Source organism: Nuphar pumila, chromosome 4, assembly GCF_984573655.1.
Source record: "Nuphar pumila chromosome 4, dmNupPumi1.hap1.1, whole genome shotgun sequence".
Taxonomy (NCBI): domain Eukaryota; kingdom Viridiplantae; phylum Streptophyta; class Magnoliopsida; order Nymphaeales; family Nymphaeaceae; genus Nuphar; species Nuphar pumila.
The window spans coordinates 127,031,391-127,175,569 of record NC_143252.1 but is presented as its reverse complement, the minus strand read 5'-3'; the positions used below and the strand labels follow the sequence as shown (position 1 = coordinate 127,175,569).

Here is a 144,179-nt window from a genome sequence, read left to right as displayed (position 1 = left end):
ATAGATAACTATAGGGTTTTGTGCATATGGGTGTTTAAAAGAATTTACATGTTGATATAGAGTTCCAAAAGAGGACCATGATATGATTATTATAATGGGATATCCCTTTGATGTAGTTGCATTGACCCATGGTCTAATAAAGATAATCCTATTGCGGGATTTCGGGTATGCCTTACCAAGGTGTGTTGAACCAAAATGACTCATGTCTACCTTGGAGAGGGTAGGCGGTATAAACTCTCTAGACTCTTAAACTATGAAAAAATGCTTTGAGTGACAATGGCTCAGTTGCTCCCAAGGTTCAGAGGAGTTTGGGTGTCATACCAATTTTAATCCTAGGTGATATGTCCATATCTTCTGTAGAAGTTAGGATCGATCCTGTTTGGCATGTAGCCAAGCCACCAGGAGATCTTTTTCATGGTCTAGGACCACTCTTGGTGGGTGTGACTCAACCAGTCTCTCAAGAAATCAAATCATATAACATAATAAATATCTGAGTGATCTAGTCTATTTTATGATACCCTACATATATTCAATAGGGTTTGGTAAAAAGAGAAACAATAAAATAATTGCTCACTTTTATTTTATGCATTCATTTATTTGTTCATAATTGTTTTTGATGCATTCCTGAGTTGATATATGCTTGGTTGTGAAATATTTTGAAATTATATATTCCTGAATTTAACTGTGTAATTATTTAGTTAAATGTTTGGTGATATACCTTGTGTAATGTGATTGATGCATGATTATGCAAGCTTAGTATTTTATATCAATGCAATACTTGTGTGAATTTTACTGAGGCTCTTTAAAGGATCAAGTTAGAGCAAATCTCACATGTTGCAGAGGTGTTGTGTGAAACCAATCGTTTGGGTCTCGAGGACATCTGTTTAGACTTTGATTTAAACATTTTAATTGATTATTTAAATTTTTAAGTTTAAGACAATATATGTGAATGATTTATATTTTAAATAGAACCATTTAAATATTTAGATTAATTTTATATTGATGGCTGAATGTGATGTGTTTTGTGATTGTAACCCGCCTGAGATGTTTAACCAAAAATCCAGATTCTTTAACGAAATTTAAATTTGTAATTTCTACTATGTTTTTTAATAGAATCAAAATAAAGTTTTGACAATTGGATTCTATTTTCTCAAACTTTGTTTTAATTAACTATTAAACGTTAGTATATATGCAGGCTAACTCTTTAGAGCTTAATTTGGTTAAGACAATACCATTGATAAGTAATTTAAGTTAATATTTCTTTTATGTAATATGTTTAATCGGTTTGATAATATGGTCCCATATTAGATCTAGTACTAGGCGGCTAAGACACGCTCAAGCTTGCACTCAGGCAGGCTGTCTAGTACTTGATATGGTTGAAATTTATTCGTTGGTAAAACTGTTGCATTATTACATATTAAAATAAATAAAAAGTCCTATATTTTTGGGTTAAAATTTTAGGAGCATTACATTAATAACATGTTGAAATATAAATTTGCATGTTTGAGATTTAATGCATGTTATGGACTTTGGGGGTTCTCCTAAATCTGGATTGTAGACCTTTGTTTAGACTCTATTATGATATGCAAATTTAAAATAAAGATGGTTTATGCAAATATTAAATCTTATGTGTACATGGGAAGGCTTGTGTTAAGACAAATTTGGATTTTTAAAGATAATTATGTGCATATAAAATCAAGATTTGTATTTATGATAACTGTCATGACATATGATAAGTTCTTGGTGAATAAACACTGCAAATAAACTCTATGGCACGTGATAAGTGCTTTGTGTACAAGCAAAAACTTTCTCATGCCCCATGTATGTTTATAAAAAATCCGATTTATGTTATCATGCTTGTAATGAATATGTATTAATCATGATGATGACATATATGACCATGATGTTGAATGATGCCTAGTATGAGTTATATGCCATCATGTTGTTGATATTGATTATAGGCATGAGGTATATGCAATTATGGATGTTTGAATAAAAGTTGTTATATGTTATTATTCTATAAGACATGCATGAATATGATATTATGAGATTACAAATTGTTGTTCTATAAGGCATGCAAGACATGCATGAACATATGATATTACATGTTATTCTAAAAGGCGTGCAAGACATGCATGAACATGATATTAGAATGTTGTTTTGTAAGGCATTCATGAACATGACATCGCTCATATATGAACTTGTAGTTCATGGAACAATATGGTACCTAAAGGCTTATGAACGTATGATGTATGCTTGTACTATAAGGCATGCAAGACATGCATGTACATATGATAGCTTGGCAATGAGATTTAAGGGTCAATGGACCCATGGAATGCGAAAAATGCACCGCAATAAACACACACATGAAATTTGTTTGAATTGCCATCAGAGACAAGGTGATCAATAGGTTGGTTTAATGGCACCAAGAGCACTGGTGGATGTGTTATAGAATATGCTAAACCCTTAATTAAAAAGACCTAATAACCCATTCATTCACCTAATCTATCTTGGAGAGGTTTGTTAGTACAACCTCGAGTGACCACGATATATACAGATGTTAACCTTATATCTATCTTTGATTATTTGTGAAAGCAAGGGTGTATCAATGGTCCTCAGACATTGAGATGTAGGAGACCTGAACTATCAATGTGTCTTAGGTGGTAGATCCCACACCTATTGTAGTAGTTAGCGGATGCATCCCATAAATTATGCCTCTGCAGGATTTCTTCCTGGTCAAGGACCACCTGCTTTGGCTGCTGAGTGGTTAGACCTACGAAAAATTTAAAAGGTAGCATAGTCATCTCTTTTGTTTCACTTGTGTTGACGTGTACCTATAGGCATAGTAACAAGAGAAACAAGAACCTTATTTGACATATTTGTGATTAAAATATGCCTTAATGACTTAAACATTTAAGCATGGGCATGAGCATGTTTTGATTAACATTATGCAATTGCTTATGTATAGAATATAGTAACAGGCCTATCATGTGAGCATGATATTATATTATAAAGCATGATTATAGATGTGAGTAAGTTTATATGATGTAAAGCATGACTTATGTGATTGAACACATGATTATATATGTTTGTAAAGGTAGGCATCATGTTCATTTATTGATATGATTATTATGTGTTGTTGTGTACTTTATTTTTTTGCACACATATGAGGTGATTGCACTCCTAACTCAATATTTAACAACCATTCAGACGAGGATTAACAACGTTGGCATGGTGCAAGGATGGGAGGCCGGTGAACCAAGCCCTTATCTAGCGCCCATATGAGTTTAGGATTTTAGATTGAGAAACTTTAAACAATTGGTGGATGTAAAACTTTACATTTAATTGCTTAGTTTACTTAATTATTCAATGGTTTGGTGAATGACATGTTTCCTACATTTGTTGTATGTTTCAAATTCAGGTTGCTCGAGTTGGAACTAAATTTCAAGTTGGAATGTAGATCCAAATTGAAGAAACGAAGATCCATATCCATGCATGTTTATATTACATGTGACCAAAGATTTGTAACCCATTTTCAAAAGAAAAGAATTTATGTTGTATCTGCCAATTTATTTGGCTAAGTTAGTTCCTTACGTGCACTAGGTTCTACGAGACTCCTCTTAGCTAGAATGAGCACTTATGCATAACCTAACTCCCTAGAACTTAGTTTAGTAGAACAATGCCTTTCAGACTTATCTTTGGTGCCTTATCTCGAATTCAGTTCTAAGGTACTATTAAACGATGGTGCTTACACGAGCTGACTCTTTAGAGCTGCAAAACCTCGTCGTAAATAACGTATTAAAAAATGGTCTAAAAATTTGGGTTAAAAGTTTGAGGCATTACACCATCGAGTATGACCCATGACGATGTTAACAAGATAGCTTTTAGGACTCATAAAGTTCTCTATGAGTTCTTGGTCATGCCTTTTGGGTTGACCAATGCACTTACAACTTTCCAAGCTATCATGAACAATGTTTTCAAATCCATGCTACAAAAGTTTGTGCTTATTTTCTTCGACGATGTATTGGTGTATAATTATTCTTAAAATGCACATATGCAGCATGTGCTTGAGGTTTTGAACACCCTATGGGAGCGCCATTTGTATGTCAAGATGTTGAAGTGCCTATTTGGATAAGAACAAGTGAGCAATCTTAGCCATATTGTCTCTGGCCAAGGCGTCCAAGCCAATCCAGACAAATTAGATGCGATGCGAGTGTGGCTTAAACCACAAACTGTGCATGCACTTCAAGGTTTCCTAGGATTGATCGGGGTACTACTAGAGATTTGTGAGGGACTATGGTCTCATAGCTCAACCTCTTACCTCTCTCTTAAAGAAGAATAGCTTCACATGGACCGATAAAGCCATTGAAGCGTTCAAAAGATTGAAGGAAGTCGTGCACCAAGCTCCTATTCTTGCCTTACCAGACTTTTCTAAGGTTTTTATGGTAGAGATCGACGTGTGTGACAGTGGAGTAGGTGCTATCCTCTCGCAAGAGGAATGCCTCATTGCATTCATGAGCAAGGCCTTGCCAGTCAGAGTCATGTCTTGTCTACCTACGATAAGAAAATGCTTGTTACGGTTCTTGCAGTGGAAAAGTGGTGAGCCTACCTCCTTGGGTGAAAGTTTATCTTGTGGATCGACTACCAACGCCTCAACTACTTGTTGAGGAACATATCACCATCGTCAGCCAGCAAAGGTGGGTCACGAAGCTTATAGGATATGACTTCGAGGTTCAATACAAGAAGGGCATGGAGAACAAAGCGATCGATGCTCTTTCTCGCTGATTTAAAGATACACCATTTTTGCACACACTTATCATTATTAAATGTGATGTATGGGGCAAAGCATGTAACGTCCAAACGAGCCATAGTGGGATCCACAAGATTATGTATGAGTTGGATACAAACCTGTATAGTCACCCTAACCACATGGTTAGAAGTGAGATCTCGTTCTACAAAGGACAAATTTACTTACTGTCAGAAAGTGATGTGATCTGAGATTTATTGCACGAGGTACATGACACACCTAGTGGCAGACATAGGGGGGTTTCCAAGACATACCATAGGCTAAAACCCCTCTTTTATTGGCCGGGCATGAAGACTTGTGTTCGTGAATATACCCGACACTATATGGTTTGTCAAGACAATAAGTACGAGGCAATGAAACCGCTCGAGTTGTTACAACCATTGCCAATCTCTGAGTAAGCATGACAAGATATTTTTATGGGCTTCGTAGAATTCCTACCATCATGTGGGCGAAAAGAGGACATCATGATAATAGTGGAAAGTTTCTCCAAGTACGCCCACTTCATTGGGTTGCCACGAGAGTACTTGACTGAGTTGGTGGCCAAACAGTTTGTGGGCCACATGGTAAAGCTCCACGAGATGCCAAGGAGCATTGTGAGCGATCAAGACACAATCTTCTTCAATCAATTTTGGACCACATACTTCAAGCTTAGTGGGACAAAATTGAAGTATAGTACAACTCACTACCTACAAACAGACGAATAAACAAAAATTGTGAACGGTAGAAACCCACCTTCGTGGCTTCGTGGGAGATTATCCGAACATGTGACACTACTTTTTGCCTTGGGTGGAGTACGTATACAACACCAGTCATCACTCGTCCATTGAGATGACTTTGTTTGAGGCATTATACGGGTTCCCTCCCTCGTTAGTGGTCATGTACAAGCATGAGAATGCGATATCTTCCAAAATAAATTAGGCTCTAAAGGGGCGAGATGTGATTCTTGCTACATTGAAGCAAAATATCACAAAGGCTCAACAATGCATGAAGTAGATCTATGACAAGGGCCGAACCGAACATACATTCAAAGTAGGAGTCTCGGTGTGGCTGAAATACAAGCCTAGAGGGCATAAGACTCTTTTGGGCCAAGACTACCACAAACTCCCTCCCAAGTACTATGGACCATACCAAGTGAGAGAACAGGTAGGGAAGCTGGCTTATCATTTGGCACTCTCAGAAGAGGTAAAGATCCATCTCATCTTCCATATTTTTCCCCTTAAGACATTTCATAGAGAGCCATCAGCCATAGTAGAAGCTCCCCGGGATGAGGACAGAGAACCCCAACCCACTAAAATTCTTAAGACCAAGAGACTCTACAAGTATGATTGTATGATGTGTGAATATCTTGCAGAGTGGGATGATGGGAGAAAGGACACTACCACATGGGAGTAGGAGTTTGATATGAAGAAAAAGTTTTTAGAGTTTGGACCTTGGGGACAAGGTACATTTGAGCATGGCAGATCTACTATGCCCAAATAATGTCTAGGGATCCAGATCTAGTGATCAAGATCTAGACACCACCTCCAGAGACCCATGAGGGTCAACCAGCAGTGTGTGGGTCCCAAGGTGATGACATGGAAGTTGTTGTGACTTATCTAATTAAGAAAAGGCTAATTGTTTAGTCCCAAACATGAAGAGGAGAAGCCATACATGTGCCATCATCTGGAGGCAAGCTAGTTAGCGAAGGTGCCCCACATAAGGGGGCATGAATCCATAAGAGTCCTAGGGGAAGTGTAATACCTACTATTTTTTGATGAATTTTCATAAATTTTTTTGTAATTTCCTTTATGTGTGATAAATTAAAAATAATAATTCGTACTGCGTGTTATTCTTTAAGGCATGTAAGACTTAGGAAAAATTTTAAATATATGAACTACACACACTCACACGCCCCAGGGGTCCCTGGACTCTAGTGAAACCCTTTTTGTCAGAATTTATTTATGAGGAATTCAATATTTGATAGAAAATAATAATAATAATAAATAACAAATATAACCGAAATTTAAGTAGAGACACTCACCTACATGTAAACCTAATTTAAGTTTCATTTAGTGTTATTTCACTTGATTCTTAATTTTAGTTTTGAAAGAATTGAAATCCAAATTACAAATTTATTTAATTAACTAAATAAACAAGTGGAATGAAAATTGTAAGTAAACTAAATTTTATAAAAGGGTATGAGTCCATAGGTGGGTCATCTCAACCTATGTGGCACTCCATTTTAATTTTAAAATGTTAAAAATAAAATTTAGCTTTAAAAACAAATTTATTTTGAAACTTACCAAAAACCAAAACAAGTTTTAAAAAGTCAAAACTTGCATTTTTCCAAAGAGAGACCTCTCAAGTGAGGGGCATTCCATCCTAGATACTTATAGGATGAGAAGGCTGGAACATTAAGAAAAGAAAGAAATGAGACATGAGAAAAGGAAAGAAAGAAAGGGAAAAAAAAAAGAATAGTCAAACTTGCTTGTCAAGCAAGCAAATTTGAAAATTTATTTATAGAAAAGTCTAACCCCATGGGGGTCGACCAGCCCATATGACCTTCTACTTACATAGTATAATGTATATATTGTAACATATATGTAATAGATGTTATGCCCTAAGCTAAACAAAATACAATATAAAAAAATAAAATAAAAGAAAGAAAAAAAAAGCCTTGATGGAGATCAAGGGTTGAGATTTGCCTCAGCCCTTGACCTCCTCCTTAACTCCTATAAAACTATAGAAGGAGCTCATGCTCCCCCGATTTGCCCATTTGAGTTTTTTTTTCTCTCTTGCTCCCTTGATTTCTCTCATTCCTCCTCTCTTCTTTCCTACATATCCCTTGTGCTTCCCTCTTGTGGCCCAACAAGGAAGACATTCACGTGAGTAGCTAGAGTGTAAGGCGTTCATTGGCATGTTATCCACATGTGTTGGGCGGCCGGTTTGTGTACAAGGTTCGATCTTGCAAGCTTATGAGGTGTTTTCATGAAAGTGGTATAGGGTTCTATTCTCTATACGTAAATCGGGACTTATAGGCACGAGTTCTTCCAATTTTTCATAAGAACGGACTCTATACCACGCCCCCATGCGTGGGGTATGACATAGAGTTTGTCGAAATCTAAAATAGAGAGGGTTTTCAAAAGAAAACCCCATCTCAAAATCAATTTCTCCAAATATCGGGTTTTAGAATCCGAATTGAACTATTGTAAAAAAAAATTATGTAAGAATTCATGTTGGACTTAATAAAAAGAGGATGGTTTTGATTTTTCCTAGAAGAATTTGATTCACCTCTTAAAGTATCTGAATTACTGAATTAAAATAAAACTATGTGTGCATGTTATCGATTTTGTCAGAAATCAAATCTATAAATTTTAGAAAAATACATGAAATATTTAATTGTTCCTAGCAAAATTTTAGTAAAAAATTATAGTTAATATCCATGTACATGTATTGTGGTGCCTAGCATGCTTTTCATTGTTTTTGTAATTGAAAAATATGCGTTTTTACTTACTTTTTTGCAAAAAATACTGAAACTATTTATGAGAAAATAGGGTTCGGTGAGACGGATCAGCTTTCCAGCCTAACAACGAAGAAAATGAGATTTGTCTATGATAGATTAGTTAAAAATAAATATGGTATTGTTTTTCTGATTTTATGAAATATGTTCATGTAAAAAAATTCAGAAATATGAATTTGGGTGGCCTATTTTGGCCCACTCGAATGCATATTCCTGTTATTACATATTTTCGGCCTAACACCCGATCGGTAAATCGTTCGTATCTCTCTCGTTCAGAGAAATTTTTACGAACAATTTGTTGCGTTGAAAAACTAATCAAACAAAGAGATTGTGTATGGAGTAGTGCAAGAAAAGGGAGGCAAGGAACAATGAAGATCAAGCATGTGGATTATGGAGATCCCATTTTAAACTTTGCTTTTTGAGAAGTGAGCATATAAAAAACCTGCTTGATCTCGGTGATCATCAGATGCTCTGCATCCATATCATTGTAACAACTAGTCCATGCCACATATATTTTTCAAATGAAAAAAACATATTTTTTAATTAAAATATATAATTCAAGAGTCGATCCTTAACAAATCGACCATGTTGAACACATCTTTGATGTTAAATCAAGTCAAAACAACTTACATTGTGAGATCAAGTTGACTATACATACATTAAATTGCAGCAAATATATCAGTTTTTCCAAAAAAAAAATTGCAGATTAGACCTTATAAATTTGATCTATCTCGTTCATTTTGTGGAAAAGCAGATTTTGAATCAAGTGATTGTGATATATAATTAAGTTTTTTATGGGCTTCAATATCAATAGCCAAACAATGTACCAAAGTTGAGATTGAGGTTTCATCTGTCAGTGGATGAGGCGGAGAAAGTCATATCTACTGATGGACAAGAAATCTGCTAAGAATTCATTAGTCAGTTGGACATCTAGTTTGAGAGTTGATAACGGCATTGGGCTGTCTGTTTTTGGTGAATGTAGCAAGTTCCCAAGTGACAAGTATCAACTCCTTGGGTAGGTTAGAAGTGACAACTGATGCTCTTGTAGATGGCTCGTCCATGTATAGAGGGGACCCGAGCACTTTCCTGCTTGATAAAGATCTTGAATTGGAGCAGACAAGCAGAAGGGATCATCTTTAATTCAGTAGAAGGTACACTTTGTCTTTTTTGTTTGGATGTTTATTTGAAGATTGTCATCACCTAGACTACGTAAATATTCTGAGCTTCTTATACTTAGAATAATTAAATATATTTCCTTTTAATTAAAGAATATAAGATATTCAAAATGGTGTAACTCCTCTTGCTTAATTCTTCTGCTTTTGTCTCTGCAGCGTTTCTTTGTAAGTCTCTCAATGCCTCGTAATAATACAATAATGACAGTTGTTTTACATATGTTTTTATATGTTTTGGTATTTAGATTTAATTTGAGATTCATATTCGGGGCAAAAATTCATGATTTTAAATATAATTTTGTAATTTGATTCATATTCGGGCCAAAAATTCATAATAAACTTGTTAAAACATGTAAACTGGTGGACGGATCGAGTCATACAATCCAAAACGAAGTAATCTGACACATTATTCATGATTATCCAAGTTGTCTGCACATCACCAAACAACGGACATTTGGAACATAGCATCTGAGTACGGTCCTAACAAACGTTGAGCTTGGTACAATTGTCACGGAACGAACAAAACCAATGTTTTGTTGTCTTTTTTGTTCATTTTGTGTAACCCTTAACAAGCCATCAAACATACCCTAAAAAGACATGCCAGTCTTTTATCCCAATCATAACTACAATGGGATAAACCGGTAAAGCAAACATCGACCCAATGCCTTAGAAGGAAAGAATATCAATAAAGCTCAAGCATAAGATTGATTAGCTTCCCGCAACTATCACACATCTTGGTATCAGGATCTTCTCAACGATTGAATATTAAATGATAAATTTGAAATACTTGGTTCACGAAAATAAACCCAAAAAATAATTTAATAAATAACAAAAATATAAAAATATCTTAGAAAAAACGCAACACAACACTTTGGCGTTACGAGAAGAAAAGAAATAAAGCACTTCAAGAATACATATTTTAAAAAAAAATTGCAACTGGTCCCCATGTCTGGTAGGGAGAAATACTCGTGAACATGAGTGACACCACAAGTGCACATCCCTTACGGTGACTCTGAAGTTGGATGTACAGCTCATAGTGATAGGCAAAAAAAAAAAAGGCCTGGGGGTTGCACACCAATGTAACAATTGTATGGCACGCAGTTGATACATTAACAATTTTCTTAATGTATCAACTTCCTCGTAGTGATGAGCTCGCGAGTGACGATTTTTCCTGGTTATTACAAAAAACAAATTTTTGGGAACTTACAAAACACAATAAAATTGCAGAAGCAGTAGAACATTAAACAATTGTAACAAGGCTCTCCCGGACCAAACTTTCATAATAGGGCAAGTTGCAGTAAGGAGCTCTACTGAGTGAAAAATGCATCGATTGTAGAAATGTGTGGTGTGTGTCGGCTTGATCACTGACGTGCAGTGATAGCATGACACACAGTAGGCAACTATATCATAGTTAATGCATCGTTGTATGATGGTACAGATGTAAAGCATTGTTTGGTTAAGCAATGCCAGCGGATCAGATGATGTTTCTTTTGGAGATTTGGTTAAGAACCCCTCGACTTGTAGGAGGTTCCACGCATAACGGTTGGATACACAGAACTGTGTGTGGGTTAAAACTAATTTCCTCAAGAATCACCAAAGGTGATTCCAACTGAATATGGTGACTCAAGGCTAGGCAAATGAATGCCTAGGCATCGACGAATGAGTCTGAGTGATGCTCTTTGCTATGGTGTTCAATCATCAATTGGTCTTCGAATTGAAGAACACAAGGTCTTGTTCTTTCAGTGGCAAGGTTTTGCTATAACGTGCACATGGAGTACGCTCTATGTCACGCAAGGCTAATGCAAGTTTGTACCATTTTTGAAAGTGATAGCTGGTATGAGACGACTATGCACTAAGTGACATGGACTAGATGAAATTTGCATTTGAAAATGTGCTTGATCAACTTGCACTAAGAAGTTGCGCACGAGGGGTGCGCAGGGCCAATGAAAATGATTTAGCACATGAAAAAGTATTGGTAAGCAGCCTTTGGCCATTAGGCTAGTGAGACTGGACAGTCTGACGCATCGCAGGTTTGCAAAATATTTTATGGCAGTGACAAAGCACTAGAAAAGCTTGCGACAGTAAGGAAGGATCGCCATGTCACACTGGCCTATTGAAAACGTAAGCCCGTGACAAATTGGCATCAGAGCAAAAAGATTCACTGAGTGCGACACTAAAGAGGACAATGATGGTTTATCTTGATTACGCAAATTTGCGCAATTGAAGTAGTGTTAAATGAGCATAAAAGATAGATATTGACAGGATAGTATGAGTCATCTTGATCATGGTAAGAAGAAGTGTAAGGTTGTTGTTCAGTTGGCTAAGGGAACGTAGATAAGCCAAATATTCATATCAGTTGTGTGTTAGGCTCGCAGGTGGAGCGTGACGTTTGCCTTGTACATGCAGAGATTGCATATTGGATTCGACTGGATGGATTTGCACCTTTGGGTATGGAAGACTCAACTAAATTTTTATAGTCTCTCCCAAGATTGTGGGTTAGCAGTGTGCCCATCTTAAGCAGAATACTCATTGTATTGGTCCCTTAACTTGGCAGTTCCTTTGTGAATTGTGTGTGCAGAAAAAGTTGTTTGTGATTCATCAGTTTGGTTCCTGCGAGAACGTTTTGTTGACTCTGAGGGAGAGTTACAACGTTAGGCCAAGATGCCCTTGTGAGGACGAATGCTCAGGAAGACACTTTGAAGTACTGCTTTTGGGTGATACACGAGTAGGTATCCTTCACTTAAGAACTAGTTTGAACCGTTGGAAAATCGCAAGTTGGTGCCTTAAGGGAGTTGTTATCCCTGCGGTACGCGTTGGTGGTCGTCATTCTTTGCGATGACCATGAATGACTTGGAATTGCCTTTAATGAGGTTGAAAGGCACCCAAGCCATGAGCATAAAGATGACAAGTTTGTTGTGCAGACGATAATGACTCGCTTGTGTATGAGACTAAATTGGGGTTTCATGAGCAAAGAATGCTCGTTGTTGATAAAGTGGAAGACCATTGTCTAAGTGATCGTAGGTGCGTTAAGAAATAGGACTTGACGTGTTAAAGGTTGCGACGATGGTAGATGAAAACTAAAATGAGTTGAGTAGGGTGAAAAGAAACAAATCAACAATAAGTACAAAGAAAAACTGTCATATTAAGACTGTGTTCTTACCTGCACTGGTATTGTCAAGGATGACAATTGTTTGGGGTGGCGGAGAATGACCTGGACCGAACTTTTAGAATAGGGCAAATTGTAGTGCGAAGCTCTACTAAGTGAAAAATGCATCAACTGTAGAAACGCACGGTGTGTTGACTTAATCGATGACGTGTGATGATAACATAACACGCGATAGGCAATGGTATCGTCGTTAGTGCATCGGTGTATAACAGCACAAACGTAGAGTGTTGTTTAGTTAAACAATGTCAGCAGATTAAAGGATGTTGTCTTTGAAGATTTGGTTAAGAACATCTCAGCTTGCAAGAGGTCCCAAGCATAGCGGTTGGACACAAAAGAGTACGTGTGAGTTAGGTTAATTTCACCATAAATCACCTTTAAGTGATTCCAATAAAGTATGGTGACTCAAAACTAGGCGAGTGAATGCCTAGGCGCTGACGAATGAGTCTAGGTGGTGCACTTCGCTATGTCATCTTCGAAGTAGGGGGCGTAAAGTCTTGTCCATTACGTGGGTATGGAGCTACAATGCACTCTATGTCACATAAGGCTAAGGCAAATTTGTGCCCCTTTCGAAAGTAATAGCTGGCATAAAATAACTATAAATTAAGTGACAAACTAGATAAAATTCGCATTTAAAAATATGCTAGATCAACTTCCGCTAAGCAACTGCATACAAGGTAACGCACAAGACCAATAAAAATGATTCAACACATGAAAAAGTGTTACCATTAGGCTAGCAGGACTTGACAGTAAAGAAGGATATCCCACCACACTCCTATTGAAAAAAGCAAGCCCTTGACAAAGGCAATGTCACACTTAAATAAAATAAAACATGCAGTATTCTATGCCTATCACCCATGGCATTGGCATATGCCGCCCTCAGCCCCAACATTCCATTTTTAGGACTTGGCACTAAAGACATGACATGAGGTAAAGGATGTCCGAGAACTTGACTGAGAAGCGTCCCAAAACAAGCAAGTACCATAATCACTTGTCTCATGACTACAAGCCCGCAAAACCTAACAAGGGGGGTCTCCACGTGGTTGCTAGGAGCTGTCAGTGAACGTCACCTTGTGGTGCTTGTGGTGGGAGGTCCTGGAGTTTTAAAAAGAAGAAAAACAATGCGAGGACCACAATTCCCTGTCCAAAAAGATGCACAAGGTAAAACTAAAATCAGATGAAACTGCATGTAGGTTCTGCTGTTTGGTCATATGGTCGAACATGAAGATTTTCAAAACGTTCTATGAATAATCAACAGACTGAAATCAAAAAACAAATAAAAATACCTGAACGAAAATCATCTTTATGTTTATATTTAGAAAGAACCAACAGTAGCAAGGGAGTAATGTACCTTAAAAAGAGTACAACTGAAATGGCAACAAATGGAAAAAAGACATGATTTGTCGTCAAACTGGGATAGCTGAAATATGTCTACCTATCTCTTCTAAACAAATTACTAATAATTGCACACTCAAAATCACAATTTGCCAAGCCCTTCGTCATCATCTGATCAAAATTTCCTTGGTGGGAAAACTCAGTTTTTCTTCTCCTAACTCTTGGCAGCCTGCTTTTCCTTGGCTTTCTGGATCTTCAAGACCTTCTTAACGATCTTCTGCTCTTCAACCAAGAAAGCCCGGATGATTCTGCAAAACGGTACGAGAGAGATAATAGAGATTTGAACTATGGTTTGTGTACCTAGATTTTGAACATCAAAAATGAGAAAAAAAAAACAGAAAAATCAAATTCTACCTTTCTCTGACAGCACAGCCAGACAAAACCCCACCATATGCTCTGTTGACAGTCCTCCGGTTCCTTGATAATCTAGACCTCTTGTATTCAGTTGGTCTTAAGTGTGGAATCTGTGTATCCAATCAAAGAGGGGGCACATGAGCACTGTATTATATGGATTCTCCTGAAATGTAAGAAAAAATGGAGAACCTTGTCCAGCATACAACAGACTACCGTGTCGCACCTGTCCTCTATGGGGCAATACAGAGAGAGAGAGAGAGAGAGAATGTGTGAAAAATATGTCATGTAAGTTCTTGTGAAGCCATAAGTTCAACAACTAATATGAATTCAACTGTGATTATTGCACGCACAGTATAGACAATGCCAGATTCCAATCCCAATGGAACCATAAACACCTGAGCGAATATGGGGCTAAACCTGATCATACACAGTCCCTTTTTCAATACAAGAGAGCTTGTAGAAATGGAATTGACTCCACTACCATTTGGTTGGGATGAAATTTTCCTGATGCATAATAATACACGATCAATTTCCAACATCATTGAAGGTGGAATAGCATTAGGGTTAGAAATAGGGTTTCTCAAATGTTCTACAATACCAAGCATAAGATTGGGCTTAGGACAAGATAATCGACAGTCCTAAGAACACTCTTTTGCCGCAATACGAAAAGAATGGTAGGAACGAGATTGGCCTGCCGAACTCAGCAGTTCCAAGATTGTTGATGCTGGAGTAGCACCAGAAATAAATTTCATCAAATGCTCTACATATGAAGCCTAACTCCGCCTGTGTATAACTGTTTAGTTATACACTGCCGGTCCCAAGCCCGGATAAAGGAGGAGGGTTGCGGTAGGCCTGTGACAGCCAGCATAAAAACTGTCATACCCTATGAATATGAACCAATATGAGAATTTCGTTGGGGCGTTCCCTACTGAGCGACGCGCTGTACTCTATAGGCCCGGAGGCAGTGATAAATGGGCAAGGGTTGCTAGGTCGTCGCCCGGAAGCGACGCGTCACACCAGCGCCCGAGTGTGGTGTCAAATAGGCAAGGGTTCCCTCACATTGTTGGATGGGTGGGGGTAAAGAAGTTAGTCCAAGACCATAAAATTAAGTTAGCCACTTGGAACATAGGGTCTTTAACTGGTAAGTTTGTAGAGTTAGTAGATGTTATGTGTAGGAGAAAGATTGATATTTTATGTCTACAAGAGACCAAATGGGTAGGTGAGAAAGCAAAAGTGATAGAACCTTGGGGATATAAGATTTGGTATACAGGAATAAATAAGAATAGGAATGGAGTAGGGATTGTTATGAGTCGTGAGTTTATAGATAATGTAGTTGAGGTCACTAGGAAGGGTGATAGGATTTTACTTATTAAATTAGTATTAGGTATGGATATTATTAATATTATTAGTGTTTATGCACCTCAAGTAGGTTTAGATGATTCCACTACGCGTCAATTTTGGAAAGATTTAGATGGAGTAGTACAAGGGATATCTTATGGAGAAAGACTTTTCATCGGCGGTGACCTTAATGGGCATGTAGGCATTAGTAGGGATGGATTTGAGAGTATCCATGGAGGCTATGGTATAGGCGAAAGAAACGATAGTGGAGAAAGGATTTTAGATTTTGGTTTGTCCTATGATATGATCTTAGCAAACACTTGGTTTAGGAAGAGGGAGTCTCACCTAGTAACATTTAAAAGTGGGGTTAATACGAGTCAGATAGATTTTTTTCCTACTTAGAAAGAGACATAGGGGTTGTTGCATCGATTGTAAGGTTATACCGAGAGAAAGTGTAGCTACACAACATAGAGTCTTAATTTTAGATCTTAGAATTAGACAATGCCGCAAAAGGGATAGACATAGGATAGATCCTAGAATTAAGTGGTGGGCACTAAAAGGAGCTAAACAAGGAATGTTTGTAGAGCGGGTAGTTAAGGAAGTTGATTGGTGTCTCGAGGAGGATTCAGAATCTATGTGGAATAAGATAGTGGCATGAGAAAGGTGGCTAAGGAGGTATTGGGTGAGTCTAAAGGCAGTGCACCGCTAGGTAAGGATACATCGTGGTGGAACGAGGATGTCAAATTAGCTATTAAGGTTAAAAGAGAGTGTTATAGAAATCTAAGTAAAAGTCGTGATAATGAGAATTTGGAGAAGTATATGATAGCAAAGAAGGAAGCTAAAAAAGTAGTTCGGAACGTGAGGGATAAGGTATATAAGGAGGCTTATGACAAGTTGGATACCAAAGAGGGTGAGAAGGATATTTATAGGATTGCAAAAATGAGAGATAGGAAATCGAGGGATCTGGGTATGGTTAGATGTATCAAAGATGAAACGCAAAGGGTTTTAGTCAAAGATGAGGAGATTAAGGAGAGATGGAAAGATTATTTTGATAAGCTATTTAATGAAAGTCATGCTCAGGATCTTGGAGACTTTTCCATTCCTTTTCATGAAATGAATCGTGACTTCATGCGCAAGATTCAAAAGAAAGAAATTGCAGAGGCTTTGAAGAAAATGAAATCAAGAAGGGCAGTTGGCCCAGATGGTATACCTATCGAGGCTTGGAAATGCTTGGGAGAGAAAGGTTTAGAATGGTTGACAAATCTTTTTAACAAGATTTGGCGGACAAATAAGATGCCTAATGAGTGGAGGAAGAGTACTTTGGTGCCTCTATATAAGAATAAGGGTGATATACAAGATTGCACAAACTATCGTGGTATAAAACTCATGAGTCATACTATGAAACTTTGGGAGAGGGTGATTGAGTCTAGGTTGAGGAAGGTTGTCATGATATCGGAGAATCAATTGGGTTTTATGCCTAGAAGATCTACTATGGAAGCTATACATCTTCTTAGACAACTTATTGAGAGAAATAGAGAGAGGAACAAAGATTTGCATATGGTTTTTATTGATTTGGAGAAGGCTTACGATAGAGTACCTAGGGAAGTTCTCTGGTGGACAATGATGAAGAAAGGTGTTTCTCTCAAGTACATTGGTATAATTAAAGATATGTATGAAGGAGTAGTAACCAATGTCCGCACTTGTGGAGGGGTGACAACCAATTTTCCTATAACGGTTGGGTTACATCAAGGATCTGCTTTAAGCCCTTTCCTATTTGCTATAGTGATGGATGAGCTTACGAGATCAATTCAAGAAAATGTGCCGTGGTGTATGTTGTTTGCTGATGATATTGTTTTGATTGATGAGTCTAGAGCTGGGGTTAATGCTAAGTTAGAATTATGGAGACAGACATTGGAAGCAAGAGGTTTTAAGTTGAGTAAGAGTAAGACAAAATACATGGAATGTCGATTTAGTAAGCAACGAAATAGAGATGGGAGTGTAGTGAAGCTTGGTGAGCAAGAAATACCGGTGGATGATTCTTTCAAATATTTGGGATCTATCATTCAAAAGTATGGAGAAATTGATGGAGATGTAAATCATAGGATAAAGGTTGGGTGGATAAAAGGAAGAGTGCAACTGGAGTGTTGTGCGATCGTAGAATGCCATTGCGGTTGAAGGGAAAGTTTTATAGGACGACTATTAGGCCCGCTTTACTATATGGTACGGAATGTTGGGCTGCCAAGAGACATCATATTCAAAAAATGAGTGTAGCTGAGATGCGTATGCTGAGATGGATGTGTGGAAATACAATAAAAGATAAGATTCGGAACAAGGAGATACGTAAGAAGGTAGGCGTTGCACCCATTGAAAATAAGATGAGAGAGAATCGTTTACGGTGGTTTGGACATATTCGACGAAGGCCTAATGATGCTCCAGTTAGAAGGATGGAGAAATGGGAAAATATATTAGTTAAAAGAGGTCGGGGTAGGCCTAGGAAGACATGGATGGAGGTGACAGGAAAGGATATGAATGCTTTGAACCTCACCGAGGACATGGCATTGGATAGAAATGAATGGAGGAGAAGGATTCATGTGGAAGACCCAGAATGATTTTCTTTGTTGGTTCATATTGCCGACCCCAATTGTTTTGGGATGAAGGCGTAGTTGTTGTTGCTCTACATATGAAGCCTCACAAGGGGAGTGTAGGTGTATATATATATAGATAGATAGATAGATAGATAGATATAGAGAGAGAGAGCCTTAATAGAACCATCTTATGAGTCAAAAGAAAAGGATTGTAAAATAAAACTGAAGCAATGCAAACAAAATGACAAATAGCTAAGCATACAAATAATTTAAATAATCAACATCAAATGAATTAAATGAACAATAGTAAATACTAAATACTAATACGCCAATTTCATGCAAAACCAGTGTACAAAGATGAATTTTCCCCATTTACAGTATATACATTTGCAAATAGCAAAAAAAAGTAGTAATAAGAATAAAAACCAGTAGCAACTACAACATATACAGCATCAAACGGATATACAGTATCAAACAGAAAATAGTGAAAAGCCAAAAAGGTACACTTAAATACCAATAGCAAATTGTAGTTCATTGAAGTTTCTATGCAATCTTATCTGAGAAATTAACTTTGTCTGTATACCCGTGTCCAGATAGCATGACACCCGACAAACTATGTCACATGGGTGCGGGTGCGGGTGCGGGGGTGCGGCAGACGCAAAAATGTAATATATATATATATATATATATATATATAAGGAGGGTCCGGGGAAAGGGAAAAAAATCTGTATAAAAAACAAAAAGAGGCAAAAGCAAACCCTGAAAAGTTGAGTTTTCCGGTTTTAATTGTAAGATGTGTAAGTATGGTTAAGAAGCTAACAGTTAAGTTGTTCTTATATATATATATATATATATATATATATATATATATATATATATATATATATATATATATATATATATATATATACTAGTTCCAAATCCAGATCTACATCATCAAATCCTTCTGGATTCAAAATCGGATCAACTGTAATCCAATCTGTATCCAACCTACTTTCCCCCCTACTGTATCAAACAGAAAATAGTGAAAAGCCAAAAAGGTACACTTAAATACCAATAGCAAATTGTAGTTCATTGAAGTTTCTATGCAATCTTATCTGAGAAATTAACTTTGTCTGTATACCCGTGTCCAGATAGCATGACACCCGACAAACTATGTCACATGGGTGCGGGTGCGGGTGCGGACGCGGGTGCGGGGGTGCGGCAGACGCAAAAATGTAATATATATATATATATATATATATATATATATATATATATATATATATATATATATATATATATATATATATATATATATATATATAAGGAGGGTCCGGGGAAAGGGAAAAAAATCTGTATAAAAAACAAAAAGAGGCAAAAGTTAAGAAGCTAACAGTTAAGATGTGTAAGTATGGTTAAGAAGCTAACAGTTAAGTTGTTCTTATATATATATATATATATATATATATATATATATATATATATATATACTAGTTCCAAATCCAGATCTACATCATCAAATCCTTCTGGATTCAAAATCGGATCAACTGTAATCCAATCTGTATCCAACCTACTTTCCCCCCTACTGCAAGGCGTTTTTCAATTGGTGGCCCAGGTCATGGATTGCATGTCAGCGTAAAGGTTTAAGTTGGATATCGGACTGGTGTGGGTTCGTTTTTTGTTCGGATCCGGCATCCCAGTCAAGATCAGTTACACCATATTGTAGTTGGTTATTTCCCGGATCAGGTGCGAATTGAAACCATAGTGACCCACGACTTGTGAACGGGTCACGTATGAATATGACCCAACACCAACTAAGATCGGATTCAGTAGGGTACAAAAAGATGCAGACTGACACGGACAGACACTCACATTGACATTCACGCAAAACCCTGAACCCTCTCTCTCTCTCTCTCTCTGAAAATCCATGGCGTCCTTCCCAGAAAATCCTGACTAATGGTGAAAATCCGGCGAGAACATGGCCGGAAAATGGTCGTCTACATTCCTCTTCGCCGTCACCTTCCTCACCGTCTCGTCTCTTAGATCGGCCTCCAGGGCGTCAAGAGCAGAAAACACAGTGGTCCACGCCACACCCCCAACCCATCGCCGACATTCTCCTCCAGATTCCGGAAAGGGAACAACGATACACTCGAGAAGACCTTCGGTCGAGCTTGAATCCCTCCAGAGATCGGAGATTGCAGAAAACTGGACCAAATGACCCTGGGTGCGGTCAACGCACCTAGGGTCGGGTTGACCGCACCCGGTGCCGCACCTGCACCCGCACCCACGTCGAGTCGCGTCGACGCGGGTGCGGCACCCTGCTAGCCGAATCCCTGTTACATAGCCGACAAACTACCAAGTTTCATGGAAACCAACAAACCTATGTTGAACACAACCAACACCATGTCTCGAACTTCATCCATGTTTTGTTATGAATGTGAAACTTGATTGTCACTATTCTTGTTTTAGCTTTATAGTTTGCTTTGACATGACTAATATATGTCGCAAGAATGTGTTTGAGACACTAAATGACACAATAAACACATGAAACCCGTGCCCTTCCAGTCAATGGCTAGGATTGTTAAAAGGCTTGATCATTAAAGCCCTCATCTGCTCTCTCTCTCTCTCTCATACTTGTTTCTTTCACAATCTTAACAAAACTCATGAATACATGCCATGAGTTCATACTCCCATCTCCTTTTCGCATTCGAAAACATTTGTGTGTGCAGGTGTCTATTTTTGACATTTTTGCACTTTGAAGGATTTTTATTCAAAAACATAAAGTGCTAAAAATATCACAACAAAATAAATAGAAAAAAATAATGAATTGTTTTCAGGCACATCAGAATTTTATTGAAAAAAAACCTTAAACCTTTTTCAAAATCTTAAAAAGATATATTAATGTTTAAAAAATGAAATCTCAGAAAAAAAGATACAACCCACAGAAAAGTCATTCATTTTGATTTAAAAACCAAATCAAATCAATGATTTTTTAAAATGTATAAAATTTTAAAAAATTTAAATGATCCAAAATAAAGAACCTAAAATAATTGCAAAAGATGTGCCATTGTACTATTCTCTAAAAAGTAACTCCAAACATGGCCATAAAATAAACAGGTTCTCTGATAAAGCACAAAAGTGAAAAGATAAGGTACACTACTATTACAAAGAACGTGAAGTAATCACTTGACCAGAAAAACACTAAGGGCCTGTTTGGATGGCAATTTTTGAAAAACATGTTTTATATAATCATGTTTATGTAAGTATATTTATTGAAAATAAATTCTTAAAAACCACATTTCGATGAACCCACCGGAAAACCCTTCTTCATTAAAACCCATTTTGCTTCTCGCCGTCTCCTCTCCACCCTAAAACCCTTCTTCTTTAAAGCCCCTTTCAGCTCCTTGCTGCCTCCTCCTTCCCACTGGAAAGCTCTTCATTAAAACCCCTTTCTGCTCCTCGCCACCTCCTCCGCTCCAGAAAACCATTCCATTGCTCCAAAATCATCTTTGAAGCATATCCAATCCTCAAAAGCCACCCAAAACTATGCTCTTGAGTCTCTAGAAATGTTGACTTAATCCAAGCCACCGATACACAAAGATCTGATACCTGGCCCTAATTTCAGCTGTGAAAAACCTCATAGGATGGAGATTGATCCATCGTAATCAGAGCATCTAGCATCTCATATCACCTCACTAGGCTCCATATTGAATATTGATTCAGCTGATGTGCAGCCCCCTTGTCATACAAATCACTTTTCCGGTAAAATTTTGGGCAATATGTTGGCCGGAACATAGCAAAGGCAGAAATAACAGCAGTATTTTGGTTACATCTTGCAGTTAGAATGAAAAATGGAGTGCTGACAGAAGAGCCGATAAAATAATGCGATTTATGAAAATGGGTCTCACTCCGCACTACTGGCATTGACAAGCTGGAAACAGTAAAACTCAGTACGCAGGAACAAAGAAAATATCCAGCATTTACTGAGAGATTACACAACCATGGAAAATGTGTTGGACAACCATAAGTTATGCATACACCACCAACACAGGATAGACTTGCATAAACCTCATGACATACATTAATAGACAGGAGTTGTGTGAAGCAAAACAAGTTCCCAACAATTAATCATTTTTTCATATATATGCCGGTGCATGTGTGTGTACACATACCCCTTGTATCCTCTTCTTAGTCACAGGACATTGAGGTCCCTTGGCCCTCTTTTTTGAAGTTTGGTAAACAAGCTTCCCCCCTAAAAGTAAAACAGAACCAACTGATTAGATCATGATACCAAATAAAAAGCAAATGAATTGAAGACCAGATGTGCAATACCAACTACTCTACCCATTTACGGGAAAAAACATAAACTAAAATAGCAACTGTTTTTTTTTCAACCTCACATTTGAACTACAAATTAAGTAATGTGCGGAAAAAAGGGAAACACAAGAAATGGTACCTGAATAGCAACTAAACGGAAATTGTTCCAAAACCTAATACAATTGGACACAATGCAATTCTTGCAACCAAAAGCATCAGCAAAATAAAGACAATGAGAAGCTAAAAAGAAAAATACAGAAACACACTCCAAAGATATTGCAATCATATCATTAATATCGATAAAAATGAAACAAAGCCAACTAGGCAATTGTGTCATAGACCAAGAGTAAGAAAAAACACCATTAAACCCCACACAAACAAATGAACAAAATTGAACACCCACAAGAACCAAAATCTAAAAAACAAAAAAGCTAAAAGCTAATTTAACAGGCAAGCAAAAAAGGAACCAGACTCACTGTGCAGAATATAGCTCAATGCAATAGGAAGAAGAGGAATGCAAAGGTTTGACATGATTTCCATGTCTGAGATACCTAACCTCAATTCAGATAAGAATATGTTTGGGAGCCTTGAATCGGAGATTGTGTTGTGGTTTCCCCCATGCTCTCATACTCTCTTGCTTGTTGTTCGGGAGCAGTAGCGTCACTAAAACAATGCATTGGTAATGGTGTTGGCAGCCCCAACACCACATTTCAACACTATCCACAAGGGGATGTTTTTGCCAATTCCATCTGTCAACATCACACATTGGCATAACAATATTGTTGGCAACAACTGAAACGGTGTTTCCATCCCAATGCAAGGCTCCCAAACACAGCCTAAGAAACCACAAGTAAAATAAACGAGAAGTTGAAAAATAGCAGAGAATTAGGGTTTAGGATAAAAGGAGCATAACCACGTATCCCATCTCATTTTGGCCGACACAAACATCAACAAACATAAAAAATTAGATCGAAGAATTATCGGGGAAAGAAAAAACTAGAAAAAATACCCATAACCAAGAGAAAACCGATTCCCAAACAAACGAACCATCAAATCAAATAGAAACTAAACAAAAACACCACACGCATTGCGAACGACGCCGACAAACACGAAAGAAAAGAATCGGGGTTCGACAAGCACAACCCCATTGAAACCCTAACGCTAGCTCGAAGTAAATCATCAGGATGATCATTCTTTCTCAAAAGCATGACGCTTAAGAACAAAAAAGAAACCAAATCCGCACAAAATGGGAGGAATTAGGGATTAAGAACACCAATCTTATACGGTATTTCTGTGCGATTGATACATAAAAGGGCAAGGAGAAACCAATGCAGATAAACATAAAGGCAGTGCAATGGAAGAAAAACAAAACCCTAACGAGAAAGAGAGAGAGTGTGTGATCTTCTTCTTACCAGGAGTCTTGACGACCCTCGTCTGATTGGAATTGGTGGCATAACTGTGCCGTTTCCGGTAGGTGAGACGCTGAACCATCTCTCTCTCTCTCTCTCTCTCTCTCTCTCTCTCTCTCTCTCTCTCTCTCTCCACCACCAAAATCGCAGAAGTCTCAGAAGTAGAGAAGAGAGAGCATTATATCTTGCAATGCAAAACCCTAGAGGGAGGGTGACCAGATCCGACGGGTGAAAATTGTTGGGACTGGACGGCCCAGAGCGTAGTTGGTGATCCTCACGTTAAGTTGCACTACCGGGCTGGTAAACGAGCCGAACAGACTCACAGAGCACGTTCGGGTTCGGCTCGTTTACCGGTGGATTGAGTGAGTGCATGGCTGACTCCTGTTCGTGTTTAGCGCTTATGTAAAAACATTCCATGTTATTTATACATTAAATATATATTTTTATATATTATATATTACATAATAGTTTATATTATATATATATATATATATATATATATATATATATTATGACGAGAAACCCTTGCCAAAGTGAGAAAAAACCTGGGTGAGGCAATGAGATTTGATCTATGACCCACCTCTAAAAGCTACGGACATACTCGTGCACCAATGAGGTTTGAGCGACTTCATGTAAATATTTTTTATTTGTCCTCTTTTATATAATATTTTATGTATTTTCTTTTTATATATTACACTTAAAATATATTATATATTGTCTATAAGAGCTCAACGATACGCATCAATCACGCACAAGTTTGTGACGAGACAAGTCATGAGCTACTGGGTTAGTTTACCAGCCCTAGCGGTAAGGTTTAAGTGAATCGGATTTGGTCGATGCCCGATTAGAATCGGATACATTATTCTCATATGCAGATGTGACTGACCACTCTGTTCAACCTTTTACCATGAAAGCAGACATTATTCAATTCATAATTTTCAATTTTTAGAGCTCTAGTTTCACAATCTGTTTCGTATCAAACCCAAAGTCCCATGGGCAGGGCTAGGGTGACCGGAATGTTCGTGCCTGTAAACACAACTAGTTTAATATTAGATTAACCTTATATATATATATATATAAACACGTGCACGAATACAAACACATTTGTCCCCACCCTAATTTGAATTTCTGTCTCTGCCACTGCCCATGGGTTACATATCGAAGTATAATAGCATCTTCTTGGGAAAACTGTGCTTGAATCCAACCCACAAAAGTCGGTATCTTTCTCAAAAATATCCTGAGTGGTCCATGCTCATTAGATGATTTGGATAGTGTGAGCTGTGTTGGGATCATGCCACTGAAGCAAGGAATTCCTAGCAGTCAATTTTCTTCCTTGCACATTTACTGAGATGCAAGCTGCATATAAAGTTCCACTGCAATGGGACGGGAGGCTTTAGTTTCTAATGCTGGAGTTGATACTTCATCATTCATGTCAATCAGACTGAATTTTTCTAGAGTAGCTTCAATAATAGATGCTGGCATGCTAAAATTATAGCTGTTCCTGATATTTGGTATGCAACACTAAGTAAAGCACCATGGTGTAAGGCCCCAACTAGTTCACGCACCCTGTGGCGAGTCCTATGAGAACTGTTGACATACTACCATCCTGTACTATATGAGTTTGAACATAGGCAACAGAAACTTCACTAGCAATAGTCAGCAGCAACTGGAGTTGTACTAGAAACAACCTCTTCAAGCAGATTTCTCTGTGATGTCCTTATGAACTCATTATAGGGTTCAACTTTTGCAGGAACTGCTTCATATGGCTTTGACCCTATAACCAACCTTGAGTGAGACAATATTTCCTTAGTAAATTCTAGAATTTGGTGAACTGCAATTCTCATACAAAACCAACAACCCGTTGAAGCATTCAAGCAATTCACAGGGCCTCATATAATAGTCAAGGTTGTTTTATAATGTCCATAGTAGGCATCCTGTCTACTTAAGATGGCCAGTGAAAGAGCTGATCTTTCATGAAAAACAACTGTCATTGATATTTGAGTTCACATGGTAGTCACTAGTCTCATCATCGCAATCTTATTATTTCTTGTTTTGTCAACCAAATTCATGCCGACTCAATGCAAGAGCTTGTTTTTTAAACCAATATGATACATAGGCATAGAAAGAATACATCACATATCTTATACATCTTTTCATAATCCAAAACATTTATAACATGAGAATTTCATGTCATACAAACTTTTACAACAGAGATCACGATTTCACAATAAGCAATCAGCATACAGGCATTTATAATTAACAAATCTTATCCACCAGTAAGAGCACCTACATCCACGCCAGTTAGAAATTTAGAACATAGGCTAATACAGAACCAAGTATGTCAATATTCAACACCTATCCATGTAATCATATAATATGCATAGAATGTATAAACATACATACAACATATGACACTGATGTACTTAAGAATATTTTAATGCATTGTTATATTGTTTCTCTTTCCATCTCCAAGGGTACACTCTCAGTACTTAACTCTCACTCAACAATCATTTGGGGGATTTATTATTCTATGTATTTTAATTACCCTAAAGATTCAAAGAGTGTGCGAACTTTCACTATGGTAGTCTGTGACTATGATAAACCACAGTGAACCATGCAGAATCTCAATTCCTACTCAGCAGAGCGATGGACTACCTACTTAGGCCTTTTTGATAGCTCGAGTCCCCTATGTCCAAGGATAAAGAACCCATAGAGACGTATTTGCTCTCCAAAAGCATTAACAATACTTTTCTCAATCGTGTATACCGACTATTCTCTCCAAGGTAATCATGGTCTGAATAGGTTACTAGGTGTTCTTTATTAAGGTTGTTTAGGTACTTCCAACACTAAGGCTCTCTTAGCCCAGCCCTCCTTCGAGGATAACAACACAACACAGGTCATTTGTAGCCATTCACCTATATGACTTATAACACATCACATGGTATATACCCCACTACATGATGCATGAGACTCATTTCAACATAGCATGAACCATAAATTATATAAAATATCACATGTATGCCAATGCACACTAGATGACCCATCTATCATGCTCAAAACTCTAACACGCGGTCTCATATATCATCATGCATAAATCATCAATATGATTGCATACAACTACATATTAAAAAATATATAATTAATATTTCATATCATAAGCAAGCATTAGATTTAAAAGAAGGAAAGTTCACAAGACATGACATCTCCTACACCAGGGATTGCATACATCAAAATTTTTGTTTTGTTCACAAGTTTGTTAGACTATCATACCGAGCATATCCAAACCCTAAAAAAATCACAGTCATAGCATAGGATGTTAGCTCTCATATTCAAGTGATAACACAAATAAAACCAATTTCATTTGCTTGTATAAATTCACGGACTAGAAACTATTTTTAGTTCTATCAGAACATGACATAAATTTGCTTCACAAAAAGCAGTCATTAGACCCAATCCCAGAGGAATATCAAACTCTTAATTTTTTTTTATAATAGATATACTTGTTACATTTCAAATGCATCTGATTTCATAGAAAAACTCTATCATATGAAGTTTCTAGATTTTCTGGACCAGACCCTTCTGAGATAGTTTCAAATCTAGATTTTTGGCAGAATTCTGAATCTCACTTGACTTGCGTGAGACTCTGGGATTCTCAAATAATGGATATAATTTTTCTATTATTTTTTACATATTCTTCCATATAATAACCAAAACATATCCAAAAATCAGTTGTAAATATTAAACCATTGATTTATTGAATTTTTTGAAAAAAATCATCTATTGAAAATCGCTCTATACTCTGGACAAAAATTCTGTTTTGTGTTGCAGCAACCATAACCCTCAATTTCGTACCACATTTGGGACCTAATTTTTTTCTAAGACACCTTGCAGATGTCTAGAAAGTCTCCACAAAATTATTTGACCAGAAGTGATTTGGTTTGAGGGCTATAATTTTTGTACCACAATAAACCGGTTAGAAAAATCATGATGATATGTGCATCATGATATAAAACATGTTAAATATAAGAAAAATACAAACATCAACATGTAATTTCGATTTTTAATCATGCATCAACCATGTACACAATACATATACACCACGTACACTCATAGAAAATATCACATGATATTAAAACATGCAAAGGATCCTAAACTATCCATATAACTCATGATTTTTGCACATAATAACTAGTTAAAATACTAAAATGATAATTCATCATAGAACACATGAAAAAAATCAGGCTATAACAAATCGGGCATTGAGGACCAGAAGGCCAACTATATCTAAAAGCAAAAAAGACCAAGATAACCTTCCATGGAACTGGGGTGATTTGCAGGTTTGGTTAGGGTCGAGTTTCATCATACCCGATGTTAGGAGCTGACCCCTTCGTAGGCGGACTCCCTAGGGTTGTGTTCAAGAGACAATATATATATATAGTAACCCATATCTTCAAACACATAAAGTGTTTGAGGATACGCTCAATGAACCGTCACCATTGATCGTGCATGATCAAACTACAATGATTCATTATTTTTTTGCGTACTCCAGAGATTTAGTGGTGGTCTTGACCGCTACCAAATCTCTGGGCAGAAAAATGACATTTAGCAATGGTTCAAAATCGCTGCTAAATAACCTTTTTCAAAAAAAGAATGTGCATCATTACATTGCGCATTCAAATGTGTTCAAAGGAAAGCATGTTCGAAGATATAGAGAGAGAGAGGATAGGAAAGATGATTCCAAAGAGCGACATTTTTTTCTCTCTAAGAGGTCATCCACAAGAGAGAGATGTGTGTCTATTGCTTATGAAGAAAGAAGAAGATAATAAGGGAGAGAGAAAAACTCAAATCTTTCATTGATTCTTTAATTTCTCACACTTACATATTTATAGCTCACATAATTCAAGTTCCTTTTCAAATATAGTCAAATCACAACCAAAATATAATACAAAAGCAAATAATTTAAGCAAATATAGAAGCAAGAAGTCGACAATTACTGATGAGGATAAAACAGTTTTAATTCGTATTAAACCCAATCTCAAGCAAATATGAATCAGTTTGGGTTTTGTTTTGATTAATGTTGTTTGTTTTAAACCCAATTAGGTCATCAGACTTTGTCACTTATCAGGTCATGTATAAAAGATCAGGGCAATATGTTAGCGCTCCAAGTCTCAGATGCTACCTCATGCCCATAGGAAGCTATTTCAGCTTGTATGTGGGGTTTATTCTGATGATGTGGCAGCGGATGTCTCCTCCTTACATATGGAAAAAGTCAAGAGACATATGTCTATACCAGAAGAAATGAGAGTTTGACACTTGTTTTCACTAGAACCAAGGTGAGCTAACTGAACTAGCTCAAATATGTCGGCAATTCAGTTTTACTATTTGTATAACAAATTCAGATTTGAGTATGTCATGGTCCTGTGTGTATTGATCTCTTTACACCCTAAGAAAGCATTTACTGAAAATTGGAAGGTAAAAATCATCTGGTCTGATTTTAATTTCATTAATTCATGTAATCTAACGTAGGTCAATTCAATGTTTGTCTTACTTAGATGGTCATGAAAATCTGTTTCATGCGTAGTGAGAAATGATCCTGTCTCAACCTGCCCAGCTCAGAAAATTGCAAATGGTATCTCCATTCAATCCGGTTGCATGGACAAGTGAAGGAGTTCTATTAGAGGAAAGACTGAAATCCTTTTTTAGTCTTTATTTTTTAGTAAAATTCTGTATAGATTATGTGACTGAATATAGACTCTATCAGAGGCCACCCATCTATAAATAAAGGTCTAGGGTTCCCCTTTTGGGAATTGAATAAGATTGAAGTTTTTAAGTTCTCTCTCTCTCTATATATATAGTTATCCCCCCCTCTCAGGACGAGTCTCTCTCCCCTCCTTCATGTTTCTTCTTCTCCTCTTTGTGATACACGTGAGACCAGGCCTCCCTAGGCTGGTCCTTTATCTATTCTAAAGGCTAAGCCATTTTTATACTCGTATCTTCATTGTCTAGTGATCCCTCTCTTGGAAATTAGGGTAGGAGCCCTATCAGCCATGGTTTTGCTTATCAACCTTTTTTATGAATATATCTCGGGTATTTATATCACTCTCTAGACTTTTATCATATCCTAGGTTAAGTTCCTAATCTTTTCTAATGCTTCCTAAGTTGTCTAGACTAAGACCGCGTCATAAGTAGTAGTGTAGTCCCGTTTTGCATATTGTTTTGCCTCATTGGTCTCCTGCACATACCCTAACCATACATAAACATGTAGACCCTTTAGGACCTCCCTAGACCTGCTACACAACATCTAAAACTAATTTCAACCTTAGCTAAGACTCTATCCATATTCGAGACCCAAAATACTAAAATTGCACCCTGTTGATTCGATAGAATGTATAGTTTTTACCGTAGGAGCATCCCAGCCACCCAACAACCTATTTTAGTGATCCTTGATCTCCGATAGCCTATCATAACCCTAACATGTGTCCTTAGGTACCTACAAAGCCCATGGTTTAGACCATACCGGATTTGAACCAAAATCCATGGTTTAGACCATTTGTTACCTACCTGATGTCTCTGTTTTCTAAGGTATTTTCCCAAAACCACCTAAATCCTACATCATAGTCACTCTTAGGCCTCTACCCCATTATGTTCAGTGGGGGTTGGTACCCTCGACATGTTCATCCCAGCCTTAGAGGGCCAACTATCTCATGTTCAATAATCTCGCTTCTGTTAGGTTCATACTAGAGTACCTGTTTGTTGCTAGCTCAGAGCTCTCTTCATATCCAAGATTTGAACCTTCAAAACCAAATCTTGAGGAGGTCCTAGCAAAGTAATATCATAGTGAACAAATACCATGGTGGGATCTCAACCCCTATGTGATGACAAACTTGAAGAGATCCGTTGGCATGCCAAAAAGGTCTGGGTGATTGCCAAGCGAACCCAAGCTGAATTGTTTTGGTGATGGTAATATAGCACTGATCAAACCAGTTGCTTAGAGCATATTAAGAGGGTTGTAGCACCCCTAAGAGATTAGTTGGATTCTCTCCACAAGCGAAGGCATGCCACCAACCGAGGTGCTTATTTCAATGGTGGCCAAAAGGGGCAGGGCACTTAAACCAAGCTATTATAACACCCAAAATTTTGACCTGAAAATATAGAAAAATAAAATTTCAAAATGAGGTCTTATTTATAGCATCACCCTAACCAAATTGAGCTCTAAGGAGTTAGTCTGCGCATGCATCAAATTTATGGATCTAGGACTCTGAAATTCAAGAAAATAAGATTTGATCCAAGAAAAAAAAATCGTCTAAAAATCTTCTAAGTTTGAAAAACAATCACAAAAAAAACTAGCTATTTTTTACCAAAAAGACGACAGATTCTAGATAAAGTCCCAATAGAGAAAAGACAACAAATTAAAATACCTTTTCAATGGCATATGGTACACTAGATTTTGATAAGCAGGCACTGGGATACAACCTCGGAAACAACCCTAAAACATGCGCTGAAGAGGCACAAGACGCCCTTGTTGTGACTAAAACTAGTTGTGTTTTAAGTATTTGCACTAGAAATAAGAAAAAATAGTAAGAATAACACAAAAAGAAAATTTTATTATCTTTTCAATGCCACTGAAATTACAGTGATCCAATCAATGGTTATAGAGATACACTTCCAAGAAGGTAGATTGCCAGACTATTTTTTTCTAGAGGAAAATAATTTATACCCATATTTTAGTCAGAAAAATGAAGGCTCCAGAAGAGGATTCGATCCCAGATCAAAAGTAAACAGAGTTAAATATGTTTCTTAGCTTTCTAATGAGCAGAAAAATACAGATTTTCATTGATGGATTGGTGATAAAGATGAAAAAGAACAGACTACTCTGACAAAAAATAGTCACAGAAATCACTATTTTTCACTATTAACGTTTATTTTCAGAGACTGAACCGACAAAATATGAAAACATGCCGAACATAACAAACGAATTTCTGCTTGTCAGATTTCAAACGAGCCTAAAAATACAAAAATGGACTTAAACGAGGGAGATATGCCCCTATCATCGTGATAGGGTTTGACATGACAAAAATGAAATGACAAGATTTGGATCCAAGATGGATCCAGATCCGTAAATACACAAAAAGAAATATGAGGGTACCGACCTCATAATGATGATTTTCTAGAAACTTAGATTTGCAAGTTGGTCGAACATGCCACCATAATTGCCATTTTTTGGATCTCCTTTATTTTTGGAAGACAAAAAATAAGAGTTTTTTCACTTCAGAAAATCTTTTTAAATATGTATCCGAAGAATCAGATCTAAATTTGAAAAGATGTGGAGTGTGTTTTTCAAGGTTAGGAGTCTTTCCTCCTTCGATGAAGAGGGATTAACCTAACTAGGAACTCTCGATTGTTGTATCTGAAGCAATGGCATTGCGGTGGTTCATTCCTTTTTGCGAATCTTAAGAAAAATGTAAGTTTGGTGGTGGGAACCATCAAAACTCAAAAATAACATGAGGCAAACAAAATGTGATACATTAAATTATCCAAAACATAAATATACACATTAAATAAATGAAATAAACATTAAAAACAAGAATCAAATCTAACCTCGGGCTTAGATAACTCTGTCTACGGTTGACAAGCACAGGGAGCATGGACAACACTTTGGCTAGGCACGAGCTCCAAAGGATAAGTGAGATATGGATATGTTTCTTAGGCTATACTAGACTAAGGTAGTCTAGGCTAGGTTCTATCGGGATTCTGTCAGAGTAACAATGATAGGGGATTTGAAGACCTGATGATGAAATATGAAAGGGTGGCGCCCTATTTATAGTTTTTTAGGTGAATTCAGACACATTTTTTGTGTGTATCTGGGATCCATCTATATATATGGTTGAGGTTATGATAGGTTCAAATGGATGGTTCAAATTTGTCCAAGGTTTGTTGTCCTGGATGAAAGTTTATCAAAAGAGAAGGATAAGGGAGCAAGGATAGACTTTTTGTTCCAGTTTTGGAAGGGTGAAAAGGCAAATCCTACTTAAGAGGTGTGCTGAAAAAGGGCGACAAAGTGTTAACTACAACCTGCATTAATGACAACTAATGTTAACAACAACTTAGCATTGACGACAACTTGGGTTATCATTAGCGATCAGTGCTAACGACATTGACAAAGTGGGTAGACAATGGTGACAAACTGAATGAGTGCTGACAATAACTCAAGTTGTCGTTAGGGGTGGATTACATCACCTTTTAGAAAGGAGAGTATTTTCTTACAACAATCCAATGTCGATGGTGACAACTAAAAAGTGTTGACGATGATTCTTTAGCACTAACGATAATGCTTGAAGGGCTAACGAGAATATGAGTTGTTATTATGGAGGCTAAACGACATTTCAGCTGTAACTTTTCACTTCGATCTTGTATTAAGGTGATTTATGATGTGTTGCAAAACTAAGAATATTCTCTAGAACTTTTATCTTAGTGAAAAATATGAAAAAGGTAATTTTAGAGGGCCAAAATCAGATTGAAGGCGGTAAGATGTGATTTTATATAAGAAAACATCTCAATAAAAAATTGGGTATCTACAACAACATCCTCCAACCACTCCGCAATTGCCTACTCATTACGTATATTTATTTAAAAGTAAGGGGTCAAACTTTACAAGTCTCATTAGATTACACATTAATTAAGCATACATGCACAATATTCAACATGCATTTAACCAACACAATTTCATAATAAAAACATAATAATCACATTGAATAAATTTAGTTAACACAACATCAGAACATATCATTAATTTACACAGGAACAATAACATATGCATGCTTATAGTGACCAATATGATATGAATGCAATTGCATAATTAAATTGTGTTTCTAATCAACTAATGCATTTTTTTCTCTAGATTATTAATCTAATCGGGTACATGCGGGGTATCACACATAACAATCCAAACCACTCGGGTGTTTATTAAGCTATGTGTTTTATTTTTTTTCCTCGGGTGACTAACTGGGTCAAACCCACCAAGAGCAGTCTCGGACTGAGAGAAGCTCTCCTAAGTAGCTATCACCTCGAAAAATGATTAATCAAATACTTTTACAAATGAACATACCACCTAGGACTTAATATTGGTAGTTCAGAGCCCTAAGTCTCTTGGACCTAGGGACCATCCGAGTTATTGCCACTCACAACATTTTTAACAATTTACAACATACCCTTCTGAGGCATACCCAAAATCTTGAAAATGGATAGCTTTATTAGGCCATGGATCAATGCAACTATCACACAAGAATAATTCATTATAACAAATAAATCCCGGTTCTCATTTGGAACCCCATGCTGCACATGCAATATTATATGCATTCATAACCCTGCATGCATCTCATATGCACATTGCATGCACATCATAAACATGTTATTTATCATATACACATGCAGTGGACATAAACCTATGATAAACATTAAATGAGCATGCATATATAATCACATGTAATGTAACATCATTACATGCTAAACAACATAACATAAAAGCATGTATAATCTTCATATTTCACACACACTGGTCGCTAACAATAAGTGTGTTCATTTAGTTCAGTTCAAGAACCAAACCATGTCTCACTGGTCCACTTTCAAAGCTGGGATACCAAAATCACGAGAGTTCCAACTCGAAGCTACGTAGACAAAATTTTAGCAATCAGTGTAAATTTTGTCATGGCCAAACTACAATGAGTAGAATTTTTAAATTTTTATAGTAAATAAACATATGAGTTATCTAAACATAGCCATAAATTTTGTTTCAATTGGAGTAAAAAAAATGAAGAAATAAATAATTTACCGAAACTAGTTTTTCTACTCATGAACAGACATGTTCGGTTCACTCCCTTCTAAGAAGCCTCTACCAGAAATTTTACAAAATAGATTTTTTTTTGCAAAATTTACTGTAGCTAAATGTACATGTTTGGAATAATCTTCTATAGAGATCAGGTTGAAACTCTATCTCAGTTGTGAACTAAAATTCACAGACTACAGTGTGTTATATTGCTAAAACCATGCAAAATCATGTTTATGTGGATTATTTTATAAAAAATATATAATAAATATGTTTTTTATGTAAAAAGGCATGTTGTCTTATTTTCACACTCACAAACACTTTTTAATAACTTTATTGTATGCCCAAATGTGTTTGCCAAAAATTTTCAAATTTTAGAGGGATGTTCCAGACATATTGAGGAAGTCCCCAAAAAAAGTTCGACATCGTTCAATGTCCGGACAAGAAAATACGGCCTTCAAAAATCGAAACAGAATTTTTGTCTGCACAGACATTTTGTATATGACTCCATTGTTATGGATTTTATTTCTCTTAATTTGTTTCATGGTTATTGCTGAAAATTTTATATGTTACATATTTAAGGACATTCAATAAAAAATTGATATACATATTCATTACAGTACGTGAATTAAAAATCATGAAAGATAGTTTCAAATTATGAAAATTTGTGTAACATTGTCTGTCCAAGAATGATATGCGGTACACATTCTGCCAGGATCTAATCCCATCAAATTAAAGATTTAGGCAGTTACTAGATGACATTATAAACACGGCTCTCTATATACTCTCAACTAACATGAAGAACATCATCCACCTTCAATATTGTCATATGATCAGTCTAATTTTCAACCATTCATCATAACCATGCCCAAACATTAGGCCGACCCTGCACTCTATGATCAATGTACTAATGTAATCACAACATTAAAAGAGAGCATTTCTTCATAACACAATGACCAGATAACAACAATTGCATGACAACAAGATGCACATATGTCTGTAGCAACATTTCAAAAGTCAATTAGTGGATAAACCTAGAGCATATAAACTTGACCTTTCACTCAAGCTTCCCTTTATACAGTAAATATCATTTTAGAGACGAAACAACAAAATTTCTTCTTGTACAAAATTTAATCGGATACATGGAATCATCCTTAAACGCACATAAATGATTTTCTTCAAAATAAGCACTTGTATACCGAAACATGTATCGTAAAAATATTTTTTTTTTAAGAATAGCATGCAAATCATGTACATGTATATCAAATCTAATAAAAATATATTAAATATAGGCTAGTTTAACACAAATCACAAATAGAATCATATAAATTATAATTTTTCAAAGAACTCCCATAAACCCTAATTGCTATGATTTACATGAATTTGTTTATGATATTTAAATTTAATCGTACACAAATATCATGCCTCTAATGTGAATATAGTTCAGATCATACAATACATGAATCTCAACACAAAACATAACCACAGTAAACCCTTGAACCCATTTTGCCAAAAAGAAACCCTGAATCCCAAAATAGATTTTCACTATTTAGGGTTTTAATTTTCTGGGGTATTATTTTAATTAAACATCATAAATATTAATTTCTCCAAGGTGCATACATGCTAATCATATCAAATACACAACCATTAAAAATTAAAAACATTAATAAAATCTTTATGAACAACAAATAAGATTTAGGGTATTTCTCTAAAATCATTTTTGACAAAACCTATGAAGTCAGCTCAATCCATATGACCGACTGATACACAAGTTGTTGAACATATGTGGACCATTCACAACAAAAACATGCATCTAAATATCATGTACATACACTAGAATAAGTGTACCTATCTCAAAAAGGTGAAAAACATGATACTGAACACCAAAACGTGATTCCGACATCATAGTGGATCTCCCTCTTTATTTCACATCCTAACCCAATGTGTGCAACTTCAATGAAGGGTAAATCAGTCCTAGACCAGGCCTCCTAGGGGGCGTGGGCTAGGGAGGAAGAAGACGGAAGAGAAGGAGAGAGAAAAGAGGAAAAAAAGAAAGAAGAGAGAGGGCCTCTACATAGAGCTTTAAATCTCAATGGGGTCAAGTAGGGTGTCTCCTCCTTGAAGACTTCCACATGGGATATCCCAATCCCATGTGGACTCTCTCGTAATGACTCCTAATCTAATATTAAACCCATCTCTTTACTATTTTTTTCTAAACCATTAGGACTCTAACTAAATTAGGTGTTTTAGATAACTTAGGTAACTTGTTAATCTAGCAGGAGGGACCCACATAGGGGACATCCTTCCCAAGTAGGATGGGCTCACCTAGGAGGATGTACTACCCTATTTTTTTTATTTAATTAACTTAAATTTTTCATTGATTAATTAAATAATAATTTAAATTCTATTTGGATCAAGAACCACAATTCTGAATCCAAACCCACCTTCCTTCTAAATCCATCTCAAATCCAACTCCACATGTTGGATCCTAATTGACTCTCAATTAGATCCAAATTCAGATGCATAGCCCAATTAAATCTAACTTTAAATTTGCTCTAAACTCAACATAAATTATTCTAAATTCTCAAATTTCATCAAATCAATTTTTAATTAAATTAAATTGAAGACCAGTTTCTCATGATTGATATGCATACTAAATTAAAATTTTAATCATTCAAATCCATAATTTAGACATAAAAAATAAATTTATTTGATTTAATAATTATAAAAAAATTGCATGTATTATATCTACCAACAACCAAATACAGCATCCCGTCCTCTCTTGTTGCAACTCGCAAACTTAGAGAATGTTTTTTGTGATAACATTAGGGCAACCAATCGAAATAGGTGGAAGCACTCACATGCCTCCCGTTCGACATGATTTAATAAGCAACATTCTTCTGTCCTAGAACAAGGGATGAGCACGCTCAAGAGGATACTTTGGATCTTATTGGGACATCAAGCTGCACTTACCTTGACTTCATTGTAATGGGTGCAACATATCATAAGGTAATATTTGACTCCCAAGGATATCAACATCATGTCTGTCACTTGCTTCAGGAAGTTCCTACTATAATCTTGGAACTCTGCCCCTGCAGATTGTGAGCTAGCAGATAAGCCAAAGTGGAGCATAGTGGTCTGTTATGACCCATTTTTTTAGGAGACGCCCCAGGATTCACACTCCAAATTCCAAATGCCACCTCATGCTCATAGGGGGTAATTTCAACTTGTGTATGGGGTCTATTATGATGATGTGATAGTTGTTGTGTCCTCTTCATGTGTAGAAAGGTTAAGGACACGTCCACACCAGAAGAAATAAAAGTCTGCCACTTTCTCTACATTAGGAGCAAGGAGAGCCACCCACCAGGGCCCACTTGTGGGGGCATCTAATTAGAGGAGCAGGGTGCGACATCCCCCCTTTCTAGAAGTCGTTCATATTAATTAAGGAGTCTCTAATTAATTACTCTCACTTAATTAATTAGGAATCCCAATTAGTGAAGGAGTCCTATCAGAGGAAGGACTCTTAAATCCTTTTTTAGACTTTATTTTTTAGTAAAATTCTTTATGGATTAGGTGATTAAATATGAACTTAATCTCAGACCTCTCATCTATAAATAGAGGTTGGGGGTTCTCTTTTTATAAATTGAATAAGATATTAAGTTTTTAAAGCTCTCTCTTCCTCTCTCTGGACAACTCTCTCTCCACCCTCACATTTCTCCCTCTCCCCTTTGTGATACACATGAGACCAGACCTCCCTAGGCTGGTCGTTCATCCATTCTAAGGGTCCAAGCCTTTCTTGTACTTGTATCTTTGTTGTGGACTCATCCCTATATTAAAAATCAAAGTAGGAGATCTCTCGGTTGTGGTTATGCTCATTAACCTTCTTTACGAACGTGTCTCAGATATTTATACCATTTTTTGGACCTCTATAATGCCTAGGACTAGTCCCTAACCTTCCCTAAAGCTGCCTAAGCTATTTATACCAAGATTATATCCAAAGGATCAACATTATCTCGTTTTGTGGGTTGTATTACCTCTTTCAATCTCTTACACATACCTTGACCATACCTAAATGTGTAGACTTCTTTATAACTTCTTTAGACCTGCTACATAACTCCTGGAATTGATCCCAGCATTAGCTAAGATGTTACCCACATTCGGGACCCAAAATACCAAACCCGTATTCTCTTTGTGGTTCTTATCGTTGAAGCATTCCAACTAAGTAATAACCTATTTTAGTGACCCTTGACCTCCAGAGGTCTATCATAACCCTGACACACATCCCTAGGTATCTATCAAACTCTTGGTTTAGTATATATTAGATATGAACCAAAATACTTTTTGGATTAGCTTCTGAAGCCATTTTTTGCCAAGCTGATTTTTCTGTTTTCTTAGGTATTTTTTCAGAAGCACCTAAATCCTATATCGTGGTCACCCTTAGGCCTCTGCCCCATTGTGTCCAATGGAAGTCGGTACATTAGGTTTGATCCTTTCCTTTTTGTCCAATTTCGAGCTCAAACTAAAGTAACCATCTATTTCGAACCTTTAAATCCGTAAAGGTCTCTTTGGATTGAGGTTGGTTGGGAATCGAGTTGGGTTCTCTTCCTCGTAATTTGTGAAATCATTTAGGGGCACTTTAGTCAATTAAATTTATGCCCAACCGCAGGTCCGCAACTACTCCGGTCGGCGACCGTTCATAAGGTCAGACTCTTTCTCATTTCTAGACATTTTTTCGTTCACACAAAAAGTCCTCACTCACGCTCTGCCTCTTTTCTTCATATTTTTCTTCTTCTTCTTCTTATTTTCAACATTCGACGATCGTTTTGCCCTAGCAACCCATGGCGTCGTTCTCTACAACTCAATACGTCTCTCCTCCGACTCCGTTCACCTGGTCGGCGGATCGGTTCCTGAAGGTCCGGTGGATCTCCTGCCGGAAATTCGCCAGCGGAAGCCTACGGATCCGTTCGTCATCCGTCGCCTTCGGTTCCGACGCTTCTCCCACGGCAGTCGATAAGAAAACCCTGTTTTCGAAGGTGAGAAGGATCTTACTGGCTCTGAATTAGTAGCATTCTCTAGACCTCATGGATTTTTTTCGCGCTATGTTGTTTTTTGTTTTTGCTGTTAATTTTTAGTTACGTTTAGACAAGGACTTTAGGTATATTCTATTTCGAGTCCATCTTCTGTTATTCATTTTTTTTGGTGGCGATAGTTTGAAAATCGGGCATTTCTTTGTAATAATTGCAGATGTTTTGACAAATTCGCGTAACTCTTAAATGTCTTATCTTAAAGTAGTAGTTTAAAGCTAATGCAATATAAAATTTCCTACTATTTTAACAAAATTACTTGATTCCGTCAGTTTCTCACAGCTTTTCAAGTAGTTTCTTGCATTTGATTGTGAAAATTCATTTCCTTCTAACAACTATTTTCCATTATTTTTCTTTCTCTAGTATGATATATCTTGAATTTCAGGCATATCATTATTAAATGAATCCGATCTTTATGATAAATTTACTTGATGCTTCTTTAACAAAATTACCCGTAGCCTTTAACTCACTACACCATTGCTTTCTGCAACAGCTTGTTTCAAAACATTTTCCATCAATGCTTGATAAGAGGGCGTCTTATAGCCAAACCATATGCTAGTGATGACGTCGGTCATAGCCTGAAACTAAAATAATTTATTGCATTAATGCTCTGCTTGGGAGCCTTGAATCGGAGGTGTGTGGTTTCCACCGGTGCTCTCATACTCTGCTGTTTGGTAGCAGTGGTGTTGTCAAAACATTGCATTGGGAATGGAGTTGGCAGCTCCAACACTGCATTTCAACGCCATTCACAAGAGGATGTTTTTGGTTACTCCATCCTCAACACAACATTTTTGGCAAAACCGTATTTTGGCAGCACATGGAGGTAGTGTTTTCATCTCAGTTCAAGACTCCCATACAGAGCCCTAATGGTGTGTATATATCTTACAACAAAAAGTCCAACTGTTAAGTCCACCCTCCATAATGTACTTGAAAGTCACAACACAACATATGTCAGGTTGGTCACTTGGGGTCTTTATAGGCAGAAAAGAAGTATCAATTCTTTTCCCTGGAGTCATAAGCCTCTTCCTTGAGGCAGGTCCTTCCTTCCTCTTGCTAGTGGTAGGATAAGAGTGTAAAACCCGCTTTTAAAAAAAAAAAAATTGTTTGGACCCGGGCCGGGTCTGTTCCGGACCCGACCCAGGCCCCTTTTTATTAGGGTTTTAAGTAACCGGAGCTTTCGGGCGCCGCAACCCCCCCCCCCCCTTTCTCCCCCTTCGTTTCGGGTGAATTGGAGAAACCCACCGAGGTTTCCCCTTTCATCGCCTTCCTGGAGCTTTTAAAAGCTCTGCAAGAGAGCAATGGGAGGCACAACCCTTTGCCCCCTGTGCCGCCTCCTCCTTCCCTGCGCACGCCGCCAACGCCGCCCTCGATCCCCTTGCGACGACCCCGCCTCCTCCTTCTCTGCGCTCGCCACCGCTGCCGTTGCTGCGCCCCGTGCCAACGCCGGCCACCGCCTCCCAGGTACGCCACTCCGCCTTCTCCTCCTCCCCCTCCCATCTCTCTCTGTCACTTCGCCAGGACGCCGGCAGGCGGCGCACGGCCTCTGCCGCGCCCTCCCACCTCCCTCCTTGCCCATTTGAGACCCGACAGGGGGCCTACAGGGCCCCCGTCGTCCCCTTCTCTCTTTTGGGGTGCGCCGGCAGCGGCCAATGGCCCCTGCGACACCCCCTCACCCCGATCTCTCTCTCTCTTCGGCAGGGGTTTGTCCCTCTGCCATCGTCCTTTCGCCGGATGGCAGGGGCTCGGCCCCTGCCGATTCGCTATCGTCGGCAGGGGTGCGACCCCCTGCCGTTTCAGTGTTGTCGGCAGGGGAGTGACCCCTGCCGATTCATTGCTGTCGGTAGGGGCTAGCCCCCTGCCGATTCGCTGTCGTCGGCAGGGGTGCGACCCCCTGCCGTTTCAGTGTTGTCGGCAGGGGAGCAACCCCTGCCGATTCGTTGCTGTTGGCAGGGGCTAGCCCCTTGCCGATTCGCTGTCGTCGGCAGGGGTGCGACCCCCTGCCGTTTCAGTGTTGTCGGTAGGGGAGCGACCCCTGCCGATTCGTTGCTGTCGGCAGGGGCTAGCCCCCTGCCGATTCACTGTCGTCGGCAGGGGTGCGACCCCCTGCCGTTTCGGTGTTGTCGGCAGGGGAGCGACCCCTGCCGATTCGTTGCTGTCGGCAGGGGCTAGCCCCTGCCGCTTCGCTGCCGTCGGCAGGGGTACGACCCCTGCCGCTTCAGTGCTGTCGGCAGGGGCTAGCCCCCTGCCGCTTCGCTGCCGTCGGCAGGGGTGCGACCCCTGCCGCTTTAGTGCTGTCGGTAGGGGCTAGCCCCCTGCCGATTTATTGCTGTCGGCAGGGGCTAGCCCCCTGCCACTTCGCTGCTGTCGGCAGGGGTGCGACCCCTGTCGCTTCAGTGCTGTCGGCAGGGGCTAGCCCCCTGCCACTTCGTTGCTGTCGGCAGGGGTGCGACCCCTGTCGCTTCAGTGCTGTCGGCAGGGGCTAGCCCCCTGCCGCTTCGCTGTTTTTGACAGTGGCTTGTTCCCCGTCGCCCCGTTGTCGTCGGCAGTCGGGGGATCACTCCGTGCCGCCTAATCCTACCATTGCCCCCGTCTCACCATTAATTATATTAGCATAATTGAATATTTCACACTCTTGCAGATTTACACAACAGGTCCCGATCGTGCTCCGCGGCTCAACCCTCGTATTATCCTCACGCGTAGGCGTACGCAGCTGCACGACATCCCAAGGTAGGGTAAAGCAGAGTTACCGGAAGCGCATAGGCAAAAGGGGAAGCGCGAAACGTCGCGCTTCCGAAGCGTGAGGGGAAACGTCCCCCTTTTTTGGGAAACGCGCTTCCCTTTTATGGGAAGCGCGTCCCCCTTTTATGGGAAACGCGCTTCCCATAAATGGGAAGCGCGCTTCCCCCACGTTTCCCCCACGCTTCCCCCTCGCTTCCCCATTTTTTTTCATTGTTTTCGCTTCCCCTCGCTTCCGGTTCGCTTCCGGTTCGCTTCCTAGGTCGTTTTCGAGACGGTTCGGAATTTTCTTCTAAGTGGTCCCCCGCTTCCCCGCTTCCTAAATTTTTGAAAGTGCCTCGCTTCCCGCTCCCGCTTCCCGTATCGCTTCCCGCTCCCGCTTCCTCGACTGGTAACTCTGGGGTAAAGTCGCACAAGGGGCAATAGATCTAATTAAGTTGAAATAATTAAGATGTCCATGCTAGGTATGCTTAGATTTCTATTGCTTCTGTATTGCATATTTTCTTGACTGCATATTTATGAGTCGAGGTATGATTTTACTCTTTGAGTATTAATTTGCGTATTTGCTTATGTGGTTGAAGGTGGTTTCGTACTTCTTGCAATACTTATGCCCTTAATTACTTGCATATATACTTGCCTGTACGTTTCTATGGGTCGATGTACAATTTCATTCTTCGATCATTATTTTTCATAGTTGCTTATGAGTTGAGGTGTGGTTTCGTATTTCTTGAAATACATATGCCCTTGTTTGCTTGCATCCATTTTTGCCTGCACGTTTCCTTTGAGTGAGGTACGACTTCGTGTTTCCTTTGAGTGAGGTACGACTTCGTGTCTCGGTTATTACTTATGACCTTATGTGTTTGCCTATTTAAGTGGTTAAGGTATGGTTTTGGTACCTCGTGTGTTACTTATGTGCTTTTCGCTCGATGTGCGGCATTGCAAGTCGAGAGTTGCTTGTTGTCATATTATAATCTGCATATGCTCACACTTATGGTAAATATGTACTTACATAAATGTAGTCTTGTGCCTAACCTGATTTCAGTTGTTTTCAAAACACTAGAAGTTGCGCTTGTGCGCTATAGTTCTTTTAAAGAGGATTTCTTTCTGCAAACCCAGTGTTCTTCAAAATGCACAACTTTTGCAAAGTTAAATTTTAAGATTTGTCAGATTGCGAAGTCACATATAGACCCTCTCAGGTCCACACACTTGGGAGAAATATTTTATAACCCCGATTCGAGTTGTGACCCAATTCGAATAACCCCGATCAGGGGCATGAGCATATGAATGAGTGGGGTTCTGTTGAAGGACCCATTCTTTATTTATCAATCTAGTGTCACATGTCGATACTAAGATAAATTTTGGATGTAAGATTGATAATGTTGTGCTTTGTGTGAATTACTCAATGTGGCATTATGGCTTTTAAGGAGGAATCGTGTCAAATGAGCACTCCTTTATTCTTTGGATCGTTATGAAGTTGTGTGTTGGGTGTTTCTTTTGAGAAGCCCACACACCTCCCTGGTTCAGTATAGCGTACTTTTAGACATGCGCAACATGTTAAGTACTTTGTTGATCGGACGAGAGATCCGAGATGACCTTGAATCATGAAATATGAAAAATGTTGTTGAAGTGAATTCAAGACTTATCTTGCCAGGATGTGTTGTATTAATTCTTTTGCAGATAATATCTGTTGGGGTTTCTTTTGTGGAACCATTTCCCTTTTATCGTAGTCGCACTTTTGATAAGTACGATCGTACTTTTTGACAAGTACGTCTTCTTTCGTTGCGATGATTGGATGAATAGGTTGTGGCAACCTCGATGAGTGCAAATAACAAAATGCTGAGATCACCTAAATAAGTGATGTTTTCGCCTTCACCGACAAGATAATCGAGTTGGTCGATAGACCAGAGTATGTAGAATGAGTCTTCAGTTAACTACCCCTGATATACTCATTCGAATTGCTGACTCCTGTCAGGAGAGAGGACGGGAAGGTACAAAACTTCGATGGACAGGCCATTAATGACAGTTACGAGCAAAAGACTCGGCTTCCCCAGTCATTGGAGTTAGGGGAATGGGACTACCATAATTATCCTAGGTGGTAGGTCTCCATGTTTGGGATGTATCCATTGTTTATGCTGCTTTGGGGATTTCTCTCTTGGTCACCGACCGTCTCCTTAGGTGCGGACTCAGTCAGCTATCCGGGTTATCATAAAATACATATCATAATAAACCCCCGGATCAGTCTAGGCTGTTTCTAGAGTCGTGCCTTGTGCGTACCCGCTTGGCCAGTTAATATCGAAACATAATTTAAATCCGATCAACAATGTGTTTAGTTATGCACGTATAAAAGTTATAGGGTACAACAGGTTCAATACTTATGGAATTGTGTGTGTGGTTGATGAAGCATTGTATTTTTGCTAGTTAACTTTCTTGTGCAGTGCTTTGCTTGTAATAGTTAGCCTACTTGTGCCAGTGAAATGCTTGTAATAGTTTTAACATTTTGCTCATGATAGTTGCTCCATGAATCTGTTGAAATTAAATTGCTATTTAATTGTCTGTCTACTTGACATATTAAATTATTTTGCTTAATTATGTTCAATATTGTCCAGTATGTGCACCTACCAGTTTTTAGTGAAACTGACCCATTTAATGGGCAGGTTTTGGATAGGTAATACAGTCTGCGATGACACGATGGCGTGATGAGGTCAAGATAGAGCTCTTTCCCTGACGTTTTGCTCCTGAGGACATGTTGGTAAAATTGGTATAAAGTGTGTTTCAAAATTTCTCTTTTATTAAACCATGAGTTAATAAAACTGTTTTAGTAAGCTTCTTCTTGGTTTCAACAAACGAATTCTCAATTATTGAAACTCCGTTTCTAAACCATTTGATTTCAATGGTTGTGCGAGATTTGACAAAAGGAAAGTTTACGCTGTAATGCGCTTAAGGTCCATTGACTTGTGGTTTTAAAAATATCATTTTCCGCTGAAGTATTATTTAAACTCTGATTATTGTATGATTTCAAAGCTTTCTAAACTATTCTAAAAAGTTACAAGTCCTGGATTTTTGGGGCGTTACAAAGAGTGCACTCTTAATACCATTGCTAACTAGAACAGACACATTAATAGGCCTTTGTCCCTCTACTGCTGAAGAATCTGTGCGTGTTCTTCGTGAGAACCCCATCACATCTACATGCTTCAAGGTTTTTGTGCTTCTTAGGAGGTACCTCTCGCCATAGCTGAGACATATTTCATCCTTCATTTTATACTTTTTTTGTGTGTTGTCATTCTTTTTCTTTAATTTTCCTGCAAATATTGGTTTATCTGCCACTTTACAGCTTTTGTAGTCTTCTAGATGTGCATGGGTCAACATTTTGCCTTATACCAGCTAAATGATACTTCATTCACAATATTCCCTCATGAAACTTGCTCTCATAATACTTGTGATGGTTAACTAGCCTAGCATTTTCATGCACCAAAATGCAATGGCCTCAAGACAGATCTTTTGGAGAAATTATTTTATAATAAACAAAGGGTTTATTGAAAACGGCTTCTTCAAATATTGTAAATTCAACATCTTACCTCATGGTTTTTGAAATGAAATGGGGATCTTCGAAACACGAGCTTTGATTAACAAGAGCAAGTGTCAAGAATGACACTAAAGCATAACCCTTAAAAAGGGTATAACTGGAAACAAAATAAAAATAAAAATGTATTCTTTATTGATATGAAAAACCAATTGCTTAAGAAGCATTGGAGTAAAATACAAGAGGGGCTGCACCCCTTTATATACACAGCTGAAAGAGGACTCAATAGAGCTGTTGGGCACAGTCCAACAACTCTATTAAGAGCTGTTGGACTGTGTCAGTCCAACAACTCTATTGCTAGTCAAGTCTGGACAGGACTTGACTAGCAACAGTCATTCTAGTTCAAACTGAACTAGATGACATAAAGACAAAAAATAAAAATAAAGGAAAAAAAATACAGAAAAGAAAGAAATTAAAAATGTATTTATATATATATAATAATATAATATTATTATATATACATATATGTACAATTTTACATTTTAACACTCTCCCTCAAACTTACGGTACAATGAGCGAAAGTTTGTCTAAGAGAAAGTGAAATCGGGGAGCAGCGAGAGGCTTTGTAAAGAGGTCTGCTAACTGATATTCTGAAGTGACATATGGCAGATCAATTATCCCGTGTAGATATTCCTCTCTGACGTAGTGACAATCCATTTCGATGTGTTTGGTGCGTTCGTGGAATGTTCTGTTACTGGCAATGTAGATCGCACTTTTGTTGTCACAACACATTTGTGAAGCCTTTGTTGCTTCAACTCCCATGTCAGCAAGCAGTCGTCGGAGCCAAACTACTTCCATGGTCGTGGTTGCCATGGCTCTGTATTCAGCTTCGGTGGATGAGAGAGATACCTTCTGCTGCTTTTTACACCTCCACGAGATTAATGATTCCCCTAAAAAGACACAAAAGCCAGTGGTTGAGTGTCTGTTATTGGGATCACCTCCCCAATCAGCATCAGTATATGCAATTAAATCAAGAGAAGAGGAGGAAGATAAGAAAAGTCCTTGTGAAAGAGAGGACTTGATGTATCTGATAATACGCATGACTGCTCCCATATGAACAGAAGTAGGAGCATGTTGAAATTGACTTGCTGTATGAACAGCATGTGCTATATCTGGTCTGGTAATGGATAGATAGGAAAGTGCCCCGACAAGCTGTCTGTAAGGAGTAGGGTCTGCAATAAGTTCTCCATCATCAATCTTCATTTTAACATTAACAACTTCTGGAGTGTCAACTTTCTTATCATCAGTAATACCAGACCTGAAAACAATATCAAAAGCAAATTTAGTCTGAGATAATAAATATCCTCTAGGAGAATAAGCAACTTCAATGCCTAAAAAATATCTCAACAAGCCCAAATCAGTCATTTCAAAATGAGATTTAAGAAGTGTTTTGATTGTTTTAACTCCTTGTTTATCGCTTCCGGTGATGATCATATCATCCACATAGAGAAGAAGCACAATGATCCCTGCATCAGAATTCTTAATAAACAAAGCAGTGTCAGTTAAACAGAATTGAAAACCAATATCATTCATAACACGACTAAACCTATCATACCAAGCTTTTGGTGCTTGTTTAAGTCCATAAAGAGCTTTTTCTAAGCGAAGGACTTTACCCTTAGGAATACTTAGACCAGGAGGGGGTTCCATATATACTTCTTCAACTAGCTTTCCATTTAAAAAAGCATTTTTGACATCCATTTGAAAAATAGACCATTTTTTGATAGAAGCTAAGGCAATTAAGGTTCGGACAGTAGTCATACGAGCCACCGGAGCAAAGGTTTCTTCATAATCAATCCCATATTCTTGGGCATAACCTTTGGCTACTAAACGGGCTTTATATCTTTCAAGAGTACCATCACTCTTGGTTTTAATTTTATAAACCCATCGACATCCTATAGTTTTTTTCCCTGGAGGAAGATCTTGAATATTCCATGTAGAAGCCTTTTCAAGTGCATCTAATTCAACTTTCATGGTTTCTATCCATTTGATATCATTTTTTGCTTGAAAATATGTGGATGGTTCTTCATATGAGTGAATTAATGCAATAACTGCCCTATATGTGGGTGAGAAAGACTCGTATGATACAAACTTTTCTGGAGGCCTCGAGATTCGGGATGATTGTCTAGTTGGAATGTTAGAATATTTCTCAAGTGCACATGGAGTATTAGACTCTTGTCGCCTGGAATATTGAATACTAGTATCTCTATGAACTTCTTCATTTTCAACATTAAGATCAATAATTCTTGGATCATCATCAAAGTTACAATCAAGGTCATATTCATGAGATGTTGATGTTAGATCTAGCAAAAAGGAGTACTCAGTGACGTCTTTTAATTTTCTAAAATCAAAGAAGCTCTCCTTTTCAAGAAAAGAAACATTTCTAGACACATATAGTTTATTATTTTTGAAGTCAAAACATCTATAACCTTTCTGGTTTTCAGCATATCCTAAAAAGGCACAGGGAATCGCACGAGGGGAAAGTTTATCATTTTTGTCAGTAAATATGAAACATTTGCACCCAAATATTCTTAATCTAGAGTAGTCTGGAGAAATGTTCATAAGTTTTTCAATGGGAGTGATATTTTGTAACGAAGAAGATGGCATCCTATTAATGAGATAGGTGGCAGTTAAGGCAGCTTCTGCCCAAAAGTCTTTAGGGACTTGATTTGCTATTAATAAAGTTCTAGTGGTTTCTATAATATGGCGATGTTTTCGTTCTGCCAGTCCATTTTGTTGAGGTGTATAAGGACAAGATCTTTGATGTGTGATGCCATGCAATTTAAGATAATTTTGAAAATCTGTGGATAAAAACTCTCCCCCTGAATCTGTGCGAAAAATAGTAATATCATTTTGAAATTTGTTTTTAACCATATTATGAAAAGTTTGAAAGTATGAAAATACTTCAGACTTATGTTTGAGAAAGTACATCCACGTATGTCGGGAGAAATCATCGACAAAAATAACATAGTAAACAAATCCTCCTTTAGAAATTACTGGTGCAGGACCCCAAACATCCGAGTGTATTAATTCAAGTGGTCTTGAAGAGAAAAAGGTTCTGTTCTGAAATGGTAATCTTTTCATTTTGCCGAGAATACAATCTTTACAATCAAATGATTCAGAGTTACAAAATTTCTCTAGATTTGGAAAATGTTGGATTTTGGCTATATGTGGGTGACCAAGTCTCTTATGCCACAGTTCCAACTCTATTTTTTGAATATTATAACAAAAAGCTTTCTTCGGCATTTCCAAAAAATCCATGTAATAGAGTCCTCCTTCTCTATGGCCTTCCCCAATCAGCTTGCCTGACTGGCGATCCTGTACCCAACAACCATGAGAAGAAAAAGAAATATTACACCCATAATCAGAAATTTGAGATACAGATAAAAGATTTAAATTTAATTTGGGAACATGTCTAATTTCTGGAATAAAAAATTTTTTTGTTTTATAAATTTTTTCAAAATTTCCTATTCCTTCTATTTCAAGAGAAGTCCCATCAGCAGTAAAGACCTTTGACACACTTGTTTTATTTTTAACACATTTGGATAGACTTTGATTATTTGGGGTCATATGAAAAGATGCACCAGAGTCAAGAAGCCAAGAAATTTTACCTAAATCAGAAAAAGATGAGGCTGCTGCGCCGGTTGAAGCTTCAGATGAGGAAGAGGCACCTTTGATGAGAGGCTGAAGGATCTCCATTAGTTGGGCCAGGGAAACTGGTGCATCCTGATCTTTAGGCTCCGATCCAGCAATTGCAGCTCTTTTTTCTCTCAGCTCCTTAAGTTTGGGACATTGTGGCCTGTAGTGTCCCGGTTCATGACAGTGATGACAAATAACTTTCTTCTTATCATAGTCACCATTTTGTCGGTTAAAGTGAGGAGGCCTATATGATCGAACATGATTCCCTGATCTAGACACGGCTAAAACGGAATCATCTTCAATTTTTAAAGAACCTTTCCGGAGACGATTTTCTTCCATTGTTAACTCTTCAATAGTTTCAACAATAGAAGGAATTTTTCCCCGGTGAAGTAGGGCCGATTTAGTGGTTTCAAATTCCGGCCTTAATCCAGTGATAAACTGGTAAAAATGTTCAACATCGAGTTGTTTCTGACGAAGCTCGATGTCTTCGGCACAATGCCACTTTGGTTCTAAAAGGAAAAGTTCTTCCCAAAGTTCGGACAACCCATTGTAATATTCACGAATAGTTTTGTTTCCTTGTGTCATCATTCGAACTTTTTCTTGGAGGTTGCACACGTGTGCAATATCTTTAAGGGAATACATATTCTTAAGGTATTCCCATCCCTTATCGGCATGATCAAATTTGGCAAGACTTGAGCATTTTTTAATGTCAACGCTATTGATAAGCCATGACATTATCTTCGCATGAGATATTCTCCATTCTTTCCATTTCTTCTCGTATGAGGCAATAGCCTTGATTTTCTCTTCTTCCGATAGAGGGACGTCTTTATCTCCCTCCTTTTTAGTAAGAGATAGCTTAGGTTCCGAATCGGAACCATCCACAATCCCCCATAAGCCTTTTCCCCATATATGGTGCTTCATGATTGAAGCCCATGTTACATAGTTCGTATCGCTTAGTTTCATAGGCATGATGGTGACTTTATCATTGTCATCCATCGATTACAAGGAGAGAAAGAATAGGGATAGAAGAGAAACAAGAAGGAAAATGAGAAAGAAAGAAAAAAAAAACAATACAACAAGATGTGAAATCTTCTCCAATGAAGTGATAAAACACTTCTCTTCAAGTGGCGAACACTTTTGCAAACGGGCACGGAAACCGAGGCAGCTTTTCCTCAAGATTTAGTACTTCCGCGGCTTTGATACCATGAAATGAAATGGGGATCTTCGAAACACGAGCTTTGATTAACAAGAGCAAGTGTCAAGAATGACACTAAAGCATAACCCTTAAAAAGGGTATAACTGGAAACAAAATAAAAATAAAAATGTATTCTTTATTGATATGAAAAACCAATTGCTTAAGAAGCATTGGAGTAAAATACAAGAGGGGCTGCACCCCTTTATATACACAGCTGAAAGATGACTCAATAGAGCTGTTGGGCACAGTCCAACAGCTCTATTTAGAGCTGTTGGAATGTGTCAGTCCAACAACTCTATTAAGAGCTGTTGGACTGTGTCAGTCCAACAACTCTATTGCTAGTCAAGTCTGGACAGGACTTGACTAGCAACAGTCATTCTAGTTCAAACTGAACTAGATGACATAAAGACAAAAAATAAAAATAAAGGAAAAAAAATACAGAAAAGAAAGAAATTAAAAATGTATTTATATATATATATATAATAATATAATATTATTATATATACATATATGTACAGTTTTACATTTTAACAGTTTTCAACCATTGTTACCGATATCGACGATATTTTGAAAATACCGTGAGAAATACCGATATTTTAAGGTAGCTGATATTAAAGGTAATATCTCGCGACATTTTCAAATTATCTCTAGAAGAAAAAATATCTCTATATTAGAGCGATAATATCGCGATATTTTAAGGAAAAACTCTTTTCTTTTTAAAATTTTAAGTTTGTATTTCCTATTTTTTGTTTGTTTTATATTTTAAAACCTTTAAAACTTGTTTCCTTATATTTTTGGAAGAAAAATAATGCAAAACTTATTATTTTCTTAGATTTTTTGTTATTTATATTTTTTTTTCAATTTTTTAAATTTCCAAGGTATTCCTGAGATTAATCAACTTTTGAAAATCCCTTCGAGAAATATCCTCGCTAAGAAATTATCTTTAACGATACAAGTGACAATGTTTTCAACCTTTGGATGCTCTTCTACCTCAGAAATGAAGATCACACCTCTATTTGCTTGGGTCTAACCTTTCTTAGGTTGGAGAAAGCACCCAAGGGTCAGTCTAAGGGAGATCTTACACAAAACTCCATCATTAGGGGTAGATTAGGGTGGACTTGCAAAAAATAACATCTATGGCTCGAATTAAGAAAAAAACATTGAAAATTCTCAAATTTAAAGGGTGACATCTGTAATGAAATGGTAGGCTCCACAGATACACTTGAATCTACTCAAAAGGAAGTATCTAAAAGATACTTTAGACAAGACCCATAAAAGGGTTAAATGAAAAACATAAAAATAAATAACACTTTATTTATGAGAGAAAAATGCTTAAAAAGCATTTAGAGGAATAATTTACACAAGGGGATGCACCCCTATGGAGAGCTCATAAGGAGCTCTCCCTTTCTAGATGTTGGAACTTCCAACAACTAGAATTCTAGCCATTGGACTAGTTCCAACAACTAGAAAGTTGGTCAAGTTCCAACTGGAACTTGACCAAACTAGATGTATCTAGTTCTAATAAAATTAGATACAAAAACAAAAATAAAAATTATAAAAAAATTAAAAAGTATAAATACAAAAATATATAATAATAATATTATTATATATATGTGCTGTTTACATTTTAACACCCCCCCTCAAACTTACGGTACAATGAGTGAAAGTTTGTCTAAGAGGAAGTGAAATCTGTGAGCCGCGAGAGGCTCAATGAAGAAGTCTGCTAATTGGTATTCTGACGTTACATATGGTAGATCAATGGTTCCATGCAAGTACTCCTCTCTGACATAGTGACAATCCATCTCAATGCGTTTGGTGCGCTCATGGAAAGTCCAGTTGCTTGCGATGTAGATTGCACTCTTGTTGTCACAACACATTCGTGAGGCCTGTGTTGCTTCAACTCCCATATTAGCGAGCAGTCGCCTGAGCCAAACAACTTCCATTGTGGTGGTTGCCATGACTCTATATTCAGTTTCAGTGGAAGAAAGAGAAACCTTCTGTTGCTTTTTGTACCTCCATGATATTAGAGATTCACTTAAAAATACACAGAAACTGGTGGTTGAATATCTATTATTAGGATCACCTCCCCAGTCAGCATCAATATAAACAATTAAATCTAATGATGACGATGCAGACAAGAAGAGTCCTCATGAGAGAGAACTCTTTAAATATCTAATAATACGTAAAACCGCTCCCATGCGAACAAAAGTGGGAGCATGTTGAAACTAGCTAGCTGTGTGTACAACATGTGCTATGTCTGGCCGAATGATGGAGATATAGGAAAGTGCTCCAACAAGTTGTCTGAACAGAGTGGGATCATCAAGACGCTCTCCATCATCAATTTTCATTTTAACATTGACTACTTCTGGAGTGCCCACCTTCTTATCATCTGTAATGCCAGACCTGAAAATAATATCAAAAGCAAATTTAGATTGAGATATCAAATACCCACGAGGGGAATAAGCAACTTCTATTCCTAAAAAGTATCTCAATAATCCTAAATCAGATATTTCAAAATGAGTTTTAAGAAGAGTTTTGATATTGGTAACTTCCTATTTGTCGTCTCCAGTGATGATCATATCATCCACATAAAAAAAAAGATGATGATACCTGCATCAGATTGCTTAATAAACAAGGCAGTGTCAGTTAAACAAGAATGAAATCCAATATTAGTCATAATATGATTAAATCTGTCATACCGGGCTTTTGGTGCCTGTTTGAGGCCATAAAGGGCCTTCTGAAGACGGAGTGTTTTACCCTTAGGAATACTAATACCAAGCGAAGCTTCCATGTAGACTTTTTCAACAAGACTTCCATTTAAGAAAGCATTTTTGACATCTATTTGAAATATAGATCATTTTTTGATAGAAGCCAAAGCAATTAAAGTTCTAACAGTGGTCATACGAACCACAGGGGCAAAGGCTTCTTCGTAGTCACTGCCATACTTTTGAGCATAACCTTTGCCTATGAGTCGTGCCTTATATCTTTCTATGGTCCCATCACTTTTGGTTTTGACTTTATAGACACATCTACAACCTATAGGTTTCTTTTCGAGAGGAAGGTCTTGAATGAACCAACTGTTGGCCTTCTCTAATGCATCTAATTCTATTTTCATAGCTTCAACCCATTCTTCATGGTTTTTGGCTTCAGAATAGGAGGAAGGTTCAATATAGGATTGGATTAATGCAAGGGCTGCCCTATATGAGGGTGAAAAAGATTCGTAAGAGACAAATTTTTTGGGAGGTCGAGAAATTCTATAAGTCCTATGAGGGAGAACTTCATAAAACCTTTCTAATGCACATGGTAGGTGTTGCTCTCCAACTTTTCGTCTTGAATATTGCAGACCAACATCCCTACTGGTTTGGTCTTCGCTATTATTTTAAAAAATAATAGGACTTTGATCATTGTCAAAGTTATATTCAAAATCCTCTTCATTGAATTTTAAAGTTAAATTGATTAAAAAGGAATATTCAATAATATCTTTGGATTTTTCACTTTCAAAAGAACTTTCTTTTTCTAGAAAAGACACATTTCTTGATACATATAATCTGTCATTTTGAAGATCATAGCACCTGTAGCCTTTTTTATTTTCAGCATATCCTAAAAAGGCACATGGGATTGCACGAGGGGAGAATTTATCATTTTTGTTTGTAAATACAAAACATTTGCAACCAAAAACTCTTAATCTAGAGTAGTCTGGAGCTAAATCATAAAGTTTTTTAATTGGAGATATATTTTTTAATGAAGAAGATGACATTCTATTGATGAGATAGGTGACAGTTAGAGTGGTTTCAGCCCAAAAACCTTTTGGAACTTGACTTGCAATTAGCAAAGTCCGAGTGGTTTCCATAATGTGGTGATGCTTGCGTTCCGCAAGACCATTTTGTTGAGGGGTGTGTGGGCATGATCGTTGATGAGTAATGCCATATAGATTAAGATAGTTTTTAAATTCTCCAGATATAAATTCTCCCTCTGAATCAGTGCGAAAAATGAAAATATTACTTTGAAATTTGTTTGTGACCATTTTATGAAATATTTGAAAGTGAGTAAAAACTTCGGATTTATATTTAAGAAAATAAATCCAAGTGTGTCTAGAAAAGTCATTAACAAAGATGACATAATACGCATAACCACCTTTAGAGATAACTGGTGCGGGTCCCAAACGTCCGAATGTATTAACTCAAGAGGTTTTGTAGAGACAAAGGTTCTACTACAAAAAGGTAATCTTTTCATTTTACCAAGAATGCAGTCTTTGCAAGCAAAATTTTCAGATTTACAAATTTTTCTCAAACTTGGGAAGTATTGAATTTTTGACATACGAGGATGGCCAAGTCTTTTGTGCTATAATTCTGTTTCTAATTTCTAAACATTTAAACAAAATACATTCTTTGATAGTTCCAAAAAGTCCATGTAATATAGTCCTCCTCTATGACCTTCCCCAATCAGCTTCCCTGACTGACGATCCTGTATCGAGCAACCATCAGAAGAGAAACATATATTGCATCCATAATAAAAAATTTGTGAAACAGATAAAAGGTTCAAATTTAATTTTGGGATATATCTAACTTCTAGAATACAAAAAGTTTTGAATTTTTGAAAACTTTCAAAACATCCTATTCCTTTTATTTCAAGAGATGTTCCATCTGCTGTAAAGACTTTTGATATACTTGAGTTATTTTTAAGACATTCGGATAAACATTTAGCATTTGGGATCATATGAAATAAAGCATTAGAATCTAAGAGCCAAGGGAAGTTACCTGGACCGGATACAGATGCTAGTGCCGCTCCAGTTGAGGCTTCAGTCGAAGAGGATACCCTTTTGAGAATAGGTTGAAGAATCTCCATCAGTTGAGCCATGGAAACAGGTGCATCTTGATCTTTTGGCTCGGTTTCAACAAATGCAACCCTCTTTTCATCTCTCATTTTTAACTTCGGACATTGAGGCCTATAGTGTGCCGGTTCATGACAGTGGTGACAAATAACTTTTCTTTTGTCAAACTCACCACTCTGTCTCCCAAAATAAGGCGGTCTATAAGTGCGAGTATGATTCCCTGGTCTAGACACAACTAGAACTGAATTATCATAAACTTTTGGAGTACTCTTTCTAAGACGATTTTCCTTCATAGTTAGTTCTTCAACAGTATCCACAATAGTAGAGATTTTACCACGATGAAGTAGAGCCGATTTGGTGGATTCAAATTCTGGCCTTAATCCATTCACAAATTGGTAAAAGTGTTCCATATCGAGTTGTTTTTGACGAAGCTCGATATCTTCGGCGCAATGCCATTTTGGCTCTAGAATAACCAACTCTTCCCAAAGTTCGGACAACTCATTATAATATTCACGAATAGTTTTGTCATTTTGAGTTAATGTCCGAACTTTTTCTTGAAGATTGCACACATGAGCAATATCTTTAAGGGAATACATATTTTTGAGGTATTTCCATGCCTTATCGGCATGTTCAAATTTAGCGAGGCTATAACATTTTTTAATGTCTATGCTATTAATAAGCCATGACATTATCTTTGCATGCCCCATCCTCCACTCTTTCCATTTTTATTTATAAGAGGCTAAAGCCTTTGTCTTCTCCTCTTCCGTTAGAGGGACTTCCTTATCACCCTCTTTTTTGGTGAGAGATAGTTTAGGTTCCGAATCGAAACCATTCACTATTCCCCATAAGCCTTTTCCCCATATGTGGTGCTTCATAATTGAAGCCCACATCACATAATTAGTATCATTCAACTTCATGGGTATGATGGTGACCTTATCATGGTCATCTATCATTTACAAGGGTGTGAAGAAGATAGTAAGGAGAAAAAAAAAGAAAAATAGAGAAAAAGGGAGAAAGGGATACAATACAATGTTGTTGCTCAAGTCCTTTTCTCTAAATGGATCCTCTTGTAGTCGATAGAAGAGTGATAAAACACTCTTTTGGCAAGTGATGAAATACTCTTTTGCAAGTGACGAAACACTTTTTTGTAAGAACAAGGTAATAACACACCTTTACACAAGAGGCACGGAAATCGAGGCAGAAGTTTTTCAAGATCTAAGAGTTCCATAGCTTTGATACCATGTAATGAAATGGTAGGCTCCACGAATGCACTTGAATCTACTCAAAAGGAAGTATCTAAAAGATACTTTAGACAAGACCCATAAAAGGGTATAAATGAAAAAGCATAAAAATAAATAACACTTTATTTATGAGAGCAAAATGCTTAAAAAGCATTTAGAGGAATAATTTACACAAGGGGATGCACCCCTATTTATACAAGAGTATTAAGGAGAGCTCATAAGGAGCTCTCCCTTTCTAGATGTTGGAACTTCCAACAATTAGAATTCTAGCCATTGGGCTAGTTCCAACTCTTAAAATGTACCTCTTATATATATATATTACATCAATACCCGATAGGGGTATTTTTGTAATTTCATATAGTTGTTTTAGAAAACAACTATTTTCAAGTTTTGATAAAATGTAATTTTCTTTTTTCTTTTTTATATTGATTTTTTTGTATTTTTTGAGAACCAAAAGGGGCTCCAACCATAGAGTCGTTGGAGCCCCCAACGGTCGTGACCGTTGGGGGCTCCCAACGACTCTATGGGAGCCCCCTTTTGGGCTCTCCTTTTGAGGCCCTTGGCCTTCCTTTCTCTCCTCTCCCTCTTGTATAAATAGGGGTGAACCCCTTGTATATTTTTCATTCTTGAGAGCTCTCTCTCTTCTCAATAAGAGGCTTTTTATATTGTTGCCTTCTTAAGGGCTTGTGCTTGTATTGTCCCTTAGTGGACTTGTGATATTGTCTCTTTTATTCATTGTTGTAAGTGCTTATAAGCACTCTTTATATTTCCGCAATATCTCATTACATGGTATCAGAGCCACTCGATTCTTGAAGGAAAGGTGTGGTTCGTGTATTTCATATTTGGTGGATCTCTTCTCACTTCTTGGCAACATCATGGAGGCAAAGATTGACTTATCCTTCAAGCTCAATGGAAAGAATTATATGACGTGGGCATCGGCAATGAAGAATAATCTCAAAGGAAAGAAACTTTGGGGTTTTGTCATGGGTACCATTCCGGAACCTAAGCTTATGCTCACAAAGGACGAAGAAGGTCAAGAAAAGGCTCTTGAAGGAGATGCTCGCCTCAAGGCCATTGAAAATCATAAAAAAGAAGTGGAAGATTGGGAAAGCAATCACGCAAAAATCCTTGCGTGGTTTATGAACAATGTTGAGCTTAAGGTATGTGCTAACATAGCTAAATTTCATAGAGCCAATGAGGCTTGGTCCTTCATGAAGGGTATGTATACCCAAAAGGATCTTGCAAGAGCATATTTCTTGCAAGAAAAGATTAGAACCACCAAACAAGGTGATTCTAGCATTCAAGACTATTATAGTGCCCTAAACCCACTATGGGATGAATTGGCTCTTTTGGAGCCAAAACGGGTTTCTATGGAAGATATTGATTTAAGACAAAAACAAATGGAACAAAATGATTGTTTCAATTCCTTTTTGGGCTACGTCCCGAATTTGAGCAAGTGAGATCCTCACTTCTCCATAGATCTATTTTTCCTCCTATTGAGGATGCTATTGCCGAAATCACTCAAGAGGAGACAAGGCTTGGCATGAGTAAACATGTTGATGAAGTACTTGCCGTATCAAAACCGGGTAACAATGTTAGAACCTATAAACCTCCCCATTTTGGGAAACAAGGAAACTACAATGGAGGAAGAAAAATGATTGTTTGTCATCATTGCTATGAGCCGGGTCACATTAAACCCGCTTGCCCAAAGCTTAATGGAACTTTCAAGCCTAAGGTGACCTCTCTTGAAGAAACTACCACCAAAGAAGATGAAGGCAAGAACAATGATCTCAAAGAAACTCTTGGACAAATATCTATGGCTCTCCAACAAATTCTAAAAGTTTCTTCCTCCACATCGGGTGCGGTTATTGCTTCGACATTATCACCTGGTACGTATTCTTGGATCCTTGACTCCGGAGCCTCTTTTCATATGACCCCCCATGAAAATGCACTTATTGATGTTTGCACCAATTCAAAAGACTCTTGTGTCTCTACGGCCGATGAAACCTTTTTAAAAATTTCAAGTATTGGCTCTTTTAAAGATTCCCAAATTTTTTGTGTTCCAAAAGTAAGAGTTGTTCCCAAACTAAATTTAAACCTTTTTTCGGTCTCTCAAATTGCCGACCATGGATGTGAAATATCTTTCTCATCTAATGGTTGCTTTGTGCAGGATCTCCGGTCCGGGAAGCAGATTGGGCAAGGCCATAGAAAAGGAGACCTCTATTATATGGACCATCTCGATCTCCCTATAAATCATTTTTGTTCTTATGTCCAAGAAAAAGACATGAAAACTTGGCATAAAAGACTTGGTCATCCAAGTTATTCCAAAATGTATCTCTTTCCTTTTGGAAACAAATTTTGTAAGGAAAAAGAAATTAATTGCAAAGATTGCATTTTTGAAAAAATGAAGTCTATTCCATTTCCAACTAGAACTTTTCTTTCATCAAGACCTTTTGAATTGGTGCATTCGGATGTTTGGGGGCCTTCTCCGGTTATGTCTAAAGGGGGCTATTCATATTATGTTACTTTTATTGATGACTTTACTCGGTATGTTTGGATTTACTTTCTTAGTCATAAATCGAAAGTATTTACTTTCTTTAAAGATTTTCATAAAAAATTCAAAATCAATTCCAAAATGATATATCTATTTTAAGATCCGATTCCGGTGGCGAATACTTATCTCATGAATTTCAAAACTATCTAACCCAAAATAGAATTTGCCATCAAAAGTTATGTCCTAGGACTCCTAAACAAAATGGCCTAGCGGAAAGGAAACATAGACACATTATAGAAACCGCTAGAACATTACTTGTTTCTAGGAATATTCCAAAGAAGTTTTGGGCCGAAGCCGTTCTAACTTCCACTTATCTAATCAATAGAATGCCTTCTTCTAAATTAAAAAATGCTTCTCCCTATGAAAAGCTCTTTAAAATTTCACCCGATTTCAATTGTCTTCATATTTTTGGTTGCAAATGTTTTGTCCTATTGCATAAAAATGATAAGTTGTCTCCAAAAGCAATTGAATGTGTTTTTTTAGGATATGGTGAAAATAAAAAAGGGTATAGATGTTATGATTTTAAGAATGATAAACTATATGTTTCAAAAGATGTAACATTTCTAGAAGAAGAGAACGGTTTTGATAAAATAGAAGAAACAAATAAAATTGATTACATATTCTTACATGATCTTATCGATGACATACAAGAGGATTTTCTTGAAAACATAGAAGATACACGTGAGGTGTCCCATCTTGGTATAACACCCTCAAATGATAGTGATACAAATATAAATGTATAAATGTTTACTCAAGAAGAAATTAAGAAAATCCTATTAGTGCCCTCGAAAAATACTCTCAAATTTCTGAATCTTCTGAGGAACCACAAGTTAGACATTCTTCTAGAATATCAATACCCCCAAATAGGTTTGTATCCTATGATTCCTTAACCCCCAACTATCGGGCATGTTTAATAACCCTACATTCTTATTTTGAACCCGCTCACTACAATCAAGCTAAATCTATACCATATTGGGTTGAAGCAATGCAAGTTAAACTAAATGCATTAAAAAAGGCTAATACTTCGAAAATAGTTAATCTATCCTCACACAAAAAACCTATTGGGTGTCGCTGGGTCTTCAAAGTTAAAACTAAAAGCGATGGCTCTTTGGAATGATATAAAGCTAGATTAGTCGCTAAGGGATATTCCCAAGAATATGACATTGATTATGAAGAAACATTCGCTCCTGTAGCTCGAATGACCAGTGTTAGGACCCTAATAGCTGTCGCATCAACGAAAAAATATCCTATTTATTAACTTGACGTAAAAAATGCCTTTTTAAATGAAAGTTTAAGTGAAGAAGTTTACATGGATCCGCCACCCGGAATTAATATTAAGCAAGGTCAAACACTTCGGCTTTTGAAGGCATTGTATGGCCTTAAACAAGCTCCTAAGGCTTGATATGATCGTTTCAGTGATATCATGATAAAGTTAGGATTTCACTCTTGTTATACTGACACTGTTCTTTTTGTCAAAAATGCAGGTACTAGTATCGTAATATTGTTGCTTTATGTTGATGATATGATTATCACTGGGAATGATCAAAATAGTATTATTGATGTTAAAAATATGTTAAAAAATAATTTTGATATGTTTGATTTAGGTTTTCTTAGATATTTTCTTGGAATTTAAGTTGCATATTCTTCTCGAGGATATATTTTGTCACAGATGAAGCTTGCTGCAGATATCTGCTCTAAGTCTGGGATTGCTGATGACAAGAAAGTAGAGACTCCCGAGGTTATTAATGCCAAATTACGATTGGAGGATGGGTTCTTCTGGAAGACCCCACACCCTACAGACAACTCATTAGGTCTCTTACCTATTTAACCATCACCAGACCAGATATCGCCCATGCGGTTCATTCAGTTAGTCAATTTCAGCATGCTCCTACCACTGTGCATATGAGTGCTGTTCTCCGAATCATCCGCTACATTCAGAATACCATCAATAAAGGGCTATTTCTATCCTCCTCTTCTTCCTTGAATCTTCTTGCTTATACTGATGCAGATTGGAGAGGTAATCCCAATGATCGAGTCTCAACTACTGGTTTTTGTGTCTTTTTAGGGGACTCTTTGATTGCCTGACGATGCAAGAAGCTGCAGAAAGTTTCACTATCATCCACTGAAGCTGAGTATCGGACTATGACAACCACGACAATGGAACTTGTATGGCTTCACAGTCTGCTTAAAGACATGGGGGTTGATATTACCGAAGCTTCAAAATTATGTTGCGACAACAAGAGTGCCATCTATATTGCGAGCAATCATACCTTCCATGAGCAAACAAAACATATCGAAATGGATTGCCACTATGTTCGTGACGAATTCTTACGAGGAACCATTACTCTACCGTATGTCACTTCAGAATATCAGTTGACAAGACTTCTTCACTAAAGCTCTTCCGGCTCCTCGCTTCATGTTTCTTCTTAGCAAACTTTCCGTCATTTCCCCGTAAAGTTTGAGGGGGGTTGTTAAAATGTACCTCTTATATATATATATGTATATATATATATATATTGCATCAATACCCGATAGGGGTATTTTTGTAATTTCACATAGTTGTTTTAGAAAACAACTATTTTCAAGTTTTGATAAAATGTAATTTTCTTTTTTATTTTTTATATTTATTTTTTTGTATTTTTTGAGGATCAAAAGGGGTTCCAACCATAGAGTCGTTGGAGCCCCCAACGGTCACAAATGTGACCGTTGGGGGCTCCCAACGACTCTATGGGAGCCCCCTTTTGGGCTCTCCTTTTGAGGCCCTTCGCCTTCCTTTCTATCCTCTCCCTCTTGTATAAATAGGGGTGAACCCCTTGTATATTTTTCATTCTTGAGAGCTCTCTCTCTTCTCAATAAGAGGCTTTTTATATTGTTGCCTTCTTAAAGGCTTGTGCTTGTATTGTCCCTTAGTGGACTTGTGATATTATCTCTTTTATTCATTGTTGTAAGTGCTTATAAGCACTCTTTATATTTCCGCAATATCTCATTACACCAACAGCTAGAAAGTTGGTCAAGTTCTAACTGAAACTTGACCAAACTAGATGTATCTAGTTCTAATAAAACTAGATACCCAAAACAAAAAGAAAAATTACAAAAAAATTAAAAAGTATAAATACAAAAATATATAATAATAATATAATAATAATATAATTATTATATATGTGCTGTTTACATTTTAACATCATCCCAAATCAGTGGAGAGGGGATCTTTTGTGTTTTGGGTGTAATAATGGGTCAAAAAAATCTCTTTTGTGCTAAAAATCCCGAGTCTTGACCAAAACCAGCAGACAAGATAAAAAGTTTGTTAAAAACATACAATTTTTGGCGATAATATACTCCTATAATATGAGTTGTATTGTACAATATAATATGATACAGAGTTACAGACCCATATCATACCCAATATAGCTTGATAAATGTTATATTACAATTCTAGGTGAGATATCGTATCACCTAGGTATTCGATGCTATAATAAAATGTGTCATATCTTACAATATGATATGATTTTTACAACATGGCGTCAAAGTGATCTTTAAGTCATTCATGAGAATTAAATTTGAATGTCATGTAAATTCATGATTAGATTTGTCTAAAAGTATTTTAGAAATCTCTAAAATGTCTTTATAAGCATAATGGTCTGCATCATTATATATATGTACCAACGTGTAATTTTCACAAGCATAATAGAAAAATAATAGTAGAATTCAGTAATTCTTTATTCTTTTCACTTTGTTTTCTTGTTGAGTTAGTATTTGACTTTCTTGGTCAAGGTTACATTTTTGTCCCCATATGACATCCAATTATGGTAGCTTGTTAGAGCAATTTGAAGTAGTATTTTTTCATCAATTCTTTAAATTTGGGACATTAGCCCTTGCAACTAGGGGTGGGCATCAGGCAGGCTTGCCCCTGTCCAAACCCGTTTGGAGCTCGGGCCATCAGGCTTTGAGCATGACCCAGCCTGAAAACGACCCAGCCCATTTAGTAATGGGTCGGGTTACGACCCAGTTCTTAATGGGCTTGGGTTTGGAAAGCAACTCATGACCCTACCCATTGGCTCAATGGGTCAATGTTCAGCGGGTCAGACTGACCTGGCCCACACCCATTTGTTCTAGATGAATGTATGCATGGCAATCTATGTCACATGGGTGCGGGTGCGACACGGGTGCGGCTCAATTTCAAAAAATTTGGACACGGGGACACGGGTATATGTATATATATATATATTTTAAAATATATCTATATCTATATATATATATATATTTAAAAAATATATATCTAAGACCAAGACTGTACTGAGCACAGTCTGGTAAAGACACATTCTTGGTCTGCACAGTCTGGTAAAGACTGTGCTCAGCACAGTCTGGTAAAGACAGTCTTGGTAAAGACTGTGCAGAGCACAGACTGGTAAAGACTGTGCAGTCTGGGTTCTAAAAGTATATATATTTTTAAAAAAATATATAAAAGATAATTTTTTTAGTTTTTATACATTTTTTGTCCTAAAAAATGGACAAAAATAGACTCGGTCAAAGTTGACCGAGTCCAAAAAGTGGACAGACTCGGCCTAGATTTGTTGACCGAGTCCGACTCGGTGTTGACCGAGTCCGAAGCCGCACCCGTGTCGGGGCGTGTCGACTCGGGTGCGGCGCCTCCTTAGCCGAGTCCGTGTGACATAGATGGCAATGCATTATCATATTAACATTCCATATTCGATGCACATCATAGACATGCAAAATCTCCACTGATTCCATCAAAGACAATGATGTAAATGGTAAACCAACAGTCTCATGCACCCAATTAATTATCCTTCTAGTTTCTATAAAATCAATGCATCTAATTAGGTAAATCATAATAGTTAACAACTTACCGTGCACCCAACTAATTATCTTTCTAGTTTCCATAAAGTTGGTGCAACTAATTAGGTAAATAATAATAGTTACCAATTTACATCACAAGCAATTAATTAGGTAGCTGAGGCCCATGACCCGGTAGCCCATGAGCTGACTCGACCCCGGTAGCCAACTGGTCAGGGCCTAAAACCCTGACCCAAACCCGGCCCATGGTGGCCCTGGTTGGCTTGGGCCACCGGGCTGCCTGACCCATTGCCCACCCCTACTTGCAACAAGTCATCACTTATTCAAACATTTAGTTTTCAAATCAGTACCTTACATGGCACTCAAATCTTTATATCTCTTTTACTCTTGTCGATGTTTCTTTTCTTCTGTGGAATTGAATAAAACTATGTTTAATTGATGCATAAAACCTAGCATGCAGATCAGGTAAGTTACCAGACTATCCTGGGTTAATTCTAAGAGTTGCATGGACTCAAGGACTTTGCCAATATTAACTTAACATATAAGCAATGAGGGCTTAGTAATTGGAAGTCTCTGAAAGCTGCATGGATCGGGTGTTAATCAACTAAATATAACCTAGACAATATCACTTGAACCAATCACAGATTGTGTGTCAGGAAGGGTGTTGCTTGTCAGTTTCCTTAGATTCATGGTAGACTCCTCTTCCTAATTTGTTGTTTTTCATTGAGCTTAAATTCAGAATGAAGGAGTTGGTAAATCAAAATCTTCTCCCTTTATTTTATTTATTGCTGGGATGTCACTGTAAATCATCAGAGCGTAATATGGCTTAATCTTATTTGGCTTCCATCTTAAAGTTTGTTGTCATTTTCAGACTGGGGCTTGGCAATGGAAATTTCAAGACAATTCTGTCAATATATATTATGAGGAACACAAAGGAGAAGGGAGTGGGCCACACAAGAGTATCCTACTAGTACCCACAATCTCTGATGTTAGCACTGTTGAAGAATGGAGATTGGTTGCTAAAGATCTTGCTTCTCGAGAAGGGGAAATCAAATGGGATGCCACTATTGTTGACTGGCCTGGTCTTGGCTATTCTGACAGGCCAAATATCAAATATGATGCAGATGTGATGGAGAAATTCCTTGTTGAGTTTTTTAATTCATCTGATAGCCCTTTGGGTCATTCAGGTACAGTTTCCTCTCTTTTCGTCTTGGTTTTTTTTTCATCAATTCATCAATATACAAAAGTTTTTTTTTTTGGTGTCCCACATGCACTTGTTGTCAAGTGACTGTGATCAACTATTGAAGCATTGTGCTAAATTACTTCCTGCTTCATTTATAGGCTACAAATACATAATGTTCACTAGTCTTCAATCATTTTTATCCTTAAAAAAGAGTGAAGATTCATGAAATGGATCATTTGATAAAAGGTTTTGTATTACTGTCCCTATAAGGTATTCATATGATCAGTAACTATGAAATGATGAAAACGTTAGGCAGTGTTTGAATGTATCTATGTTTACTGTTTATAATAATAAACAGAAAAAATGTTTATAAATATTTATAAACAATAAACAAAATCATATATTGTTGTTTGGATGGCAAACTATTGAAAGCAGTTTTTCTTTATGAATGTGTCCAGATGTATATGGATTACATCTAGTTTGGATCCAAATGGGTCAAAAAAGTGATGATATGTATGTATTGAAATAGTGGAAGTGATAAAAACAATGCCACTAAGGGCTTACAAGATGGTAATCACAAAAAGTACACAAGCACAAGCCAATGCCACTAAGGGCTAAACAAGATCACACTCACAATGTGCACAAGCACAAGTCCACTAAGGGACAACACAAATAGCCAACAAAGGGCAAACACAAAAGTAAAAAATATAGGATCTTATTGAGAAAGTGCTTGAGTAAAAGCATAAAGAACAGGAGAGGATTACACCCCTCTTTATACATGAGAAAAAAGGAGAGAAGAGAGACCATTGGGGGCTCCCAATAGAGTCGTTGGAAGCTCCCAATGGTCAGATTTCTGACAGTTAGTCCCAACGACTCTATGGTCAAAATGACCATAGCACCCGTAATGGCTCCTCAAATTACCAAAACAGAAAAATAATAAATAAATAAAATAAAAAATAACTGTTTTAACAAACAGTTTTATTACAAAGGAAAATGACTAAAATGCCCCTATAGGGTATTTAACTATTACAAGATTAATAACTATATATATGAATATATGTATGTATATATCAGTGTTGGACTGACATTTTCCCATGCTATTCCCCTATGCAGTTCTCTATAATACGTTGCTAAAATTATCTATTTAATATTTCAACGTTCTACAAGTAGTGAGCAGAGCAACTGAAAATTTTATTTTGGCCGGAAACTTTATGATATGAAAACAAAAGATCATGGTCAAAAGTTGTATCCAGCAATTAGAGTGATGCTATTTTGGCATCTCTACCCACTTCAACTGTCACTTCACCAACTTGGTTACTGTTGGTTGTGCTAATGGTTGTGTACCATCATTACTGGTTAAACCAGTAAAATAACAGCTTTCCAGCTTCTTTTTGAATCACAGTTCGGTAGAACCTGCAAAAAAATGAAGATGAAAAGATGGTCCTTTCTTTGCTTAAAGGTTTGGATAATGAGAATCATTTATCACTTACTGCATCAAGCTCTAGAGCATTGTAGAATCATTAACTTAATTCTTCTGTCCAGAAATGAAGGTTAGCTTAATATTCTCACTAGTGTGGATAAATAGGAAGGTTTGACATCATCTGTGGTTTGTGATCTCTATTGGGAAGAGGTTCTTGATTTACGTGTAGGATTTGTTCCTAGCTATGTAACATGGGTGCTTTTTGACCTCCAAAGTGTTAAATTGTACATATATGTAGTGTATATATAATATATATGTATCTATAATCTATATGTATACATACCTATGTATGTATATGTATTTGTATACGTATATATACATATATATTGTATATAAAGTAAAAACACATTTTGTAATTTTTTTCCTTCTTATTTTTGTGTTTTTTAGCTTGGTCAACACTAGGTTGATTTGGCCGTTAGAGTTAGTTGGACTAACTCCAACGACTCTTTTGGCTTCATATTACTTGTATAAATAAGGGTGAAACCCCCTCTTTCAGAGTATGCTTCTTGTATATTTGGATATTAATAAAATATTATTTTTTCCTATTGTGAGTGCTTTCTTTGTGTGTACCCATTGTGGGTTTTGTAATTGTGCCCTTGTGACTCTCTTTTGTGATTGTCCATTTTGTATCTATTGGTGGACATTCGTGTTGGTGATCGAAGGTTCTCATTTTCTAACATGGTATTAAGGCCATAATGCTCTTGGCCTTTTGAAGTTGATAATGACGAGTTCGTGATTCATAAAAGCTTCCCAAGTGTTCGTGGTGATTCAAGTGTTTCTGAGTTCGTGGTAACTCAAGTGAACATGTTCATCTATGTCACATGGGTGCGGGTGAGGGTGCGGGTGCGACACGGGTGCGGCACAATTTTAAAATTTTTGGACACGGGGACTCGGCAAAAAAAATATATATATATATATATATATATAAAATTTTATTTTAGTTTTAAAATGCCACAGGTGTCTGTGCACAGTCACAGACTGTGACTAGACTGTGACTGTGCACAGGCACATCACTGTGCACTGTGTCACAGACTGTGCACAGTCACAGACTGTGCACACTGCAAAGACTGCACAGTCACAGTGCCTTTTTTTATATATATATATTTTTTAAATAAAAAATATAAAAAAATAGTTTTTTAGGGACATTTTTGGACTCGGTCAAAGTTGACCGAGTCCAAAATGTGGACGGACTCAGCCTGGACTCGTTGACCGAGTCCGACTCGGCGTTGACCGAGTCCGGGCCGAGTCCGAAGCCGCACCCGAGTCCGCACCCGTGTCGGGGCGTGTCGACTCGGGTGCGGCACCTCCTTAGCCGAGTCCGTGTGACATAGATGTTCATCTATCTTCCTCTCTCTCTATGTGTCTCCTCTATCCTCTTCCCTTTTCTTTTGTAAAAAATGAAGGACAATGAGAGTGTTACTATTGTCCCCATTAAGCTAAATGATATTAATTATGTAATGTGGTCTTTAATTATAAATCCCCATATTTGGGGCAAGGGTTTGTGGGGATTAGTGTATGGGTCCGATCCAGAGCCTAAGCTTCTTCTCACCAAAGTAGAGAATGAGAAGGATGTAGCTCTAAATGATGATGAGAGAATCAAAACAATCATTGACTATGAGAGAAAATGGAAGGAATGGGTCATACAAAAATTATGTCATAGCTCATAAATAGCTTTGACATTAAGAAGTGCTCTAGTATAGCTAAATTTGAGCATGCCAATAATGCATAGGAATACCTCAAAAATATGTATTCTCTGAAAAACACATGTGTGCAACCTTCAAGATAAAATATGAACCATGACACAAGGGGATATTAGCATAAGGGAATATTACAATACTCTATTTGAACTTTGGGAGGAGTTGACCATTCTTGAGCTCCAGTGGCATTGCTCCAAAGACATTGAGCTTCGACAAAGGCAAATTGATGCGACACACTTTTATCAATTCGTTAATAGTTTGTGACTCAAATTTGAGACTACCAAGTCAGCTCTCCTTTATAGAGGAAAATATCCCTCTATTGTGGATACCAATGTTGTGAAAAGCATTGAGGTGTAGCATAGCGCTCCAATGAAACTGAGGCATAAAGCGTAAGCCTCTAATTTTTTTTTGAAAACTTAAAAAAAATATCTAAAGTACAGATAAATAAAAAAATGCTTTATTGATGAAGCAACAACCAATAAGAAATAAAAAATAAATAACGAAAAATATGAGATTAACATGTAAAAGTAATATTGAAGAAACAACTTGATCTATGTAAACAAATAAAATATGAGCATTCAATAAAAAATTAAGTAACGAAATCTCTAACAATCAAATTTCTCAACATCATGTCATCTTCAAAAAATGCATATTAGCGTTAACAACCAAATGTAAATGTATTTGTCCAAAACCCTCAACATCATGTCATCTTCAAAAAATGTATATTAGCATTAGCTTGTAATATTTAGATTGTAATATTTGACACAAGCTAAAACTCATTATCATTGACACTAATTATTGACATAACACGCAAATAAGCATAAAATGCTTGTAATATTTTGCCTTTTCTTATAGCTTAGAAGAAGAAAATTACCTTCTTGGCTAAGCACAAAAATAGAAACAGAAAATAAGCACAAAAACAAAAATTACCTTCTTGGCTAAGCAAAAACATACAAATAAGCACAAAAACAAAAAGAGAGAGAGAGAGAGAGTCCTTCCTCCTTTCGGTAGATAGAGACGAGAGAGTGGGAGAGTGATAGACGAGAGACAAGAGAGTGGGAGAGCGACAGACGAGAGACGGACGAGAGAGAGGGAGAGGCAACAAAGAGAGAGAGAGAGCAAATAGAAAAAGTGGGAGGCCCCAACCTTAATTAGGGCCGGGGCCTCCCTCTTTCTCCCCATGTGGCCCCCATTTGACCTTGATAAGCAAATGGGGTGCACCTCGCCCTGAGGCATACACCTCAGGCATTTTGCGTTTCAGGCCTGCGCCTCAAGGCAAAAGGGGCCTCGCCTTGGGGTGAGGTGCACCTTTTGTGCCTTGAGGCACATTTTTAATAACGTTGGTGGATACTCTTTAAGAGCTAAGTATGGAAGAGAATAGATTGAAAAGACATTGTTTCAAGAATGAAGATGACTCAGTCTTAGCTGTTTCTAGGCCAAAAAATTACACCCTCACATAAAAGCACCTCACTTTAGGAGACAAGGTAATGAGTATGACAACAAAAGAAAGATCACTTGTCACTATTGCCATGAACTGGGACACATTAAGCCTTTGTCTCAAATTAAAAGGAAGGGAAGAGAAAAAGGCGGCTTTGGTTGGACCACCTCAAATGACTAACAACATAAGCAACCACAAGATACATTCATTGGAAGCATGTTCTTGTCTCAATTGGTGAAAATACTTCAACCTCTTCTCAAAGGAGCATCATCCTCAACTGGAGCCGCAGTCTCATCCTTCTCCAATCCTGGTATGTAATACCTATAATTTTTAATATAAATTTTAAGAAATTTTTATGTAAGATTTGCGTAAGTTTGGACCGGATTGTGATCCGATCTAGTTTAAATCAGGAGATGGAGCTTTACAAGCTCAAGATTATGGATTCGAACTGGGTTTAGATCGTAAAAAACTCTAGAAGAACTTGTTTAACGAAGCGAGTCGGATTCATAGCATGTAGGATAAAGATACATAGACCCTGATGCCCAAGGGGGGCAAATACGAACGATAATTTATATAGAATGGTTAAGTGGTGGCCTCCGCTAGTACTTTCTCTCTCTCCTCTCTCTACTTTCTCTCTCTAGTTTCTCTCTACTCTCTCCCTCTATTCATTACTCTCTCTATTCATTCCTCTCTCCTCTCCCTACTTTCTCTCTCTACTCTCTCTACCTTATCTCTCTCTTTACTTTATCTCTCTCTATCTTCTCCCACCGCCTCTCTCACTCACTCTCCCCCCTATTAAATATCTATCTTTCTCCCATTCATTCCCCTTTCCCAAACCCTCCTCTCACTCTCTTACTCTCCCCTCTCACCCTCTCATACGAACACCCATCACCACTCACATCCTCTCACACGAGCTGCCCACCCACCGAGCACCACCACACGGCCGAACCACCATCTCCCTATTTGTCGGGCACTGTCGGTCACCACTGATCTTCCCCCTGTTCGTCGGAACGCCAACATTATCCCCATTTGGTCACCAGCCATCTCAGCACCCCCCATCCTTATCGACAGAGCCCCTGACCATCGTCAGGGCTCCCTATCGGCTGGGCCACTCGAGCTCAATCGTGCGACCCCTGCTGCGGCTTCCTCCCTGTCGGTTGGGCCACCTAAGCTTAGTCGGGCAATTCCTGCCGTGGCCTCCTCCCTATCGGCTGGGCCATCCGAGCTTTGTCGGGCGACTTCTGCTGCGACCTCCTCCCTGTTGAGGCCAGTCGACCCCAACAACCGGTCTCCTTGTTGAGGCCAATCGACCCCAACCGCAACCTCCTTCCTACTGAGGCCAACCGAGCCCTATCGCCGCCCCTGCCGCCCCCCACCCCACTCTGTGACTTTTAGTTGTGAAGAAGAGGGAAGAAGAAGGAGAAAGGAAGAGGGAAGAAGAAGAGAAGAAAAAGAAGGGAAGAAAAGAAAAGGGAAAGAAGAAAAAGAGGAAAGGAAAAAGAAGAGTAAAAGAAAAAAAGGAAAGGAGAAAAGAAAAGAAAAGAAAAGAAAAGAAAAGAAAAGAAAAGAAAAGAAAAGAAAAGAAAAGAAAAGAAAAGAAAAGCGGATGCCGCTATCGCCGCATGCCGTCATTTTGCTGCCATGGTTATAGTCACATTGGGACTCGTGCACACCACCTCAGGATCTGCGCCCTATCTTAGGATCCATGCACACTATCTCATGAAGCGTGCCATTACCACTTACAAGATTGCCTTGTAATCTGTGCTGCACTTGCCTCATAGTCGCCATCGACGACTCGCATGGTCGAATTGCCACTGAAGTTCATGCCAAGTTAGGGAAAACCCCCAAAGCGAAGGACACAACTAGAGAGGTACAATTCTTTAATTCCTTGCCTTGTTCGTGGGATAACTGCACAAAAATTTAGGCAATCCTTGCCCTGAGCTTCGGTGACATATGTAAACCCTTGAATGAAGCTTTTTGGACCGAAGTTGGGGAATTGGGGAATTCATAATTAGAGAACCGGATTATTCAAAACTTTATGAAGTGTTTTGTTTTGCAGATTGAATGCTAAAATTGAAAGATAAAAATGGAATATATACAATTACGTGTTTTGCAAGAAAGAATATTAAAAGTGTATGTATATGTGTGTGCACATGTTTTAAGCTAAAGTACATACAAACGTATTCTTAACATCGATATGCAACAAATACGTACGAAATCGAGCACATATATGAATACTCATGTAATGAGGTGTACGTGTATGCAATCGAGCATACTTGCGAACATTTGTGTGTTTAATTGTGTTTGTGTCTTGGAACGTCATACAAATGATTGTTTGTTTGTGTGCATATGCAGTTGAGGCATATACCTGAATGTTGTGATGCGATGCTTGCGTATGTAACTGACATACGTAAGTACAAATGGAATGTGTTTGGGATGATAGGTTTCATGAGATAGAATATATTACATGCATTAGAATTTAACTACATAGAATGTATTTCTCACTTTAGAATTGATCTGCATAGGATATATTGCATGCATTAGAAGATAATTGTTATTTCTAAATTTCGTAGAAATGGGTGGATGTATATTTAAGAATATGTTCAGATATATGTTGTGAATTCAGGGTTTGTATACGATTCATTTACACCCTACTCAAGTCTTCAGAGATAAAGACAAGAACTGGTTCGGTTTAATTGGATCTAGATATGAAGCATATATATTGGTTGGATGTTGGAACCAATGTGGGAACGAGAAGATGACAAGTCAAAGATATGCTCTGGTCGAGCTGGGTGGTTGCATTGAGGACCAAAAGGCCAACAATATCTAAAAGCAGAAAAGACCAAGATAACCTTCCATGGAACTGGGGTGACTTGCAAGTTTGGTTAGGGTCGAGTTTCATCATACCTGGTGTTAAGAGTTGACCCCTTGGTAGGCGGACTCACTAGGGTTGTGTTCAAGAGACGATATATATATAGTAACCCATATCTTCAAACACGTGAAGTGTTTGAAGATACGTTGGACGAACCGTCACCATTGATTGCGCGTGATCAAACAACGATGATTCATCATTTTTTTGCGTACTCTAGAGATTTAGCACTGGTCTTGATCGTTGCTAAATCTCTAAGCAAAAAAATGACATTTAGCAGCAGTTCAAAACTGTCACTAAATGTCCATTTTTGGGAAAAAGAATGTGCGACATTATGCCTCACATTCAAACGTGTTCAAAGGAAAACATGTTCGAAGATACGGGTTTTCCTATATATATAAAGCGAGAGAGAAGAAAGGAAAGATGATTCCAAAGGGAGATCTTTTTCTCTCTCTTTGAGAGGTCGTCCACGAGTGTAACAACCCCAACCGACCCTCATAAAAATAGTAGATTTTTTTTAAACAATTGCGGAAACACATCGCATCACAAATTTAATATACCAAACCATAAACTAAACTGTGCATTTTATCCACGGAAGAATAATTCAAACTTTATTAATTTAAATCAAAAGTCAAACATACTAGAACATGAAAATCGTGTATATCATATGAGCCATCCTGTCAGAACCCAAAAACCACTCACACAACTCATAGTCTCCAGCTAACTAGTCAGGACATCACAGAGCATCCATTCTTGTAAAACAGTTTTAAGAAAATGGGTAAGAACCGAAGTCCTTTATACAAATTCTTCTAAAAATAAAAAAAGTAAAGGAAATAACATAAACAGATTCATGCATAAATTTCAGAGGAATATCACAAACAATAATTTACCACAATCAACTTACCATTCAAGCATTTAAACAAAATATCATGCGGAATCAAATATTATGCAAAACCAAATATGTATAAATGCATGAACTAATGCTAAACAATAAATATGTATGATTCAATACACATGCATGAATAACTTATTAAGTTATTTATCAGAGTTGCTTTTGCATGCACGTCCCTATTAAATGTACACAAGTTTAATTTTCACTTTTCCTTAAATCCACAGATACTCAAAACGGGCATTAATTCCTGAAGTACAAGTTAGGTTCCCAATTATAGCTTAACATACAATTTGTATTTTATTACTGGGTTTCACACTTGTTCTTCGACCGATATCAAGAATCAACACCATCCATCGGAACATTAGAAATCAACATCTAATGTCAGGACATAAAGAAAATCAACATTCACTGACGTCACTTTCTTGGTATACCAATAACTACAGTTGAGTCAACACCACCCCCAGGCAAAGTGACTGAATCTCCCTAAAACTATGGCCGGGAGGTGAACAACCATATCGGGTTGAGGGGCACAATCACACACGGAGTTTTAGTATCCTCACGGTTTCCCGCCGTCTAAGATTCTTACAATGTGAAAGGGACATCAAGGAAGAGATTAATTATATTGTTTGGTTTTTTTTACCTTTTTAAATAATTTCAAGTTCTTTACGTAAGAACCGTTTTGCAAATCAACATGCAAAACCAATTTTGGGCCCTGGCCTGCACAATTTAATAGTGCAATTAATTTTGAAAAACTATTAAATTTTCAGAAATAAATTTTGCAATGCATAAATAAAATCAACAATACTTGGATCAACACGTGCTCTTGGCCTGCACGGCCAGCAGTGGTTCACATTTGACCACCAACATATCTCAAAAGTAATTTATGCATCTTTGCAAAATTTATGTGAACATGCAACACATTTATTGCTTCTAAACATGTTCACAATACACATTCAAACACACAAAATGAATGCACAGGAAGCCAAACGCATACACATGCAAATAGATGTTTGCAGAACACATTATCATGATCAATTTCTTGTATAAACAACCAAACATGCAATGATCACAGTTATGCAAACATCAAATAAATTTCAGATTCATGCGTATGATATGCACAACTGCAAGGCGATCAAATTAAAATCATGTTTATGTATCATTTCAGAAGGAATGCATAGATCAATCTTAAACATGTGCATGACCAAATTCATGTACTAAATCAACTATGCAGAAATTTCTGTCGAACCAACAATTAGGGCTGATCCATGTACATGATCAAATTCATGTACATGGGTTGTTCAATGCTAAAAAATACACTTTAACAATATGCTGGCTGATCCATGTACATGATCAAATTCATGTACATGGGTTGTTCAATGCTAAAAAATACACTTTAACAATATGCTGGCTGATCCATGTACATGATCATAATCATGTACATTTGTCAGCCACACTAGAAGAAATCTTGTACCAGCTTCATGTTCACAAACATGTACGTGGGTCGGCCAGACCCCACTCAAACATGTACCAAACCTTGCTGGCTGATCCATGTACATCTTCTTGGCCAAACCATAGGTACATGTGGACCAGCCTGCTGGTTGATCCATGTACATGTTCACGAACATGTACATGGGTCGGCCAGGCCATAAGCCCACTACTATGCATGTTGGACTGCATAATCATCTATGCTAAACTCAATAAAAAAATTGAAACATATAATTAATTTCAGATGCATGAGTATGTAATTCGGCTAACATGAATAAAAACAACACGTTCGAATGCATGAGCATGCATCTGGACAGATCTGAATCAAAATCAAATAATCATATATTCGACAGATCTGGACCAGATCTGCCTAATGCATACACTCGGCAGATCTGATCCAAATTAGTGCACCTAAACTTGGCAGATCTGCATGTAAATTCGGCAGATCTCATCAGATATGCATGCATATATTCAGCAGATCTGAACCAGATCTGCACACTTGTGAAACTTGGCTGATCTGCCCGAGTATTGCTCGGCAGATCTGACCCCGATCTGCTTGAGTATACACTCGGCAGATCTGAACCAGATCTACAGGAGTGTACATACTGGGCAGGACTAAAATAAACTAAATATTTTTCAGATGTGAAATTTTAGATGCATATGTATGCATACGCCCGAAACAATAAAATATATTCAGCTATATGCATGTCAAAAGAATTAACAGATCTGAACACACACACACACACATATATATATATATATCACACACACACACACACACACATATATATATATATATATATATATGTGTGTGTGTGTGTGTGTGTGTGTGTGTGTGCGCGCGCGTGTGTGCGCGCGCGTGTGTGCGCGCGCGTGTGTGTGTGTGTACGGTATGCATGAGCAAAACGAGATTCACAAAACTGAACCATATGATATTTTCAGAGACAGGTAAAACAATATCATTTTTCATGGACTGTATACACATATTCACAAATAAATTCAATGGCATGAACGATAAAAATTACTAAGTCTGATTATATGCATCATATGTATTTTTTGCTATGCATAAGCCATGAAACAGAAAATCGACATGCCTATTTTTGGATGAAAAATCGTCAAACCTGGGTATGTATATGCCTTTATATATTCTGATACGTGAATCAAGAAATCAACATATATATATTCAAATTTTTGATGCATAAGGGAAATCGTCATCCATAAAAAAATAAATAAATCTGCATATATATATATATATATATATATTCAACACTATTTATATATATATATACATAAAATCAGATTTCTCTTTTTTTTTCTTTTAATACCTATACGTAAATCGATTATACATATTTCTTGCCCATAAGAACTTAGAGAGAAACCCGTACCTTGATCGAAGTTCGGAAAAAGATCAGAGAAATCGATAGATGTATGAAAAACTAATTTTTTTCTTCTTTTCTTCTCCTTCTTTCATCCTTTTCTTTTCTCTTTTTCTCTCTCTCTCTCACACACACAAGTTTTGGGTTTTCCCTTTTTTTCTCTGTCTAACTCTCTCTCTAGAACGCGAGTTCTAGAGAGAGGGAGAGACCAACCCCTTTTATATTTGTTTTCTAATATTTTATTTTATTTATTTAAGTAGTTTTAATCTAGAAGGAGTGACGTCCCCCCTATATAACCTTAGTTAGGTAGAGTTTTACTTCGTGTAGAACTCTACACTACCTTCTAGATATTATCCTTTTTAATTAATTATTTTATTGATTATTTTATTTAATATTTTAGAGAATATTCCAGAGAGTGTCGTCCCCCTCTGGAAGACCTCTATGGGGTAGAGTTCTACCCCAGGTAGAACTCTGCCTCATCCAATTTAAATTTGAAGTTGATTTTAAAGTTTTAAATTGACCATGGATGGATTTCGGATCCAGATCTGGATCCAAGATCCAAATTCATATCCAAATCTACATGGATTTTACTTGGACCAGATCTTAGTCAATATAGATCCTGAACTGGGTCAAGATCCATATTAACTTGGATAAGACAGAGCGGATCCAGTCCGATTCAATCCATAAGAATATCAAAAATAGAAGCGGGTCATTTTTAGCAAATACGATCTTTGAGCCAACCGTAATTCAATTTCGAAAAAACAGGTTGCCAACGTGATCAGTATTCTGAGGTTGATCTAACGATGTTTTTACCTGAATTTTGCCTCTAAATTTTGCCTGAATTTAACTTGAATTTCGCTCAAATTTAAAGCTTAAAAACCAAAAATTTCTCAAATCATAATTAGCTCAACTAGGTCTTGTCAATGGGCTCTGGGCCACACCTAGACCCAACTGACGCCACCTATAAAATTAACTATTTCTCACAATGTTATCAATTTTTAAATAAATATAAAATATAAAATTATATTTATCGATTTTAAAAATCATAGAAAATACATGATATTACAACGAGAGAGATGTGTCTTTTGTTTACAAAGAAAGAAGAAAAGAAGAAGATAATAAGAGAGAGAAAAACTAAAATCTTTCATTGATTCTTTAGGTTCTCACACTTACATAGTTATAGCTCACATAATTCAAGTTCTCTCTCAAATACAGTCAAATCACTCAACCAAAACATAATACAAAAGCAAATAACTTAAGCAAATACGGAAGCAAGAAATCAGCAGTTAATGATCAGGATAACACAATTTTAATTCGTATTAAACCCAAACTCAAGCCAATATGAATTGGTTTGGGTTTGGTTTTGATTAATGTTGGTTTTGATTAATCACTAGAATCACAATCCACAATTTTATCATTATGTTTAGGTAATAAATCAAACAAGAAGGCATACTCAAGATCTTCCTTAGAGTCTTTAACATGAAATCCTTTTTCATTTTCAAGAAATGTAACATTTCTCGAAACATAGAGCTTATCATTTTTCAAATTATAACATCTATATTCTTTTTGGTTATCAGCATATCCAATAAATGTATATTCTATGGCTTTGGAGGAGAGTTTGTCATGATTTTCAAAAAGTACAAGACACGTGCATCCAAACACCCTCAATCTTTTCAAATCTGGATTAATTTTAAAAAGTTTTTCTATTGGGTATTTGCTTTCCAAATTTGATGAAAACATTCTATTTATCAAGTATATCGCGGTGAGAGAGTCTTTGGGCCAAATTTTTTTTGGATTTTTTTTCAATTAAGAAAGTTCTAGTAGTTTCAACAATATGGTGGTGTTTTCTTTCGGCAATTTCATTTTGTTGAGGTGTTTTGGGTCAAGATTTTTGATTAACAATCTCATGAGTCTTCAAATAAATTTGAAATTCATTTGATAAAAATTCATTAAGTTTGAAGGAGATTACAGTGGAGTCCTTTTCAGCCATGATCACGAGCAGTGAAAGAGGGGAAGCTTGAATCCTCAACCACCAACAAGAACGTAGGATCGAGAGAGGAAATATCACGACCACATGATCCTCAAGATTTCATGAACCGAGTAATACCATCTTTATACTTCAAGAGCATGTGGGTCTAATACCGTGTAATCAAATCATAAAGAAGAATACAAGAGATAGAAATTGACAACAAACTGAAACACAAGCTACTATGGGCAAATACAAAATCCACTAAGGGCAATACAAATGCACTAAGGCACAAGAGAGTGAGAGATAGAGAGAAAACACATGAAAAAATATATTTTTATTAATTAGAATGCTCACAAAAAACATATCATACAATGGGGAATAAGGCCTATTTAAATAGGCACAAGAGGCTAGAGCTAGCTGTTAGGAGTGCTTGATGACTAGTCCAACTAGCTGTTGGACACTCCTAACAGCTAGTTCAACAACTATAATACATAAAATAAAAAAGAAAATGTAAAAATAAGGAACTAAAACATATATTTTTTATGCTACATATTATATGTTATATATATACACTATACATATATACATCAATAATATGTACATACTATGTAGTATATATGTACATATATAAATGTATATACATCAACATTTAACCGGAATATATATGTCTGCATCCTTGCACCCAAGTTTTTTGAAATTGTCATGTCGCACCCTTTGCACTCGCACCTATGTGACATAGCTTCCTGATTGAGACTTTCTTTTACTGACCTTGTTGAGCTTAAGGAGTTGCTTCCTTTTTTGCCTGCCATCTGTTGCCAAATCTCTATTATCAAGTTGACAAGTTGTGTATGGGATGATGATTTTATGTACATGTAAATGTTATCCATAAGTTCTTTCACAGAAGACTTAACAATAGAAATGTTTACAAGTCCTTACCTGTGGAGATAAATTAGAATCTTACTATTGTAGGTGTAAGGAAATGAGAGCTTCCAATGATGTTCACCAATCACCAAAGTGGACACACAAAAGTGTCACAACTTGGTCCACCAAAATACCAAAGTAAACACACAAAGAGCCACTAATAGGCTCACACACAAAACCCACTAAAGGGGCCAACACCAGAGGCTAAAAAACAATATTTTATTGATGTGAATCCATGCAAGAAGCATTACAATTTAGAGGGGAGTCATCCCCTATTTATACATAATCAAGGAGTCTCATAGAGACGTTGGAGCAGGTCCAACAACTCTATTTAGAGCCGTTAGGCCAGCCCCAACGTGTCTTTTAGGACTAGTCAACCTTGTGTTGACTAGTTTCAAAGAAACTAAAAAAAAAACTAACCTAATCTATCTTAGTTATATATATATATATACACACACACAATTTTTAACACTTTCCCTCAAACTTACGATTGGATAACCGAAAGTTTGTCTAAGAGAAAGTGAAATCTAGGAACAACGAGAGGCTTGAAATCTGCCAATTGATATTCTGAGGTAACACGAGAAAGATCGATAGTGCCCTATAGATACTTCTCTCGTACGTAGTGACAGTCCATCCCAATATGTTTGGTACATTCGTGAAAGGTCTAATTACTGACAATGTAGATGAAACTTTTGTTGTCACAACACATTCGTGATGCTCCTTTAATTTGAACTTCCATATGAGCCAGCAATGGTGACATTTTCATTATCATCTATTTTTACAAGGGCTAAAGGAGATAGAACAAGAAGAAATGAATAGAGAAGAGAAAGAAGAAGAAAGAGAAAAGCAAGGCGAAGATCACGAGCACTCTGTAATGAAATATGCGGAAGAATCCAAGAATGCTAAAGCATTCACTATGTCCCACACAGACAAATGCAACAAGCATAAGAGAGAAAATCCACTAAGGGATATACGAAAGGCCTTATAAAAAGGCTACACACATGAAAAATAATATCACTATTATTGAAGAGGAGCTCTCAAGAGCAATACAACATACATGGGGGGTTCCCCCTATTTATAAGAAAAGGAGACCAAAGGGGCTCCCAATAGAGTCGTTGGGAGCCCCCAACGGTCACATATGTGACCGTTGGGGGCCCCAACGACTCCATTGTGGGGCCTCTTTTCGGTATCCAAAAAATACAATTTTAAAAATAAAAATAAAAATAAAAAATAGTAAAATAAGACAAACAAAATAAGTACCCCTATGGGGTACTTTGTGAAATGACCATAATACCCCTATCGGGTATTATGGTATTATTACATATGTTTTAACACACTCCACCACCAAGCAAACACCACCGATTAAGAGCACAAACACTCCTTCACCAAGTAAGCACTACCAATCTATCACTTGAAACACAATCACAATCTCACAAGTACTTTAATAGGATTTGCAAAAGAGCTTCAACACTTTCAAGTTTTGAGTAGCACACTTTTTGATGTATTGAAAACAAATTCAGCTTGATCACCAAGCTCTTGAAACACTTGTGTTGACTAGTTCCAAAGAGACCAAAAAACAAAAAAAGAAACTAACCTAATCTATCCTATATATATACAATTTTTAACATTTTAACAGTAGGCAGCTAAAAGACATCTTTTAATTAACAACAATATTTTTCTTTCATCTGTTCTATTTCTTATTGCAACTGGCCGAGCTGTCTAGTTGTAGTGTCGCCAGATGGTAAGACAAATAGTTGCACACAGTTAACAGGGTACATACCGGCTCTTACCTGCAGAGCTTCAGCAGATAAGGCTGACAGGGCCCCACATCTGCTGCGCCATTTCATTTTTTTCATCTGTTCTAGTTTTTCATGATTATGTACTGAGAGAACTTAACACTGTGTTAACACTGTGGTAGATCTTTGGGATGTTACAACCAGTGGCATGAACAGGAACATGCATGGGTTTGGATACCGGTGTTTGCATCTGCAAAAGGCATGTATTTTTTGTGATATCTAGTTGTGATTGCAAGAGAGATCTCTGGGCATGCATTTGGTTTGAATGCGGTTTACATATGATATTTCAGTTTATACATGGATCCTGGTTATAGGATTGAGTTCTACATTTAATGCTTCTCATGTTATGTGTCTGCATGTAACGTGGATTTTTCACCTTTTTTTGTTTGATGAAATGTGGATTTTTCACTTATTCGTTTCTTATCTAGTTTTGGTATTACACCACTGCTTTGAGTTGTTTCAACCTAATTCTTTTTCCATTTGCAGAAAGTGAGACAATAATTATTGGAGGAGGGCATGCCGCAACAATTGCAGTTCGTGCTGCAACAAAAGGTTTGTTGAAGTCATCAACCATTGCTGCTGTTGCTCCTACGTGGGCTGGACCCCTCCCCATTGTTTTTGGTCGAAGTTCAGACATGGAATCTAGGTACATGCTTCTTTCAGTGGATGATGCTTATATTGCATGAGATCATTATATTTTTGCATGTACGATTCAGCTATTTTCTCTGGGCTTACTTTTGATAATACCTATTGACGTGTGATGTTTGGTGTTTATGCATCCTGGTTCTGATTCAAATTTGGTCCTGGTTATGTCTATTGAAACTAGTCTTGTATTATTTTTGTATCACTGTTTTACCCCTTTTATTATTTGTTTCTTTGTACTATGTTGAAGGGATATTATTGTAAATTGATGCTTCTGTAATGATTTCATTATATTAGAAGGAGTTGGCACGACTTCCCACATTGGGAATCATGGCCTTGCTGCAGCCCTATTGCTGGTTCATATTCTTCTCTTCTTGTTTAAATACTTTGGTCTATTCCATACCAAAAGTTCACATGATACCAGAGCATGGGATTGAAGATTGATTCATCTTGGTGAGTTCCATTGATCCTACTTCTGGTGTTTCTTCTTTTCTTCTTATCATCCTTCTTTTCAAGTCTTTTCCTGATTTCTTCTCTTAACATCTCCATATTCTTCTGGTATTCTTTGATTCCCAATCAAGTTTCGAATCCCTAATATCCTCTTTTCTCTTTGTTTACTTTCTTTTAAATAAATCATTTTGGGTTGGGATTAAATCGTCAAATCTTCTCATCTCTGCTGTCTTTATTATTCTGGTTTTTATTTTGCTAGGACATTTTAATCTTGCAAGGGAAGTAGGTTGATTTTGTTTGTTGGGTTGTTCTGCATCAGTTTTCTTTCTGATCTGATCTGAGTTGCTGTATTACCAACTGCAAAAAAAAAATGCAGACATGTTTCAAATCTGAATCTTTATTACTGGCTGTTTGGGATATTTTTTTTACTGTGAACTAATGTTGTAATTATCGTATCAGAACTCATATCACATGAGCTCGAGATATGGGTGTATCATACCATATCATAAGATACAGGAAAAACTCGAATTAAAAATCAAAAGTCCTAAAAGATTGCAAAAGAAAAAACAGAAAAATCTCCAAAAAATTAAGGAAAAAAATCATAGAATGCAAAAAAAACCCATGAATATATGCCTTATGAGTTATTAAACATAAACATGCACTAGTAAAACATTCAAAACAAAACTAATAACACTACTAACAGACATTTAAAAAAAGTCACAACTCACAAGCATGAATGCTTGATATCAAAGTTATATATTACATAACAAAACAAAACAAAACAAAACAAAGCAAAAGAAGCATCCTAATCTATCAATCATAACAAAAACAATACTCAATTAATGGATCTTCTTCTTCTGAGTTGTCTTCTCCTCCTCCACATCATCTCTGAGCCAGCATAATCATTTTTGTCATCATCCACCTGAGCCTCCATCTCAACCTCTAGTTGGCTCCAATCCAAGACACCTGGTTCTTCTAGCCACTCATCCAGTATGTCGAGGTTGACTGATGGGGTCGTAGCTACTCTTCTGGCATCTTATCGATTCTCTTTGTATTTGTCTGCAACATTCAAATATTAATTTAGAATACAAGTTGTATTAAAGTAAATCCACTAACATATATCTTAATGTTACCTTCGCTTCAATCTCATGTTGTAGGCGAAAAATACAAAATCATTTAGTCGTGAGGGCTCCAATCTAATCCTTTTCTTTGTGTGGATGCACTAAAAAAAACTCCAATTTCTCTCGCATCCACTCGTGCTGCATCCTTGATCCGATATACGCTGTGTAAACCTAGATAATGCATGAGAATCTCCACCAAACCTATTCCACCATTGGTCTGAACCAACAAAAGAAAAATATATTATGAAATCCTTGCAATACAAAAATGCATAATTAAATATTATAAGTTAATAACATTAAATTTCAAATGCGTACCTGACTGCAATGAGTTACACAATTGGATTGCGTTCCTTCATCCAAAGTCTCCCTTGTTTTATTCATACTTGGTTAACTCCAAATGAATGTCTTTGGAGTCTGTGATCTACATTAAGTTTTTCAATGCAATTTAGGATGCCCGTTTGTACTTCCTTATTATGGGGGAGAATTTGATGGTTGGATTAAAGTTGGAGGCAGTAACATGAATGGCTTGATGGTGTTTGTGAGTCCAATCAATCACCTTCTAAACTAGCATATTATACTTTTTCTTGCTATTGAATTTCTCTAATCTGCTCTTTTGCCCTATCCATGTCATGATACAAGTAGGGCATAGCTGGTGCTTCATCATTGTCCACTCTCCTCAATTGTTATCCTCAAAAACATACTGCACCTCTTCTAAAACTCCATGGAGAGGACTATCTCCGCAATGCCAATCCCAATAGGTTTCTATGCAATCTTCATTGCAATCTACTCATCTGAAGCAAACATTTTCTTTAATTCATTTTGATGAATGACAAGGCTATACACAATTAAAACATTTGTAGCAAACCTTGTCAATGACGATGTATCAACTTGGCTTCCTTGGTAAACCTTCTCATCAAGTTTAGGATGGTCGAATGGTTATAGATGAATAGTTACTTTCTTGCACATTTCAGTGAACTCAAAAATGTATATCTCTGTAACGCCCCAAAATTTCAACTTGTGATTTCGAAAACATTTTCGAAAAACATTTCAAAGATTTAAAGTTTTCACTTTTAAAAGCGACAACGGAAGACATTTAGAAAGGAGTACAAGTTAACAAATCTTGGGTACGTTAGCTGAAAAACCATCATTTCACATGAACAACTACTTAGAGGAATTGGGGAAATAAAGCAATAGATCATTAATAAAATCTGCAGTTTATTACAAAATGAGCATTTTTCCAATGTCTAATAATCTAAAGAAAAACTCCAAAACTCAGAGCTAAGACGCCAGCAGAAAGAAGAGAAATCTTAAGCCATATTGCACTACGCCATCAGCCGCTTGTTAAGTCCTACTCATCACCCGCCCATGAAATGGGTCAGTTTAATAACAAACCAGTAGGTGCATGAATAGATAAAGTAGAATAAAATAAAGCAGGACATTCATGAGATAAACAGTTTATTACATTAAAACAACAAGTACAATTGCAATCTATTATAGCAAGTGTAACATATGCATAGAGCTATTGTTTGAAACATTTCAAGCAGTGTAAGTCTCAATCAACTACAACTATTTAAAAAAAAGATATTATTTAAGTTCGGATATTAACTAGCCTCTGGGTACGCACAGACGCGAAACGTAGAAACAACCGAGTTCGATCCGGGGGTTTATTATGTCAAGTGTTTTTCATTAACCCGGATGGCTGACTGAGTCCGCTCTTAAGGGGACGGTCAGTAACCAAGAGAGTAAATCCCCAAAGACATTCGTGGCCCATGGATGCATCCAACTTCTGCAGAAGTACCTGAGAGTTACCGTAACGTAGGATAATTTACGGTAATCCCAATTCTCCTAACTCCGATGACTGGGGAAGCCGAGTCTTTTGCCCGTGGGGTGGTTGTTAACAACCTGTCCATTGGAGTTTTTGTACTATCCATCCTCTCCCTTGATAAACCTTGAAGGTCGAATGGGCACGACGGGGGTTTCTTAACCGCCGCCTCATTCTACATGCTTTGGTCTGTTAGGCCCACTCGAACATCTTGCCTGTGAAGGCGAGTTGTCACCATTTATGTGATCTCAGCATTGTGCTTAATGCACGCTTCGAGGTTGCTACAACCTCATCATCCAAACATCGTAACACACATGGGACATACTTGTCCAAAAGTACGGTCGTACCTACCTAGAGGTACGACTACGATGAGAGGGCAACATTTAATGTCTTGTGATTCTTTTGGTTCATACATGACATGTATTGCTCTTTGAGCAATTGGCCTGTGGATGTAAAACCCCATATAAAAAAAAAAATCTGTTTGGACCCGGGCCGGGTCGGGTCCCCCCTTTTTATTTTAGGGTTTTCAAAAGAAAAACCCGAGCATTCGGGCGCCACACCCCCCCCCCCCTTTCTTTCCCCTTCGTGTGCGGGCAAGTTGGGAAACCCACCAGGGGTTTCCCCTTTCGATTGCCCCTGCGCCTTTTTGAGGGAGGTTGGAGGGCGAGGGGAGTCACGCCTCCCTCTCGCAGCCCTCGCTCCCCCCTCCGCGCCGGTCTCCTCCCTGCTGCGCGCGCCGCCGACGCCGGCCACCATTTCCAGGTACGCCGTGCTCTTCTCCTCCCTCTTCTCTCCTTCCCCCCCCCCTCTGTCTCCTCGCCGGGAGGCCGACAGGCGGCGCACGGCCCCTGCCGCGCCCTCCCGCGTCCCCTGTACCTTTCGGAGGGTCGACAGGGAGCCCTCGGGCCCTGTCGCCATTTTTCTTTTTTTCCCTTTGCTACCGGGGCTGTCGAAGGGCCAGCAGGGGTCCAGTCACCCCTGCGGCACCTGTTGTCGTCATCGTTTTGGGGGTCGCCATGACTCGGTCTGGCAGGGGCCCAACCCCTGCCATTCGTTGACTCGGTCTGGCAGGGGCTGGGCCCCTGCCATTCGTCGACTCTTCCGGGCAAGGGCCGAGGCCCTGCCACCTCACCGCCATCGGCAGGGGCTCAGCCCCTGCCGTCACGTGTTTGTCGGCAGGGGCTCAGCCCCTGCCGATTCGATGTTTCCGGCAGGGGCTCAACCCCTGCCACTTGACGTTTCTGGCAAGGGCTCAGCCCCTGCCACCTTCATTTTCGCAGGCAGGGGCCCAGCCCCTGCCACCTAATCGGTTCTGGCAGGGGCTCAGCCCCTGCCACTCGGCTGTTGCTAGCAGGGGCTCAGTCCCTGCCACTTGATTGTTTCTGGCAGGGGCTCAGCCCCTGCCACATTTATTTTGCCGGCAGGGGCTCAGCCCCTGCCGCTTCTTTGCGTTGGCAGGGGCTGACCCCCTGCCGCCTCAGTAGTTTTCGACAGGGGCTCATCCCCTGTCGCCCCGTTGCTGTCTGCAGGCAAGGGCCCGCCCCTTGTCGTTTTTCGGTTTTCGGCCAGCAGGGGCACACCCCTGCTGCCTCTCTTTTTCTCCTATAGGCAGACTTGTTTTTCTACTTCTCCGCATAATAATTAGAGTAGCACTGTTGCAGACCTCGCATCGGACCCCCCGCTCTGGCTCCGCGGCCCGATCCTCGTATCATCTACACGCGTAGACGCACGCAGCTGCACGACATCCCGAGGTAGGGGAAAGTCGCACGATGGGTTTATAAGAATGAAATAAAATTATAAGGATTTTGTGATAGAATAGTTTATTTGGCATGCATTCTCACTCGTAGAATTTCCTAACTGGTGATTGTCTGTGTTGTGTTTCTGCATCGGTATTCTTTTGAAATTTCATACTTATTGTTGGAGCTCTACGAGTAGACTCATTGCTAGAAAGACCTTATTCCTGTATGTTCGCCTGGCTCACTGTTATAAGTTACTATAAATGCCTTATTGATTATTGCCTGATGAATCTTGGAGGTGACTTCTTGATTCTTAGTATTCGAGCATGCCAAGCATAATACAGACATTTATAAAACCTCGTGATAGGCTATCTATCGAGAACCCACAAATTTACTTTGGTAATTAGACCTGAAGAAAAGTATGATACAATAGTACGGGAGGTCATTCAGTACCTCAAAGTGATTAAGAAATTCCTTATTGATATCCATGAGATGATACCGGCCTCCCCAGGCCCCTCTGCTCAGAGAGCAATTCATGTTATGTATGAACCAAAAGAATCATAAACCATTATGCTGCCCTCTCATCGTAGTTGTACCTCTGGGAAGGTACGATCGTACTTTTGGACAAGTACGTCCCATGTGGGTTACGATGGTGGGATGATGAGGTTGTGGCAACCTCGATGAGTGCAATTAGCAAAAGGCTGAGATCACATAAAAAGGTGACCATTCGCCTTCACAGGCAAGATGCTCGAGTGGGTCTAATAGACCAGAGCATGTAGGATGGGGCGGCGGTTAAGAAACCCCCGTCGTACCCATCCGATCTTCACGGTTCATCAAGGGAGAGGATGGATGGTACAAAGACTCCGATGGACAGGTTGTTAACAACCACCCCACGAGCAAAAGACTCGGTTTTCCCCAGTTATCGGAGTTAGGGGAATTGGGATTACCATAAATTATCCTAGGTGGTAACTCCCAGGCACTTCTGCAGAAGTTGGATGCATCCATGGGCCACGAATGCCTTTGGGGATTTACTCTCTTGGTCACTGACCGTCCCCTTAGGAGCGGACTCAGTCAGCCATCCGGGTTAATGAAAACACCTGACATAATAAACCCCCGGATCGGTCTCGGCTGTTTCTACGTTTCGCGTCTGTGCGTACCCACAGGCCAGTTAATATCAGAACTTAAATAATAATTTTATGAATAAATGTAGATGACCGAGACTTACACTGCTTCAACTAACCACTCTTTGCACTTATTACATTTGTTAGAATAGACTACAACTGCTTTAATTACTTAAATATCATAACTGCTTATCTCATGAATGTCCTGTTTTATTTTCATTCTACTTATCTGTTCGTGCACCTACTGGTTTGTTATGAAACTGACCCATTTCATGGGCAGGTGAGGAGTAGGACTTCACTGGCGGCCGATGGCGTGGTGCAACGTGGATCAAGATTCATTTTCTTTCTGCTGGCGGCTTGGCTCTGGGACTTTTTTGGAGTTTTTCTTAGATTTATTGAACTTTGGAATAAAATGCTCATTTTGTAATAAACTGCAGATTTTAATCGATTGTCTTATTTCTTAAATCCCTTTAAGATGTTGTACATGTGAATGATGGTTTTTCAGCTAACGTACCAAGGATTGTTGACTTGTGTTCCTTTCTAAATGTCTTCCGCTGTTGTTTTTAAATATTAAACTTTAAATCTTTGAAAGGTTTTTCGATAAGGTTTTCGAAATCACAAGTCGAAATTTTGGGGCGTTACAGTGGAGGCCGACATTGTCTCATTTATATCAATAAAGTGTTGATTGCCCACTTCAAGGTACTTCATGACCCCTCGTAAAATTTATACCGTACCTGTCTTAAGGTCCGGTTACAATAGCAAATTCGTGGGTTTCTCGATGGATGACCCATCACAGTATTTCATAAAAATCAGTAATATACTTGGCATGCTCAGTTACTAAGAAACAGGAAGTCTCAGACAAGTCCTGAGACTGCTATGGATTCAATCATTTGTTCTGAGTAACCCACTTGGGATACACTTAGTTGCATCTAGCAACACATAACTAGCTCGCAAGCTTTATAAGCAGACAATCATTCTCGAGGAGTCAGCCTTGCACGAGGAAACCCTCCTCTCAAGCTTTTAGTGTTTGTACCCCATTTCACACCTTTCTAAAAGGATAAAATGTGGTACGTACACCTGCACACCCTATGAGGCGTGCTTGAGGGCAGCTACAAGTTTCATAATGAAATAACAACACGGCATATATAGAAAAATCACAACAGTGAGCAAGTACATAGACACAGTCATAAGCATTTCTGTAAAATTGAGTCCACCCATATTGCATACATTAAGCATGAAATTCCAGAGGAATAAGAACGAGGAAAACACTAACCAGACAATCATAAGTGAAATAATTCTTCAGGTAAGTAGGTATGTAAAATAACTATTCTATCTCAAAAGTCTTATATTTTATTTCATTCATCCAAAATTCTCGTGCGACTTTTCCCTACCGGGATGTCGTGCAACTGCGTGCGTCTATGAGTGTAGATAATACGAGGGTCGGGCCGCGGAGCACGAACTGGACCCGTTGCGTAAATCTGCAAGTGTGAAATATTCAATTATGCTAATATAATTAATGGTGCGACGAGGGCATGGGTAGGATCCCTACCAAACGAGTAAGCCTAGGCAGCAGAGGTATCACCCTTGTTGGCCTGCTAAAAGGACCGAGGATGGCAGGGGCTCGACCCCCGTCGATCCACAAGGGTAGGTTTAGGCAGCAGGGGACCTCGGCCCCTTCCTGACAGAACAACAAATGGCAGGGGCTTCTGCCCCTGCCTGCCAAAATAGCGAATGGTAGGGGCCTCGACCCCTGCCTGACAAAGAAGCGAAGGGCAGGGGCCTCGGCCCCTGCCTGACAAAACAGCCGACAGGGGCCTCGACCCCTGTCTCACGAAAGCGACAAGTAGCCGGGATCTCGGCCCCTGCTTGTCAACACCGAACGAGACCCCTGCCTGATAGAACAAAGAACGACAGGGGCCTCGACCCCTTGCCTGACAAACAAGAAATGGCAGGGGCCTCGGCCCCTGCCTGGCACAATAGCAAACGGCAGGGGCCTTGGCCCCTGCTCGACCAAATAAGGAATGGCAGAGGCCTCAGCCCCTGCCTTACTAAACAAGGGATGGCAAGGGCCTCGGCCCTTGCCTGAAGAACCGACGAATGGCAGGGGCCTCGGCTCCTGCCTGATAGAGTCACGACGACAAAAAGGGGAAAGATATGCATGGCACAAGGGGAGCGGGAGGGTGGGATAGGGGAACGACCGACCTCTCGTCGGTCGTCCGATAGCCCACTGGGAAGAGAGGGTGCCGCAGGGGCCACTGGCCCCCACTGGCTCTCCGACAACCTCAAGAGAGAGAGGGAGACGACAGGGGCCCTGTAGGTCACCTGTCGGGCCTCCGATGGACACAGAGGGAGTGAGAGGGCGCGGCAGGGGCCGTGCACCGCCTGTCGGCCTCCCGGCAAACCCTCAAGAAGAGGGAGAAGAGGGAGGGCACAACAGGGGCCATCGACCTCTTGTCGGCCTCTTGGCGAGATGACATCGAGGGAGAGAGAGAGAGGAGGAGGATTAGAAGACTGGGGGAGGAGAAGGGAAAAAATGCATACCTTTGAGGTCGTCGTCGGTGGTCGCAGTGGCGGCGGCTGTCGGACCAGAGGGAGGAGGCGTCGAGGTTCGCAAGGGCGTCGGTGCGAGGAGGAGGAGGAGGCTTGAGAAGGAGGCATGCCTCCCCTTGCCCTCCTGCGATGCTCTTAAAGAGCTCGAGGGGGGTGAAAATCGGGGAAACCCTCAAGGGGTTTCCCTTATCCAGTCGAGGAGGGGGGGAAAAGGAGCGGCGCACAGGGGAAAGGGTTTTCTCAAAACCCTTTCTCCTGTGTCGGCTTTTTAAAACCCGAACGAGGACGGACTCGGGTCGGGTCCGGACCCGGCCCATGTCCGATAATGATATATATATATATATATATGTATAACCGTGGGTTTTACAATCTCTCCGACTGTCCAACATCTTCAAGCATGAGATCAATTTAATATGCTGTATATGGACACCAAACAAAGCATTATTCCTCCTGCACCATTAATTCAACAACTTTGAAATTTGTTGCATTATTGTTAATGAATTGAACCACATTTTCAGGTTTAACATCCTTCACTACATCTTTAAAAATCACAAACAACTCCTTTGCCGTCTTTGGTCTATTAGATATATCAAAAGATTTAGAAAACATAGCACCTTTAGGACAAAAAAAAATATCAGATTTCGTTGTCACATGTCCATCTACCCATCTACCATGATGGTGCAGCCCGCAGTCTTCCAAGACTCTGAACTCACTATCAAGAGAAATTGGTGAGACTCAAGAAGAGAAACTTAAAAGAGAGGAAGGAGAAAAACTCGCATTCCATTAAAACAGAATGAAAGAATACAACCCTTTAAAAGCAAAAGACTTCTTTGTTACACTACACTTCTTTGTTACAGACAGGACAAAATACAACTAACTATAGAAGAATGACAATAATACCCCTATCAATTAGAATATGTACACTTATGAGGGGTAGCACCAGACATATATGAAAACTATATTACATGTCAACACTCTCCCTCAAACTTGGGATGATAATAGAATCATTCCAAGTTTGGAAAGAAATATTCTATAATGGGAAGGAAAAAGACTTCTAGTGAACACATCTGCGACTTGCTCTTTGGTTCCCACTTGTGAAAGTGATATTATGCCATCCTCATAAGCACGCCTGGTGAAATGACAATCAATTTCTATGTTCTTTGTTCGCACCTCTATCTCCAAACTTGCTATGGTTCCTATTGCACCATCTTGAGTTTGAGGGAGAGTGAAAATAGTGAGTAGGTTGTGTCTTAGGGGCATAGCTAGCATTTTGGTATTTGATGTCTTTTTGTTGTACATATTATTGTTTCTTTCTTGTTCTTATCTTTCTAAAGGGTATTTCAGTTTTTATAATGTTTCCTTGTAATGTAAGCCCAATAAAGATGGTAGACTCTCTTTTATATCTTTTTTTAATGAAATAAGACAATTTAGAGTTTTGCCCTTCACTCTAGTCTGTGTGCTTGTGCTTACTTCATATTGCAGCCAAACGGAGACAAAGCCCATTCCTTTCATAACCACATGGGTTACACTACCACCATTTGATCATTTTTGAACCAACATGATCAGGATATAAACTGCCTGCACAGGATCATCTTTTGCTCTCCTTTTCTTTTTCCTTTGACTTTTCCTTGGTAACAAATACATATTCCAAGGGCACAACTGTGGATCCATCGAGATGTCCCATCAAATCATGATTGCAAATGAATGGACTGATTTTTTTTCCATGTTATGAAATTGGATTCATCCAACTTTTCAGAAACAATGCACCGAACACTTGGTGAGCGGTCAAAAATGCCAAAAGCTCTAAAAATACTATGTCACACGGACTCGGCTCCAAGGTCGCCGCACCCGCGTCGACACGCACCGACACGGGTGCGGCTCGGACTCGGTCAACCCGACCCTGGGTGTGGTCAACACACCCAGGGTCATTTTGGTCCATTTTTTGGAATTTTTTTTTTGATTTTTTTTTTAAATTTTCTGGGCTACAGCTGTAAGGAAAAAAACCCATCACAACTAAAAAACCTGTACACTTTCAAGTTTTAAGTACAGAATGGGCACAACTCAAGTTTTTGTGGTTTTTTCCTGTATGAAGAAAGTGAATTATTACAGTGTATGAAGAAAGTGCCCAAAAGTGAATTATTCCTGTATGAAGAAAGTGTACAGAATGCCTTCACAACTCATCACCTGTCCCCCAATGGGCACAACTTTGACCGAGTCTTTTATATATATATATATTATTTATTTTTTAATATATATATAGCCGAGTCCCCGTGTCCAAAATTTTTGAAATTGCGCCGCACCCGTGTCGCACCCGCATCCGCACCCGCACCTGCACCCATGTGACATAGTAAAAATATGAAATCCCCAAAAATCCAGAAAGATAGGGTGAACCACCAATAAATATTAACTGCTGAGCAGAAAATGTTGCATACACCATCTCCATCTCACAAAATTTAGTTACTGCAAAATATAGATTAAATATTTTAAATAGTACTTTTGATTAAAATGACCAAAATACCCCTTGGTTAAAAATTAAGATTTTTAACTTGTTAAATTCATCTAGTAAATTCCAAAATTTAATGATATCACACCATATTTTACAAAACTCTTAAAAACATGTTTTTGATCAGAAGTAATATAATTAATTGTTAAATATTTGAAATAGTTTTAAAAATACCAATTTTACCCTTCTTAGCCAGAAATGAGTAATTGAGCATTTAAACACCAATAAATGAGATTTAAATGATAGAAATGCATTTCTAACTCGAAGATAAAGATGGATTATTTATTTATTAATAATATTCAAAATTTATTCATAATTTAGTCAAAAATCAATTTAAGAATGATATTTCCATCTTTCACACTAATTTAGGAAGAGAGTTTTTATCAAAAAAATTTAAAGAATACCTAGACCTATACAGTATTACACATAAAAAATCATGTCCTTATACCCATCAACAAAATGGTTTATGTAAAACCAATAAAAAAATCGGTTTTGGGTCGGATCCAGATCCAGATCCAACTCGGATCCAGACTCGACCTGCCCCCCATCGTGTTTCTATTTAAACATGGGAGAGGGGGGTTCCCCTTTTACATAAAAAGGGAACCCTAATGACCTCCTGCTCTCTCTCCCTTTTTCCGGCTACCTGACGCTGGCGACCCCCAGCCACCTCTCCCCCTGCGGGAACCCTTCGACTCTCGCTCTCTTCTAGAGTTTTCCCACCTCTCCTGCATCTCTCCCCTCTCTCGTTTCTCTCTCCCCGACACCATGCCGAACACCCAACATCAGCAGCACCCCCTTTCGGCCTCCTCTCAGGTGAGCCCCCGAGCTTCTCTCCCTCTCTCTGTTTGGTTCACAGGGAAGGGGTGATGCCCCCTTCCTTGCTCCCTCTGTCCTTTTGGGTGGCACCGACAGGAGGCCGTCGGCCCTCCTGCCTCACCCCTTCCTCTTTGTGGTCAGGCAAGAGCGTCAGCGCTCCTGCCTCCCCCTCGTCTCCTTTCTTTTTTGGTTGGCAGGCCAGAGCCACCAATGATGGTGGCTCTAGGTTTGCTAGGAGGGAGGTGCCAAACACCCCCCTCCTTGTTGTCTTCCCTTCTCCCTCTGTTCTCCGACTGACGCCGACAGGAGGGCACCGAACCCCTTGCCCTTTTTACTCTGGTGACAGGCACAGGAGGGCCGAGCCCTCCTGCCCTCTCCTTATCTTTGTTCTGGCCAGCCAGTAGGGGTGACGCATTGCCGCCTTCTTTTCCAGCCGGCAAGCAGGGGCGACACCCCTGCTGCCGCCTCCTCTTTTCCAGCCGGCAAGCAGGGGCGACACCCCTGCTGCCGCCTCCTCTTTTCCAGCCGACTGGCAGGGGCGATGCCCCTGTCGCCCCTCCCAGCTTCCCTCTCGCCTTCTGTCAAGCGGAGTAGGGGCTGCGCCCTGCCTCCTCTCTCCTTTTGTCAGGCGAGTCTGGGCTGCCCCCTCTCACCTTCTGTTAGGTGGGGCAGGGGCTATGCCCCTGATCTCTCTCCCTTCTGATTGGCAAGGCAGGAGTTGTGCCCTTGCCCCCTTTCCCTCTCCGACGGTCGATGGGCAGGGGCGCAACCCTGCCCTGTTTGGGGACTCGACTCCTTTAATTTTAAGCATTTTTAGTATATTATGTTAAGTTTTTGCCTTTTTCGCAGCTCGCATAACGGATCCCGCACGCACCCCGAGGCCCGAGCCTTTTGTCACCTACACCTGGAGACGTCAACAACTTCAACACTCCCCGAGGTAGGAGAAAGTTGCGCAAAGGACAATGGATGAACTAAATTAAGCAATTAACACTTAAACGGAAAAGAACAAATATATATATATATATATATATATATATATATATATATATATATATATATATATATATATATATATAAACACTTAAACAGAAGTAGTAAATGCGATAGAAGCCTGTGCACTAAAGCGCGGCGGCAAAGTAAAGACAAAAAGCAGTAAATGCGAAAGCAATAGCCTGTACACTAAAGCACGACGGCGAAGTAAATGACAGAAAACAGTAAATGCGAAAGCAGTAGCCTGTGCACATGCTTTTAACTCAAGGACGCAGTTTTGCGATCCTTGTCCTTTCTTTTCTGTCATTTACTGCTTTCTATCTTTACTTTGCCATCGCGCTTTAGTGCACATGCTTTTGTTTTTGCATTTACTGCTTTCTGTCTTTTACTTTGTTGTCACGCTTTAGTGCATAGGCTACTGCTTTCACATTTACTGCTTTCTGTCATTTACTTCGCTGCCGCGCTTTAGTGCACAGGCTACTGCTTTCACATTTACTGTTTTTTGTGTTTACTTTGCCGTCACACTTTAGTGTACAAGCTTCTACTTTCGCATTTACTGCTTTCTATCTTTTACTGTGCTGTCACGCTTTAGTGCATTGGCTACTGCTTTCGCATTTACTGTTTTCTGTCATTTACTTCGCCACCACGCTTTAGCTTATAGGCTACTGTTTTCACATTTACTGTTTTTTGTTATTTACTTTGCCGCCACACTTTAGTGCACATGCTATTGCTTTCACATTTATTTAGTCGGGGTACGGTTTCGTACCACGTGCACTGCTTACGCACTTATTTGCTTATATTCTTGCCGTCACGCTTCAATGTGCACAGGCCGCATTATGTAATACATGTACTGCTTACGACACACAAGTGCTTATTCTTTTCTACCTGTTCTCATTTGCTCTTTTTCAAAGATATGGATTTTGCGCATGGGCGCGAGAGTTTTAAAATAAAAAAAGTGATTTCTTGCGAGAATTCAGTTTTTCAAATACGTAGTTTTGCAAAGCAAAGTTTGATAGTTTTTAAGTTTTGAAATTGTAACTAAGGTTTCCCAAGTCGTCGCATTTGGGAGAAATGTTTTACAACTTCAGTTTAAGATTTCGATATGACTCAGATAACCTCGGTTGGGGGCATGAGCATTGTGTTTGGGTGGGGTTTTGTTGAGAAACTCATACCCCGTTTATCGCACAGTATCGCAAGACATGCACTAACATGTTGATACTACGATAAATGGATGAGAGATCCGTGGCGATCTCATATCATGCAAATTGCACTAGAATGTACAAGTGTTCTAAAAAGACTAGATCACGTCAAACTAAATATTTGTTGCATCGTTTCTTTTACGAAACATTGAGTTGGGGTTTCTTTTGAGAAACCTATGCCTCTCTCATAGTAGCGGTACTTTCAAACATGCACGACATGTTAGTACTACGATAATTGGATGAGAGATTTGTGTAACCTCGAAGCGTGCAAATAGCACATTGTAGAAATCATTTATATAGTGATGTTTCACCTTCACATGCAAGATGCTCGTGTTAGGACCAGAGCATGACAAATATAAATTAAAATGATTACATTATTTCTTTCACAACACATTAAAGCTGGGTTTCTTTCTAAAAAAACTGTCCCTCTTATCGTAGCGGTACTTTCAGACATGCATAGCATGTTAGTACTACGATGATTGGATGAGAGGTTTATGGTAACCTCGCAATGTGCAAATGCACAATAATGAAATGAAAATCACATAAACGATGATGATTCGCCTTCACAAACAAGATGCTCGAGTTAGTTTGAAAGACCAAAGCATGCAGAATGGGTCTTTAGTTAAATAAAACCTGACGCACCCATTTTCCTCGCTGTTTTCCATCAAGGGAGAGGATGTGATGGTAAAAAACTCCGATGGACAGGTTGTTAACAACCACCTCTTGGGCAAATGACTCGGTGTCTCCAGTCATCGGAGTTAGGGGACGGGACTACCAAAAATTATCCTAGGTGGTAGATCTCTTGAACTTCTGCAGAAGTTGGATGCATCCCTTGAACGAGTGGCCTTTGGAGAATTCTCTCTCGGTCATTGGTCGTTCTCTTAGGAGTGGACTTAGCTAGCTATTCAGGGTATTAAAAATACATGACATAATAAAACCCCGAATTAGTCTCAGTTGTTTTTACGTTTTGTGCATGTGCCTACCTGCAGACCAGTTAATATCGAAACAAAGTTATTTTGCTCATATTATTTGTTGAATTGCGCATCATATATTAATTAACTGCTTATGCTAGCTTTGTTGTATTAATTATTGAATTGTGCATGATGTGTTAAATAACTATTTATGCTATATTTGTCGTATTACTGGTTGGATTGCGTATCATACATGAATCTGATGCACATGTTAGTTATATTCACAATACTTGTTGAATTCGTATCACGTATGAATTAAATGTTTTTGCTAGATTTGTTCTTTATTGTCTTGTGCACCTACCAGTTTTTTATTAAACTGACCCAACTTATGGGTACAGGTGACAATTAGGTTTACAAGACTAGTGATGATCTGATTGCAAGATGGTTTCAAGATCCCACTGTTTTCTGCTGGCATTCCGCGTTCGAGATGCATTTTGTATAAGGGTTTCTTAAAAAAATCTCATTTTGTATAAACTTGTTATTTTCTTTTAATGCATATTGTTTTTTGAATGCTTTGCGAAGATTCAATCTATTTTGAAATTTTGGATTTTATGCTAACGCGCCCAAGGTTGTCAACTTGTCTTTTATTTTTGAAAAAAATTGTTTCCGCCTATGTCACACAGACTTGGCTGGGGAGGTGACGCACCCGCATCGACACGCCCCGACACGGGTGCGGCTTCAGACACGGGCCAGACTCAATCAACGAAGAGTCAGACTCGGTCAACGCACTGATCCCGAGTCCGTCCACTTTATAGACTCGATCAACTTTGATCGAGTCTATTTTGGTCCATTTTTAGGACAAAAAACTAAAAAAATATATTTTTTATATATTAAAAAAAAATATAGCCAAACTATGCAATGCAGTTGCACAGTCACAGACTGCGCAATAGTCACAGATTGTGCAACAGTCACAGACTACATTGCACAGTCTGTGCAACTGTATTGGGTGTGATCAGGCATGTGTTCAGGATTTTATTTTGATAGGCAGGTATTAATCTTTACGTAGTGGGCATTTTTTGTTGGGATAATTACATATATAAGATTTTGAAGGCTCATTTGTTTACTGTTGATGTTTACTTTTATATATAATCAGTGAATCTTATACATATCAGTTGTTTACTTTTTAAAAATATATATACATATATATAGCCGAGTCCCTGTGTCCAAAATTTTTGAAATTGCGCCGCACCCATGTCGCACCCGCACCCGCACCCGCACCCATGTGACATAGGTTTCCACTGATTTACTAACACAAAACTCTAAAAAATAAAGATTTTTTGTCTCTTTCAATAATTTTAAAAGATTTACAACTTCAAAATTTTGGGGCATTACAGTTTAGCTAAAAGGAAGCATAGGCATATTATAGAAACAACAAGGACTTTACTTATTACAAATCAAGTACCTAAAGATTTTTGGGCTGAAGCCACATTAACTATAATTTATCTTATTAACAAAATGTCATCATTTTCCTTAAAAAACACATCTCTTATTGTAAAACTTTTCAAACTAATCCCAGATTACTTTAAGTTAAGGGTTTTTGGATGCAACAGTTTTGTTTTTATTGACAAAAATGACAAACTCTTTCCTTATGCTATTCCTTGTATTTTTCTAGGATATGCAAATAATAAAAAAGGTTACAGTTGTTTTGACTTTAAAATTAAAAGGTTATATGTTTCAAGGAATATATCTTTTTTGAAAAAGAAAAGTTTTTTTGAAACCGAGAAAACTAAGAAAATAAATTAGTATTCTTTTTTATTGGATTTAATTCCAAAGATTGGTGAGTGTGATATTGATGGAGACTACGAAGTTAAAAATGATGTGATAAGTGAAGAATCATCCTATAAAGATCAAAATTGTATTCAATATTCCAGGTGTAGTAATTTATATCATCTATATGCTCTTGGAAAATACACCAGTAATGAAAAATAAGAAGAGATACAAACTCGAAGGTCATCTAGAGTGTCAAAAATCCTTGAAAAAATTGTGTCCTATGAATCATTTTCACTTAAGTATCAAGCCTAGATTGCATTAATACATGTTTGTATCGAACCTTCCAACTATGCTAAAGCAAAGGAACATCCTAGTGGGTAGAAGCTATGAGAGTGAAATTAGATGCCTTAAAAAAGATGAATACTTAGATTATTCAAGACATTCTTCTAGGAAAGAAGTCTATAGGTTGTCGATCAGTGTATAAAGTTAAAACCAAGAGTGATGGAACTCTTGAAAGGTACAAAGCCAAATTAGTTGCAAAGAGATATTCTCAAGAGTATGAAATAGACTATGAGGAAACTTTTGCTCTGGTTGCTAGAATGACCACAGTTAGGACCTTAGTAGCTCTCTTCTCTGTGAAGAAATGACCTATATATCAAATGGATGTTAAAAATGTGTTTCTCAATGAAAGTTTGGCTGAAGAAGTTTATATGGAAATACCGCTTGTCATAGTTATCCTTAAAGGAAAAGCTCTTCGCTTAGACAAGACCTTGTATGGTCTTAAACAAGCACCAAAGACTTGGTATGACAGTTTTAGTTAAGTTATGCTTGAATTTGGATTTCAATCTTGTCTGACTGACACAACTTTGTTAAGATTTCTGATGCAGGTATTATTGTCCTTTTCCTCTACATGGACGATATGTTCATCACTGCCAGTGATAAACAAGGACTTGAAAACATTAAAAGGCTTCTTAAAACACATTTTGAAATGACTGATTTGAGTTTTTTTTTTAAATTTCTTGGTATAGAAGTTGCTTATTCTTTTAAAGGTTATCTGCTGACTCAATCTAAGTTTGCTTTAGATATTGTTAACAGGTTTGATATCTTAGATGATAAGAAGGTCGACACTCCTGAAGTTGTCAATGTCAAAATGAAGATTGATGATGGAGAACCACTTAGAAAATTCAACACCTTATAGACAATTTGTCGGCGCATTGTCATATCTCTCAATTACGAGACCTGACATTGCACATGCAGTTCGCACAACAAGTTAATTTCAGAATGCTCCTACCATTGTTCATATGTGAGCTATTTTGCGTATTATTAGATATATTAAATTTTTTATTTTTTGAGAAGTTTTTTTGTCTGATTCTTCATCCTTAGATTTAATTGCTTATACCGATGCTGACCGGGGAAGAGATCCAAATAACAGACACTCAACTACTGGTTTTTGTGTATTTTTAGGCGAATCATTGATTTTTTTGAAGTGCAAGAAGCAGCAGAAAGACTCTCTCATCAACTGAAGCAGAATACATAGTCATGGCTACAACCACTATGAAAGTGGTTCGGCTAAGGAGATTGTTGGCTAACATGGGTGTTCTGAGTAAAAGAGCATCACAACTATGCTGTGATAATAAAAGTTTCATTTACATTGCCAGCAATTGACCTTGGATGAATGAACCAAACACATTGAGATAAATTGTGACTATGTACAAGAGAAATTCCTACGTGACACTATTGATCTTCCTTATGTTAATTCAGAATATCAATTAGCAGATTTCTTCACCAAACCTCTCGCTGCTCCTAGATTTCACTTTCTCTTGGACAAACTTTCGGTTATCCAACAGTGAGTTTGAGGGAGAGTGTTAAAAATGTAAATATATAACATATATATATTTATGTATAACTAAGTTAATAACTAGGGTTTAGCTTTTTTATTTTTTAGTTTGTATTGAACGTGTCAACATATTGACTAGTCAATACAAGAGAGTTGTTGACACCCCAACAGCTCAACGACTCTCTATGTGTCTTCTCCTTTTTGTGTATAAATATGGGGCATAACCCCCACTTCATGTATGGCTTTTTAGTGTGGATTACAATCAATAAAATCATTATTTTTTTCTTTTGTACTTGAACCCATTTAGTGGGTTTTTGAGAGTGAACCCTTTTGTGGTTATTTTGAGTGTTCATTTCGGTATTTTTAGTGGAACTCTTTGAGTGTCCATTGTTGGTGATTTAGTGAACATCTTTGAAGAAACTCATTTTCTTACAGTTTTACCCCTTATATATTTATTTCTTTGTATTATGTTAAAGGGGTATTATTGTAAAATAATGTTTTGATAACAGTTTCAATATATTAGAAAGAGATGGCATGACTTCCCACATTGGGAATTGTGACCTCTCTGCAGCCCTATTGCTAGTTCATCTTATTCTCTTCTGGTTTCAGTACTTTGGGTCTATTAGATACCAAAGTTCACAATACCATCATGTTCATCCGTTGTTTTCATTTTCTTGATGGATATATTGCCCATGTGACTGCATTACTGATCAATGTTTCATAGTGTTGCCAAACTTTAAGGGAACTTATATGTTTTTGAGATGAAAAGTGCAAAACTCGTGAAAAATAAACTGACAGGCTAGCTTCACTATGACCCTTTGTCTAGGTTTTGTCAACTGAAACAAAACATTATTTGCTTAGCTTAAGAAAGAATGTATTCTGCTGTAACCTAGCTTGCCTATCAAAATAAGAAGATTGACACCAACAGTAATGAAAAGTACAGCTGAAATACTGGACTAAAGATTCCTGATACAGCCAATTACAAATTGAAGGAACAAGTAAATCCCGTTCGTCTGACAAATATCATCCTGATCTATTTTTTATTTGTATTTTTATTTTCTAGCTATTGTCTTCCCAGCATTACCTTTTCCTGTTTGTCTTATTTGCATTAGTTTGAATTTTCTGCTTTTAATCAAACATTGACAACCAAATTCACAATGTAAGGGGGCATCGTCAAGCTCTGTATGGTTTGGTTGATGATTTCAGGTATGGTCTTTTAAGAGGAACTTTAAGAACACCTGCTGTGGGATGGATGGTGTACAATGTGTTGGTCAGCAATGAAAAAGCCATAAAGTCTCAATACGAGTCCCATGTCTATGCTAATCCAGAAAACGTGACACCTTCCATTGTTGAAAGTAGATATGCTCTGACTAAACGGAAAGGTGCTCGTTATGTGCCCGCTGCTTTCTTGACCGGCCTTTTAGATCCTGTTAGATCCCGGGAAGAATTCCTTGAGCTGTTTGCCAATCTGGATGAGAACATGAAGGTCCTTGTTATATCAACTGCAAGCTCACCAAAAAGGTCAAAAGCCGAGATGGTGGCTCTAAAGGGAGCCAAGGGTGTTACCAAGTTTGTGGAGGTTCCAGGTTCTCTTCTTCCACAAGAAGAATATCCTGCAATTGTTGCTGAAGAATTATACAAATTTTTGCAAGAACATCATGTGTGAATATGGTGAGATGGAAACTATAGATTGTTCTTGAAAATTCTTTTCCCAGAACGAGGGCTTTTATCTAGTTTTTAATGGCCGTTGCTTCTATTGTTGAGGTTCAAGGCCCATGTCCAAGGAAATTTTCATGGTGAAAAGTGAACGTTAAGATGAAAATAACAATCCTCAGCATAAAGTAAACAAGTTCAACTCTACATTCCTATTAAGGTTCATGGCTGAAAGCAATAGTTGGACATTACAAAAGGTTCCTTTCTTTTCTTAGATCTATTGCTAGTTGAATGGTTGTTTCTGTCAGAGAATTATCAAGTTAATGAATCTGCCCTTGATTAATGTGATATTTCTGGTTTGCTACAAGCGCTAATATAATTAAACTAGGTTAGAATCTTGATGTGGGAGAACATGTTTGCATGGTGGATTTTCCCATTTTTCCAAATTCTGCAGTCCCTAATAGGTCCGAAAATCGGGCTGCAAAACAATATATTATTAAGTACTCGTCTAATCTGCACTACGTTTAACCCAAGGGCATTCCCCTGTATACTTGTGGATAATGCTAGTCCAACAAATGATCTCTCTCTCTCTCTCTCTGGTGCTGCACCTAGTAAAATTTCAGTCGAGTAAATCTGTCTAACCCTTTCATTACATTATGTTTTTTTCTGTTCTGAAATTTGTGAACAAGGGTTATCAATTTTTGTTGGACAAGGATGTCTCTATGACAGTTGGGCCTCTCCAAGCCTGTTTAGTGCGTGATCCATCTTGTTGAGATTTATCTCCGTGTCAAGACAGTTGACTTCTAGTTTGAATTACAACAGTAGTTTGGGTAGAAAGGAATCCATTTCGTTATTGCCCGTTTGGGTAGAAAGCCAAACAAATAATTGGTGGGGGAACTTTGATTGTAGCCGACACTGGACATAATTGCAAGAGCCCACTAGCTCATGGGCTCATCCTCTTAAAAGAGGTCAGCACTAAATACCAACCATACATTATTTTTTTTGAAAGGCAAGCTGGGGTTAGGCAGACCCTTACCAGTTATTATTCAAAGCACCACTGGGGTTTGAACCTGCAACGTCCCACCACAAGGAGACTTACACTGACAGCTCCTACCAACCACGAGGAGCCCCCGTTGGTCTAACCATACATTATTGCCTGATTGGCAATGCAAATGCGTGCCAGATTTCTCTGTTCATTACTTCCAATAAATTATGATATACACCATAAAGACAATTAATTTTGAACTGTTACTCTGAGAGAGAGAGAGAGAGTTCATGGGCAACTGCTTCTAGTGGGGCTGTTTGGTTCATGGATTCAGAATCTGATTTCATGGGATCTAGATTGTGTTTTGATGCATGACATCCACATTCTGGAAAAAAGAGAGGAAAGTCCGTCCTTAACGATTAAAAATGGCTGTTGTGCATTTTCCTTGTCACACAGCACAGTTGCAAATCATGTTTATTGGAGTTTTCTCGACATTGGGAAAATCTCATAAGAAACATGAAAACTTGTTGGGGTGGATGTCAGGGAAAACCTGATGTTCCTTGGGGTAAATATGAGGGAGATCCTGCTACGTTTACAAATAAAAAATTATAAAAAACAACAACTAAATGTCACGAGAATTGGCATAAAAACACAATAGCGTGAAGTGTGACACTCATACTTTGTGAATTCGTGATTAAAACGCCAGTGATATTTGTGACCGTGCATATAACAGAAAACCTGATTTCCATTGATGCTTTATCAATTCTGTGAATCATGTATGCTTTCGAGAGTGCAAAGTACCCTCTTGACTTGGACCAGATTTGAAGAGGGTCGGAGAGGTTACTGTAGGGCATATTTGCTTTTGTCACAGGTGAGATGAGAAATCAGAAGTGAGAATCCAAAAGCTATAATCGTTGGTCATAGGTTCAGCTTCTGTGACCAACTTTAAAAAAAAAAAAGGATTCAAGAGAGAAGCATTGTCATGTGAGAATCACATTCATAACTTGCACTTTTTCATGTTTCACCAAACTTCACAATGTACTGTGATTGTTTGCACTCACAGGAAGCTGGGAAAATCCAAGAATCATAGGGCGTTGCAGTGGAGCCCTTAGTTCTTTCTAAATTCTCAGAAGAGTAACGTTAATCTTTTGAGAAAACAAAACTATATCTTAGGCCAGATTGGAACAATAAGGTTACTTTGAAGATGGCCCTTTATACGTGTTGATTTGGTGGTTAAGTGAATATACTTTTATGACGCTAGGTGAAAAAGTGACTTTTTAATTCCATCATTTGGATTGTGCGTTAGAATTGAGCCTGCACAGTTAAGATTATGACAACCCACATGCAGAAGATTATCAAGATGCTGAGAAATCAATAAGAATGGGGTTATTTCTCTCATTCTGTTTGTGTTTGGTGAAAAAACCTAAGATAATGACAGGACGGCAGACTGGACAGCACTGATAGGGCCTTAGAATTGGCTATACCTATATATTATACGAGAAATGAACGTACTGTACCATAAAAATGATGCGCTTCCCTCAAAACTCTGTAATTTGCTAAACTCCACCAGATGACCGAAATTGCAAATAGTCAACTTAGTTTGGACCGTACGAAACTCATGAAGTTCACATGATATATCACTTCACTCGTCGGGTATCACAAACTCCCACTTAAAAGGAGGCTTGTACATTTTTTTGTAGACATCAGAAAGTTCACATAATAATATTTGCGAACATTCTTTTAAGCCCAAACCTCAAAACTTCGTAAATACCTAACTAAGTTCTCATATATATCCTCCTAATATGCGAATTTCTTTTCAAATATGTGAATTTTCTCTCAAGAGATTCACAAATATATATCGATCTACGTAAATTTTTGAAATGCAAGCTTGTGTAACTTAGTATGCTCTGCTGAATCATATATAAAGTTCTTTTTGTTCTTTTTGTTTCTCTTTTAAATTTGTTTGTGGAAAGAATTATAACCCTTTTCCCTCTAAAACCCTAAACATTTTTTCTCTCCCCTTGTGGCGAGTCCCATGAAAAATTTTTGTTGCATTGTGACGAGGTTGCAATATCATCCTTCTCATCGTCTTTTTTGGTTAGGTCGAAAGTTGAGTTTCATACAAACAATATATATGCATATTGTTATATTTCATTTCAAATTTTTTTCTTTTTTTTTGTAGATATGAGCATTTAATAGCCCCATGTGTTGTGTTTGGTTATTGTTGTAGATATTTTTTTTTATGTTTTCCTATATTTTATTTAATATTTGCCACTATATTTACTGTTTAGGTTTTTTTTATAGTATATATTTGTTTATGTTGTAGCTGATTTATATTTGTTTGCTTATCCTTTAGTTAATATTTGATGTTTTTGTATTGATGTAATGGGGTTAGGATTTGCTGTGCATAACTATTGAATAGGGGTTAGGGGGTTATTGTAGGTAGTTGGTTTTCATAGTGGTTGTTATAGGTAGTTATGTTAATTGAATATATGAAGTGTATATGGATGGTCTTTTCTCACATACTATTTTTATTGAAGAAATGATATGTTGTGTGATTAGTGTAAGCATTTAATGATGGACTCTAAAAATAGTTAAAGTACACTATCGTAACACTGATCATTCTACTTGAAGATCTATAATTGTCTTCAAAAATAGTAGTTATAAAGAATTTATGGCTTTGATGTCTCATAAAATTAGATATGTGAAAGACTCAATGATCTTCCGATATAATTTTTCTTCGAACTTAGATAGACAACATATATGGATGAAGCTGTTGGATGATGATGATGTGAAATCGATGTTAATTCGTGGTGACATTTACTTAGTTGCTCATAAAGCTAAAGAAGAAGTGAAGAATGTGCATCTATGAGGCATCATCTATCGAGCTCAGTCTTTTTATGATCATCCAACTATCTTAAACATTGAACGATATTGACATCTCAAGCATTCAACTGAGATATGTGGAGGGCATGCAGTTGTCTGAACTGATTAGGGATATAAATGTTCAATGTGTAGGTAATAAAGAATGAATAATTGATGTTGTACATGATCAAAAGATCACTGTAGAGGATATGAAACCAAGTGGGCAATCCAGTGCCATTGATCTTCATCATAGTAATTTGAATGACATCCAGCCTTTTGAGGTAGATGACAAAGCTTGGTACAAGTTGTTGAACTTTGTAATTTATGCAGTAATTTGAATGAACTTTGTAAAACTCAGAGTATGTGCCAATGAATTTTTTATAGTTAATCTTGAATGTTGGAAATTCATGAAAGCAACAAAAATGATAGATATAATAAATTTTGATTTAGTTTATGCAACCAAACAATCAATTAGTAGTAACAACTATTACGTTGATAGTGGAGAATCAAATGATATCGATGATGATAACTATTCCATGTCGATGGAAGAGGAGAAAGACAATGATGACATGTGATAAATGGCATTTGAGAAATTGAACCCTTGATATATTATATAAGCTATATGAACATTTGTTGGGCAATATAATTATTTTATGTTATTACACTAATGAGAGGTGGTTTAACATATTCTTGTTCGATGTATTCTCCTACAATGAAGATCAATTGAAAATCATTTAAGCAGAGACATCTCATTTGTATAATAACTTGCGTAACAAACAATTTAATGATTGTTAACAATTTCAATGACCAATAGCAAGCTCAAACGATCGAGAAATTGCTTTCGACAAAAGGTTTAATGATCTCTAGTATTGCCACAAGTTTTTGAAAGATCACGTGATAAAAAATTAACTATAAAGCAAAATTCATAAAGAGCTGCAATAATAGTCATTGTCATATGCACAAGAAAGAACTTGCAGATGATAATTGATTGCCCTTGGAAGATCCATTGTACAAAAGTGAGTAGAGAAGGGTTCTTTCAAGTGAAGAAGTATCAAAGCGAGCATACATATGGTGGATCACTGGGCAACCTTGTAGTGTTCCAAGTGGATTCCAAGTGTTATTCACAAACACATGCATGATAACCCAAAGATAACTCTAAAAGAAATCATGAATGACATCAATAATGAGGAAGGTGTAGAGGTTACTTACAAACAAGCATATGTAGGCGAGAATAAACTAAGTTGTTATATGATTCACTCAAAGAGTCATTCAGGATGCTTCTTGCCTATTTGAATCATTTGATAAAGGCTAACCGAGGATAACTAGGATACATTGAGATCGATAAAAAAAAACAATTTCAGTACCTATTCTTATCCTTTTGTCCAAGCATCTATAGGTTTTTAAAAAGATATCCTCTAGTTCTTATGGTAAATGGCATGTTCCTAAAAAGAAGATAAACATGTATATTATTGGTGGCCCATAGTATTGATCATTGTAGTGAAATATTTTTGGTAGCATTTGCAGTTGTTGATAAGGAGTCGAAGAATTCATGGGCATATTTTTTGAAGCATCTAAAGAAAGAACTCATATGCTTCAATGAATATAATGTGAAAATATAACTAAATGTTATATCAAATAGGCATGAAGGTATATAGTATGTCATCCTTCACACATGGCCTACATGTTATATTGGATATTTATGAAGCATTTAACGAAGAAATTTGGTTCACCACTTAGTGCACTTTGGTAGAGTGCAACTTGAGCAGCCACGAGACGATAATGCAATTATTTTCTTCAAAAAATTTAGGAGCAAGATGAAGCCCCATACAATTATGTTGCCACTGACGTGAAACCAAAACATTGAGCTACCAGTCACTTTTCAACAAAACGATATGGTGCTTAACATCTAATATAACTGAAAACTTCAATTCATGAATTCTTGCCATACATGACAAGCTCCTAATTCCTCTTATTGAAAGACATTGTCTTATGCTGATGAAACTTTTTGAGAAAAAAAAGAATACCGAGCATGTTCGACATTCCAATGTTGAAGATAAAAAAAGCTAGAGAAACTGAAGAGAATGACACAACTATGTGTACACGTAGTGCATTGCCATCAATGTCTGTATGAAGCCTGCAACCGATCTCACAGTTACAGTATTGATCTTGACAGTTGTGAAGAGTGACATGTTAGAAGAATTTCATGTGAACATGTGATTACATGCATTTTGTATGAAGGCAAGCTACCAGAGGATTATTGTGATAAGTTCTTCACAATCGTATTGAGCTGCATATAATGCACATCTATTCATTTTGATGGCGGATAATATCCCACATATCGATTCATCGACTCTTACACATGTCTATCCACTAAAAGTGGTCTGTAAAGTAGGACGACCTAAGGTAAATAGACAAATAACAGAACACAAGGATATTGTGCCATACAAGTGCAGTGTATATGGTGAGGTTGGCCACAAAAGGTAGAAACACAAAACAATATGTTAAACCACATATTCTTTGCAAAATATAGGATTTGTTAAGTTATTTAATAAATTGTTTCTTTGTATTTATCTAGTATTTTTTAATGAATTGATCCAATGACTTATGTCTTCTATGTATATGTTAGGTATGTCTTGACTTGGTATATGATTGTTATAGATATGATTGTGGCATATTTATTTTATTGTACATACAGTACCTGAGCAAAATCTAGGAATTGAACTTCAGTTAGTAATTACAGTTGATCGGTTAGTAGTTGCAGTTGCTTGTAAGGAAAGCCAACGATATGGATCTCGATCTATGGATTCACATAAGATGTCTGGGAAGTTAGAGTTTGATCACATGGTATGGGTGAGATAGGAAAGCAATGGACATCTAACAATTAGAGTTGATCAGTTAGTAGTTTTAGTTGCTTGCAAGGAAGGCCAATGATATGGATTCACGCAAGACGTCTGGGAAGTCAGAGTTCAATCATATGGTTTGGGTGAGATAGGAAAGCAAAAAGCAATAGACGATCAACATGTTCATATGGATGAGCATGTTCATTTTTTGAATGAATGAAATGAATACAATAAATACAATGAATGCAATGTATGAGCATGTTCAATTTTGAATGAATGAATGATTGCATGAGCATATTTAGTTTTTGAATAAATGGAATGTATGCAATGTATGAGCAAGTTTAGTTTTGAATGAATGAATGCAATGTATGAGAAAATTCATTTTTTTGAATGAATAAAATGAATGAATGTATGAGCAGATTCATTTTTGAATGAATGAATGCAATGTATGAGCATGTTCAATTTTTTAATGAATGCAATGTATAAGTCAATTTAGATTTGAATAAATGAATTCAATGTGTGAGAATGTTCATTTTTTGAATGAATGAAATACAATATATGAGCATGTTCAGATTTGAATGAATGAAATACAATATATGAGCATGTTCAGATTTGAATGAATTAATGCAATGCATGAGCATGTTTATTTTTTGAATGAATAGAATGAATGTAATGTATGAGCAGTTTCAATTTTAAATAAATGAATGAATGAATGATTGTATGATTTAGTTCATGTTTTTAATTAATGAAATGAATGCAATGTATGAACAAGTTTAGTTTTGAATGAATAAATACAATGTATAAGGATGTTCATTTTTTTGAATGAATGAAATGAATGCAATGTATGAGCAAACTTATTTTTTGAATGAATGAAATGAGTGCAATGCATGAGTATATTCAATTTTGAATGAATGACTTAATGAATGAGCATGTTCATTTTTTTGAATGCATGAAATGAATATAATGTATGAGCATGTTCATTTTTTTAATGAGTGCAATGTATAAGCAAATTCAATTATGAGAAGTTTAGTTTGAATAGTCAATGTAAATTTATATGAATTTTCAACCTTTAAAGATGTAAATTATGAGTTTAAATTTTTTATGCTCTTTAAATATTCTATAATTTATAAATTATGTTTTGTAAGTAAAGGATGTTCCATAAATAGTTAACAACTATAAACAAGTAAATTATGTAAATATTATAAATAAGTAAATTATGTACTTATAAACTGGTGAATTCAACTGACTCTCTCCACCTACTCCTTCCCATTCTTCTTCTTGTTAGAGTTAGATCTCTATCCTTTTCACACACCCTAGTGGAAGGCATGTGGGTGTGAGTTGCTATCCGGTGGACGACAGTTCGTGCTTGCGCTACTTTGACGAGTATTGGTGTTTTTTGGCATAGCTTGGTTATTGTCTTGCAGTTATCGTGGTCAAAGATTTTGGACTTTAGCATTAAAGGTATGGTCCTAAGCAACCTTGCATAGTATCCTAGAAAATACCATGTAAAAATTGGTTTTTGAACCATGTAAAAATCATTTTTTGAACCATGTAAAATTCATTTTTTGAACCATGTAAAAATCAGTTTTTGAATCCCAATATACACTATGTAAAATTAGTTTTTGAATCCCAGCATACACTATGTAAAACGGTTTTTGAACCCCAACATGCATCAATTTTTTATTTCTATGTATATGCATTGAATCCCAGTGATCATGCATAATATTTTGCATTTTATTCATACATTTTTATGCATGATTCGTAAAAAAATTGCATTAAAAACTCATTCTTGTCAATATTTTTGAGAAACTGCTTTAGATTGAAAATAAAGGAAAAACTGCATATTTCAAAGCCCTTTCCTGCATTTTTCAGTGTTTTGCTTCGTTTAGAGTTTTCTAATTTGTAGTTTAATTAGATTAGGAGTTAATTAACTAATTGTAATTAGTTTAGAAGAGCTTCTTTTGAAAAACACATTATTGAGGAAGACCCTTGTTGGAATTTCTGATAAAAATTTAGACTTCCATAGAAAAAAATGTTTTGACCTAATGTTTAATATAAATAATATTTTCTAGCAAGAACTCACGCTTTTCCCTCTTGAAAAAATGCAAACCTCTTCTCCCCCTTCTCTTCGCTTCCTCCTCCTCTTCGTTCCCAACCAGTTCTCCCTAGTTCTCCTCTTTTCCCCTTTTTGATTCATCTTGCTTCTGATATTTTTCTGTCATCGGTTCTTCTTGTCTTGATCAACGGAAATGTGCATTTCTCAAGGAAAATATCATCTTCTTCTTCTCAACCCCTCCATCGGAGGTAAATCACACAGTTTGTCTCTTCTCTCCCATCTCACCGTAGTTTCGTACTTTTAGTTTTTGCATAGTTTCGCTTGATCATTGCATATTCATTGCGTTTAGATTAGATTAATTTTAGTTTATCATCTGAAAATATAAAAATAAAAAAATAAAATAGCTTAATCTAGTTTAGTCAATTTTCTTGACTTGTGCATAGAATAATAATATTTTATTCAAATTGGTAGATTTAGCATAGCATTTTTTGATATTTTTGTAAGTTTTAATTCAATTTATGGTAGATCTAGGTTAGATTTAGTCCAGACTATTTTTTGTAATATTCATTTTTTATTAGATCAATTAATTAGATTTTCTTTAGTAGCCGATTAGGGTTTTTAATAGTAATTTTAATTATTTTTGAAGTTCGGTCCATAGATCTAACATTTACAGCTATATTCATCAAGAAATTAGTTTTTCATAGTTATTTCAGTCAGTCATATTTAATATTAGTCACGTCAATTATAGTTTAGTTAGCTTTTAGTTTTTATCTTGAACATTGCATAGATAGATTAGCTAGTTTAAATATTAGCCGAGTTCTTTTAATCATTTATTTGCATTGATAATTAATTAGTTAGGTGCTTTAGTTTGGTTTTTATTATTTCCATCATTTATTAATTAACTTAGATCTGTGTTAATTCACATTAGTCTTAATTAGCTTAATTTAATATTGTAAATCTTGTTAGATTATAATATAAACTAATATAGCTTGTTCTTACTTTGTAACTTTTATTCATTGAATACATTAAGTAGCATAAATTAGATAGTTATCTATTTTTTATTTTATTTCCAGATTTTTGTTAGACTAGTTTAGCTTTACTTTCTGTACAATATAGCATGTTTTGTTAAGTAGGTTAGTTAATTTGTTATTAGTTTTTATCTTTTAGTAGTTTGTTACAAATTAGTTCTTGATTGTTAGTTAGTTGTTTTGCTATTCTATCATTTAGTGCTTTACTTTGTTATAGGTTCATTCTTAGTTGTTAAGTAGTTAGTTTGTTCTTAGTAGTTAGATTCTTATTTTTGTGATTTTTCTTTAAACTAACCTTGAATTTTTGTCTAGTTTTTCGTTGTTTTGTTCTTGTTTTGCGTTTGTATTTTACAGGGAAGCGGTTGATCGTGCGATGAGCCCTCGAAGAGCCCTCTGAGGTCCCCTCAAAAGTCCCTTCAAGCCCTTAGAAGAGCCCATCAGGGAGCCCTCAGAATACCACAGTACAAACAAAATGCAAGGGGAAGATGAGCAGCTCAAGCACTAAAGACCCGTTTCTTTTCTTTTTAGTTTAGGGTTCATTTTATTTGATTCATTTCAATTGAGTTGTAATAAGGCCACTTTATTTTTATTTGTTTAAGCCCTCCGCAGAGGGCCACACTCTCATTTATTTAATTGATTATCTTTATTTTCAAGGCAATAAAGGGTAACTTAGTTTTCTGTAGAATACAAAGTGTTTCTCTCGTTCCATGAGATCAACCCAGACTCCACCACTCGTGCGAGCCATTTTTAGTATTTGGTGTTTGGCTTTCACACTGTTCTTATTGAAAAAATTGTTTAAAAAATCTATTTCATAAAAATTACACCACCTAGCATGCATCGTTGTTTGGAGTTTGATCTCAGCATGCTTATGTGAAATCTATTTTGGGGTTTTGATTTTCAACATGTAGTATGTGCCATGTAAATTGATTTTTTATTTTCAACATATATTATGTGCTTATGTAAATTTTGTTTTTGAGATTTTGATTTTCAACATTTATTATGTGCCCATGTAAGTCAGTTTTTATGTTTGATTTTTAATATGTATTATGTGCTTATGTGAAATCTGTTTTTGGGATTTTGATTTTAGCATGTAGTATGTACCCATGTAAATCAGTTTTTATTTTTTATTCTTAGTACACATTATGTGCTTATGTAAAATTTGTTTTTGGGATTTTGATTTTCAGCATTTAGTATATGCACATGTAAATCATTTTTTATTTTTTATTTTCAGCATGTATTATGTGTATGTGAAATCTATTTTTGGGATTTTGATTTTCAGCTTGTAGTATGTAAACATGTAAATTAGTTTTGATTTTTGTTTTAGTATGTATTATATGCCTATGAAAATCATTTTTTATTTTGATTTCAGCATATAGTACATGCCAGTGTAAAAAAAATTAGTTTTGATTTGATTTTAACATGTATTATATGCCTATGTAAAAAAAAAGTTTTGATTTGATTTAATTTCAGCATGCATTATATGCTTATGTCCTAGCATGTATCATATGGTTAGAAAATTTTAGAGTTCATTTCATATTAGTTTGACTCAATGTTGAAAATGAAGTTTGGTTTGGATTTTCTTATTAACATGCTTCAATAATTGTCTAGCATAAGATATATAGGGCATACTATATTAAATGATGGAGCATGCTCAAAGGTTGTGATATGTGATGCATGTTTGAATGCTATTATTTTGGTGGCCCTGAGGTTTGGTTTTTTCTACCTAACTAACGCACTAAGCGGTCAAACCACGCAAACCACAAAGCGAGTAAACTAACAAACAAAAAAACTAAACAAACACCACGCAGTTGTACACAGCAGGGATTATGCAAAGAAAGTATGAAATCTATGTGTACGGTACCACTCGTACACAGTCACCTCTAAGGGGATCCTAGTGGGTGGGTTGTGCAGAAAAGTAAGTTTGTCTCTACGATATGCACATACGTGGTTCTACTTCTAAATGCAAACAAACACTAGGCAATAAAGTGAATACTACAACGGCGCCAAAAATTTGATGTCTTTTTTAAATCTGTTGTAGTTTTGAAAAGTTTTTTATATGTAAAACATGTAAAAACCAGACATCAAATAATAAAAACCGGTTCTCACTAGTGGATGGGACCGGGTCGAACTCAGGGAACGGGAATATTTCGTATTCAAGCATACAAATCTAAACTATTCTTTATTGCCAAAATGTAAAATGTACGAAAGGAAAGAAATCTAAGTAATCTATCTATTACAACAAATGAATACCCTACACAGAGGGCTTAAAAGGCATTATTTACAACCCACAATTAAATTCCTAATTCTAAAAATAAAGCAAAAGGAAGCTTCTATTCTTGCACCTCTGTGTCACGTATGCGCTTCAGCTCCACTCCTGTGTGATCCTGCAAAAATCAAACAAACACGAGCAGTACAAGAGATAGAAATAGCAACTATACTAAACAGATTATACTAATTAAATGCTAAAAATACAAAGAAAAATATGCAAGAATTCCAAATGACAATTTCAAATAAAAATGATTTCTAAGTAAATCTAACTAACTAATTACCAACTAATTAAACCAAACTTGTTTTACTTAACTAACAACGAACTAATGATTCAAGTAACTGAATTAACAACTAATACCTAGTTAACAAAACAGGAAATGAGAGATTGAAAAACACAGATTGAAGGAATATAAAGAAAAACAGGAAATTTGCAAGAATGAAAAATAGAAAAATTACTGAATGGAGAAACAGGAAATTAAATCAGAAACACTAATTCAAAGAATGAACTAAAAAAAAATTGTAAGAAAATCAAGAAAAACTGAATGTACCAGAAAAAATAGGAAATTGAATATATTGAAAAACATATTTAGCATGTAAAAAAATATGAATAGTAAACAGAAAAATTAACAAATTCAACTCTAATGAAAAACAGTTTCAGTATGAAAAAAATTAGGAAATTAAGGATTTGAAAAACAGAAAAATGAATCGAAAAGCAAACATGAATTTAATAACAGAAATTACAATGATTAAACACAGACAATTGACAATTACAACACTGTAAAACAGAAAATAAGAAGTCACTTAAAAGAAAAACAAGAAATTACTTATAAAGCCAAAAACCGGAAATCGATGAATGTAAAAACTAAAACAAGAAATACTGAAAGTTACTGAATGAAAAACACCGAAGAAAAAAAAAACAGGAAATTAAATGAATACATAAAACAAGAATTCATATAATGAAGAAATAGGAAATTGAAAAATACAAAACAAAAGATTACCGAATGTAAAACAGTAAAACAAAACCGGAAATTACAGAAGAAGAACACAAGAAATTCAGAAAAAAAAACAAACAGAAAATTCAAGAATTAAAAAACAGGAAATTACAGAATTGAAAACAAGAAATTCAGAATTCAATGCGATGAATGAAAACAAAATGTAAAACAACGAATAAATGAAAATTGTGAAAATGAGTTGTGATGCTGTAACGAATGACTAAAAGAAAACACCAAATGAATCAAAGAAAGAACAGAAAATCAAACACTAAATAGAATTGTGAAAAACGGTAAAACAGGAAATTAAAAATGCAAAACAGGAAAAACAACAAATGAATATACTGGAAATCAAAAGAATAAGGAACATGAAATCAAGAAAATGTGACAAAATCAGAAAAATGAAAAACAAAACAAAACAAAACAGGAATTTACTGCAAAACAACGAAAATCTATGCGATGAAACTAATGCAGAAATCAACATCCGATGTATTTTTTTTCATTTTTTTCCTTTTTCTTTTCTGAAACAAAAACAGAATCCAGAACGATTTAGAAAGAAAGAAGAAAAAGACGAAGGAGATCATGAAAATGAGAAAGAAGAAGAAGCTGAAGAAGAGGAAGAACGATGAAATGGAGTTCAAACACTTACCGTGAATCAGAGGGGTTAGAAGATAGGTGATCTCCTCCCGTACACCGTCGTCGTAGCTAGAAGCCTCCACCGGAAAAAGGGAAGAAGAGAGAAATAGGGAGAAGGGGAAGAAGAGGTAAGGAATGGTGGAGGAGAAGGGTTAGAAGAGAGGGAGTTGGCGCACAAAGGGGGAGACGGGGGAAAAATTCCCTTCCGTCGGTTTTTAAAAGGGCAAACCAGTTTAAACCGTTTTGTTAAAAATATTTCAAAAATTAAAAACACTTTGAAAACGAAAATTATTTACAAAAACACTCAATTGACTATATTTTTTTCTTTTTAAAAAAATAAAACTACTCTAATATGAATATTTAATAATTTTTTTTCTTCTTTTCTATAAAGAAAAGTAACATTATTTTAGTAACAATATAAAACGTATACTAACTTGCAAAATAACACCATTTTTCTTTATTTTCTCTATTTTATTAACATGCTCTATCCTAGCATATAGATGGGTTTTTAATTGATTTTAATATGAAATTATGCATGTTTTTATGTAAAATGTACCTAAAATCTATGCATGATCACTCATCTTTGGCATGCTTATTGGAGGCTATGTGTTTTTCTTCTTTGGTGTCAAATTGCAATACTAAAAATAAGAATTTTCTACAATAATAGAAATGCAAAACAATCTACTAAAAATACATAAACAATATTCAAACTTTTGACAATGCAGCAAAAAAACTCAAAAATAGTTTTTTTTCAGCGACAAACGAACGATGTTTTCAAGTATAACCAAATCGAGGATAGAGGCACACCAATGCTTAAAGAAAATAAAATGACAAGCAAACACTCAAATGAAAATATGAGAAACAAACAAAAACAACATATTAAGATGGATAATATATGCAAAGTAATTGACTCATGCCAATGTTTAAAAAAAAATCTGATTTACCCATGGAAAACGACCTTACCAAAAGTTAAAAAAAAAGTGGATTCACTCGTAGAAAATGACCTTACCGAAAAAACTTGAAGGATAGGCTGAAATAGTCATCTATAATGTGCCGTTGAAGTGTGTTTCTTTGAAAATAGTCGTCGGATATTTTGCTGAGGAGAAAAAGGTTCGGGGACCACAAGAACCTTAGGTTATACAAAAATTACCTTGGGTTGCACAAAACAGATTTTAAGACACAAAACGTCGAATTTAATGCTTGTGGAATTCTCACACTGAAAAGAAATTTTGCATCACCTAATGTGAAACTTCACGATTTTGGTAAACCTTTCAGAAATTCCTCATACCTTTCAAGAATTTTGCAACCACCAACGTGAAACTCTTGACAAAATTCACACTCTAATCACCTATATATATATATATATATATACAGGTAAATTCACACGCTCAAACAAAATCTTGGATTGCTTAAAGTGGACACCATGTGAAAGTCCATGAATTCTGCAAACTTTTCATAAATTCTGCATAAAAAGTAAACTTTCACAACAACCAATGTGAAACCCTTGACGTAATTCGTACTCTAATCACCTATATATATATATATATATATATGTGTGTGTGTGTGTGTGTGTGTGTGTGTGTGTGTGTAAATTCACATGTTAAAACAGAATTTTGCATTGAAAGGCAAACTTTCGCAACCACCAACAGTAAACAATTGATGAAATTCGCAAGGAATTTTCACAAGTGTCACAATTTGTGTACTATTTGTGCGAAATACATGATTTCTGCATAAATATCATGCAAATTTTATTTTAGTGAGATTTAGCAAGATCGGTAGAGGGTTGTGATGTAATGCATGCTAAAAGTAAAAAGGTCCGAAAAAGTCGAGAACCTGCAAAATTGGACATCGGGCGAATTTCAAAATTTGTTGGGCATTTGGGAAAACACATTAAATGTTTCGTACAATACGGCCATTTTCCGTTTTTATAATTTTGTTTGTGCCCCTATGTCATAAAACATAAAATCATGTCTATGCCAAAATGTGGAGGAAACTTGTTATGACATATAACTTCATTTGTCCTCACTTTAACCCTTTAATCTCATACAAATCTAATTCTTAGTTGCATTTGTAAATTTTCTAATAAGTCACCTATAGATAATGAACAATTTCTCAAACTGTGTCCAAACTTGGCAAGAAAGTCAAAACCTTGGTCATAAATATGGGCCTTCTGAAAATCTCGGAAAAATTTAGACATAATTGAGGACTATCTATACACAAATTTAAGCAGTTAAAAAGTTAGTCTATCATATATCATTATGCCTGTAATATGTTTTAATAATTGTACATGGTTACCACCGCGGGGTTGCCCGCGTAGCCAGCAAGGTAGTTGTGAAATATTGAGTTGGAAGACGCTGGACCAAACCCCGCTGTTGCACGGGTGTGTCCATAGCTTTGGAGGTGGGCCACGTAAGGCAGGGTGTTTTCCCTACCTTCGGTGAGGGTTCCTCATCATAAAAATAAAATAAATAATTGTACATGGTTTTTTCACTAGAGAGCCTATTACTATTGCGAGCCATGCATGCTTACTCAGCTTACTACATAGAAAGTGATGGGTGAGAGCTGAAATTTCATCCCAGAGATGATTCAGAAAGATGCATGAGGGGGGACAAATAGCGACGCTCTGGGCTAAAGTTGAAGGAAAAAAAACAGACCTTAAATAAGCAGGGGCGGCTCAAGAGAAGATAAGGCCCTAGGCATATTTCATTGGAGGCCCATATTTCTTCATATTTTTTTTTCATTGGAGGCCGAGGCTCATGCATGTGCCATGTTTCATTAGAGGCCTTCAATATATGAAATATAAGCGTTATGTTTTTGTTTTTTATTTGAGACCCTACGCAGTGGCCTCAAATATCAAAGAGGCCAGCCGGCCTTGTAAATAAGATGAAAGGGCAATGGCTGCACACAAGCCGAGTATGAGCCGAGCTTAGGCTGGTTCGGCTCGGCTCATTAAAAAAAAGTTGTTCAAGCTTGGCTGCTTTTGTCCAAACTCGGCTTGAGTTGAACTTCAACTTGGCTTGTCTCGGCTCAAGCCGGACATTTTAATTTAAAAAATGTTTAAATAATACTGAGAAGGGTTATCTCCCCACCTCCGGGTAATCTCCCCACCTCCTTCACAAAGGGCTAACGTCTTACCCACCTTGTGTGCTCATTGTGTGTCAACATGATTCTCATATAATAATACTGGGCATCTTACATAACTACACGAACCAAACTTAATCGGGCTCAGTCAAGCCTGATTGCATGATCAAACTTGGCTCGTTTATGTGTACCAAGTTTTCCCAAGCTCGGCTCATTTATTTACTCACGAGTTTGAGCCCAGCTCGGCTCATTGTGCACCCATAGGTTGTACCATCAGCATTTGTTTTCTGGCAAAAACAATAAGAACGATGGCGAGTGATAGCCCTTGATTGGATTTGGTCATTACTAGTGTGACCTATGCAGGTCCAGCTAGCATGATCCAGCTAAATAGAATTCTCTCTTTTACATACATTATTTCTTAAGAGACTGGAAGGCTTAAAGAGGTACCCTCTCTCTCTACCCCCAGCTACTCGTTTGCACACGAAACTGACCTCTCTCTCTCTCTCTCTCTCAACCAACAAGCCCAACATCCGAGAAATGCGTTTCCTAAAATCAGAAAGGGCGTTACATATCCCTTCCCCCACTTGGGATTCGTCACCTTTTTGCCCTTCAGAAGGGAGGCTGGATCAGGTGCAATCACATTGCACAAAGTGCATGTGCCAAGCACCTGACCACCACCCATCAGCTGTTGAGCCCCACAGATCACAGGTTGTGACAGAAAAATAGGTGGCGATAAGGTGCAGCACATACACTTTGTGCAATGTAATTGCACCTGATCCAAATTCCTTCGGAAGCACACTTCTGGTCTTCTTGGAATCAAGATACGTGCAAAAAAGTTTCATCCGTAAGACAATCCAGTCAACGAGTTAACCACCATGAAATTCAACTTCTGAACATGTACGCGGGCACAGACACAAACCCCCAAAAAAATGGGCCTCAGAATTCCCGTTTTACAAATAGAAAAATGGAAGCCATTCATGCTTTGAACTAGATCCAGTTTGAAAATGAGGAAAGCCAACCCCTGAGTTGATCCTTTTCACAAACTATAATCCATCAAGCTGTCCTCTTCATGTATGCACCTCATTTCTTTGAATGTTATGACAAAAAATGCTCCTGAATTACTTGGCAAACTAAGGCCAAAAATTAATAAAAAAAAAAAGAATGCATACATCCACATACAAGCAGAAATGCCAACAGAATTTTATAGTCACTGCGTGTTACCAGCAGCTATGTTTCTACTGTATTTAAATTTCAGGTAAGCCTTGATAAAAGGATCCATCTCTCCATCCATAACTGACACTATGTCAGATGTCTCATAGCTTGTACGTACATCTTTAACAAGCTTATATGGATGGAATACATAGTTTCGTATCTGCTGACCCCATTCTGCCTTCACCGCATCACCTCTTATTTCATTGATCTCAGATGCTCGTTGCTCCTCAGCAACCACCAGTAATTTTGCTTTCAACCTGCTTAGAGCCTTTATCTTGTTTGCAAGTTGGGATCTCTGTTCTGCATTTCAGACATCCAAACAAACCGTTTGTCAATAGTTTCTCACTAAAGCAACAACACACATAAAAGAATCTTCTGCTCATTTCTCGAAGAATGTACCCAGAAACACACATGTTTGTATTTATGGCAACATGTGTTTATGTACATGAGCTAACATGTGACACTGGCAATCTTTGTATCTATTCATATTTGCACAAGATAATCGTGCAAGCATATAATACATGAATAGTATGAATTCTTGAGACATAAAAACACGTAGAAAAGATAAGCTCTGAAAGATGTCGATAAATACTTTCCAGTATACATGTTATTACACATATAGCTTGTGCATGAAGTGCACATGCATGTGGCATGGGGTACTCTACGCAGTTCTGCTCAGATAAAGAGTACTATTTTACCAGTGCAGCGAACTGTGATGCCTGTTGGAATATGAACAATCCGAACAGCTGTTTCAACCTTATTCACGTTCTGTCCTCCTTTACCACCGGCCCTTGAGTAGCTTATCGCCAGATCATCCTCTGGTATTTCAACATCCAATGACTCCTCAGGAAGAAGAGGCATAACTTCAACTCCAGCAAAACTTGTCTACAAATAAAGAAAAAAAAATAACCATCTCACATCACCTGCCCCACCAAAAAAGGGGAAAAAATTATTCTACCAGCGAGGTAAAAGTATGCACAAAAGTTGAGTTATTATTCAAAGAAATGAGCTAAAAGTTAAACTAACATGTAGAGTCTGGCAGGCCTGCCATTATATTTCTCAAGTTTTACCATAACAATGTTTTTCTGGTAAACATCTGCCATGACAAGGGAAACCAGATGGAAAACAATCAACAGGCTAACAATAAGCAGATAACTAGAGTGACACTTTTTTTACTTTATTCCAAATGCAGTTTCTCGTTCCATTGTTGGCAGATATGGTCTTGTGGCTATAAAGATTTTAAACAAATGGCAAGTTACCAACCCTCTTTTTAGAGGAGAACCAATGGTAGATTCTGCAGGATTCAAATCCAAGACCTCTCAGATAAGATGGTCATTTTACGAATCTAGATATCACAGGAAACTAATCAGGAACATGTTATTAAGCCAATTTAAATGTATTAAATTACTTTTTCCTTTTCAATACCATAAAGTTTTCACTTTTCAAAATTTTCATTTCCTTATTCTTCCAAAAGCATTTATCTCCAGCATTTTGCCGTTTTTAACATGTGAAGACCATTTTCTTGGATTTCACCAGTTAATTTACCAGGCTGCTACATCATCCTTCTATTAGAGTCCATATTATTTCAAGTTGCCATAATATGCAAGAGAATTTTTTTATGTTACACATCAAATGCATCATTCACATTTTAACATCTTCAGCTAGCATATAAATCACAAAATCAATAAGATACCTACTCTAATTTTTGGTTAGTGTAAAACTTATAAACTTTTTATGCTTTGATAAATAAATGAATTTGAGCACCTCTAAGAGATTTCTGATTCTTATGTACATGTGATCACACAAAACAACATGACAATAAAGAAGCAGAAAAAAGAAAGGACAGAATAGCCGCAACAAAGAAGAATTGTGTAGCATTCAGAGCATCCAGAGCATCCAGGGAGTGATTCAAGCACAAATTTCATAGGTTTTCAATAGGAATCACCAGGGTCATGTATAGTAAGCAATTAGCTTAGGAGCAAGTAGTCATCCAAGTTGGTGGAGAGGGAAAACAGCAACAAAAAAATCTTATTTCACCTGACGAAGTCCTTTGGCATTAAAAGGAGATTGTCGAACAATACGGTGTGTTCCTTTCTCGCCTGACAAGTAACCATAAGCAAATCGACCTTCAAGTTCAATTGTAGCAGATTTGATTCCAGCCTCCTCACCCATGGACTTATCAACAACCCTTGTTCTGTATCGCTGTTTCTCTCCCCATCTGATGTACATTCTTAGAAGCATGTCAGCCCAATCCTGCACTGGAAATGAAGCAAGTAATCTGATGAAATCCACCACATGTTGATCTAAGTGCTGTAACTGTGAATGTGAAGACAGAACACCAGCCTTTTCAAGGTCCATTAGCTAAGGTGAAATAATATGACACGTTTTCAATGTCCATTAACTAAAGTGATGCCCCAGATGAATCCACCAAGAACTAAACAAGTAAAGATAGCAGGTGTCATCACAAAAGTATACTCATGATCCATTTCAAATAGCTAGTTTCTGAATCGCATAAGTTAGACAGAGTTACAGGATCCATTGTATAAAGAGAAAAAACTTGTCAGACAATTGTCAAAAAACTAATTTTTTTTGGGGTGCTTAACATAAGCTATAAAAGTAAGGACATATATAAGAAAGCCTTGAAAAATAACATTGCATAACATCAAGGCATAACTCTACATCTAAAGGAAGGTACTCAGTTGTAGCTTGTCTTAGATGACTAAGCAAAGACTACCAGGTGGTTTAAGCTACAGTGCATGAAATTTCATTTGCCCCAAAAGTAATTAATTCCTTAAGAATCATTTACACATGGATAATACACCACACCTGAGCATCAGTACCGCCAGCACCAGCAGTGACTGTGAGAACAGCACCTTCTTTATCATAAGGCCCAGCAAGTAGCTGGGTTAATTCAAACCGATCCAGTGACTTGGTCAGATCCAGAATAAGTTTAGAACCTTCTTCAAGCAGCCCAGCATCTATGGCTTCCATCTCCTCGGTTAGATTCACAATCATTTCTGCATCTTCAACCTGTAGCCACATTAGCCAAAAGAAATGCATTGGAAAAGGAAAAAAAAAGGATATCCCAAAGGATTCATCTCAGAAGCTTCTAAATGCAAAACTACTCGCTGAGCCTTAAGGATTCAAATAGACAAACTGAGCATTTTTATGTTAAAATAGGATCAATCTTTTCATGATAGGTGAAAAATGCAAGGAAATGAGAGCCTCCAATGATATTCACCAAATCACCAAAGTGGACACACAAAAGAGCCACAACAAAGTCTACCAAAATACCAAAGTAAACACACAATAAACCACAAATGGGCTCACACACAAAACCCACTAAAGGGGTCAACACAAGAGGCTAAAAATAATATTTTTTTGATATAAATCCATACAAGAAGCGTAACAAATGAGAAGGGGATTCACCCCTATTTATATACAAAATGGAGTCTCCAAAAGAGATGTTGGGAGAGATCCCAACGGATCCAAATAGAGCCGTTGGGTACTCTCCAACGTCTCTTGACTTTAGTCAACATTGTTGACTTTTAACTAAAAGAAAAAGTAAAACTAAAACTTAGTTAGGTATTAACCTAGTTACTATTTATATATATATATATACATTGTATATAATATTTACATTTTTAACACTCCCCCTCAAACTTACTGTTGGATAACTGAAAGTTTGTCCAAGAGAAAGTGAAATCTAGGAGCAATGAAAGGTTTGGTGAAGAAATCCGTCAACTGATATTCAGAAGTAACATATGAAAGATCAATAGCGCCATGGACATACTCCTCTCAAACATAGTGACAGTCTATCTAAATATGCTTGGTACGTTCATAAAAATTCTGGTTGCTGGCAATGTAGATGAAACTTTTGTTGTCACAATACATTCTGGATGCTCCTTTGATCTAGACTCCCATGTCAGTCAGTAATATTCTTAGTCAGACGACTTCTATAGTGATTGTAGTCATAGCTCGATATTCTGCTTCAGTTGAAGAAAGAGAGACCTTTTGTTGATGCTTACATCTCCATGAAATCAACAAGTCACTTAAAAATACACAAAAATCAGTTGTTGAGTGTCGGTTGTTGGAATCACCTCCTCAATCAGCATCAGTATAAGCAATTAAATCTAATGATGAAGCAGACAAGAAAAGTCATCGAAAAATAAAAGTTTTAATATATCTAATAATGCGCAAAACTGCTCGCATATGAATAGTGGCGAGAGCATGCTGAAACTGGCTAGCTGTGTGAACTGCGTGCGCAATGTCAGGTCTCGTAATTGAGAGATATGACAGTGCTCTGACAAGTTGTTTGTATGATGTTGGATTTACAAGTGGTTCTCCATCATCAATTTTCATTTTGACATTTACAATTTCGGGAGTGTCAACCTTCTTATTATCTGAGATACCAGACCTGACAATAATATCCAACGCAAATTTAGATTGTAGGACCCTCCTTATTTCTAAAAATATTCCAAAATCTTTTAGGGTTGAAGCCATTTTGACTTCAACATATTTAATAAATTGAATGCCATCATCATCCTTGCAAAATATTTTCCCTTATGAAAAGTTATTTAAAATAACACCCGACTTCAAAAGATTACGGATTTTTTGTTGTAAATGTTTTGTACTCCTACACAAAAGAGATAAATTATCCTCAAACGCCATTGAATGTGCCTTCATTGCATATAGGAAAAATAAGAAAGGATATAGATGTTTTAACTTTAACAACAAAGAAATGAAAAAGAGAAAGTAGACCATACATTTTTGTTTGATTTCGCTCCAAGGAATGATAATGGGACTTTGAATAATGATAACCATCCTTGTTATCATCATACTATGGATAGTGATATAGTAGATGAAAGATCTATTGAAGGCATATGTGTTTATACCCGGTGTGAGGAAAATAATCCTCAAAATGCTTTAGAAAAGTATTCTTCTCCCGAAGAAGAATCTTTAGATAAAAATTTAGAGATTGACCATAATTCTTCTATAGAAGAAACCAACCTTAGAAGATCTAGTCGTTCGTCCATTACACCTAATAGGTTTGTGTCTTGTGACTCCTTGTCCCCACACTATAGAGCATGCCTAATAGCATTATGTTTTTATCATGATTCATCTAATTATAATGAAGTCAAAAACTTCTCTCATTGGAATGAAGCTACGAAGGTGGAATTAAATGCCCTTATGAAAGCCAAAACATGGAAAATAACTAGTTTACCTTTAGGAAAGAAAACCATAGGTTGTAGATGAGTGTTCAAAGTTAAAACCAAGAGTGATGAAAGTCTAGAAAGATATAAAGCAAGACTATTTGTCAAAGTCTATTCTTAAGAATACAGAATTGACTATTAAAAAACTTTTGCCCATGTAGCTAGGATGACTACTGTTAGAACCCTAATAGTCGTAGCTTCTATACAAAAAATGGTTTAGCTATCAACTAGATGTCAAAAATGCATTTCTCAATAGAGAATTAAATGAAGAAGTTTATATAGACCCCCCGCCGGGTTTTAGTATTGACAAATGGATAATTCTTAGATTAAAAAAGGCATTATATGGTCTCAATCAGACCCCAAAAGCCTGATATGATAGATTTAGTAGTGTTATGATTCAATTGGGTTTTCATTATTGTTATACTAACATTGCTCTTTTTGTTAAAAGTACAGGTACCAATATTGTCATTCTTCTGCTATACATAGATGACAAGATAATAACAGAGAACGATGAACAAGAAGTTAATGAAATTAGAAATGTTTTAAAAGAAAATTTTGATATGCCTAACTTGGGATTTTTAAGATATTTTTTAGGTATTAAAGTTGCCTAATCTCCCAGGGGCTATATTCTTTCTCAGATTAAGCTTTTTGCTGATATTTGTGATATGTTTGGTATTACATATGACAAAAAAGTGAAAACACCTAAAGTTGTCAATGCAAAGCTAAGACTTGAAGATGGGATACTTCTAGACGATCTTACTCCATATATACAGTTGATTGGGTCACTTATTTAACAATCACCAGATCAGACATAGCTCATGTCGTTCACTCTACTAGTCAATTTCAGCATGCTCCAACTACCATACACATGAGTATTGCGTTGCGGATTGTGAAATATATAAAGAATTCTATAAATAAAGGGTTTTTCTTATCCTTCTTCATCTTTAGATTTGCTTGTTTATGTTGATGCTGATTGGAGAGGAAATCCAAATGATAGTCTCAACTACTGGTTTTTGTGTTTTTTTAGGGGATTCTCTGATTTCATAGTGGTATACATCGTAAGTTTAAAGAAGGGTGTTAAAATATGTATTTATATATATATTCTTAAATATAAAAGAATATATAATGCCCATCAGGGGCATTTTGGTCATTTCACATTATGTAACTAGGTTAGTTCAATAAGAATAGGTTAGTTAGACAGTTTTTTATTTTTTTAATAAATGTATTTTCTATAAGCCATAAGGGGCTCTATGGGGATTACCCAACGTCTCTATGGGAGCTCCCAAAGCTCCCTCTCTTGAGTGTTGTTGTGTATAAATAGGGACACATTGTCCCCATTTATTTTAAGATTCTCACTATGCATTTTATCAATAAAATCTATATATTTACATTATGTTGCAAGCCCTAGTTGGCTTATTGTGTTAAGTTGTTAACTTTAGTGGATTTGTGGTTGTGTACATTGTATTGTGTGTTTGTATGCCCTTAGTTGGCATGTATTTGTTTTTCGCTCATTTCATTAAAACTTTCCCTCGATGAAGAAGAGAGAATTTGGTGGATTCAAACTCTGATCTCAACCCATTAATAAATTGGTAAAAATGTTCTGCATCTATTTGATTTTCGTAGAGTTCTATATCTTCTGGATAATGTCACTTTGGTTCAAGAAGAGCCAACTCCTCCCATAGTTCGGACAAACCATTATAGTATTCTCTAACGTTTTTGTCTCCTTGAACTATATTATGATATCCTTAAGAGAATACATTATCTTAAGATAATCTCATGCATTGTTTGCATGTTCGAATTTAGCAAGACTTGAACACTTCTTAATGTCGACGCTACTAATGAGCCAAAACATAATCTTGGCATGTCCCATTCTCCATTCCTTCCACTTATTCTCATAAGTTGTCATTGCCTTATTTTTCTAAACATTCGTAAGAGGTACCTCTTTCTCACATTCTACTTTGGTAAGGATTAGTTTGGGTTCCAAATCGGTCTCATCCACTTATCCACACAACCCTTTTCTCCGTATAAGGTGTTTTATAATTGAAGCTCATGTTACATAGTTTGATTCATTGAGCTTAATAGATTTTATGGTGACATTTTCATTGTCATCCATTTTTACAACTGTAAAACAAAAGAAAAGAATAGAGAAAGAGGAGAGAAAAGAACAAGAGTAAAGGTGAAGGTCACGAGCACTCTACCACCAAGCAAACGCTACCAATAATGAGCACTTCAAATAGAAATTGCAAAAGAGCTTCAACACTTTCAAATTTGGAATGGCATGCTTCCCAATGTGCCAAAAACAATTTCAGCTTGATCACCAAGCTTTGATACCATGTAAGGAAATGAGAGCCTCCAACGATGTTCACCAAATCACCAAAGTTGACACACAAAAGAGCCACAACAATGTCCACAAAAATACCAAAGTGAACACACAATAAGCCAGAAATGGGCTCACACACAAAACCCATTGTAATATCTCATGATTTTTCCATGAATTATTAAGCCTAAAAATATAATTTTAAATTAAATATTTAAATTTAATTTAATAAAATCATGGAAAATATTTAAATGTGAGGTGACATCAGCTAGGTCTGGACTTGGTGATAATATCTAATTATGTTAAATGTGAGGTGACAATATCTAATTATGTTAAGTAAAATCTGTGAAATTAATCGTTTTAACCATTAAATTCGAGCGAAATTAAATTCAGGCAAAATTCGAAAGTGAAATTGAGCTAAGACCATCGTTAGATCCATCTCGAAATGTAGATCTCGTAGATCTGTTTTCTCGAAATCGAATAACGGTTGGTTCAAAAAATGCATTTTTCTAAAATGGTCGACCTCTATTTTTTAGTCTTTTCTGGTTTGGATCGGACTTGACCCGCTCCGTTGGACTCATGTTATTATGGAACTAGACCAAGTCCAGGATCCATATTAACTAGGATCTGGTCCGGGTTGAGATTCATTTAGATTGGATATGGATTTGGATTATGGATCCATATATTGGATCCATAATCCATCTATTCATTTTAAAACTAAAGTGAATTTAAAGTTTTGGTAAATCATTGCTTGTGATTTTCTCTTAAATTTATGCATGAGTTAATTTATGCTATTTTCTTTAATGTTAGATTTTTAGAGGAATTCGTACGAGGACTTCGGTTATTACCCATTTTCTAAAATTGTTTTTCAAGCACAGGGGCTCAGTTATGCGTAGGACTGACTGGCTGGAAGACTCGAGGCTAATGACTTGGTGCTTGGGTTCTGACTTGTGCGCAGGAGTAGATTGAGTCGATTTTATATTTTGACTTTTGACTCATTAATTTAATTATATGAAGTTCAATTTGTTACTTCTAATTGATTCAATGCATGGAATGGTTATATTAAATTTGTGATGTACCCCAGATCCTTGGGAGGTTTTTCGCAATTGTTTTAAAAATAAAAATCCCACTATTTTTCGAGGGTCAGTTGAGGTCGTTACACCCACTAAAGGGGGTCAACACAAGAGGCTAAAAATAATATTTTAGATATAAATCCATGCAAGAAGCATAACCAACGAGAAGGGGATTCACCCCTATTTATATACAAAATGGAGTCTCCAAAAGGGACATTAGGAGAGATCCCAGGCTCCAAATAGAGTTGTTGGGTACTCTCCAACGTCTCTTGACTTTAGTCAACATTGTTGACTTCTAACTAAAATAAAAAGTAAAACTAAAACTAACCTAGTTAGGTACTAACCTAGTTACTATATATATATATATATATATATATATACACACACACACACACAAGTACGTTGTATATATATTTACATTTTTAACAAAAAAAGATATCCTGCAGCTCTAACACCGAAAGAGGTAACTAAGCGAATCTAAACCTAGAGTGTTCAGTAGAAAATTTCTGAGAAAGAGGAAAAAATATTTCTCATGACGACTACCAGAAAACATAAACTAGGCTGAATCCAATAATAGAAAACTTGGATGAGCTTTACGTTACTCTGAGAAAGTTCATAAGCAGCTCAAGAAATGGATATGCATTATCTTTTGTACCAACAATGGAAATTAAGGACAAGGAAAGATTGTAAAATTGAACATATACATTCACCAAATAAACAAAGCAATATAAATATAGACAAATGACTGGAACTGTCCGAACGCAATATAAATCTCTTTTTCTGAAAATGACATCAATAACTGATAAAAGAATGTGCACATAATCAACATGTATTGTGATATACAATGATAAATGAGTTAAATATCAAAAATAGGAACAGATAAGTTTAACCTTAGATTTGAACTCTGAAAGCATTTTAATTCTATCCTTGACATCATTCAAGGAAAGTAGAGTTTCTTGTGCTTTAGCAGGATTGTCCCAGAGAGAGCTATCAGCTGCTGCCTCCTCCAAACTAGCAAGCTCAGATTCTAATTGCTCCAAACCAGAAGATTCTATGATTTCTTCCACACGTTTCTTCGTAGTTTCTACATCCTTCCTTAGGGTATAAAACTCTGTCAGCATCACACATTTTTTTAAGAGAATACCCCAGCAAATAAATTTATAAAAGCAAAGTATATATGCTATAGGAACCCAAATAGAGGCCAACAAATTGTTGGCACACAAACAAAATTGCAAGACCAACTATTAATTCAACAACAATGTTTATGATTTCGGACAACTTCGAAACTGCAGAAAAAGATGATCTTCAGAGCAAATTTTGAAATATTACAAGGAAAACACTTCCATGATTAATTCTTTCCAAGTTATACTAAGATACTAACCATAACAGGCTCACAACTGTACTCAGATGCGGAAAGAAAAACAGTCAGAAGGATCCTGCCGATTGTGCAGCACAATCAAAATAAGGAAACAACAATTTTCTATCCCTATCACTGATCAAAGTTCATGAAAGTGAAGAAAATTTTATAAGCAAAACATACTTGCGGCTTTATTCAATACATATGTTTCCAGTTTCTTTTAAGCAAGAATATCTTTAATTTAATAATAGTAGTAATAGTAACCATACCCATAACCATAACAACAATAATAACAATAAATAAACAAACCAACAAATAAGACATGTCTGTAGCTTTGACACTTCTCAAACGTAACAAAAGAAAAATACCACATTTTATATTCAATGTTTGGTTAGTTAAAAAATACAATGATGAAAAATCAACAGGAACTTGTTTCACTATGCACTCATTTTTGCTCTCCAACATGTATGAAGGAAATGCCGCAAATGCCTCTCGAATCTTCGATGTTCAGAGCAACCACCCGAACAATAGCATGTTTCAATTCTACTTTAAGTTAAATGGGTAATTTAGAGATAGACACCTAACATATGGCAAATTTTCTTTTAACTGCCTAAGTCTTTCAAATATTTAAGATAGATGCCTACCTTCTAAAAACTTGCTTAGGTGACCACCAGAGTTGCTTTTCTTTCTGAAATTACTTTTTTACCTTTAAGTATAGTTATCAAAATGACACTTCAATAAGTTAAAGAAAAAAATATATTAAAATTGTCATTTTTTAGAGTTATTTGGAGCTAGGTGAATAAAAAAGCAACTTATACGGCCATTCTGAGCAACTATTTAAAAGGTTAGATGTCGATCTTAAATATTTGAAACATGAAGCAGATAAATGTAAAGTTGTTACACGAAAGGCCCCTATATGTAAACTACCAAAAAAAAATGATGTTTCATGGATGCAGGTCTAAGGAAAATCCATATATACAGAAAAGCTTTGAAGAAAAATCAGGTCTCATGGTGAGTATTGAGAAATCAATTCTGATTCCCTTTCAGGTGCCTCCTAGAACGGTTCATATCTCTCAACCGTGTGGCTGGAAGAGAAAGAAGTTGCCCATCAAGTATTTGGGGCTACCTATTTTCTCTGGCAGGTTGAATAGGGATCTTTGCCAACCCCTTGTCCAGAAATTTTAGAGACAACTTGAGTCATGGAATGTTCATATACTATCTATGGCTAGCAGGGTGGTGCTCATCAAAGCGGTGTCATCTTTGTTTCCTTCATACTGGATGATGTGTTTTAAGCTTCCCAAAATGATTATCCATCAACTTGAGGATATCATGAGACAGTTCCTGTGGTCAGGGTCTTCTAGTCAGAAAAAGGTCCATTTGCTTAATTGGTCTTCCATTTGGCTTCCACATGGGGAAGGTGGTCTGAGAATCCGAAAACTGGAGGAAGTAAACTATAGTTTTCTAGAGAAGTTGGGATGGGCTATAGCTGCAAAAACTATCAACCCATGGACTGATTTGATAAGTCATAAGTACCTCTATCTTAATTCGATTTGGTACATGAGGAACCATCTGGGTCGTGGGGTTGGAAGTCCCTTATGGTGGGCTTCGATGTTTTTAAACACTGCGCTTCATGGAGAGTGGGTGATGGTTGGTCTATAGAGGTTTGGTTCGACCCTTTTATTGAGAACCGGCCTCTGATTAGCCTTTTTTCTGAAGAGATTTCTAAAAGTTCCTTCCATGTTATGAGACACATTTCCATTCATAACGTTTTAGAGAAGCATACGTCTTCTTCACTACTTATCACTTTTTGATTTACAGATTCCCTTAACAATTCAAGACGAGTCCAGGTCTCTTCTCATCCATGTAGGAAAGGATCATGCTCTTGAGTGGGAAGTGGGAGAATCATTCTCATCTAGGCTAGCATGGGAAATCATCAGAAAGAAGGGCCTGAAGATGAATGCATACAAACTTATTTGGGGGCAAGGATCATGTTCCAAGAGTGGCCATTACCCTGCGGATGACTTTCCAAGATAGGCTGATGACTCAAGATCGGATCCAAAGCTTGGGGACGGCTTTAGCGAACCCGTGCAGCCTATGCAGGTCTATGGAGACAGGGAACCATTTGTTTATTGATTATGTGACTGCCCAACAAGTGTGGAAATCCGTTACCCAGCTGTGTGGAACTTGGTGCAGGCCTCGCCAATCGGTCTCCCTAGCCCCGGAGAGGTGGAATAGAGTGAGGTTCAGGAATACAGTGGTTCAGAGGGCCCGGTTAGTAGCTTTCCAACTAGTGATTAGAATGATATGGGAGGTGAGGAACAAAGCGGTATTTCAAAACGAGTCCCTCAGCCATGATCACACTCATAGTTATATTTTGAGTAGAATCAGAGAGCATCGCATTCCTATTCTGGAAAAGTCTGATCACAAGGTGTACATCAACTGGCTGTATGTTTTTTCATGGACCTCTCCCCGCACCCCCCCCCCCCCCCCCACACACACACACACACACACGCAGGGATGGACATCCTTATCGGTCTGCAGCATTGTGCAAAAAAAAGTGGCGAATTAGCTTCACTATCAGGAACAGTGAAGGCTGGTTCCTCAAGATGGGTTTCATAGTTAGGTCCTTTCATAAAGGTGATTGGGAGTGGAAGTGGTGAAAAATGCTGATTTGTTCAATCGCCGTCAGCAAATTGATTATTGAATCCTCTCGAAGAGACATTGTCAGAATTTTCAACAAAGCATTGAGGAATGGCCAGAGTCGGAGAGAGATGATGGAAGAGTGAGCTTATAGATTCTTTAAGATTTGGATGACATTTTTTGTGATTGGATCCCTAGGGAATGCAACCATGTTTCTAACAAGTTAATTAATCTAGGGGTCCTTGATTGCGATCTAGTGTGGAAGGATAAGCCTCCAGACTGGTTTCCTTCAGTTTCTTTGTTATGATTGTAATGACTCTCTGATGTAATCTGGTAGGGATTTTGCCTAACCTTAGCTTGCTGATCCCAAAAAAAAAAGTTCATCACAGTTGTAAAATTTTGGGTCTAAGGCAAATTTAATTTCTGTGCTACTTCCATAAAAGATCACCAACTTAAAGCTTCATCATTAACATATGACAATGAGGCTATTTTCATATTTGAACCACTACAAAAAGAAATAACAATAAAGGAATTCATCATCAATAAATAGGGAGTGAGGCTAAAACAAAAGTTTCATATTTGAACAACTCAATGGATACAAATCTTGTCACCAATGGATACATAAAAGAAAAAGGAATTCCAGATTTTCCACCAATCAATGGATACAAATCTGGTCAAAGATTAGCTCATCTTAGAACCACCCGACTAACATTTCCCTTTCTTTTGCCGCAGCTAACTACCCAATTAACATTTCTCTTATTTTCCTCTTAGCTAACAAAGAGATTGACCCAGTTATGATGCTAAACTGAAACTGTAGCAAACCAAGAAACAAACAGGAAAAAAGGCACACCTTGAATTGCCCATTCAGGCGTTTCTGGGACGCTTTCAATGCTCGATTGTCCAGAAGGCTTAGCAAGAACAACTGAAAACAGGAGCTCCAAAAAGAAATTCCGAAAAAATGAAAAATTCTCATTGATGATGCTGAAACAATATGGGTGCGCATAAAAACCATAAACCAATGGGAAAAACAAATGGGTAAACCATAAAAATAAAAAATTATCTTCACTGATGTCGAAACAGGTAGATGGTGCACGTAAAAAATCGATTCCACGAATACCCAAAAGCCGAATATTGGTGATAAACGAAGAAGATGAGGATGGGGAGAGGGAGGAGAGTTCCCTTACCAGAAGGAGAAACACCGAGAGGGGTCGAAACAATTCGCAGGAAACCACGGCGTGATCTCCATGGACGAACTGATGAGTAGGAAGAGGAAAAAGGACGAGGGAAACACATATGGCTCTGGTGGCTCGTGCGAGGCGCGAGAGACCGTACGGTTTGGATTGAGCTGAGCGCTCTCACACAGTCCCCCATCGTCGTGGGGAGAGAGTGGCATCCAACAACCTTTTTTTCATTCCCCTGATATATCTTGTTTTGGGGGAATTTTAAGGCACTGATGTAAAATTATTATTTTACCCTTATTATCATATTTTAAAAAAGTACACAAAAAAGATGAATGAGCCTTTAAAGGGTTAACTAGTAAATTTATGGTCTTAACTTATTTTGGGTTAGTAATAACCTAGGTTACCAACTTGGGGCTGTCGGTGGTGGTACGTTGAATAATAACTGGTTAGGGGTATGCCTAACCTTAGTTTGCCTTTCAAAAATAAAATAACCTAGGTTAAATGGATTAAAGTTTGTTTTTTTATCAAGTATGCAAAATTTTAAGCAGCTCTTTTAACTTTTTTTATGTTTGTCTTTAATGTATGATTTGTAAAATGCTTCATTGTTTATCTTAAAAGAAAAAAATAAAAATTTTAATTTTTAAGCATTTTTAAAGGTTTTTAAATTTGAAGATGTTACAACAAATGTGTGTTCCAAGAAAGATTATACACCAATATGTCATCGAAGAAAATAAGTACAAACTTCTAGAGCATAATTTTGAAAACGTTGTTCATTATGGCTTTGAAAGTTGAGAGTGCATTGGTCAAGCCAAAGGGCAAGACTAGAAACTCATATAGACCCTCATGAGCCTTAAATGTTGTCTTGTACACATCATCACGAGTCATACTCACTTGATGATATCTCGAACGAAGGTTGAGCTTTATAAAGAATATGGTACCATACAATTCATCAAGTAGTTTCTTGATGACTGAGATTGAGAACTTGCCTTTCACCGCTATGTTATTCAAGACAATTCATCAAGTACCATACTCACTTGATGATATCTCGTCTTTTTTAGAGTAGGCATATTGATAGGGCCTTACATTCATTAGTCTAGTGCCTACCTTCAAGGGTATTCTATGGTCTTGAGACCTCCTAAGTGGCACACTGTGTGGCTCATTAAAGACATTAGATTTTTTTTTCAACAAATTAGGCATGTCAAGGGAAACGTCCACTATATCTAGGGTGTTTTTGGGCTCTATTGCTTGGGCGATAAGTCGATAGGCACATTGGGTACCACATAACATCTTCATAGCCCTTTTCCTCTCTACTTCCTCCATTGTTGAAGGTTGGATAGCAATGAGTTTGAACTCTCCTGCATCATTTAAAAAAGATACCTAATAGAGGAGAAGTCTCAAGCTACTTTTCTCAAAGTTCGTAACTAATGCATCCCAAAGACCACGTCCACACCATAGATAAGTAGGACATATAGATCCACCACAAATTTAGTTCATTGAAACTATAAAAAATATCAGGACAAACACTCAAATACTTATGTTAGTCTTGTTCTCAACCATTATATTAAAAGAGGGGTGCTCTTTGAATTTACATCGAATTTTCCAAACAACACTCTCATAGATAAAATATGAGTACTCCTGCTATCGATGAGAACATTTACCTCACGAGTACTTAGGCAGTAATACATCTGCATAGAATTGGGTGTGGAGATGCCTGAGAGTGTATGATAAGAGATGCGATGGCATGCTCTTCCTCGCTCTCTTCCTTGTTCAATGGTTGGTCGTCTAGTGATTCATCATCCTCATATTTGGACTTTACCACTTAAGAAATGTGGTAACACTTGCATGTGCAGACCATGAACAACTTCTTATTACAGTTAAAGCACAAACCCTTCTTAATCATCTCGTCAAGATGAAAACACGTGATTGGGTCTACCTTAGAGGTCGATGACGTCCCCTGAATGGACCAAGCTTGGATTGGCCACCCGAGGATCAAGAGCAAAAAACAATAGGCAAATTTGGTATCTGCATCACTTAGAGTCTCCTTTGCTTTTCATTATGAAGTTTGACCACTTTATAGGCCTCTTTGGGACTCCTCATTGCTACAACAAGAACCTCAATGTGAAGGTCCTCATGCAACCCACCAACATATGACTCGAGCAAGGTCTCTTCGTCCACTTGAGGCAAGAGTGTGCAAAGGTTTTCAAACTCTGCTTGGTACTCATTCAAGTTATCCCATTGCTTAAGATTTTTAAGCTTCACATGATAGTTAACAAGCCCCATGGGCCTGAATCTTTCCATGAGATGCTCTATGAAGTCAACCCATGTAGGCTTTTTGTGTATGGTGTCTAGCCACTTGTACCATCGAAGGGCATCAGCCTCTAGGCGAGCGACCACTTCAACAATCTGTGTCTCATATGTCACATTATGGCAGGTGAAAAAGTGCTTGAGTTTGAATACTCACTCGTGCATGTTCTCATCAAAAAATGAGGAATATCAAAAGGAGACTTTTTTCTCATACCCCGTGCATATCCATGCGGCGGCTCCCCAAGGATTAAGCCATTCGGGTCCTCCACATGACTGCCGATGAAGGTCCAGTTGGCAACATGCCTCGGTGTGTTGACAACTTCCATGTGATCAACTAAGGCAAATAGAGCCCTCTCAATGTGCTCCAAGTGATTGTTTTGTTCCACGCTCTCTTGCCATTATTGAAAATGTTTGGCTTACGTTTGCTTGACGTTCGACCGAGCTTATTCAGCATGTTGACAAACTTTTTTTTTCTATATGGAAGGGTTGAGATCCCTCCATCAGATTATGTTCACTCTAATACCAAGTTGTTGTACTTTTTATATTTTGTGGGCTCAAGTTGGCCGAACCGGGGAAGGGCTCAGTTGGGAGATCCAGATTTGCAACTGATGGGTATGACAATTTGAGTCCCACATACTTGAGCAGATCGAATGTGTTAGACTTAGGCCTTGGGGCTTACATGTCCTAAGGTCAACACCCTTGTTGACACGGTGGGGAAGAGTCCGTAGGTTTCTCGTGGTTGCGAGAAAGGAGATACTATATGAATAGGTCAAATGATTATTTGGGTAGGTGCAGTTTGGGACTCATTGCCATATTTGGGTAGAGTATAGGTCCAGAACTTATAGGACCTAATCTAGAGGGTATAGGTAGGTCTAAGGATGTGTGTAGAGGGTCTGGATAGGTAATGGATTGCTGAAAAAGTTGTTGACAGCCCAAAGTTATCGAATCTTTTCAATTGGGAACGATTGTCTAACGGTAGGGAGCGATTTTGAGTTTTCTATCTGGGAAAATAGATAAGGGAAAGGCTATGCCTGAGACTTGGGGATGGAGACTACTTACCGGTCTATAGCAGGTTGGGGAAGGTGTTTCTCACATTCTAAAAGGCTTCCATGTGATTCACAATGAAGGAACACCGATCAAGTCACCAAGGAATCAAGATTGCACTTGCCTAGACGTTAGGAGCTTGAGTTATTCGAAAGAGGTGACAAACCAACCCGAGGGGCCTCATCCTTACATGAACTAAAATAAGAAAAGAGAGAAGAGAAAAGGGGAGAGAGACGTTCTAGACGTTTGGGAGAAGAGAGAGAGGGGGACAACTAGAGAGAGAAGGATTTTTGAATTCTAATTTGCATAATTAATAAAGGGGACCCCATGCCTCTATTTATAGTGTTTGGCTTATGTTTGGGTTCAACTATAATCCAAAAGTAAAATCTAACTTATTTAACCCATATACCATCCAATTGTCAAAAGATGTCCTAACTAGCAGTCAAAGCTATATTAGAAAGAAGTCATGTTGAACTAACTAGAGTCCCTTTGTAACCAGATCCTAACTAGGCCTTGTCATCATAGCCTTATTACCAAAAAAGAACAATTGTGAAAAGGAAAGAATGCCTTGGCTTAACCCTCTCACTATTTAGGTAACAGAAAGGCCTCTTCTTATATTTTTTGGAAAGTAGAGGACACCCTACTTTACTTTTCCCTTTTTCTTCTTCTTCCAAATTGGTGTTCCTATGGTTTTCACTGACTTCTCTTTTATTGTGGTGTGGACATGTGTATTTTGACTTTTCTTCATGGCGAGGAGCCCTATCGATAACCACATCACCTCCTTGGACCCCACTTTGACTTGGGAAGCTCCCTTAACTGAATGAGGTAGTGTTTGAATCCTAGAGCAATGGTTTTGATGTTTTTCTTGGATCTAAGACTGTAATAGAGGTTGCACTATTTGGCCAAGGAGGTAGAGCATAGCGTCCAACAATCCTGGTTGTCTATGACCAGAGATGGGGTTGTGTGGCGGGTGGTGGTGGGCTGGAGTGTTAGGCCAACTTTGGAGATCTTGTTCCCCATTTGCCAAAACCCTTCCCCTAACAATGGTGGCAAGGCTAGAGTGGCTGGACATGGAGGCAAAGCATAGTGTTGGGCCAATGTGGTTGATCGTTCTTGCCAATGAGGTTGTATAGCTACTTGCCATGATAGATCTTTGGTGGTTGGCCATGGATGTAGATTGGAGTGTTCCACCATGGGAGTGAGTCATGGCTTGCTTCCTCCTCATGTTGAGCAAGAACAAAACAAGAGAACAAGGAAATCTTGTTGAATGTTGGATGGGACAAAACTCTGCAGAATGGTCGATAAAGAACAAGAGGGATAGGGGTTGATTTTGTTCATGGTGTCTCGATAGGCAGCTGGAGAGGTTGCCAGAGCGACGATCAAAGAGGTTGTTGGAGGTTTGGGGCTTAGGGAGGAGCATTAGAGCAACGATTGGAGAGGTTGCTGAAGGTTTGGTGCTTAGATCAAATAAATGGAACATATAATGACTCATTTGAAACAAGTGGCTGGGCAATTTGTTTTAAATGCATGAGTGGTTACTTGCCTGATACTGAATACATGTATGCTTATTTTTATGATATAAATTTGAATTGCATAAGTAGAGTTAAATCATAATTCTTGAATATGATTTGATATTTTAAAGTTACCTGTAATTGGTATTTACTTACCAAGCTATCATAAATCTGACCCTGGTTTATGGAGAATACATATTCAGGTATGGATTAATTTATATTGCAGTGGATATTGGACAGGAGCGACATCTTTATTAATTAGTCGATGTTAATGTTAATTCCAGAATTCGCTTTCAACAATTAGTCAGATAGTTAATCATTTATTTGTTAATTATCATTTTTAATAGTAGCTTTAATTTTCAGCCGAATTTGGATAATCGTAAATTTTAGTTTAATTAGTAGTTATTATTTCACGTTAATTCCTATTTCTTTCACATTGGTTAGATTAGTATTGTTTTTAGTCAACATCACTAGATTAGATTAATTATTAAAATAGAATAGATTAAATTTAAAGTAGTTTAGATTAACTAAGTTTAGCCGATTTATTCTTTATCCAATTATCATTTTCTTTAAAATAGTTAATGTTTAATTTATGCCTTAGGAATAATCGTGATTAGCTGCAGATTAATATTAGTTTAATCCCTTAGTTAGTTTAGATCTATTTTATTCATGTCAATCTTAGTTAAATTCTTATTTTAATCTTGCATTTAAATTCCATTAGTTTGTTAAATAAATAGTTATCAATTTCCTATTTTTATTTTAATTCATTGGATAGATTAGATAGTTTTGTTATCTATTGTTCCAGATTTGATAGTTTAGTTAGATTAGATTTACTTTCTTTACAATAATATTTAGTAGTTGTTAGTTATTTTCTTTATTCAATCGGTTAGCATAACAGTCTTTAATCTTGATGAAATTTCGGTTAAGTGCTTTCTTGTTTCTTGATTAGCTTAAATTAATTAATTGGTTACTTTGATTATTCGGTTAGTTGTTTCTTGATAGTTTAGTTTTAGTTTAGATCATTAGTCAATTGAATCCTTGATTGTTCTTTTAATTCGTTTCTTGATTTATTTATTTGATATTCATTTGCTTAACTGTTTAGAATAGGATAGTAGTTTTTCTTTATTTTATTTCACAGGTTCCCTAAAATTGCGTCAGAATAAGGAGGAGGGTGGGCTGAGGTGGTCAGAATATTTTCCTAAAGCTCCTTGGATTTTTTGCTTGAGATTCTTAAGCTTAGTATAGAATAATTATTTTTATTGTTTTTGTCTTTTTTTATTTTAGTTACCATTGTAATTAAAGAATAGTGTAATTTTCTTTTCGAGGTATTAATAAAGTAAGCTTTTTATGAATTATGTTGCCTAAGTTCCGTTCTATGAGAAGACGATCTGACTTGCTACTCTACAATGAGTGCAAGAACTGGTTTTAAAATTATCATTTTGTGTGCAGTTCTTGGTTTTAAAATTATTGTTTTCAAAAATTGCATCATATTTAATACATGATTTTATATTGAAGGAAAAAAAAAAGCAAAAGAAGTAACTGAGGATGTGGGGGAAGAAAGTGCAGATGATGGAGAGTCTGAGAATGAGGATGAAGGAGAACTTATTTATGTGGATTCCTCAGATGTTGACATTGAAGGCTTAGATATTGATGATGATAAGACAAAGAAGAGCCTAGGCCCTAATTCATATTATAAGGCTATGGGCATTTATATGTTTTTAGAGTCTTTCATTTGCACTTGTGAATGTTAACACTCTCATTTTGAAGAATTTTAGACAAATATATTAACATTTGGTTGTTAATGCTAACATGCATTTTTTAATTATGACATGATGTTGTTAATGATAATATGCATTTGGTTGTTAATGTTAATTTTTTATTGAATGAATGCTCATATTTTATTTCTTAAATACTTATATAGATCAAGTTATTGCATTAATGTTACTTTTACATGTTAATCTCATATTTTTTCGGTATTTATTTGAGATCTTTTATTTCTTGTTGGTTGTTGCTTCATCAATAAAGTATTTTTTATTTATTTATAATTTTAGATATTTGTTATAGTTTTTTTTTAGTTCTAAAAAAAATTTAAGGCTTACGCTTTATACCTCAAAGCTTACGCCTCGCCTTACATTTTGGTGGAATGTCTCTCTACGCCTCAACGCTTTTCACAATATTGGTCACAATAAACATGCGATCTATGTGGCCTCCCATAGAGTGTTTTATATGGTTCCATGCCAATGCTCGCATGATAACTAATGTTATATGTGAATTCTGTGAGAATCACATGACCATCCCAATCGCCTGTCTAATCTAAAGTTCATGCTCAAAGTATATCCTCGAGAGTCTGAATGGTCCTCTCAGACTGACTGTCCATCTGAGGATAAAATGTTGTGCTAAACTTCAACTTTTTACCCAAGGCCTGTTAAAACTGGCTTAAAAAATGTGAAGTAAAACATGTATCACGATCAGATATAATCGATATATATACGTCGTGTAAAGGAACCACTTCTCTGATATAAAGATATGCAAGACTCTCAGGAGTCTGAGTCACACGAATAGGCAAGAAATGCGAGGACTTGGTCAATCTATCTATGATTACCCAAATGGCATTGTGTTGACGACAATTCTTAGGTAGTCCCACAACAAAATTCATAGTGATCTCTTCCCATTTTTATAATGGATTTTTTATAGGCTGTAATAGACCACCAGGTTTTTTATGCTCGATCTTGACTTACTGGCAAGTCAAATACTTCGAAACATAAACTACAATATCTCTCTTCATGTCATTCCACCAATACCTCTTTTGAAGGTCCCTAAACATCTTAGAAGTGTCAAGGTGGATGGTATATCGGGATTTGTGAGCCTCGTCAAGGAGCTCATGCCTCAACTCAGGATCTCTAGGCAACCAAATATGGTCTCTCATACGGATACCTTTATCCTCTCAAATATGGAAATAGGTGTCGCTCACCTGGGTAAGAGCCTTCAGTTTCTGAAATTGAGGATCCTCCTGTTGCGCTACGATGATCTGGTCAGAGATATCAGGTTGTACGACTAGGCTAGCTAGCTTGATTGTGCCTTAACCTACAGCAAAGGGCCTCTACGCAATGAAATTCTCTAGCAGTTTTCATCCTCCACTTAGGCAACTGGATAGAACACCACTAGTCTTTCTGCTAAGCATATCGGTTATAACATTTGCCTTACCTGGATGGTAAGACAGAGAAAAGTTGTAATCCTTGATGAATTCCAAACATCTACGTTGTCGCATATTCAGCTCTTTCTAGAAAAACAAATACTTTAATCTCTTGTGATCTGTGAACACTTTGAATTGCTCGCTATACAAATAATGTCGACATATCTTCAACGCAAAGACTACAATGGTCAACTCAAGATTGTGTTTTGGGTAATTGTGCTTGTGAACCTTCAACTGACGCGATGTATAAGTTATAACCTTATCATTCTGCATCAGAACATAACCCAAACTTGTGCCTGAAGCGTCTGAATAAACCATAAAACCACTACTGTCTAATGGCAAATATATCATTGGAGCTAATGTGAGCTTCTGCTGAAGCATCTGGAAGCTCTCCTTGCACTTATCTGACCACTCAAACTTGGCTCCTTTACTCAGAAGCTTCGTCATAGGCAAAGCAATACAAGAGAAATTCTGAATAAATCGTCGATAATAATTGGCCAGACCGAGAAAACTCGTAATATCATGGATATTATGTGGTTGTTGTTAATCTAACACTACCTTAACTTTGGCGGGATCCATGGTCACGCTAGGGGTGGCAATTTCTGACCCGACCCGCCAACCCGCCTCTTAGGCGGGTTCGGGTTGGGCTTAAGCCAACCCGTTTAATAAATGGGTCGACCCGAGTAACCCGTTTATTAAACAGGTCGGGTTTGGGTTGGGGGTATGCCAACCCGCCAACCCGCCAACCTGACCCACCAACCCGCCAACCCGCCTGCCCGACCCGTCAACCCGCCAACCTGACCCGTCAACTCGACCTGCCTACCTGCCAACCCGATCAGTCAACCCGCCAACCTGACCCGCGAACCTAAAAACCTGTTTACCCGACCCAACCCATTTATTAAATGGGTTGGCGGGTCATGTCGGGTTACCCGTTTATTAAACGGGTCGGGTTCGTGTTTGCCACAGTCTACCCGTTTAATAAACGGGTCGGGTTCGGGTTGAGGTATGCTGACACGCCAACCCGCCAACCCGACCCGATTGCCACCCCTAGGTCACGCCATCCGCTAAAATCACATGGCCAAGGAAAGAAACTTGCTTGATCCAAAACTCATATTTGGAGAACTTAGCATAGAGTTGGTGCTCCCTAAGAATCTTCAAAACAACTTGCAGATGTTCTTGATGTTGAATCTCATTCTCTGAATAGATCAAGATATTGTCGATAAACACAATCAGAAAAGAGTCCAAGAATGGTTGAAAATATGATTCATCATATCCATAAATGCAGTTGGGGTATACATGAGTCCAAATGGCATCACCACGAACTCAGAATACCCATAATAAGTGTAAAACGCAGTGTTGGATATATTTTTTGCCTTAATTCACAGCTGATGATACCCAAATCTCAAATCAATCTTCGAGAAGACCTTAAAAGATCATAAACAACACATATATCACAACAAAGTCACACAAGCAAGCATCACTTACAAAATTATACACTTGAAGATCTAAAGTGAAACTTTACCTTAGCCCTCTGCAACTGATTGAAGAGGTCTTCGATACGAGGTAATGAATATGTATGCTTAATGGTGACCTTGTTAAGCATTCGATAATCGATGCATAACCTCATAGATCCATTATTCTTCTTTA

The 144,179-nt window shown here is 37.3% G+C and overlaps 3 protein-coding genes across 6 annotated transcripts; 1 reads left to right on the top strand and 2 right to left on the bottom strand.

The window, feature by feature from the left end:
• Positions 1 to 13,911: 13,911 nt before the first annotated feature.
• Positions 13,912 to 24,178, bottom strand: LOC149840978 (large ribosomal subunit protein eL34-like). Its single transcript, XM_090003516.1, has 4 exons — positions 24,025 to 24,178; positions 22,468 to 22,547; positions 14,391 to 14,500; positions 13,912 to 14,284 (listed from the first exon to the last, which is right to left on the bottom strand). Exons 1-4 carry the CDS (start codon positions 24,101 to 24,103, stop codon positions 14,191 to 14,193), a joined length of 363 nt encoding a protein of 120 aa, XP_089859642.1. The 5' UTR covers positions 24,104 to 24,178; the 3' UTR covers positions 13,912 to 14,190.
• A 15,392-nt stretch (positions 24,179 to 39,570) lies between these two features.
• LOC149840977 (alpha/beta-Hydrolases superfamily protein) lies at positions 39,571 to 103,010 on the top strand. Of its 2 annotated transcripts, none has more exons than XM_090003515.1 (4): positions 39,571 to 39,876; positions 65,384 to 65,699; positions 82,105 to 82,264; positions 102,293 to 103,010. In XM_090003515.1, exons 1-4 carry the CDS (start codon positions 39,682 to 39,684, stop codon positions 102,750 to 102,752), a joined length of 1,131 nt encoding a protein of 376 aa, XP_089859641.1. In that variant the 5' UTR covers positions 39,571 to 39,681; the 3' UTR covers positions 102,753 to 103,010. The 2 variants fall into 2 exon arrangements, with proteins under 2 accessions (XP_089859641.1, XP_089859640.1); XM_090003514.1 differs by having other exon boundaries at positions 102,251 to 103,010.
• A 17,585-nt stretch (positions 103,011 to 120,595) lies between these two features.
• Positions 120,596 to 134,711, bottom strand: HCF109 (high chlorophyll fluorescent 109). 3 transcript variants are annotated; one of them, XM_090003510.1, is made up of 7 exons: positions 134,484 to 134,711; positions 134,150 to 134,221; positions 130,193 to 130,413; positions 123,526 to 123,729; positions 122,737 to 122,952; positions 121,398 to 121,584; positions 120,596 to 120,999 (listed from the first exon to the last, which is right to left on the bottom strand). In XM_090003510.1, the coding sequence occupies exons 1-7, from the start codon at positions 134,668 to 134,670 to the stop codon at positions 120,695 to 120,697; spliced, it is 1,392 nt and encodes a 463-aa protein (XP_089859636.1). In that variant the 5' UTR covers positions 134,671 to 134,711; the 3' UTR covers positions 120,596 to 120,694. The 3 variants fall into 3 exon arrangements, with proteins under 3 accessions (XP_089859636.1, XP_089859638.1, XP_089859637.1); XM_090003512.1 differs by having other exon boundaries at positions 120,596 to 120,994; XM_090003511.1 differs by lacking the exon at positions 122,737 to 122,952.
• Positions 134,712 to 144,179: the final 9,468 nt, after the last annotated feature.

What these genes read in the sequence shown, in the direction of transcription:
- LOC149840978 (XM_090003516.1), bottom strand. Translation starts at nt 24,103, where the DNA reads ATGGTTCAGCGTCTCACCTACCGGAAACGGCACAGTTATGCCACCAAT. An exon ending in GAGGGTCGTCAAGACTCCTG is followed by an intron (nt 22,548 to 24,024) that starts GTAAGAAGAAGA and finishes TTTTACTTTTAG; the next exon opens with GGGGGAAGCTTGTTTACCAA. An exon ending in CTAAGAAGAGGATACAAGGG is followed by an intron (nt 14,501 to 22,467) that starts GTATGTGTACAC and finishes TTGGATACACAG; the next exon opens with ATTCCACACTTAAGACCAAC.
- LOC149840977 (XM_090003514.1), top strand. Translation starts at nt 39,682, where the DNA reads ATGGCGTCGTTCTCTACAACTCAATACGTCTCTCCTCCGACTCCGTTC. An exon ending in AGAAAACCCTGTTTTCGAAG is followed by an intron (nt 39,877 to 65,383) that starts GTGAGAAGGATC and finishes TGTCATTTTCAG; the next exon opens with ACTGGGGCTTGGCAATGGAA. An exon ending in TAGCCCTTTGGGTCATTCAG is followed by an intron (nt 65,700 to 82,104) that starts GTACAGTTTCCT and finishes TTCCATTTGCAG; the next exon opens with AAAGTGAGACAATAATTATT.
- HCF109 (XM_090003510.1), bottom strand. Translation starts at nt 134,670, where the DNA reads ATGGGGGACTGTGTGAGAGCGCTCAGCTCAATCCAAACCGTACGGTCT. An exon ending in CTGGCGGTACTGATGCTCAG is followed by an intron (nt 122,953 to 123,525) that starts GTGTGGTGTATT and finishes TTTCCAGTGCAG; the next exon opens with GATTGGGCTGACATGCTTCT. An exon ending in CATCACAGTTCGCTGCACTG is followed by an intron (nt 121,000 to 121,397) that starts GTAAAATAGTAC and finishes TCTGAAATGCAG; the next exon opens with AACAGAGATCCCAACTTGCA.